The following is a 144,179-nucleotide window of genomic DNA, read 5'->3' as shown; positions in this document are numbered from 1 at the left end:
AGAGAGCGTAGTAGAACTTCATAAGTGTTGCTCTCCACTTTCTGGAGGACTGAGTTTTGAAATCAATGGAATTAGAGTATGATAGCTAAGGAGATGTATAAAACACGGATTACATCTTCAAACTACGGGCAACCATGGCATCCGTGACATTGCATCCGGGTAAGATAGTGTAGCTAGCTACATTTTCATATATTACACATTTCTAATTTGGTCAGAAAGTAGTTTTCATTTCAAGTTAAAAAGTACTGTTAGCTAGCTAACTAACATTAGCTGGCTGGCTCGCTATCTAACGTTACGTGTATGATCTGTGTAGTAATATTATTTGTATCTCAGAGCCATGAGTTGGGATTATGGTTCATTGTTTAGCTAGCTAGCTACATGTCTAAACAAAAAACTCCACTATGCAAGTAACCATTTCAATAGAATGTTAACCAGCTCTGCTAGGGCGAGTATTTATGCTGCAATAGTTTGTGTTGGGGGGCTATTGTCAGTCTTTTAAATCTGGAGTATTTCTCCCGTCTTATCCGGTGTCCTGTATGATCCCTCTAATTATCTCTCTCCCCCTCCCCTCTCGGAGGACCTGAGCCCTCGGACCATGCCTCAGGACTACTGGCCTGATGACTCCTTGCTGTCCTCAGTCCACCTGGTCGTGCTGCTGCTCCAGTTTCAACTGTTCTGCCTGTAGCTATAGAACCCTGATCTGTTCACCGGACATGCTACCTTATCCCAGACTTGCTGTTTTCTACTCTTTCTCTATCAAACCTGCTGTCTCGAACTCTGAATGCTCGGCTATGAAAAGCCAACTGACATTTAATCCTGAGGTGCTGACCGGTTGCATCCTCTACAACCACTGATTATTATTATTTGACCATGCTGGTCATCTATGAACGTTTGAACATATTGGCCATGTACTGTTATAATCTCCACCCGGCACAGCCAGAAGAGGACTGGCCACCCCTCATAACCTGGTTCCTCTCTAGGTTTCTTCCTAGGTTCCTGCCTTTCTTGGGAGTTTTTCCTAGCCAACGTGCTTCTACATCTGTATTGCTTGCTGTTTCTGGGTTTCTGTATAGCACATTGTGACATCTGCTGATGTAAAAAGGGCTTCATTAATATATTTGATGTCACTGCAAAAACTGTTGATAGACCTACACTACCGTTCAAAAGTTGGGTCACTTCGAAATTTCCTTGTTCTTGAAATAACATCAAATTGATCAGAAATACAGTGTAGACATTGTTAATGTTGTAAATGACTATTGTAGCTGAAAACGGCAGATTTTTTATGGAATATCTACATAGGCGTACAGAGGCCCATTATCAGCAACCATCACTCCTGTGTCCCAATGGCACGTTGTGTTAGCTAATCCAAGTTGATCATTTTAAAAAGGCTAATTGATCATTAGAAGACTCTTTAAAATTATGTTAGCACAGCTGAAAACTGGTGTTTTGATTAAAGAATCAATACAACTGGCCTTCAGACGAGTTGAGTATCTGCAGCATCAGCATTTGTGGGTTCGAATACAGGCTCAAATGGCCAGAAACAAAGAACTTTCTTCTGAAACTCGTCAGTCTATTCTTGTTCTGAGAAGTAAAGGCTATTCCATGCGAGAAATTGCCAAGAAACTGAAGACCTCATACAATGCTGTGTACTGCTCCCATCACAGAACAGCACAAACTGGCTCTAACCAGAATAGAAAGAGGAGTGGGAGGCCCCGGTGCACAACTGAGCAAGAGGACAAGTACATTAGAGTGTCTAGTTTGAGAAACAGACACCTTACAAGTCCTCAACTGGCACCTTCATTAAATAGAACCTGCAAAACACCAGTCTCAATGTCAACAGTGAAGAGGCGACTCCGGGATGCTGGCCTTCTAGGCAGAGTTCATCTGTCCAGTGTCTGTGTTCTTTTGCCCATCTTAATATTTTCTTCTTATTGGCCAGTCTGAGATATGGCTTTTTCTTTGCAACTCTGTCTAGAAGGCCAGCATCCCGGAGTCGCCTCTTCACTGTTGACATTGAGACTGGTATTTTGCGGGTACTATTGAATGAAGCTGCCTGTTGGGCTCTCCAGTAGTACCAAAACATTCAAAGGCAATTTTCTCAAAAGTGAGGTTACACGTTTATCAACTTACAAAGCAGAATTACTTTCCCATTGTTCCTCAACTGTAGTGTATGATATACAATTTTTTAGCTCCGAGTCTACTTTTATCCAATGTAAAAAAAATAATAATAATTCAGATTTAGCTACATAACACCGAATCGGGCCAGTCGGTCACATTTGGATTACAGAGGCTCAGTGGGGTTTGAAAATAGCTCCCCTTGTGTTCAGTGACAGTATTACCGGATATCCCAGGATGGCATTAGGTCAGTATGAAGGTATGGCAATCTGGATACTTCCCAAGCCTACTGTGTACTATATTGTACCAACACACTCAACAGTCACCCATTCACATCACACAAACATTATATACCAAAGCAATCTGTTATCCCAACGGCAGTGTCGGTTGCAATCTTGGGAAGTTAAATAAGGCCTAGCAGTGTCTACACATCCAAGCAGTGGAATATTTCTCTTCAGTGGCCTGACTGCTGTAGCCTGGTGGCTTAGTCACTTTAGCATGGCCGATAGAGGTAATGACTAGTTTTAGCAACAAAACACACAGACAAACAGCACAACCCAACAGCAGAGTGTGTCTCGCAGCCACTGATGCAATGTTCTGTTTGCTGCCGCTGACACTAATAGTGGTGAACATGTTTGCTTCTTTACAAGGTGTAATTAAAAAATGCTGTAATCTTATTTCTCTCTCCATCTTCCTTTCTTTCTCATTCTCTCTGGCGTTTACAGATGAGCGGAGTACCAGCCCACTTTGGGAACGGATGCTACATGAGCTGGAGTCTCTCTCTCGCTGTCAGTACGCGTTTTAAAGGGGATATGAAATCAGATTCTAAGGGGTAATGAAAGGGTGTATGTTGTAATTAAGAAACTTCCGGATGAAATTGCAGTGCTCTACAGAACACACAGCAGGCAGACAGACAGACACCGGAGGACAATCAGTTTGTTTTCACTCTCTGAGAGGCAGAGATCCATGCCGGGTGTATGTTATGCAGATAGCCATCTAAGAACAAGGTCTTTGATTGGTAAACATATAGAAGGCATGGATGGAGGGAATTTGAAAACACATTCCTGTTAAATATACTGTCATGTTGAATGAGTATCATCACGCTGAATAAAGCACTGTGAAGTCTTCAGTCTATAGTAAGAACCCTACATTCATTCATAAATTATTTAATCAACTATAAAATAACGAAGAACAGTCAATCTACAACATACAATTGGTGTTGCATATGCCATAAGTCAATCGATAAATGTAGCATTTTTATCACTTTAAAAGGTTGAAGGGTGAGTGTAGTCTTCAGAGTCACCTTCAACCTCCATTTTCCCATTCCGGCTGTTTAACAGTAGAACCGCTGGGCCTCGATGGACCACCCTTCAAGCTAAAGAGCAGTCATTCTGACGGCAACATACTAACAGTAATTGATATGTTTCATATACGCTATGGCAAAAATTATAATTTGGTTGTGTTTATGAAGGTCTTGGGTAACAGAATACGATTTTCTATTCAAATAAACTAATGAAAATGCTATTGTGTTATGATACAGTGGGCTAGATGTAAAAAGAAAACACCAAAATTCAAGTGTTGAATAACTGTTATTTGTGGAGTGCCTTTGTTACAACTATAAAACAGAAAGCATATGCGTTGGAACATGGTAACAGCTTCTTTTTATAACGACAAAATAAGTAACAAAAATACCCCAACCAAGACAGTCAAAAGACACGCGGTCAAATGATGAAAACATCAGTAGCCTAAACATCATAAGCGCCAAGTGGCCTTGATAAACAGTGAAACTCGGCACAAAAGCAATAAAGGCATTACAATTAATGTAAGTCATCAGTTGGATATAATTTAGCTGTTATCCTTGTCCTAACAGTTGACACACTTTGATATACAGCATGTGTCCATGGTGCCATTGCTCCCCATGCCAATGTAAGGTTCCACAAGCCTCAGCACCACATTCTCCGATGTGGATATTTTCCCAGATACTGAAAGCCGTTCAGCAGGTACAGTTACCCACGCTCTCCCTGCGTAGCCTACTCCAAGTATACCAGAGTAGACTGATAAGACTGTTTTGATTCGGTGAACTGATATAGGGTACATACCATTTTAAGGTTACAGCTAGAATTAGAATGGATCAATAGAATGGCCCGCCCTGTTCTTCGTTCACAATTGGTGATTACATAATTATGCATCGTTCGCTTCCCCTGGCTCATCAACCCACCCCTTCTCCCCCCCATCATACTTTATTTCATCTGTTGTTATGTGTGGGAAATTAGTTTCGGTGTAGTTTAGGTTCAGTTGGGAGGCAATTTTCGGGGTGATTATGAGCTGGGCACTGCACTTTCAACTGTCTGAAGAATGAGCAGAGCAGGCCCTACTGCTGGGAGGAACCGCAATGGGGAAAACCATTCAAGAAAATGACATGACTTCCTAAAACTGATTATAACTCCAGTTCTGTTTGGCAGTGTTAAATATACTTATTTAGGAAAAGTCAAAGGGGGGCATGACTTAAAAAAAAATGTCTGAGTAATAAAAATAAAAAAATGAAATAACGAGCAGTCTGCTTTAGCGGTTCTCGTGCTAAGCCGGAAGGCAGAGACAGTGGCAGAGAGGGATGGCAGACAGAGAGAGGAGTCCGAGTCCCAGGCCCCACCATACATCATGATCACATAGACCTGTCAAAACTTACTGGGACCACTAATGATCGCTACTAGCGCCACTCCTCCACTCTGACCTAAAACTCCATTCACACCTTATATTGTCTGACCTGCTTAGGAAGTTAAGACAAGAGAGACGGTCCATCAGAACAATAATGGTGGATGGTTGCTCTAGGAGGCATTTGAGATAAAATAAATCAATAACTAACAATGTTGGTTCATTCAAAACAGTGACCTACTGTCAAGACATCATCCTGAACATTTAAACATTGTGAACAATGAACATGCTAAAGCCAAAATGTCTTCAGAAAATAAGACAGTGCAGTCCTAGACACCGTAGACCAGGGGTGAGCAAACATTTGGCTCGAGGGCCACATTGGAATTTCGAAATTTAACAGAGGGCCACACATGTTTTTTTGTGCGATTTGTTTGTCAAAATTAATTTGCGGGACAGAAAAAGGGCAGTAACTTGAAAATATATTGGTTCATTTCAATTTCAACATACTAGAATTTCTCCAGCCCACTGGCCGTAGTTTGCCCAGCCCTAAACTATACAGTACCTTCGGAAAGTAATCAGACCCCTTGACTTTTCCACATTTTGTTATGTTACAGCCTTATTCTAAAAGGTATTAAACTGTTTTTTCCCTTACCAATCTACACACAATACCCAATAATGACAAAGCGAAAACAGGTTTTTAGACATTTTAGCAAACTTATAAAAAATGTAAAACAGAAGTCCCTTATTTACATAAGTATTCAGACTCTTTGCTATGAGACTCGAAATTGAGCTCAGGTGCATCCTGTTTCCATTGATCATCCTTGAGATGTTTCTACAACTTGATTGGAGTCCACCTGTGGTAAATTACATTGATTGGATATGATGTGGAAAGACACACTTGTCTATACAAGGTTCTACAGTTGACAGTGCATGTCAGAGCAAAAACCAAGCCATGAGGTCAACGGAATTGTCTGTAGCACTCCGAGACAGAATTGTTTTGAGGCACAGATCTGGGGAAGGGTTCCAAAACATTTCTGCAGCAATGAAGGTCCCCAAGAACACAGTGGCCTCAATAATTCTTAAATGGAAGAAGTTTGGAACCTCCAAGACTCTTCCTAGAGCTAGCCGCCTGGCCAAACTGAGCAATCAGGGGAGAAGGGCCTTGGTCAGGGAGGTTACCAAGAACCCGATGGTCACTCTGACAGAGCTACAGAGTTCCTCAGTGGAGATGGGAGAACCTTCCAGAAGGACAACCATCTCTGCAGCACTCCACCAATCAAGCATTTATGGTAGAGTGGCCAGACAGAAGCCACTCCTCAGTAAAAAGCACGACAGCTCACTTGGAGTTTGCCAAAAGGCACCTAAAAGACTCTCAGACCATGAGAAACAAGATTCTCTGGTCTGATGAAACAAAGATTGAACTCTTTGGCCTGAATGCCAAGCGTCACACCTGGAGGAAACTTGGCACCATCCCTATGGTGAAGCATGGTGGTGGCAGCATCATGCTGTGGGGATGTTTTTTAGTGGCAGAGACTGGGAGACTAGTCAGGATTGAGTGAAAGATTAACACAGCAAAGTAGTGAGATGCTTGATGAAAACCTGCTCCAGAGCACTCAGGACCTCAGACTGGGGTGAAGGTTCACCTTCCAACAGAACAATGACCATAAACACACAGCCAATACAATGCAGGGGTGGCTTTGGGACAAGGTTATGAATGTTCTTGAGTGGCACAGCCAGAGCCCGGACTTGAACCCGATCTAACATCTCTGGAGAGACCTGAAAATAGCAGTGCAGCGACGCTCCCCATCCAACCTGACAGAGCTTGAGAGGATCTGCAGAGAAGAATGGGAGAAACTCCCAAAATACAGGTGTGCCAAGCTTCTAGCGTCATCCCCAAGAAGACTTGAGGCTATAATCGCTGCCAACGGTGCTTCAACAAAGTACTGAGTAAAGGGTCTGAATAGTTATGTAAATGTGATAGTTTTTTTTTTTTTTATAAATTTGCAGAAATGTCCAAAAACCTTGCTTTGTCATTATGGGGTATTGTATGTAGATGGATGAGGGGGAAAAACTATTTAAACCATTTTAAAATATGGCTGTAACGTAACAAAATGTGGAAAAAGTCAAGGGGTCTGAATACTTTCCGAATGCACTGTACATCATATAGCTCTATAGAATCAACAGCTTCACTACATATTCACATACTTGCTACTGTTCCCTATACATTCATTCATTCATTCATTCATTCCTGTCATTTACAGTCCATTAGTTCCTGGCTACAGTCCTCCAGACTTAATGATATTCCTATTCTGTAGTGGGGGAACCCAGTGAGCCTGAGTAGAACAGCATGGTAATGTGAATGTGAGGCTCATAAGCGTGAGCACTGTGCAGATGGAGAGATACAAGTCTGCCGCAGGGAATAGAGGAATGATGATGATGAGAGGAATGATGATGATGGAGGGGAGAGAGGGAGAGAGAGGATAAGAGCTATGGGGAGGAGGAGAAGAGAGCTAAGGAAGAGAAAGAGCAAAAGAGAGAAAGTGACAGTGTCTTTATGGTACTGCTATGTTAATCTCTTAATATGGAGAGAACAGAGCCAAGAGGCACCCCCCTGCTTTTCAATCCTCTCTCTACATGTGCCTCAGCGGTAACGTTCTGAAAGCAGTTCGAAAACATTCCAGAGCTATTATCGGAACATTCTAATGCAGTCACCTTCTCAAAACGGTTACCTGAACATTCTCAAGCTGCTAAATTCCTATCCAGTCATATTCTAAAAATCTGTTACCCGTACATTCTAAAGCAGACACGTTCTAAAAGCTGTGACAATCTCAAACAGCTGGATTCTCGACAACCCATAGTGCTTGCTGATAGGCCGAGGAGTGTTTGAGCCATACCAGCACCACCATTACAAATCATCTCCGCCTTGTGCCTCAGGCATAGAGTACCATATGCACAATATCATGGTCTCAGAAGCTGTATTGCTTTATCGACACAGAGGGAGATTGTAGAGCACTTATTCCACAGTAGTAATGGGTACATTGGAAAGCGGCTACATTCTCAAGCTGTCCCTGTGCATCGGCGAGGCCTGTTCAACGTGACAGAGGCTACACCCGACAGCAGACAGGAACTCTGCATGCTCAACGGTCTCTCTACTATCAACTCTAAATGGTTCCAACACAATGGCGCTGAGATCACTCCTGAGGTGAATTTGCTCCGATATGAATGTATTTTTTTTTTGTATAACATTAACAAGTCTTGTAGCGCTATTGTCCCGCCACCCGCCAACCCCTCTTTTACGCTACTGCTACTCTCTGTTCATCATATATGCATAGTCACTTTAACCATATCTATATGTACATACTACCTCAAATCAGCCTGACTAACCGATGTCTGTATGTAGCCTCGCTACTTTTATAGCCTCGCTACTGTATATAGCCTGTCTTTTTGCTGTTGTTTTATTTCTTTACTTATTGTTATTTATTCTTTACCTATTGTTCACCTAATACCTTTTTTTGCACTATTGGTTAGAGCCTGTAAGTAAGCATTTCACTGTAAGGTCTACACCTGTTGTATTCGGCGCATGTGACAAATAAACTTTGATTTGATATCCTTTGTCAGGCCAAACATGTTTATCACTAAAAGGCTAGCTACTAGCTTCGGTGTCCAAGCTTCCTATATATTTGTTCAGAGTGATGAACAAGACTGGAGAGTATTGTAACGTAACGTGAGACTACCAGGCTACCTTTAAACATAGGGTGAATAATGACAAAGTATTGACTTTCCGGGTGCTCAGATTGCTTTTAATTGGACATAAATGCTGTCTGTGCCTTGGAGTGTTCTATTACCTTACTGCCTCAGAAGGGCTAACGTTCACATCATGCTTGAGTGTTAGGTCAGCAGTGAGACTATCAGGTTCAAACTCATCATTAAATCATGCGATTATGAATTATATAACTACAGTATGTGGGTCTGATGCAATGATTATGGTGACTACACATGAGAACAGTATAGATGGAAACGACTTAATTATGCAAATATGCCAAACTGTGATAAAGTCCTGGTAAAACCGAATGTATTCCCAGAGTGGGACATCTAGGAATCCTTAATCAGTTGTAGATCTTACCCTCAACAGCCTAGGGAGCAATTCTGCCTACGTGCTTGGGGCACCTCACCTTGGCCATTGAATAAGGCTCACCATTTATGCTAATTTCACTGATGATCAAATATGCAAATGTCGGCACACTGGCCCTAGTCCCATAGGTGGCTCCCGTGGCCCCCCAAAAATTGTGTCTGATGTTCCCAAAATAATTTGAGACAAAACAGTCTAAGGAAACAGCAGTTGAACGACACCACAGTGTCTGTATCAGAAATGTCCAATAGGACTCTTGGAAACGCAACAGAAACACAACACAAACTCTACATCAAATACTGCATCTCATATTCTGACACTTGGCTGAAGCTTGGGGGGGGGGGGGGGGGGGGGGGGCTCTTCAAGAAACAGCAAAGCCACAGTGCAGCGGGTCCATAGCTTTGTCCAGATACAGGTCCATAGCTTGAAACAGCATATAGCAGAGCCATGCTTTTTTTTGTCTTTTCACAAGAGAGGAGAGCTGACAGCTTGTGGAGCCAACATTAAGTACCAGTCCAGATACACACAGTGGGACTGCATATGTCACCACAAATGGTACTAGGGGGGAAAACAAACACAAAATGGAAACAGTGCAAAAACGGAAGGAAAAAAAGAACGCTCTCCTCTCAATGAGCCAACCGGTTTACTGTATTCATCAACACTGCTTCTTCTCAAGCTGTTCCATGACACACACTGTGACACAGACTGTTGAGAGTGCAGAGAGAATATTCATTTCTAAACTCTAACAAAAGGACTGTTTGTTAGATTATCAATTTTTTAGCATAAAACTTAAATCATATGCAGTGTATTTGGAAAGTTTCAGACTCTGTCCCTTTTGCCACATTACAGACTTATTCTAAAATGGATTACACACTTTTTCCCCCTCAATCTACACACAATACTCCATAATAACACAGCAAACAGTTTTTTAGAAATGTATGCTAATTTCTTACAAATAAAAACAGAAATACTTTATTTACATAAGTATTCAGACCCTTTGCTATGAGACTCGAAATTGAGCTCAGATGCATCCTGCTTCCATTGATCATCCTTGAGATGTTTCTACAACTTGGAGTCCACTTGTGGTAAATTCAATTGATTGGATATCATTTGTAAAGGCACACGCCTGTCTATATAAGGTCCACAGTGCATGTCAGAGCAAAAACCAAGCCATGAGGTCAAAGGAATTGTCTGTAGAGCTCCGAGGTACAGTGGCCTAAATCCTTTTTAAATGGAAGCAGTTTGGAACCACCAAGACTCTTCCTAGAGCTGGCTGCCCAGCCAAACTGAACAATCGGGGGAGAAGTACCTTGGTCAGGGAGGTGACCAAGAACCCAATGGTCACTCTGTGGAGATGAGAGAACCTTCCAGAATGACAACCATCTCTGTAGCACTCCATTAATCAAGCATTTATGGTGAAGCCAGACGGAAGCCACTCCCCAGTAAAAGGCACATGACAGCTCACTTGGAGTTTAATAAAAAGGCACCTAAAGGACTCAGACCATGAGAAACAAGATACTCTGGTCTAAGATTGAACTCCTTGACCTGAATGCCAAGCCTCAATGCTAGGAGGAAAACTGGCACCATCCCTATGGTGAAGCATGGTGGTGGCAGAATCATGCTGTGGATATGTTTTTCAGTGGCAGGGACTGGGAGACTAGTCAGGGTTGAGGGAAAGATCAACCGAGCAAAGTACAGATACATCTTTAATGAAAACCTGCTCCAGAGCGCTCAGGACCTCAGACTGGGGTGAAGGTTCACCTTCCAACAGGACAACAACCCTAAGCACACAGCCAAGACAATGCAGGAGTGGCTTCGGGACAACTCTCTGAATGTCCTTCAGTGGCCCAGCCACAGCCCGGACTTGAACCCGAATGAACCTCTCTGGAGAGACCTGAAAATAGCTGTGCAGCGACGTTCCCCATCCAACCTGACAGAGCATGAGAGGATCTGCAGAGAATAATGGGAGAAACTCCATAAATACAGGTGTACCAAGCATGTAGCGTTATACCCAAGAAGACTCAAGAATGTAGTCGCTGCCAAAGATTGCTTCAACAAAGTACTGAGTAAAGGGTCTGAATAGTTATGTAAACGGGAGATCAGTTTTTTTATTTGTAATAAATTTGAAAATGCTAATAACCTGTTTTTTTTGTCATTATGGGGTATTGTGTATAGATTCATAAGGAAAAAAACTATTTAATCAATCAACTTTAGAATAAGGCTGTAATGTAACAAATTGTGGAAAATGTCAAGGGGTCTGAATACTTTCCAAATGCACTGTATATACAAAAGATATGGACCTCTTCAAATTAGTGGATTTGGTTATTTCAGCCACACCTGTTGCTGATACGTGTATAAAATCGAGCACACAGCCATGGAATCTCCATAGACAGATATTGGCAGTAGAATGGCCTTACTGAAGAGCTCAGTGACTTTCAACGTGGCACCGTCATAGGATGCCACCTTTCCAACAAGTCAGTTGGTCAAATTTCTGCCCTGCTAGAACTTCCCCGGTCAACTGTTCGTCGGGAGCTTCATAAAATGGGTTTCCATAGCCGAGCAGCCGCACACAAGCCTAAGATCACCATACACAATGCCAAGCATCGACTGGAGTGATGTAAAGCTGGCTGCCATTGGATTCTGGAGCAGTGGATAGGTGTTCTCTGGAGTGATGAATCACGCTTCACCGTCTGGCAGTCTGATGGACGAATCTGGGTTTGGCAGATGCCAGGAGAACGCTACCTGCCCAAATGCATAGTGAAAAATGTAAAGTTTGGTGGAGGCGGAATAATGGTCTGGGGCTGTTTTTCATGGTTCAGGCTAGGCCCCTTAGTTATAGTGAAGGAGAATATTAACGCTACAGCATACAATGACATTGTAGACGATTCTGTGCTTCTGACTTTGTTGCAACAGTTTAGGGAAGGCCCTGTCCTGTTTCAGCATGACAATGCCCCCGTGCACAAAGCGAGGTCCACACAGAAATGGCTTGTTGAGATCGGTGTGGAAGAACTTGACTTGTCTGCACAGAGCCCTAACCTCAACCCCATCGAACACCTTCGGAATGAATCGCCCAACATCAGTGCCTCCCATCACTAATGCTCGTGGCTGAATGGAAGCAAGTCCCCGCAGCAATGTTCCAACATCTAGTGGAAAACCTTCCCAGAAGGGTGGAGTCTATTATAGCAGCAAAGGGGGGAACCAACTCCATATTAATGCCTATGATTTTGGAATGAGATGTTAGATGAGCAAGTGTCTACATACTTTTGGTCATGTAGTGTATATGTTGTTTATAGTCTGTAAGTGTTGTTGTTTATAGTCTGGAAAGGGAAATTCTAGTTAAGTGCTGCCCTTCTACTCAATAGCCTACTTAATCATTGCTTTGAACTGCTGAATGCTCAGTACTTGTGACTGAAGTATTGGAACATGGATTTGGACTGGTTTCAGGTCAATTCATGATAACTTTGTAATACTTGGTGGCTGTCTGTTGGGGGGAGTATTTTTCTTCACCTCTTCTAGGCAATCAGCAATTAGTGTTAGTACTTCAATCGTCAATCAAGCGCCGGTGCTGTCGCCCAAAACAAAGATGTTCTGCCAAGTTTTTCTGCCGAGTTATTTCAGGAAGGCTTCACACGACTCTCTTACTTGAGTATCTTACCTACTGTAGTTATTTTCAGATTCTCATTTTGCTCTTTCGTAGCTTTGTCAAGTATGTGTGTGATTATGATCTTTGTTTCACTCCTCTCCCAGTGGCTGAAACCCTTCTAATCTAGTGTACCCTGCACGCACAACCCAACTGCCGATAGGCGGTCAACAAGGCTGACTTCCTCGGTCTTTGTCACCCTAAAGTCCCTAGACTTTCTGGCCCCTGTCGAAGACATGGATTACCCCAGAGAACACTGCACTGGTACTCCAGCTGCTCTCTCATCATGTCATCTCATAGTCCAAGAGCATATGGTTGTCGTAGTGGTGGCACAGGGCTACTCATTTCTCCTTTTCCCCACTCTCTCACCTATCCATCTCCTCATTTGAATTCCATGCTGTCACTGTCACTTGTCCACTCAAGCTTAACATTGGTTGTCAAATATCACCCACCAGGTGCCCTTGGAGAGTTTTTCAATGAGCTTGACACCTTGATAAGCTTATTTCCCGACGATGGCAACAACTCGTTGTACGGGGCGACGTCAACCTCCCGATGCCTGACTTCAACTAATTTCTTTCCCCTCCTTGCCTCTTTTGACCACACCCTTCTCCCAGTCCCCTCCCACTTACAAGGCAGGCAATACACTTGACCTCATCTTTACTAGAAGCTGTTCGCTTACTAATCTCACCGCAACCCCCCTCCAGGTCTCTGATAACAAATTTGTTAATTTTTTCTCACTCTCTCCTCCAACCCTACCCACTAAGCCCCCACCCAGATGGTCATGTGCCGTTGCAATCTAAACTCTCTCTTCTATCCTATCAGCTCTCCCTTCTGCTAAATCCTTCTCCCTCCTGTGTCCTGACTCTGCCTCTTTGACCCTACTCTCCTCCCTTTTCCGCCTCCTTTGACTTCCACGGTCCCCTTTCCTCCTGCACGGCTCAAACCTCCCCTCCCGCTCCGTGGCTGAATGACTCACTGCGTGCACATAGAAAATGAAAGATAACTAAACTTCCGTTGGACATATCATCCTTCCACTCCCTATCCACATTCTCTTCTTCTGAATCCGCTGCTAAAGCCACTTCCTATCACTCTAAATTCCAAGCATCTGCCTCCGACACCAGGAAACTCTTCCACCTCCTCCCTCCTTAAAATCCTCCACCCCTCCCTTTCTGTGGACAACTTTGTCAACCACTTAGAGAAAAAAAAAGTCCTCATTCACTCAGCCTACGGAGTCCACTGGTCCAACTCACACAGAACTACCTCACGCCTTGACCTCTTTCTTCCCTCTCTCTCCAGATGACTAGTGATGTCCAGCCGCCCGACAACCTGCCCACTCAACCCCATCCCCTCTTCCAGAATATCTTTGGAGACTTTCTCCCATTCCTCAACTACCTCATCCCTGACCCCTATGATTGTTATAATTTGCTGAGAAAACTTAAGGGGCCAAACAAAATCCCCCTTGGGCCACCTTATGGAGAACCCTGCTCCACTGGCTTCCAGTCGAAGCCCACATCCACTACAAGACCATGGTGCTTGCCTGCGAGGGGGAACTGCCCCTTCCTACCATCAGGCTATGCTCAAACCCTACATCTCAACCAGAGTACTCCGTTCTGACACCACTGGTCTCTTGTCTGTGCCACCCCTACGGGAGGTTAGCTCCCGCTCAGCCCAGTCAAAGCTCTTCTCTGTCCTGGCAACCAATGGTGGAACCAGCTTGCCCCAGATGCTAGGACAGCAGAGTCCCTGCCCATCTTCCAAAAACATCTAAAACCCTACCTCTTCAAAGAATATCTTAAAAGGACAAAACCACTCATTACTATAATTGACAGAGTTAAATAACACTTACAACATATGACAATATTTTTTGCGAAAAAGTGTTTAATTTCGTCGTTATAATAAAGTTGGTAGCAACATGTGAAAATCTTTGTGGAAATCTGTTGCAGCTCAAGTCGACTACAAAACCCACAATGCAACGCTCTCTCTATGGGCTTGCTGGCTAGCTAAGTAGGTAGGTAGGTTGTTAGCAAACGTAGCTACACACGATAATAACAAAGTCAATATCAGAACGTGAAATAGTAGTTTGTGCAGTTTGTTTAGGTGATTTTACAGCTATCAATTTAGGAGTCTACAATCTCACCCTGTTCAACCTGCAGAGTTTGACATTCGCTACGGCACCATGCAATGCACCCTGGGCTAAAGCGGCAGATAAATAGGAAAAATGTGTCAGAAGAGGGCCTTTATCGCAATGCTACGTCATACCAGCCAAATTTCTGTCTGCTCGAACAGCAGATACACACGAAAACATGAAATGACCCAGGGAATCGATAGATCATTGCTCAGAGATGCACAAAAACAGTATAACTTTCAAAATGGATGAATCTTTACTTTCAATAAGACATCTCAGTCTTATCTCCCCCACACACACACTTTTTTTTAAGCGTACCTGTCTTTTCTTACTAGTACTAACTTGAGGAAAATGTTTATTACTACGACTGTGATAGCGCGGTGAGACGATCTTATAATGAACGCACTAAGTCGCTCTGGAAAAGAGAGTTACTAAAATGTTAAATATGTAGGATGGGGTTGTATAGGATGGTGTGTGGTGTAGGATGGGGTTGTCCTAGGCTATGGCAGGTCACTTGCTAACCCCCAGCGTTTGGCAGTGAGAAAGAGGATGATGAGTCACAAGAGGAAGAGCCCAAAGAGCCCATATGGAGACAGGAAGGACAGGGTGAGCATGCCCTCTTTGTGGCCGTGGGTAGATGGAGGCGGTGTGTGTTGGGCGGAACAGAAGCCATCTTGTCACACTCATATAGCCCTACACAACAAGACAACCCGCTGCTGCCAAGCACACTGACATGTGTTGGCGATATTTTGGAATCAAATCCTTATAAAGCATGTTCATCTCTTTTATCTAAGGCTGAGGGCCGGCACCGTTCAGGCAGTGTTAAATGATGTGACTTCATTTAACGCGTCACCTCTGGATGTCCAATCCACATACAATCATTAAAGTGATAGAGGTTTTATATATACTTCTGAAAGTAGCACTCAGAGCCAAAATGGGTCCAGGAAAATGTTGCAATTGTGTACAATGTCATCTGTTTCGTATGATATGTTACGTCCTGCAGATTTTTTTTTTTTTATATGTTTCCAATTCGTACAATACGTTATACGTAAGTGCTTCAATCTCTTGAAGACGAAAACAGCAAGACACACACGCACATTTACATGCTCAGCTGGCTGCAAGTTTCAAGTTTTGTCACATGTAAAACAGTACGGAGGAGTGGGGTAAGTTGAGCCACCGCTTGTTAAAGAAACCATACGCAAAATGAATCACGTGAACAAATATTTAGGAAGAGGTTCATGCATTTCATGGAGTCTGTGAAGGAAGAAACCACATGGAAAAAGTGGTCCAGAAAAAGATTTTCACAAATTCAATTTAATTTGTGTAATAGGTTTCATGATGCTTGCATCCAAACCAAAGTAGATTGTTTTATACATAAGCTAAAATATGAAGTTGAAAACCAAGCTAATATAGTCTAATATAGTCAAAATGTTTGCCATGTGGTAAGTTGAGCCAATAGCACATAAAAATTGATTAGTCTTGTCGCATCGCTGCAACTCCGGTTCGGACTCGGGGAAAGGCGAAGGTCGAGAGCCGTGCGTCCTCCAAAACATAACCCAACAAAGCCGCACTGCTTCTTGACACAATGCACACTAAACCCAGAAGCCAGCCGCATCAATGTGTCGGAGGAAACACAGTACACCTGGCGGCCGTGTCAGTGTGCACTGCACCCGGCCCGCCACAGGAGTCGCTAGTGCGCGATGGGACAAGGACATCCCTGCCAGCCAAAGCTTCCCCTAACCCGGATGACACGCCCCATGGGTCTTCCTGTCGCGGCCGGCTGCGACAGAGCCTGGACTTGAACCCTGAATCTCGAGTGGCACAGCTAGCACTGCGATGCAGCGCCTTAGACCACTGCGCCACTCGGGAGGCCCTTTGGTATTCAGACTTACCTTGCTCTGCAAGTATGGCTACCTTGCTCACTCAGAATATATTTCATTCAACTGATGAAAACCCTCCCACTTGCTGGCCAACAGATTTTCTTGTGGAATTTTCATTCGAAGGGGTTTTCAGTACATTTATCTTAAGCCAAATACGGTGCACTTTGATTATAATTTTGTCGACAGAACAGGTTCATAATATAGGGATCAATGAAATAAAGCCATCTATGCACATTTTTCTCCGTTTCAGCACCAACTGGTAGATTAAAAAAATTGTCTGATCTCGTAGATTACTTAGGCACATTTTAGGGTTAGGAAAGTATGTATGAATCATTAAAAAAAACTGTTTGGAGAGCCTTTACGCATGACATACTGTATATTGATGAATAATACATAGTGGGTTGATTCATCCTGGAAATTGTCATATTCAAGTTCAATCCATGAAATATTGGAAGATGAAAAAAAAGTGTACAATAGGGGTTAAACAGTAGTCCTATAAATCTACCCTAACTCTCACTAATCATGGAACTGTTGACAACGGTAACATGACAACGGTAAGACATCAACTCGGCAGGGTCAGCCCCACAGAAGCCTATAGCTTGGGTCTCCAAATTTCATCCACGCAAATTATAAAAAGGGCCCACAATTACAATTCTGAATAACATTACAGCTATTTCTACCCTATTTCACTACATCACCTTGAAATGATTTTCAGTTTGCTTCCATATGGCTGGTTTCACATTCGTCTCCAGGGATCATAAGGGAAAATGATCTTAAAACAATAGCTGTGTGTATTTACAATCCCTTTCTCCAAAACGGACTACTCATTTACCTAGGTCTTATCAATAGATCTTATCAAGTTGTAAATTACAGTGCACGGACAACGGTGTTATTTCTAATCAGAAAAAAAGAAAGTAGAAGCTTTTTCCACTTGGAACCGGTAGGATTTGCTAGACCTTATTCATCGTTTCCTCGCGCGTAAAGGTGGTGGCATTATTGGGGGAATTAAGTCAAGGTCAGAATATGGCGTATCTGTATACACACCTTCTACACCATTTATTTGAGCACCCATGAATAGTGGGTGAATAGCATGCTATTCTCAAGCTTAAATTCAAGGTCAGAATACGAAGAGAGAGAAAAGTGCATAAAAAGGAAACGCTTAACTCAGATGTGGATCTGGGCCAATATGCATAGTATTTTTGCAATGTGTCATGCAATATGAACTCAAGATGGAGCATTTTTTATTGTTACAGAGCAGACATCATCATGCCCCGTACCTACAAACACAAAACAAGAAGGGGTCTATCCCCCCTTGAGGTTCTTGAGAGAGCAGCCAAGGAAGTGAGAGAAGGGAAGAAGTCCATTCGAGCAGCAGCAAGAGATTTAAAAAAAATGGACTGAATGACACAGAAGAGGTACACTGACAAAAAGTAAACGTGCCTGTACAAAAGAGAGGCTATGATAGAGTAGCAGGGCACGCACGGGGTCTGAGCTTCCTAAACCTATCAAGGATCTCAGAGACCAGTTTCATGGGCTTAGTAGCCTCAAATGATGAGAACTTGCCTATGAATTGGCACATTGAAACAACATCCCTGTCCCAGACATCTGGTCAAGAAATGGAAGAATAAGTGATAGTGAACAGAGATATGTACACAGTGCACCAAACATTAGGAACACCTGCTCTTTCAATGGCATAGACAGACCAGATGAATCCAAGTGAGCGCTGTGATCCATTATTGATGAATCGGGTTAAATCCACTTCAATAGGTGTAGATGAAGGGGAGGAGATGGTTTAAAGGAGGATGTTTAAACCTTGAGACATGGATTGTGCATGTGTGCCATTCAAAAAGGGTGAATGGGCAAGACAAAATATTGAAGTCCCTTTGAACGGGGTATGGTAATAGGTGCCAGGCACACCGGTTTGAGTGTGTGGAGAACTGCAACGTTGCTGGGTTATTCACGCTCAACAGTTTCCCGTGAATATCAAGAATGGTCCATCACCCAATGGACATCCAAGCCAACTTGACACAACTGTGGAAAGCATTGGAGTCAACATCGGCAAGCATCCCTGTGGAACATTTGACACCTAGTAGAGTCCATGCCCCTATGAAATGAGGCTGTTCTGAGGGAAAAAGGGGGTGCAACTCAATATAAGGAAGGTGTTCCTAATGTTTTCTACACTCAGTGTAAATCTGAAGGTATGCATACATTTACGATATACAATATACCACACCCCCATTCCATGAATTAAACTAATCTACCAGCACCATCACCCACTGTCCCCAAGGCGGCTCAACTTACCGTGTCCCTATTCTACACTTACCCCCATACCCGGGTAAGTTGTGCCAAGAGATAATTTTTTTGGACAAGCTATGTTTTCAAAACTGTCATGTTTACATGAATTCTGATTATTTCCAGGGATGCACAACATCCTGAAATACACTGAGTGTACAAAACATTAAAAACACCTTCCTAATGTTGAGTTGTCTCAAAGCAATCCTTCTTTAACCCGTCTCCTCCCCTTCATCGACACTGATTGAAGTGGATTTAACAAGTGACATAAATAAGGGGTCATAGCTTTCACCTGGATTCACCTGGTCAGTCTGTCATGGAAAGAGCAGGTGTTCTTAATGTTTCGTACACAGTGCATATGTAGACATCTTTGTTGTTAGAAAGAATAGTATATTTCCCTTGATGCAGTGATGCTGAATGTAAAAATGGCTCAACTTTTCCCACTCTCCCCTAGAGTGAAATGCCTAGCTTTCCCCCCAATAATGCACAATAGAGGTGATAATATAGATAAGAAATAAAACAAGTGAAATGCGAGAGAAGAGAATAAGAAAAAAAAACAAGAAAATGCTGTGTCTTATATACAGGTCAGTGCAGTACCATTAATCCAATGTAGAGGGTGCTGGAGTGATTGAGGAAGGAATGTACATGTAAACAGGGGTAAAAGTGGCAGAATAAATACTAAATGGTCATAATAATCGTAATAAACAATATAGCAGAAACAAATGGTAATATTAATCAGTATAGTCAAACAATTATGGCAGCAGCATACGGTGCCTTCAGAAAGTATTCATACCCCTTTACATATTACACATTTTGTTGTGTTAGACTGAATTCAAAATTCATTAAATTGATTTGTTTTCCCACCCATCTACACACATTACCCCATAATGACAAAGTGAAAACATGTTTAGACATTTTTGCAAATTGATTGAAAATGAAATAAAGAAATCTAATTTACATAAGTATTTACATCTGTGAGTAATACTTTGTAGCAGCACCTTTGGCAGCGATTACAGCTGTAAGACTTTTTAGGTAGGTCTCTAAGGGCTTTCCACACCTGGATTGCCTAACATTTACCCATTATTCTTTTCAAAATTCTTCAAAGCTCTGTCAAATTGGTTGCTGATCATTGCTAGAGAACAATTTCCAGGCCTTGCCATAGATTTTCAACTAGATATAAGTCAAAACTGTAGCTCAGCCACTCAGGAACATTCATTGTCTTCTTGGTAAGCAACTCCAGTGTAGATTTGGCCTTGTGTTTTAGGTTATTGTCCTGCTGAAAGGTGAATTCATCTCCCAGTGTCTGGTGGAAAGCAGACAACCAGATTTTCCTCTGGGATTTTACCTGTGTTTAGCTCCATTCTGTTTCTTTTTTATCCTGAAAAACTCCCCAGTCCTAAACGATTAAACATACCCATAATATGATGCAGCCACCACTTGAAAATATGGAGAGTGGTACTCCATAATGTGTCGTATTGGATTTACCCCCAAAAATGTGGCTTGTTGCAAACAGGATGCATGTTTTGGAATATTTTTATTCTGTACAGACTTCCTTCTTTTCACTCTGTCATTTAGGTTAGTATTATGGAGTAACTACAATGTTGTTGATCCATCCTCAGCTTTCTCCTATCACAACCATTAAACTCTGTAACCGTTTTAAAATCACCATTGGCCTCATGATGAAATCCTTGAGCGGTTTCCTTCCTCTCCGGCAACTGAGTTAGGAAGGACGCCTGTATCTTTGTAGTGACTGGGTGTATTGATACACCATCCAAAGTGTAATTAATAACTTAAATTGCTCAAAGGGATATTCAGGGACTGCTTTTTTAAAAATTTGTACCCATTTACCAATAGGTGTACTTCTTTGCAAGGCATTGAAAACCCTCCCTGGTCTTTGTGGTTGAATCTGTGTTTGAAATTCATTGCTCGACTGAGGGACCTTGGGGGACAGAGATAAGGTAGTCATTAAAAAAATACGGTTAAATACTAATTATTGTCCATGCAAATTATGTGACCTTCTGAACTTATTTAGGATGTCATAACAAAAAGGTTGAATAATTATTGACTAAAGACATTTCTGCTTTTAATTTTTTACTAATTTGTAAACATAAAAAAAAAAAACATTCCACTTTGACATTATGGGGTATTGTGTGTAGGCCAGTGACAAAAAAATAAATAATCTAAATTTAATCAATTTTAGATTTTCCACAACAAAATACGGAAAAAGTCAAGGGGTGTGAATACATTCCGAAGTCACTACTTGGTGCTCCTCCCTCTATCATACTTCACCCCTCCTTCTCCATAAGTCCCTTGATGTGTGTGTGCGTGTATTTGTGAGACACTCTGATTAATGTGGTTCACTCAGTCAGTAAAGAGGTTGTGCATGAGGGAGCAGCGGCAAAACACAAACACACACTAAACAAACTAATCGAAAAACAAACACACTCCTGCCAGCCACTGAACGCTCCCTTCCTGCCACAGCAGCAATAGCCTATTCTGAGCCAACTTGAAGCCTGAACAACTCCTAATTCAAGCACGCATCTCTCGTATTAATCTAGAAATCATAAAAACAAGGACTTTTACAGCCAAAATAATAAAACGTATACTTTATCCAAGAGGCACACCTTCTTCAAGGATGCTACAGTAAAGGGTGCAGGTCTTAACAGTCTGCTAGAGCGAGACGTGTTCTGGCTTTAACAGAAAAGGAGGGTAAAATGTTATATTTTGGTGGTGCATTTGGTAAATCTGGAGGATTGAAAAGAAACACAGAGAGAGAGCAGGAGTTAAAAATTCTGCCCCTAGTCTGCTCTCAGGAAGTGATGTCTTAAGCAGTAAACCTGCATGAAACACACAGTAGGCCCCCTGAACATAATGACTTAGGCCTTGTCCACGACCATGTGACAGAGTTCACGACCTCAGCACATCAATGGTATAGTATAAAATGTCACTGGTATGTTTTAGTACCACTCACCCAGGGTAAAAAAAGAAGCCATCTAAAGTACCAGTCCCTTACCGTCGTTGTGATACCTGACACTCGGTGTGTGTGTCGGGACTATCAGAGGCAACACATTGATAATTCCCTACCCTGTATTTAGTGAGAAGGTATTTACACATATTCAGGAGCAGGAAATGTGTGTGGATGTCACGCCTTGCTGCTCGTACAACCTTAATCTCTTCCGAGGCACTGAATGATGATGTGAGTGCCGGGAAAAATCTAGAATAGGCCTGCCAATGAATGCCTTCTCACACAAATAGCCTACCCTGATTTGACTTCATAAGCTGGCTGGAAACAAAGACAAAGTAATATCTCCCGCAGCAGACCTGCAACACACACACACACACACACACACACACACTTCAGAGAGTAATCTGTAAAAAGAGTTTAACTTTTCTAACCATATGAGGAACAACAGACGAGTGAAAGAAACATTGAGGTAGTTTTCTAATTACCAATAATTTGTCAGTTTGAGAGAATTTATAATAAAGTAGACAGCTGTTGAAACTTTAAATTCACAATGAACATGTCTGGCATTTATTGACAACTGAACAAAGTTAAATCAATCAATCAATCAATCAATCAATCAATCAAATGTATTTATAAAACCCTTCTTACATCAGCTGAAGTCAAAGTGCTGTACAGAAATCCAGCCTAAAACCCCAAACAGCAAGCAATGCCGGTGTAGAAGCACGGTGGCTAGGAAAAACTCCCTAGAAAGGCCAGAACCTAGGAAGAAACCTAGAGAGGAACCAGGCTATGAGGGGTGGCCAGTCCTCTTCTGGCTGTGCCGGGTGGAGATTATAACAGAACATGGCCAAGATGTTCAAATGTTCATAGATGATAATAATCACAGTGGTTATCGAGGGTGCAACAGGTCAGCACCTCAGGAGTAAGGAAGCAGAAATCTGTCAGACATGAACGATAAACTCAATTCCTCCTCTGACTCACATACTGTAGCTAACACATGTTTAATGAAAATCTCAGGACAAATGAAGTTAAGCCTGGCAGCCTTTAATGTTAAGCAGAAGTCTGCTTAAGTGTTTAGTACAGTGCCTCTGGCTGGATGATGTCATCACAGGATCAATTATCTGCAATCAGACTCATTCATTGGACAGCAGCTTTCCAAAACCAACTTATCTACTCCACTTCTATGCGTTGTCGTCGATTTTCTTTTCTTCTTGAATTTAGTTTTAAAATGTGCAAATAAACAAAAATTCATTTCTCTGGAAGACTAGTCTGGTAGTATCTCTAGGAGCAGGTCCAGAATCAGTGTTTTGCTATGAAAGTATAACTACTTCAGAACACCCGAGTATCTCTAGGATCAGGTCCAGGATCAGTGTTTTGCTGTAAGAGAAAAACACTACCTGTCCGTCTGCCTCCAAGCTACACCTCTCTGTACTATCAATAATTCCTGATCTAAATAGAGCCAGGGGACGTGGGAAACAGCTTTGGCTTTCAACTGAACAACTCCGTCATAAACAGAGGTGCGCATGCGTGCATGCGTGGAGAGAGAGAGAGAGATGGAGGAGTAGAAAAGAGAGGAGAGACTGATGGATAATTTGGCTGCTGCAGTGAACCCAACTAACCATGACAGGACCATCTAACATGCACACACACACACACACACACACACACACACACACACACACACACACACACACACACACACACACACACCGAGATCAGAAAGTGACAGAGGGACCAAGGAAAGTCGTGCCCAAATAACAGAACAATTACCTCGTCTCAGACACAGTCTAAAAGCCTGTCATAACAAAACAGACACAAGACCCATCTACAGTATAACCAAAACGCTTCTGGAACCGACAGTCCTTATTTAGAACCAATGTGCTTTCAGAACCAAGGGCCTGATTTACCAACCAGATGTACCAAGCTTTTCACCAGACAATATTCCCACTTGTTTAGTTCATAGTGGGATAAAATGCCAAACAAAGCTGAAAACTACACTGTCCCCATATTCAAAATCAATAAACATACACACACACACACACACACACACATCTACCAGACATGCCGGAGCCCACCCACCCCCCAGGCCTACCTCCTTCCCCAGGTCTTCTCTGATGACCTGCTGAATCTCCTCCATGGTGCTCTGTGGTGCTCTGCTGTGCAGGACTTTGAGGGTGGAGGTATACTCCTCAGGCAGGAGGTAGTCAAGGGCTCCCAGGTGTTGACCCACCTTGATGAAGGTGCCTCTGTTGGCACAGCACAGGTTACGCAGTCTCTCGGCTGACCGACGGTGCACCTGCAAGGGAGGGGGGGGCACACATGACATTGGAATAATGGTTGACTACTCATCATCGTCCTCCATTTCATTGTCATCGTCGTAATCATCAACATCATGGCCATAAGTCAAGGTCATCATCGTCGTCACTGTTAGCGTCAGTGTCATGAACGCCATCATTGTTATCAAAACAGACTCCGTTTTGTACCAACAGGGCATGAAAATAGATGCCAAATACAAAAAACACACGTTCAGCATTATCTCTCAAGCACATTGTTGCATCTGAAGGGCCGTTAAGTGTAATGTGATTTCCATGCGTGTGTGAACCAGCTGGTGGAGTTGATAATGTCGCTCTCCTGGGACCTGTGCAAATAAAGGGGTGTGAAATGAGCTCCCTTTAGCCCTTTAGCCCTGCCAAAAACACACAGGCTCTTCCTGTACCCCTCTGTAACCCCCTTAACCGTCAGGGGACCACTCCACATCAGCGCCGTCTGGGAACAGAGGCTCACTTCATTATATCACTTCTTCAGCCACTCAGATGTGGCTATATGGCTGCCAGCTAGCATTAGAAATCAACCACAGTAGCACTAGCCATCAGCTAGCATCAGCTACCGTTGGCCATCAGCTACTAGTCATCAATTAGCATTAGCCTTTCCATCTGCTAGCATCAGCCATCAGCTAGCCTATTGTAACTGAGTTAAGAACATACAGTAAGCTCACTCAAGTTTCCAGTTTTAATAGTCATATGTACAGGATACACATGGCATACGAAATGATCACTTGCCGGTTCCGTCTCGACAATGCAACAACGATAAGAAATTTTAAACAAAAAAACTCCAAAGCTAGCTTGAAATGTCACAGATGGAGCCATCCAAGAAGTACCTTTTGGGTGGCTCAACCCGTTGGAACGCTGTTAAGGAGTATGGTCCGGCGCCGACAGAGATGGCCGCCTCGCTTCGCGTTTTTATGTGTTATTTCTTATATTGTTACCCCAGGAAATCTTAGGTTTTATTACATACAGTCGGGAGGAACTATTGGATAAAAGAGCAACGTCAACTAACCAACATTACGACCAGGAATACGACTTTCCCAAAGCGGATCCTCTGTTTGGTCCACCACCCAGGACAATGGATTGGATCCCAGCTGGCGACCCAAAACAACGGCGCCGCAGACGGAGCGGTCTTCTGGTCAGGCTCCGTAGATGGGCACATCGCGCACCGCTCCCGAGCATACTACTCGCCAATGTCCAGTCTCTTGACAACAAGGTAGACGAAATCCGAGCAAGGGCTGCCTTCCGGAGAGACATCAGAGACAGTAACGTTCTTTGTTTCACGGAAACATGGCTCACTCGAGACACGCTATCGCGCCGACAGAAACAAGCATCTCTCTGGTAAGAAGAAGGGCGGGGTGTATGCCTTATGATTAACGAGACGTGATGTGATCATAACAACATACAGGAACTCAAGTCCTTTTGTTCACCTGACTTAGAATTCCTTACAATCAAATGCCGACCGCATTATCTACCAATAAAATTCTCGTCAATCATAATCACAGTCGTATATATTCCCCCCCAAGCAGACACATCGACGGCCCTGAAAGAACTTCATTCGACTCTATGTAAACTGGAAACCACATATCCTGAGGCTGCATTTATTGTAGCTGGGGATTTTAAAAAGCTAATCTGAAAACAAGGCTCCCTAAATTTTACCAGGATATCGATTGCGCGACCCGGGCTGGTAAAACCCTGGATCATTGTTATTCTAACTTCCGTGACGCATATAAAGCCCTCCCCCACCCTCCTTTCGGAAAAGCTGACCATGACTCCATTTTGTTGCTCCCAGCCTATAGACAGAAACTAAAACAGGAAGCACCCGTGCTCAGGTCTGTTCAACGCTGGTCCGACCAATCGGACTCCACGCTTCAAGATTGCGTCGATCACGTGGACTGGGATATGTTCCGCATAGCGTCGAACAACAACATTAATGAATACGCTGAGTTGGTGAGCGAGTTTATTAGCAAGTGCATCGGTGATGTTGTACCAACAGCGTCTATTAAAACAATCCCCAACCAGAAACCGTGGATTGATGGCAACATTCGCGTAAAACTGAAAGCGCGAACCACTGCTTTTAATCAGGGCAAGGTGACCGGACACATGACCGAATACAAACCGTTTAGCTATTCCCTCCACAAGGCAATCAAACAAGCTAAGCGTCAGTATAGAGACAAAGTAGAGTTGCAATTCAACGGCTCAGATGCGAGAGGTATGTGGTAGGGTCTACAGTCAATCACGGACTACAAAAGAAAAACCAGCCCCGTCGCGGACCACGATGTCTTGGTCCCAGACAAACTAAACAACTTCTTTGCTCGCTTTGAGGACAATACAGTGCCACTGACACGGCCCGCTACCAAAACCTGCGGGCTCACCTTCACTGCAGCCAACGTGAGTAAAACATTTAAATGTCTTAACCCTCACAAGTCTGCCGGCCCAGACGGCATCCCCGGCCGCGTCCTCAGAGCATGCCCAGACCAGCTGGCTGGTGTGTTTACGGACATATTCAATCAATCCTTATCCCAGTCTGCTGTTCGCACATGCTTCAAGAGGGCTACCATTGTTCCTGTTCCCAAGAAAGCTAAGGTAACTGAGCTAAATAACTACCGCCCTGTAGCACTCACTTCCGTCATCATGAAGTGCTTTGAGACACTAGTCAAGGACCATATCACTTCCACCCTACCTGACACCCTAGACCCACTCCAATTTGCTTACTGCCCCAATAGTTCCACAGACGACGCAATCACAATCACACTGCCCTAACCCATCTGGACAAGAGAAATACCTATGTAAGAATGCTGTTCATCGACTACAGCTCAGCATTTAACACCATAGTACCCTCCAAACTCGTCATTAAGCTCGAGACCCTGGGTCTCGACTCTGCCCTGTGCAACTGGGTCCTGGACTTCCTGACGGGCCACACCCAGATGGTGAGGGTAGGTAACAACATCTCCATCCTACTGATCCTCAACACTGGGGCCCCACAAGGGTGCGTTCTCAGCCCTCTCCTGTAATCCCTGTTCACCCATGACTGCGTGGCCATGCACGCTTCCAACCCAATCATCAAGTTTGCAGACGACACTACGGTGGTAGGCTTGATTACCAACAATGACGAGACGGCCTACAGGGAGGAGGTGAGGGCCCTTGGAGTGTGGTGTCAGGAAAATAACCTCACATTCAATGTCAACAAAACAAAGTAGATGATCGTGGACTTCAGGAAAAGGCAGAGGGAGCAGGCCCCTATCCACATCGACGGGACAGTAGTGGGGAAGGTGGAAAGTTAAGTTCCTCGGCGTACACATCACGGACAAACTGAAATGGTCCACCCACACAGACAGCGTGGTGAAGAAGGCGCTGCAGCGCCTCTGCACAATGCATCACCGAGGGCAAACTACCTCCCCTCCAGGACACCTACACCACCCGATGTCACAGGAAGGCCAAAAAGATCATCAAGGATAACAACCACCCGAGCCACTGCCTGTTCACCCCGCTATCATCCAGAAGGCGAGGTCAGTACAGGTGCATCAAAGCTGGGACAGAGAGACTGAAAAACAGCTTCTATCTCAAGGCCATCAGACTGTTAAACAGCCATCACTAACATTGAGTGTCTGCTGCCAACATACTGAGTGGCTGCTGCCAACATACTCTAGCCACTTTAATAATGGAAAAATTGATGTAATAAATGTATCACTAGCCACTTTAAACAATGCCACTTTAATTTTTACATACACTACTCATCTCATATGTATATACTGTACTCTATACCATCTACTACATCTTGCCTATGGCATTCGGCCATCACTCACTCATATATTTTTATGTACATATTCTTATTTGTTCCTTTACACTTGTGTATTTAACCTGTCTGGGATAGGGGGCAGTATTTTCACGGCCGGATAAAAAACGTACCCGATTTAAACTGGTTACTACTCTTGCCCAGAAATGAGAATATGCATATTATTAGTAGATTTGGATAGAAAACACTCTGACATTTCTAAAACTGTTTGAATGGTGTCTGAGTATAACAGAACTCATATGGCAGGCAAAAACCTGAGAAGATTCCAAGCAGGAAGTGGCCTTTCTGCGAATTTGTAGTTCTTCTGTTGCTTGTCTATCGAAACTACAGTATCTGAGCTGTTACGTGACACTTTCTAAGGCTTCCATTGACTCTCTAAAGCCTTCAGAAACCGGATTGACGCGTCTCCTGTCTCTGGGCAGATAACAGCAGCACAGTTTGTCAGTGGACTGCCTGGTGACAGAGACTACAGATGCGCATTCACGAGACTTCGCCATTTTTTTCTCTTCCTTTTTGAATGAATACAGCATTGTCCGGTTGGAATATTATCGCAATTTTACGAGAAAAAAAGGATAAAAATTGATTTTAAACAGCGTTTGACATGCTTCTAAGTACGGTAATGGAACATTGACATTTTTTGTCTGGAAATGCGCTCACGCGTTACCCTTTGGATAGTGACCTGAACGCACGAACAAAACGGGGATATTTGCACATAACTATGGATTATTTGGAACAAAAACAACTGTTGTTGAAGTAGCAGTCCTGGGAGTGCATTCTGACGAAGAACAGCAAAGGTAATAAAATGTTTCTAATAGTAATTCTGATAGTAATTCTAATAGTGAGCCCCGAAGTTGGTGGGTGTCTGAATAGCTAGCCTGTGATGGCTGAGCTATGTACTCAAAATATTACAAAATGTGCTTTCGCCGAAAAGTTATTTTAAAATCTGACATAGCGATTGCATAAAGGAGTTCTGTATCTATAATTCTTAAAATAATTATGTATTTTGTCAACGTTTATGATGAGTAATTTAGTAAATTCACCGGAAGTTTTGGGTGGGAATGCTAGTTCTGAACATCACATGCTAATGTAAAAAGCTGTTTTTTGATATAAATAGGAACTTGATTGAACAAAACATGCATGTATTGTATAACATAATGTCCTAGGAGTGTCATCTGATGAAGATCAAAGGTTAGTGCTGCATTTAGCTGTGTTTTGGGTTTTTGTGACTTATATGCTTGCTTTGAAAATGGCTGTGTGATTATTTTTGGCTGGGTACTCTCCTGACATAATGTAATGTTTTGCTTTCGCTGTAAAGCCTTTTTGAAATCGGACAATGTGGTTGGATTAACGAGAGTCGTATCTTTCAAATGGTGTAAAATAGTCGTATGGTTGAAAAATTGAAATTATTGCATTTTTTAGGTATTTGTATTTCGCGCAACGTTCTTCCATTGGATATTTGGCGAGGCGTTCCGCTAGCGGAACGTCTAGATGCAAGAGGATAAGGTAGTTGTGAAATTGTTAGGTTAGATTACTTGTTAGATATTACTGCATGGTCGGAACTAGAAGCACAAGCACTTCGCTACACTTGCATTAACATCTGCTAACCATGTGTATGCGACAAATAAAGTTTGATTTGAGAAGATCACTGGTTTGAGCCCAGTATGGGGCAGTCGGGCAGTGGAGGAAGCTAAACTGTTAGCAGCACGTTAACGTCAGTGACACTAGAACTGGCTAAAGTGGACATGTATGCAGTGTGCTCCATTTATACATGCAGTCGAGCTTCCCTGGTTTCCAGTGTTTCAGTCATTTGTTGAGGATTGAACATGCTCAAGGCACACAGACAAAACACATCCACACACTTTAACCCTGCATCATTTAAGCATAATCCTCTCACAATAGGGTGGGAGATTGGATGGTTGTCCGGTGGACATTTTAGAGTGAGTGAGTGAGTGAGTGAGTGAGTGAGTGAGTGAGTGAGTCGGGCCAGATCCACTATAGGCAGCAGCCTCTCCTCTCTCCAACTCCCAGATAATAATATTTTTATTTTTTAGGGGGTAGATCAGTTTTTATATTGCAGATAGAGTGTGGCTTCCATCAATGTAATTGTCTGCATAATTTCCAATCCATATACATTTTTTTATTAAATAAATAAATAAATAAATATAGTACCAGTCAAAAGTTGACATATCCAGGGTTTCTTTATTTTTACCATTTTCTATATTGTAGAATAATAGTGAAGACATGAAATAATACACATATCACATAGTAACCAAAAAAGTGTAAAACAAACAAATGAGGTAGTCACCTGGAATGCATTTCAATTAACAGGTGTGCCTTGCTAAAAGTTAATTTGTGGAATTTCTTTCCTTCTTAATGCGTTTGAGGTAATCAGTTATGTTGTTACAAGGTAGGGGTGGTATACAGAAGATAGAAAATTACCTTTTAACAAGGCACACCTGTTAATTGAATTGCATTCCATGTGACTACCCTGTGAAGCTGGTTGAGAGAATGCCAAGAGTGTGCAAAGCTGTCATCAAGGCAAAGGGTGGCTACTTTGAATTCTCAAATATAAATATATATTTTGATTTATTTAAAAAAAAAAAATGGTTACTACACGATTCCATGTGTCAAAATAAAGAAAAACCCTTGAATGAGAAAGTGTGGACAGTTTGCAGCAAAATCTGCAGAGCTGGGATGGTTGCATCTCCCATATATATAACATTCTATTGGTTGCAAGAATTTTGTATAATAATTTCTATGTTTTTAATCCGACGTTGTTTTGTGTATCAGTTCAAAAACCATGTGCCATGGAATCGGTACATTAAAAATCTCTTCCCAACAATTGTGCAATCTATATGGCACAGCTTTCAATTTTTTTCAGTCCTTAAATTAAACTGGTATACTTTTTATTTATCAAAATTTTCTTTAACACATGCCCGACAAACAAGTTCCTTACTTTCTCCCCCTTCCATTTTTGCAGTAATGCTGCAATTAGTTGGTTGTAATTTTGAGTAGAGCAGACATATCCATATATTTTTGTTAGCTATGTGTGTGACATAACTCCAACAGTCCTATTTAGGATATAATTTACAAAGATTATACCTTTTTCAAAAAATAAATATTTTACTTTAACCATAATATTTGTTCTGTCTTTTCCAGGGGATTAAACAGAATTTGCCACCAACTTTATATGGCTTGTTTTAAAAATAGCAATATTTTGGAGATTATTTCATGTTAAAATACCTGAATGTGCGCTTGTAATCTGAATAAAAGGTTAAAAGGCCATTCTTGTTTAAATAATTCCAGTCGTACGTTAAACCTTTTCAAAGTCAGCTATGAATACCAGGCCTGGTTTCCCAGATTTTTGTTTCCCGTGCTTGTCTTATATTATCTCCAATGTAGATTTTTACATTTCATTTTAACCTTTATTTAACTAGGCAAGTCAGTTAAGAACAAATTCTTATTTACAATGACGGCCTACCCCGGCCAAAACTGGACAACGCTGGGCCAATTGTTCGCCGCCCTATGGCACTCCCAATCACGGCCGGATGTGATGCAGCCTGCATGTATCGTCCATGTAAAAAACCTGTCTGATTAGGATCAATAATATCCAACATTACATTTTTAAATCTAAGCGCTATGCACTTTGCTAGAATTGGACTTGATCTTTATATTTACCACTTGGGTCCTATTTCAGTAAAAATGAAATCAGACCTTGTTCAGTACTGGGTAATGTACCATTTTTATAGGAGTGGTTAAAACATGCTAATAAAGGTCCTCTGAGTATATTTAAAAAGGTTTGGTATACTTCCACTGGTCTGCCATCCAGCCCTGGAGTTTTCCGGGACTTAAAGGCTTTCGTTGCATCAACAAGTTCCTCTGCTGTAATTTGGTCTTCACATGAGTCTTTCTGTATAGCTCCCAGATAATTACACAGTCAGGCCATGAGGAGACCGTTCACTTCACCGTGGAGCCAAACATGGGCTGTTTCACCCCCAAACACTCCACACACACTCTGAGTGAGCTACTGAGGAAAGAGGGGAAGGAGAGAAGAAAGGAGAGGAGGAATAAAAAGAGTGAAAAGTAAAGGGGATGATTTGAAGAGAGAGGAGTTGGTGATAGTATGGAACAGAGCCTGGGGTATATGAGAAGAGATAGGATAGGGGAGGAGGGAAAATTAGATAGGAGAGGAAGGAGGTTGAATTTTCCTCTCCACTGGTTTATCCTCTAGGGAAAAACCGTGCCACCTGTCACCCCTCCAGCCTTACCCTGGCACCACACTCACAAACCCCCTCAGTCTCAGTCTCCCTCTCGCCTTCTCCATCTCCCCTCTCCTATTTCAGTCACTGCAGTTAATTATCTTCCCCATTGGTGGCAGTGTAACAGAATGCCATCATCATGGCGTTGTAGATTCTTATGGGGCATGAAGACAGCGCCGCTCAGGGAGCCAAGGCTATGGCCCACTCTCAAAACAGGGGGTGTCCAATATTAGCACATCCTCAACATGCTATGCAGACACACACACCCACACACAGAAAGTGTCCCCATGCTCCTGCCTCCTAGCTATCCCCATCGCCAGGCCCCTCACTCCACTGCTCTGTCTTTACCCCTCTACCTCCATTTCTCTCCCCCCCTCAGCTTCTCACTTTAAGCTATCCCCAGCCCCCTCACTTCCTCCCTTCTTCCCTCCATTTTCTTCTCTAGCCCACTCCATCCATTTCAGTCTCCCTCTGCCCCTCAACTAACCCCAGCCCCCTCACTCCATCTTTATCCCTGCATTTCGCTCTTCATTTCTCTCCCCCTCGCAGCTATTCTCGCAGCTCTCTCTCCCCCTCGCAGCTATTCTCGCAGCTCTCTCCCCCTCGCAGCTATTCTCGCAGCTCTCTCTCCCCCTCGCAGCTATTCTCGCAGCTCTCTCTCCCCCTCGCAGCTATTCTCGCAGCTCTCTCTCCCCCTCGCAGCTATTCTCGCAGCTCTCTCTCCCCCTCGCAGCTATTCTCGCAGCTCTCTCTCCCAATAGCAGAGCTGTGTGTGACAGGGATGATAATAACTGCAGACATTAATGACATTAGCGCGCACACACACACACACATCAGAGGAGCAGTGTGAAAACACTGTCAGGATTCTACAGGGTCATTATCAATGTTCATCACAACCAGAGCACTAACATGAGCCACAAGGGGTTACCACAGACCCAACACACACACACACACACACACACACACACACACACACCTTAGACAGACAGAGATTTACACATAACATTATATGTGCACTGTGTCTACTACTAAGGCTGGATCATGTTGCTGTATTGTATTGTTCTATGTTTTAATTAAGTAATGTTTTGATTGTTGCTGCCTTCTTGGCCAGGTCTCCCTTGAAAGAGACTCTGGGTCTCAACGGGCTTTTCCTGGATAAATTAAGGTTAAATAAAAATTTTAAAATGATCAAATGTTCACACCAACTGAAGAGGCCCTAAACCGGGACCTTAATACATCTATACAGCAGTTTAAAACCCTGCTCTGTCATGTTACATTGAAGACCTCCGAGCTCTCCCTAGTCCTGCTCTGTCGTTACCCCACCACAACACTCATCTAAAGTGATGTTTAAATCTGTCTCGCGCTGCCTGTGGCCCCCGAGGCAAGATGGCTAATCAATGATGTCTAATGCAGTCTTTCTATGTCAAACAGACCAGGAGCCAAGCCGGTGTGGATTAATGCTCCAGAGCTTCAATATAATCTGTGTGTCAGACTATTGGAGAATGGTGTGTGTGTGTGTGTGTGTGTGTAAATTGTTTAATGATTTAACCAAACACACAGTGCTTTTGACTCTTCTTTTATTGATCAAACACACAAAGCCTTGACAAAAAGGTCCAAATGTTTTATTTTATCTTGTGACCACTAATGTGCGGGAGCGTGAGTGAACATTTAAATGGAGGCCTAGTCCACTTCCTCATTCTTTGTACTGGAGTGGCCAATACAGAGATATAGGATATTTGATTCTGAGAATCAGAATTTGTACTCAATTTGTACTTATCGAAGCGGAGTCCTACAGTACTTTAAGGACAAATACTTTTGTGAAATCTCTTTGTATATTTTGAGAAAATAATGAAAGTTCTGAGTAACTTTACCACAAACTGATACAGAACAGTTCCAAGTAGAAAACCAACGGGGTGGTACTTCTCTTCAAGCTGTTGTTTTGTCCTGCTCTGTACTTCACTGAAAATGAAAAGATTATCTCTGTGTGACTCCATTAATATAAAACAGCTTATTCTGTGACTTATTTTTGTATTCAAGAGACCGACAGAGGAGGGACAGGGGGCAAAGGGAGAAGGGGGGAGGGGGAACAAGAGGGGACACTATATACAGATAAGAGTGGGGTCTGTGGAGAAGATGTGGGGCCCCTGGTGGAGTCATGGTATACTACTGTGTGGTACTACAGTATAGAGCCATGAGGCCCCTTGTGGAGCCATGCCATAATGCTGTCTGGTACTACAGTATAGGGACATGAGGCTATACAATAAGTGCATTTAAATCAGTTAGTTCCTCAAACCGCAGTCCCTTGACCCTTCCCAGCAACACTCAGATGGTCACTAGGAACCACTACTCTCTGAATGAGATGCTTGCTAATCCAAGCCAGCAGTGTGTGACTGAGTGAAGGAATGAGTGAGAGGGAGTGAGGGCTAGGCTACCTGTCGTGTGTGGCGACAGGTAGCCTAGCAGTTAAGCGTGTTGGGCCAGTAGCCGAAAGGTCGCTGGTTCCAATCCCGAGCTTACTAGGTGAAAAATATGTTGACGTGCCCTTGAGCAAGGCAGTTAACCATAATTGCTCCTGTAAGTCGCTCTGGATAAGAGCGTCTGCTAAATGACTAAAATGTAAAGTAAATGTCTGAGTCTGAAGTTTAGCTGTGTTGGCTAGATGTAAGGTGTGATCAGATAGAGGATAAGAGGTCAGAGGAGCCAGCACTAACAACTAGACAGGAGTTCATTGACTATAACAGAGAGGAGACACACACTCAAACACACAGTCACAGACAAACGCACATCTATTCATCATATCACACACAAACACTGTCAAAGACTCAGGTTTTTCCTCTTTGCTTGTATTGGCTTTGAAGATCAATTACCTATATTGAAAGAGAGCGCCGAGACACAGGCCCTGTCAGTGTTGCCATTAATTACGCAACAGGCTCAATAGCCGACAAGCCGTTCCTTTCAGTTAGGGCTTTAAGGGTTTAGGTGTAGGCTGCTCCTCTGTGTCTGGAGAATGGATCCTCAAGAAATAACCAGTGGGACCAAGTGGAAACTTCAGTATCAATGACTGATGGTTTAAACACAAGACAAGGAATGTGTTCTCGTCTTCTCATTTGGGTTTTAATCACCCCTCCTCTTACATCGAAAAGTGCTTTGAGGACCGATACATTACTATCATGAGGATTTGTAACCAGGAGGCATAGCATTGACGGCTCCTGTTTGACAATTCCTTACAGGCGATGCGTTGGGTGACATTTAAACGACTCATCCTATTAAGAGACAGCGGATGAAGGATGGATGACAATACAGGATGTAGTGTATCAGTAGTGCTGCTGTCTGATGACAATGTAAGAGCGTTGACTGTACTTAATGATCTCACGTCCTCCTAATGAGGAAAGACTAATGGACTTTCTCTTCGAGTGTCTGTAGGGTCTGACAGAGACAGAGACAAAGAGTGAGAACGAGACAGGCCAGAGCGAGAGAGAGAGAGGCAGAAACAGAGACAGAGAGAGAGAGACCGAGAGAGAGAGAGAAAGAGAGAGAGAAGCAGAGAGGCATAGAAGGAGAGACACAGAGAGAGAGAGACAGAGGCATAGAAAAAGAGGCAGAGAGATGAGAGAGAGAAGCAGAGAGAGGAAGAGAGAGACAGAAACATGCATAGAAAGAGTCAGAGAGAGGGGCACAGAGAGGGAGCTCAGGAAGAGCTCTCATCTCCTGCTCTAAGCACTACGCAGTAAAACCTTCGCTCTTCCTCAAGTCTCGCAAAGTTGTTCTCCCCTTCTCTTTCCCACCGTATGTTGCTCTACCTCATCATAGCTTCTTTAGTCTAGTGAACCTGGCAGGCATTAGGACCACTCGGCCTGGACCAGGGAGGTAGACATACTTGTAGACAGCCGTGTGCAGGTGCAGAGCCTGAATACCTGTCCTCGCTCATTTAAAACAGCAGGATGTCTCTGGGTCTACCCGCTATAGACGTCCTCTCTGTCTGCCTGCAAGCTTAGGTAAGACTGCGCGTGTGTTCACATGTGCATACGTCCCTAGGTTTGTTTCGGTGTAGATGGCCCTGTAGAGGCCTGTAATTAAAGGGTTGACTCTGGGGCCTGGTTCAATCTGCCTTAGGTCCATCAACCATCCTTCAGATACCATTAGGCACTGATGGTTAATAGTTTACTAGGAATCCTGCTTCTTTCTGCTGCAGACTACTGGGGTCCGGCAGGGTAACATGGGCAGATTGTGCCCTTATTAATCTACTATGTCAGACATCAACTGTATGAAGATACAGTGTAGGATAAACATGTGCATGCACAGACACATATAGCCTAAATATTCACAAGGACAAAAACCTTATTTAACCATGAAAGAATATGCTTAGGGCCTAGCATAGAAAATAAAAAAATCCTTCTAATTCTATGGGGAGTCCTACATAGGAGGGTGGAGGGTTGGTCTCACCCCTCCGTTCAGACAAGAGCAGTTTTGGGCTTGTGTAGGTTGGGGCTGGAGAAGTAATAGATTTTTTTGCTGCCACACACACACACACACACACACGTTACATGACTGTGATTAGTATGAACAAGGCTTATTTATTATTGGACGCTGTGTGTGTGTGTGTGTGTGTGTGTGTGTGTGTGTGTGTGTGTGTGTGTGTGTGTGTGTGGTGTGAGAGATTAGTGGAGAATGAACAAGGTCTATTCATTATAAGGATGCTGATGATTTGCTCGTTACTCAGCTCACAGCAGACCATCTAGTAAAATTGCCGGCCAAACTGATGGAGAAAAAAAATCCCATTGCAAAAGAATGTTTTTTATTAATTTATAAAAATACCAGTCGACGGAAATAAATGACCGTCATGGTTATCGGTCTATAGGAGCATTTGCATAATTTAAATGAAATTGGCCTGGTTGTATTTTTGTTAGTCGTCATGCATCTTATTTATCCAACACAACTACACGTGCACAGCATACAGACTATTTTGAGTGGGATTTCTCCTGCTGCTCCTCAGCTGGTTGCAGCTGGAGTAAAACATGTGCTTTAAGAAGACCATTCATTCACTGAGCAAAGATTCTAAATGCAATCGCGTGTTACAAACTGTTTTGGTGTACAATTAAAAAAGGAGCTATTTTTATTTCTCAACTGGTAATTGAAGTGTTCCTCCCATTCAAGTGCAGGCAACAGTCTATCAGCGCGTCACCCACCACTTTACAACGTGAGCTGGAGGCAGAACGCATTTTGAAAACATACTTAATTGTTTGAAACCTGTATGTTTTACCTCATATCATGAGGCATGTCTCACCTTGGATCAAAGTAGCCTATAGGTAAAATCCGACCATGGAAACGTGGAGGCAATTATTTTATAAAGACTTCATAGATGGCGCATACAATTTATCATCTTAACATTTCTACTGTTCAGGGTGTCAGTTATGATTTTCATTTTCTCATTTTTGTGGAACAGTTCCATTTCAATAATAATAATTATTATTATTATTGTCACATGGTTGATCATTAAAATCGTTATTTAAATATATATAACAAGGTGGCTAAGGTGGCTGTTTTGTCTTGTATTTACAGTTGAACTCAGAAGTTTACATACACATTAGGTTGGAGTCATTAAAACTCATTTTTCAACCAATCCACAAATTTCTTGTTAACAAACTATAGTTTTGGCAAGTCGGTTAGGACATCTACTTTGTGCATGACAAGACATTTTTCCAACAATTGTTAACAGACAAATTATTTCACTGTATCGCAAATCCAGTGGGTCAGAAGTTTACATACACTAAGTTGACTGTGCCTTTAAACCGCTTGGAAAATTCCAGAAAATTATGTCATGGCTTTAGAAGCTTCTGATAGGCTAATTGACATAATTTGAGTCATTTGGAGGTGTACCTGTGGATGTATTTCAAGGCCTACCTTCAAACTCAGTGCCTCTTTGCTTGACATCATGGGAAAATCAAAAGAAATCAGCCAAGAACTCAGAAAAAGAATTGTAGACCTCCACAGGTCTGGTTCATCCTTGGGAGCAATTTACAAACGTCTGAAGGTACCACCATCTGTACAAAACAATAGTACGAAAGTATAAACACCATGGGACCACGCAGTTGTCATACCACTCAGGAAGGAGACGTGTTCTGTCTCCTACAGATGAACTTACTTTGGTGTGAAAAGTGCAAATCAATCCCAGAACAACAGCAAAATACCTTGTGAAGATGCTGGAGGAAACAGGTACAAAAGTATCTATATCCACAGTAAAACGAGTCCTATATCGACATATCCTGAAAGGCCGCTCAGCAAGGAAGAGGCTACTGCTCCAAAACCACCATAAAATATCCAGACTACAGTTTGCAACTGCACATGGGGACAAAGATCATACTTTTTGGAGAAATGTCCTCTTGTCTGATGAAACAAAAATAGAACTGTTTGGCTATAATGACTATTGTTATGTTTGGAGGAAAAGGGGGATGCTTGCAAGCCGAAGAACACCATCCCAACTGTAAAGCACGGGGGTGGCAGCATCATGTTGTGGGGATGCTTTGCTGCAGGAGGGACTGGTGCACTTCACAAAACAGATGGCATCATGAGGAAGTAAAATTCTGGATATATTGAAGCAACATCTCAAGACATCAGTCAGGAAGTTAAAGCTTGGTCGCAAATGGGTCTTCCAAATGGACAATGATCCCAAGCGTACTTCCATAGTTGTGGCAAAACGTCTTAAGGACAACAAAGTCAAGGTATTGGAGTGGCCATCACAAAGCCCTGACCTCAATCCTACAAAGAAATGTGTGGGCAGAACTGAAAAAGTGTGTGTGAGCAAAGAGGCCTAGAAACCTGATTCAGTTACACCAGCTCTGTCAGGAGGAATGGGCAAAAATCCACCCAACTTATTGTGGGAAACTTGTGAAAGGCTACCCAAAACATTTGACCCAAGTTAATTAATCAATTTAAAGGCAATTCTACCAAATACTAATAGAGTATATGGTAACTTCTAACCCACTGGGAATGTGATGAAAGAAATAAAAGCTGAAATAAATCACTCTACTATTATTTTGACATTTCACATTCTTAAAATAAAGTGGTGATCCTAACTGACCTAAGACAGGGAATTTTTACTAGGATGAAATGTCAGGAATTGTGAAAAACTAAGTTTAAATGTATTTGGCTAAGGTGTATGTAAACTTCCGATTTCAAATGTAATTCTTGACAGCCAGTAGGCACCATGTTTATATTGGAGAAGGCGACGCATTTAAGTTGATCATGTTGTGAGATGGAAGTTATTTTCTGTTGGTTGTGAGCAAACTTGTCAAACAAAAATATAGGATATATACACTGAAAAAAATAAAAAAATGTAACATCCAACAATTTCAAGGATTTTACTAATTTACAGTTCACATAAGGAAATCAGTCAATTTAAATAAATAAGGACCTAATCTATGGATTTCACATGACTGGGCAGGAGTGCAGCCATGGGTGGGCATAAGCCCACCCACTTGGGAGCCAGGTCCACCCACTGGGGAGCCAGGCTCAGCCTATCAGAATGAGTTTTCCCCCGCAAAAAGGTAATTAATACACAGACAGAAATACTCCGGATGTGGAGGTCCTGGGCCGGCGTGGTTACACGTGGACATGAGGCCGGTTGGATGTACTGACAAATTCTCTAAAGCGACATTGGGTTATGGTAGAGAAATTAACATTCAATTCTCTGGCAACAGCTCTGGTGCACATACCTGCAGTCAGCATTCCAATTGCACGCTCCCTCAAAATATCTGTGGCATTGTGCTGTGTAACAAAACTGCACATTTTAGAGTGGCCTTTTATTGTCCCCAGCACAAGGTCCACCTGCGTAATGATAATGCTCTTTAATCATCTTTTTGCTATGCAGGGATGTAAACATATTTGTGACAGACCGGCTCAATCTTATATAGCTAAATTGGAAATTGTGTTTTTTACATTGGATAAAAGTAAAGACTCAGCGCTACAAAAAATGGTATATCATACACTACAGTTGAGCAACAATGGGAAAGTAATTCTGCTTTGAAAGTTGATGAACTTGTAACCTCACTTTTGTGAAAATGGCCTTTGAATGTTTTGGTACTACTACTGGAGAGCTCTTCTTTGTCTACACCCATTCAGTATCGTTCACGCCCTCTTAAGCCTTAGCCCCACATCTTTAAGTATTCACATGTGAGGCCATGTGCTAAACAAAATGAGTACGGTAGTATACTAAACAACCAAAGACTTCAAGACTAAAGGCTGGTTTATACTACGTCTATCGACATGTCTGTAGACAGTTGTCACAGTGACATCATGAACATTCTATTGTCGTCCGACATCAAACTTGTCGGACTAATTAATTTAGTATATGTCAATCTAGCAAACCAGGCAATTAAAAGCAACTTCGTAAACCATCAATCAATCAAATGTATTTATAAATACCTTTTTACATCAGCAGATGTCAAAGTGCCATACAGAAACCCACCCTAAAACCCTAAACAATGCAGATGTAGAAGCATGGTGGCTACGAAAAACTCCCTAGAAAAGGCAGGAACTTAAGAAGAAACCTAGAGAGGAACCAAGCTCTGAGGGGTGGCCAGTCCTATTCTGGCTGTACCTGGTGGAGATTATAAGAGTACATGGCCATTAAAGCCAGATTGTTCTTCAAGATGTTCAAATGTTCATAGATGACCTGCAGAGTGAAATAATAATCACAGTGGTTGTAGAGGGTGCAACAGGTCAGTAACTCAGGAGTAAATGTCAGTTGGCTTTTCATAACCGAGCATTCAGAGGTCGAGACAGCAGGTGCGGTAGAGAGAAAGAGAAAAGTTATGGTTAGTTTCTAGCTAGCTATAAAAAAAAAGTTTATGTTCAAATGCCTCTCCTGTGAAGTAGTGGCGAGCGACATACACCTAGTTTCCGGAAACGAGTCACATTTGTGCACAACATTTTAGAGAAATACATTTGAGCGTATGAAAGAATTCTGGGATATTTTATTTCAACTCATGAAATATGGGACCAACACTTCACATGTTGCGTTTATATTTTTCAGTATATTTGTTGTCTTAAGTGGGAAGGTGTTACAGGCTTTGGTTTTTCCATATTATATTTCAAGGTTGGACGTTAGCATGTGAGGCTCACCTACTGGTGCCACCTTGTTAGTCAGTCAGTCTGTATTACACCCGTGCTGGTTGGTCATCTCGTTAGAGGGAAGGCGGTTGACCTGTGCTGGCCATGGTGCTATTTAAGAATGGCTGGACCAGAGCTCCAGTTGTCTTGAGAGATGTGGAGGATCAATACCTTCAGTTTCCTCCCTACTTGAGTTCCAGACAAACAATATACACTGCTCAAAAAAAATAAAGGGAACACTTAAACAACACAATGTAACTCCAAGTCAATCACACTTCTGTGAAATCAAACTGTCCACTTAGGAAGCAACACTGATTGACAATACATTTCACATGCTGTTGTGCAAATGGAATAGACAACAGGTGGAAATTATAGGCAATTAGCAAGACACCCCCAATAAAGGAGTGGTTCTGCAGGTGGGGACCACAGACCACTTCTCAGTTCCTATGCTTCCTGGCTGATGTTTTGGTCACTTTTGAATGCTGGCGGTGCTTTCACTCTAGTGGTAGCATGAGACGGAGTCTATAACCCACACAAGTGGCTCAGGTAGTGCAGCTCATCCAGGATGGCACATCAATGCGAGCTGTGGCAAGAAGGTTTGCTGTGTCTGTCAGCGTAGTGTCCAGAGCATGGAGGCGCTACCAGGAGACAGGCCAGTACATCAGGAGACGTGGAGGAGGCCGTAGGAGGGCAACAACCCAGCAGCAGGACCGCTACCTCCGCCTTTGTGCAAGGAGGAGCAGGAGAAGCACTGCCAGAGCCCTGCAAAATGACCTCCAGCAGGCCACAAATGTGCATGTGTCTGCTCAAACGGTCAGAAACAGACTCCATGAGGGTGGTATGAGGGCCCGACGTCCACAGGTGGGGGTTGTGCTTACAGCCCAACACCGTGCAGGACGTTTGGCATTTGCCAGAGAACACCAAGATTGGCAAATTGCCACTGGCGCCCTGTGCTCTTCACAGATGAAAGCAGGTTCACACAGCACGTGACAGACGTGACAGAGTCTGGAGACGCCGTGGAGAACGTTCTGCTGCCTGCAACATCCTCCAGCATGACCGGTTTGGCGGTGGGTCAGTCATGGTGTGGGGTGGCATTTCTTTGGGGGGCCGCACAGCCCTCCATGTGCTCGCCAGAGGTAGCCTGACTGCCATTAGGTACCGAGATGTGATCCTCAGACCCCTTGTGAGACCATATGCTGGTGCGGTTGGCCCTGGGTTCCTCCTAATGCAAGACAATGCTAGACCTCATGTGGCTGGAGTGTGTCAGCAGTTCCTGCAAGAGGAAGGCATTGATGCTATGGACTGGCCCGCCCGTTCCCCAGACCTGAATCCAATTGAGCACATCTGGGACATCATGTCTCGCTCTATCCACCAACGCCACGTTGCACCACAGACCGTCCAGGAGTTGGCGGATGCTTTAGTCCAGGTCTGGGAGGAGATCCCTCAGGAGACCATCCGCCACCTCATCAGGAGCATGCCCAGGCGTTGTAGGGAGGTCATACAGGCACGTGGAGGCCACATACACTACTGAGCCTCATTTTGACTTGTTTTAAGGACATTACATCAAAGTTGGATCAGCCTGTAGTGTGGTTTTCCACTTTAATTTTGAGTGTGACTCCAAATCCAGACCTCCATGAGTTGATAAATTGGATTTCCATTGATTATTTTTGTGTGATTTTGTTGTCAGCACATTCAACTATGTAAAGAAAAAAGTATTTAATAAGATTATTTCTTTCATTCAGATCTAGGATGTGTTGTTTAAGTGTTCCCTTTATTTTTTTGAGCAGTATATCTTTCCTGTTTTTGTTTTGTGCCACTTTGTTTGCTTCCTGTCTAAGTTTGGTGTGGGTTTTTCTTCTGTTTGCCTCTTTTTTGGCAAATTTAGTGGGCCTTCATGGTGGGTGACTTATGGCCAAGTTGTTGTTGCTAGTCAACTTTCAGTGGACACCCCCATGTGTCCTTCCGAACCCCTCCTAAAACCCCACCTGTTTTAGTCTTTGGTTGTTGTCAGACTCTTTGTTAGTTCCCCTTTCTATTTGAGCAACAATTTTTTGGTTTTGTTGCTGGGGAACTTAATCACGTTTTCAACTCTACCGATCATTTTTGTCACAAACTGTTGCATTAAATAGCAAAATGTGCCTACTCCCATCTTGGCATGTGCGTTCTAGCCAACAGCTCGCAGATACAGTGCGGGTAGACTAGTCTACATGACGAGTTCAGAATGTTTTTGATTTGTCAAACGGCAGCCAAGCATCGATCACCATGTCACCAGAATAAGACCCTCGATAGTTATTGGAAAGGAGCATCAAGCTCATCAACGTGCACTTTCACCACCCTGTGAAGTGCATCATAATGCATTTCATCTGTAGCCTAATAAACGGCACGGTTTTCCCGAGTCTTAGTGGGAGGACCACACATCATATCATCGCGTGACTTCAAGTTTGCCTCGATATGGTTGTCAATATTTGCGCCTAAAGAAATTTCCACTGTCATTTCTCGCATTGCTAATATTACCAACACAGAAAGACCCCACCATGTCGATTGAACAAATGATTTGTTGGCCTTTACACAATTGTAAAGAAACTTTCCTTCACAGCTGTCGGGATTTCTTTTTATACATTGACTTTACTCGTCATATAAAATGCAATGGCTTTTTTTTTCTTACTGTGATGAGTAGAAAAATAAAACAAATAGCTATGAATACATTACTGAATGTCAGATGTTAAAAACAAAGGGAGGAGGGAGAGAAAGAAGAAAGGAACAGTAGTGATTTTGCTGGGAGCGTCAGCTAATTTCATGCTCTGCATTTTATTGTCACGCATCAGTAACTCCAGCGTCGCTTCCAGACGCACACACTTGAACGGGCCTACCATAAGCCACTGGGTGGCGCGCGCACACACACACACACACACACACACACACGAAACAGGCCTACCATGAGCAATAGTAATGGGTGACACACACACACGCCCGTGTCCACATACACAGTTGCCCGATGTACCAGCAGAGAACCCTCTAGTGTTTCAACATCATCGTTCTATCCATCACGTGTGTCTGTGTAGCCTATCTGCTAGGCCTACGGCTTGATACATGCTAAAGAAGATAGCAGAAAGAGATGGAAAGATGAGATAACTGTGAGAGAGGTAAATTGCAGGGAGAGAAATAGGGGGAAATTGCAGAAAGCTGTAGAGAGCAGGGGATTGCAGAAAGAGAAAGGGAGGGATACGTAGTCAGTTGTACAACTGAATGCATTCAACTGAAATGTGTCTTCCGCATTTAACCTGACCCCTCTGAATCAGAGAGGTGCGGGGGGCTGCCATAATTGAAAGAGAGGAAAGGTCTTCGGTATCAGATTTGTCTTTCTTTCCCCCTCAGTGACAAAGTGTCACAGGGGCCTCCTCAGTACTCTCCAAGGTCCCCTAGTGCTTAGTCTGTCACTGTGATGCTCAATGACATTCATATGGATATAGAATATAATCCCCACCATTAGGGCCATTTCACCAAGTCTAGCAGCTAGTTGAAATACATCCATCTTCACTTTCTTCTCCTCTCCCAATTTCTCCTCAACAAAAGTAAAACCAAGTAAAATATTGTAATATAGATCTGTGTCATGAGTCAGAGAAATGTTGACTCCTGTGCAGGTTCATTTAACCTACCTAGTTACATTAGTCCAGAGGTGTATGGCTTTAATATTCACATTAGGTAAGGATTTCAACTTTTCCCCCCAAAAAGTATATTTCTATTATTAGTATAAACTCTATCACATTTAAAATATAATATTATTTAAAGGAGTTGGATATATATAGACTCCATACAGTAAGAAATAACAATACACTGCCTTCTTGGAGTCTTTCAAAAATTTGCAACAGAGCACATGACAGTATATAACCTAATATATTTAAGATACAAAACACACAACACATCCAAGTCATTAAATTGGAACAATTTTATTTTCGTTCTTTACGATGTGAATTAAACTGGCGTGAGAGTGCCCATGATACGAACGCTATTTTGCAATAATGTAAACAGAGCTGAGGTATTGTTAAGGGCTACCCCTGGTCCTCGACAACTTTCTCTCTCTCTACTATCGTAAAGATGCTTCTTCTATCATTAAATAGTGTTTACCACAAGCTACATCAATTACACAATCTATCAACAGGAAAAGCTTCAGAAGGGCTGCTCATAAACACTACATTATCGCGGGAAATCACCTCCATTTTCCTCAAGTGCACCAACAAAGGAAGTAGTCTGAATTAATTCAACGAGCTAAGGAATGCACTCGGTTAATGCGACATACCTGAAAAGGCCCTGCAAAGTCCTACACACCTGCAATACACTTTCCTCGAAACATCACCCGTGGGACAACAAAAACATGTAACGTAATTTAGGCCTATTCATTGATGATGCACTACAGTGTCTGCCCCAGGTCTTTGCTGAAACTATCAGTGTCATAGACTAAGAACGCACCACACTATTGTGTGTGTGTGTGTGTCAGTTGGACTAGAAGTCCATACATCGTTGGAGGAAGCTTTTCCTGTCCCTAGATATACGGCCGCCAATGTTCGTAGAGTAAACAGCAAAAATAATAATTATGCAAATGAGCTCACCCTGCGAGCAGAGTGAGTCCCTGCCGAATCCCTTCACCGCTGCAGGCTTCAGGCACACACATACACTCACAAACACATACCCCCCCACACACTCACAGAACCCCTAGTCCCCACTGACAGATTAACAACACAATGGTTCCGGGAACGTTCTAAAGGAAAGTGTCAGAGCGCCGACGCTCCATTGTCTGAGGCAGTAATTAAAGCGTTCCGATTCCGACAGTTATCAAGCAGATGTCACCGTCCTCCACATTCCCATCCCCAGCCCAGGGCCAGGGAGAGAGAGAGAGAGAGAGAGAGAGAGAGAGATGAGGTAAGAATGACACAGTCATGATGCGTCCCAAATTGCACCCATAGGGCTCTGGTCAAAAGTAGTGCATTTTATTAAGGGTGCCATTTCAGACAGAGTCTGGTTCCAGGAAAATATCCTCTACTCTCCATGCTAAGATCTGGACAAAAGGTAGTCTGATGGAAAGCACATTTAAAATGCCTAGTTACTTAAAAAGCGTTTACAAATGGAAATTGCGTGCGATTCTGCAACCTTCTAAAATGCCCTACAGCTCGTTTGTCCACACATGGTTTGAATGTAATTGTATGGCAGCCTTTTATTTCTGTACCAAAACATGCCAGAGAAGACAGATTCTAACTCTCTCTCTCCATTTCTCCAACAGAGACATGGGGTAGTAACACTGTAGCTAGTGCCAGAAGAATTGGTTGTTAATTCTTGTTCTTTCTAATAGACTACAATGGCTGAATTTAGCTTTTAAGACTTTAAAAAAATATAAAATGTGAAAAGAATGGGCAAACTAACAATAGACACACAACTCTTATGCCTCTCCTTCCATCCTGGGAAGGAGAACATCCCAACACCATATCTCCCGGGCGGCTCACACAATGCTAATGTTTCTGCTTCATCTACCTCTAATGTATGGACCGATTAGCCACTATAGCCAGAGGGAGAACTGGCCTGGTTACTACAGAGCAGTGAAACACCGGGAATATATACTATAAAATATTCATCATATATATTTATATTGGAGGAAATGTTCATCCCTCTCCAATGTTGACTGACTGCGGCTGTCTTTACGTTCTATAGTATCTGATATAGCGTCGGGTAGCAATCAAATTTCCCCTTTGGGGATCAATAAAATTGAATTGTGCTAGTGTAATGGAATAGGTAAAGTTATGTCTGAACCAGGTAGGTAAGCTGGATGGTAAAATGGCTACTCTACTACCATCTACCAGTATCTTGTTCTCTAGTCAACACATAATGCGTACCCATGGAGAAAAAAAAGCCTCCTATTACATGACATCCTTTCTATCTTCTCTCGGTTTCTCACTCAAATCCAAGGCTCCCCAGGGACAGAGGCCCAGGTCAGGGCCACTTCCAGATGGACATGGGGCTGAGAGAAGCTCGCTGTCCCCAGAGACATGACTACTGAGTGGGCCTCTTCAACTCTGTGTGTATTCATTTTGAGACAATCTTTATCCTGTGGAAAGAATGACATCAGAATGATGTTAGACAGAAAAATCTCCCTCCATACAGACTCTCTAGTCTGGCTCCAAATGTACAGTGCTTAATTCACCACTAACTCCAAATCAAACTCCTTTTATTGGCCTGTTTACGTTAATGGATGGACTCAGGGCTCTGCCATAAGTGCTGGCGAATGGAAGCGTCAGTCTTGTAATGGTTATGGTGGAAGTGGTGGCCTGGGCTACATGTGCTAAAAGCATTTTAATTAGCTTTCCACTAGCCTATTAATCAACGGCGCTAGAGTTCTAAAATCAATTAGATATTGATAATGAAATGAACAATGTCACTCAAAAACTAGGCCTAAGTTGAACAGGCGATAGAGGAATGAGACAGCCTTCTCTACACACAGTACAGACAGAGTGTCAGCGTGCTACTGTTCAGGTTGCCACTGCCCGTGGTGGTGGTGGAGGGAGAAAAAATAAATAAACTAAATACTAAAATGACAACATTTGTGTGTTGTTGGAACTGGGCTCGTCAGCGCTGCTCTGAACGGTGCCGGGATGCCAATGATAACTCTCCAATTCCCCCCCCCCCCGTCAACTCGTCCAAGGATCCCTCAGCCTCGTTGGGGGAAACAGAGTGGCTAAGAGGACTTGAAGGTCGTGAGTTATGTATTCCTACATTTAAATACGTCCCTCACAACAATGGTTTAGAGCTGCCTTGCCTGCTGCACAATGACAGCACAGGCTTATCAAAAGCAGACGCTTAGAGCAGTCTCTCTCTTCTCTCTGACTGAAGGACTGTGGTCAGTGCTGCTCTCTAGTGGTGAAGGGTGCAAACAGCATGATTAATGTTGCAATACTCTCATCTACTGCTTGGGTAGACTCAAGTACTATTTGAGAAGGTCTAGTCACACAAAATGTCCTAGCTGGCAAAGGTCCAGATGGCTATTGTCATTTATCGGTGTAGTAACAAACCACCACATCGCCACCTATTCGACCCCAAACTGTTCACAGCTCATTTTCCGCAGTTCTACACATTTTGCCATGGGGCAGAGAGAACGTTTTGCAGTTTTCAAACTCATTTCCTACATTTCTACCAGATAAGTGTTATACTGTTTGAACTACTAAAATAACCAATTTACAAAGTGTCTTATGTTGTTAGCCTGATTCTAGAGAGTGATAATGGACATTGCTTAGTGACTATTGGGCACCCCCTTTCCACTACATCTCCCTAATGAACTGAACCGTACTGAAGCCACTTCTTTCGTCCCCAATCTCTCTCCATCCTGAAGGAGGCGTACACACACACACACACATTCTGGAGAGCAGGGCCAATGCACAGTAAATGACAATTACACTTACCCTCGGAGCCCGCCAGCCTGCTCTCCCATCTAATGTTTCTCATTAATAACTGTAGCGGAAAAGCCAATAGGGCAAATAACACTCTCCAATACTCAGAGGGCTTAGCCAATCAATTAGACTAAAGCCACTTCTTCACCCAAACGGCCTAATGAATGAACAACGTAATGCAAAGTCAATGGGATCATAGCTTTTATTTAACTAACTAAAAAGGAGAAAACACCTTTCACTCAGAATAAGGTAAGTGATGGTTACTTCTAGAAGGGCAGTCAACGGAACAACCTACCAGCTCAATTATTCATAGAATATTGAAATTGATGTCTGATCACCTTGAGTTTTTGTGATACTCAGTCAATAAAATGCAGGTGCTGCCACACAAAAGCATTAAAGCCTTAACTTGACTGTAAGGATTCAAATTGTATTTAGAATGGACTAGGGCTCATACTGTTTAATTCAAGGTTTTTCATCTTTGATGTCTCTTGGAGAGGGGGGGGGAAAAAAGTTGCAAAATCAGTACTAGCTTAAAGGGCCAATCCAACTCACACACCTTCGATCCGACAGCACCTCTCCACCAATACACTGATGAACACACTACTACAGCGCCTGCCTTGCATCTCTCTGTATAACCCACCCAATCAGGTATGACTTCCTTTGATGCTTAGTAACTCTGTCCCTTAGAGAAGTCAATAAGCTGTTTAATATGAACCCAATTGGCAACACACTACTATAGCCAAACACCTGCTTCTGTCATATAGAAAAACCCACCCAATCAGCCGTGACTTCCTTTGATTCCAGCCTCTGTCTGAGAGCACTGTGCTGAGCATACATCCCACTGTGTGTTCATATGACTGGAGCGTCTCACAGATACACACCAACTGTGTCATTAACTTCTCAATAGAGAAAAGAAACGGTTTGCCGTCGAACCATCTAAACTTGCTTTTTCCATTTCAAAACCTCACTCGAGATAGCTTTCCTTTCAGAGGCCGTGTTTGTTTTAATAAGGGGGGTAGAGAGTTACAGTTTTCAGCAGAGGAGGAACTGAGTGTCTGTTTGCCCTGGGGAGAGGGTGTCATGTGTTGAATTAGCTTGAAACCCGCTGCAGATGTGTGGAGTGAATCGGGGCTTTTTGAAACAGCCACCTTCAAAATGGCCGCCCTCAAAATAGAAAATCAGTCTTGTTTATGTGGCTGCCTTTTCGCTGCGCAGCTGAGAAAACACAGGAATCAGCTCTGTTTGTCCCCTCTCTGTGACATCGCTTTCTGTTTTTTTCCTCTCCTCCCTCTCTCGTTCGCCGGTACGGCCCCTTTTTTAAACAGCGCTGATTTTGTAAAGACGAGCGTAACAATGAAACATCTGTGTGACTTCTGGCACGCTCGCTAGCCGCCATTTCCTGGTACCCAGGGTGCATTTCTCATCTCTCGGCATGGTAATCAAGCACTGCTTCTCTCTGCCGCTCTCCCGTCGTCAACATCACTCTGTCTGATAGCGTTAAAGCTACACGCACTGAGAGCACTTCTTACATCTGCCTAGAATGGAATGGAATAGAACAATAGACCCAACCCTCGCCATGCATATTAACCCTGGAAGACCCACAGTTGTAAAAAGGCGATGTGTCCTAAAATTGCATCATGTACCGGTCCTAAACCAAAAAATAAATGTCAAACACTAGTGCAGCTCCTTAGACCCAGATTTCTCTCTTAGTAGTATTTGTTGTGTGTTGGTATGATTATTGTGGCATCAGAAGCATCTGAAACAAAAACCTGTCCACTTGTCTGAGACCATGTTTTTCCCCTAAAAAAAAACTCCGACATATTTTGTAAGCCATCCATGCAAGTACATGACAGTATTTTTTCTGATGCTTTTGACTAATTCTAATCATTTTTGAATGCCCTTTTTCATTTCAGTGTTACACTTTATCTCTTGCACCTCATCAACGTCCTAGTGTGCGACAGATCCTTTCAAAATCCAAACCATTTTTGCAACGTGTCCTACGAACTTGAAATCCAAATAAAAACAGATCATTTCACACTAAGTATCTCGGAAAGGTAATGAAAAAAAATCCTACATTTCGATTTATGCTTGGGTCTCACTCAAGGCTGCTAAGTCAGATGTGGTTCTTTTTTTCAAAAGGGTATAGCTTAAAGATCTGGAGCCAAATTAACAGTTCCACGTTGTACAGCCTACCACGTTGTTCTGAACAAGTCTGTATCTCTGCTATGAGCACAGTGACTGAGGTGGATGGTTCTTTCCCTGATGCACACCAAACTCTTCCCTAACAGACGGCACTATTAACCTCCTTTATCCGAACACAGCTCCAACCCCCCCCCCCACCCCCCCACCCCCACACACACACACACACATGTACATATATACATATATATATACATACATACATACATACATACATACACCCCTTCGCTACAGTAGCCAGTATCCCTATGCATTATTCATGAGAGCTAAGTAAGCTAAATTTAATTTGCCAATCAGCTGCTGGCGTTGCGGGTAATGAGATGCTAATAGCTCAGGAGCCTGTATTCCCTGAGCCAAAGGCCCTCCAAGTGCCTGGGAGAGACAGAGAGACGAAGAGAGAAAGTGTTGAGGATTGCATAATCTCACACACTGATAACAGTATCTGCATCAGCCAGCTCTCAGCTTTGTTGTTGCCTTGTCTTCTCCTCAGAGTTCTGTTGATGTGTGAACTATTCTTCTTCTGCTTGGTCTTCTAATCAGCAGAGTCAGCGAGGGACCAGTACGTGGTCTGTAGTGGGCCGTGATGAGTCAATGTCTGAATGTGAAGACTGCAAAGTGGTGTGTTTTGTTGTTGTTTGTTGAGAGTTAGCTAGGCCCGGAGACATGTTGAGTGAAACTCGTGTGAAAGACAGCTGAACAAATGTCTTTGGCTGGTACATATATGAATTGTACCAATGTATTTGGCTGGTACATATTTGAAATTGTATCAACGTCTATGGCTGGTAAATATAAATTGTATCAACGCAGAGATGGAAGGACTTTCAGTGAATTGTTTCTAGAAAGGTTGCACCTAAGGTCATCTGACTCATTAAGAATTTGGCAGTGGATTTATGTTACATTATACAACCAACACACACACTATAGGCCTACTTCATCTCTAACCTGATTACATTATGGAGAAAAATGCTTTCCCCACACACACACACACACACACCTCATTATCACCTTGACAATAGGCAGCCAGCAGAGTGAGAGTGTAAGTGCTATGAAGCCCTCATATCCACCATTGCCATCATGCCCTCCCAACAGAACCAGTGAGAGAAGCAGTTTCAGCAGCCCAGCAATAATGACTTACCATATCTCAGCACTTTACATTCACACACTGATTAATTACCCCCCATTAGCCATATCGGGGTAGATGCTTGTTCACACACACACACACACACACACACATGCAGCCATTGCCACACACAAACACAGATATGGAAACGCGTGCACACACACACACACACACACACACACACACCTCTCCCCCACACAGCCTGTATGTAATTGGCTATTTCCCCTGTGGGAGGCAGCAGGTAAAGAGAGAGGTCAGCCTGTGGGCAGTGTCGTATTCATACACTCTCACTCTCTCTTTGATTGATATTCACTATTGATTTCCACTTACGGGCTCTAAGAGGCCCCTGACGGCCCATGGTAGGCCTTGCTGTGTGATTTATAATGCACAGACACGCTACATCACAGGCTAAAACTACTCTCTACAGGAGCTTTGTTGTCTCAGGTTGACCCACTCACACACATACAAGCAGTAGACAGTGCATGCACACACCCGTGGACGCACACACAGACACAGCATGAGAGAGGGTATCTAGTACAATAGTGTCCAGTGTCTGTGCAACTTGTTGAAAATATAGAGAAATGGATTCATTTGGTCCTGGTTAATATAAAGCCTGAAGGTAAAATTTTTTTTTTTTTAAACACGATTGTACCCAAACTGTCCACACTATTAACTGAATATCACTATGGGCAATCTGGTCCAAAAGACAAGCGACAACAGGTTAAGTCGCTCTCAAATTTGTGAAGAAAAAGGAGAAAAAAAAGGACAATAGTATTGGGTGGGAATTGGAGGGAGAGAGATGGAGGAAACGGCCGACCCCCTTTTCGCCCTCTCATTATTGATTGGGGAAAAACACGATAGTAACATCACAATTTTTCAACAATATTATATCGATAAAAAAAATGTTGTTAGATAGCGTTAGTTATTGCTAGTTGGCTGTACATGCGCCAAAAATCAGGTATTTTTCCTCCTATGGCTTGTTCTCCTTAATCTTTTTAAACAGTGAGCCAAGTTTGTTTTCAGCACTTTTACTTCAATGACTTATAAAAACTATTTTTCCACATGCTCTCTCGTCACTCTACAGCAGACATACAGTGCCCTCAGAAAGTATCAAACCCCCTTGTCTTAGACATTTTGTTGTGTTACAGCGTGAATTCAAAGGGACGCCTGTAACTTTGTACTGACTGAGTGTATTGATACACCATCCAAGCCTAATGCTCAAAGGGATATTCAGCATCTTCTTTTTTACACATCTACCAAATCGGTGCTCTTCTGTGCGAGGCATTGAAAAACCTCCCTAATCTTTGTGGTTGAATCTGTGCTTGAAATTCACTACTCGATTGATGGATCTTACAGATAATTGTATGTGTGGGCCACAGAGATGGGGTAGACATTAAAAAATAAAATGTTAACCACTATTGTTGAACATGGAATGAGTCCATGTAACTTACGCGATTTGAAAGGTATTTTTACTCCTGAACTTATTTAGGCTTGCCATAACAAACGTGTTGAATACTTATTAACTAAAGACATTTCAGCTTTAATTTTTAATTCATTAAAAAAATTATCTACAAAAAAAAAAATCCACTTTCATTTTATGGGGTATTGTGTGTAGATCAGTGACAAAATAATAATTTCATCCATTTTTTAATTCAGGCAGTAAAAACAAAATGTCTAAAAAGGGGTGTGTATACTTTCTGAAAGCAATACGTTTGTAACGTCAAACTGCAATAAAAACACATTATCGAATCACAATACATATCGTAACAGCGCCAAAGTATTGTGATATCGTATCGTGAGGTCCCTTGCAATTCCCAGCCCTACCTTTCATCCACCATTTTATTACCACCTCTACCAAATCCACCTCCATTCCACCTCACCTCTGCTAAAATGTGAATAAAACTTATTGAAAGCCCAGTGATAGATGAGGGATTCAGAATGGGTCCGTGCTAATGGTAATCAGGATGGGACAGCTACAGTACTGTATAGTCTGACCTTGGCCTCGTCTCTCTACCAGCCTGCTATACAGTCATTAATCACATCACAACTTCCGCGGCCATCTGAACTCACCCCAGACTAATAGACGAGATTATCACTTACATCACTTCTTACAGTGCAATAGTTTGATTGTGCTTCAGAGCAAGAGTGTGTGTGTGCGTGCGTGTGTGTGTGTGGTAGGACTTAGAAGTGTGTGTAAGGAAGTGTCTCGCTCTCTCTTTCTCCTTCTCTCTCTGTCTCTTTCCCCATCTCTTAGTCAGAGTTGATCAGATTGGAAGCTGGGAAAGTCTCTCGCACTTGGACCAGCCCACTCATTCACACACTGCTTGAAAACACTACGTTAGCCAGGCGCTGCTTGTAAGTTTTAAGGAGAATGCTTGAAGGAAGAGAGCAACAGAGCTGCATGAGTATAAGGAGGACCCAGTCATGCAGACTGATAACCATGTGGTTAGTGGGATCTACTGGGGTTGTAGACTAGTCTGTATCTGCAGTCATTCAAGTAGAGGACTGAAGCACTATTATTACAAAGTACATCAACCCAGTTCTACCAGGAGACTATAATAATCGACATCAACCCAGTTCTACCAGGAGACTATAATAATCGACATCAACCCAGTTCTACCAGGAGACTATAATAATCTACATCAACCCAGTTCTACCAGGAGACTATAATAATCGACATCAACCCAGTTCTACCAGGAGACTATAATAATCTACATCAACCCAGTTCTACCAGGAGACTATAATAATCGACATCAACCCAGTTCTACCAGGAGAGTAAAACAATCTGGCCTAAACCCCAATGTTAAGAGGATATAGCTAATGCACCCTTTCTTTCTTTATGTCAGTCTTCAAAATGAATCACCATTACCTTTTCATTTCAGCACCATGGACAGTGGTCATTTGTATTTCCGAGTTATCTTTCTCTCTCACTAACTCATAAACTATCCCTAAACTGCACTCTTAATCTCACTCCCACACACACACGACCGCCAGTGTGTAGCAGTAGTGTGTAAGGGAGCAGGGGCCTTTGGGTCTGATTAGTACCTCTGTTGTGTATCTCTCCTCCCAGACAACAGCAGCTGGTTACCCACTCATCCCTGAACTACAGCAGGTCACACACACAGCATGGGCCCTGAGACACACACACACACAGCAGGCAGGATAGAAGGATGGGCACTGTGCTGAGTGTAGGGGGTTGCTGCTCTCCTCTCTCACTCTGACACCCTGTTCTTCCCTTTAGAGAAACAGAGAGTGACTGCTACAACAGACAGAGAGACAGAGAGAGACCAGTGTAGCAAGCAGCCAGGTACAGTAGGTGTGAGATGATGCAGGGGAGAGGCTGTTACAGCAGGGGTTGAGGTAGTGTCATTTTCCCCTTACCGTCCTACAGCTAGAGATGTACCCCCCACCCTCCAACAGCTAGATGTACCCCCCACCCTCCTACAGCTAGAGATGTACCCCCCACCCTCCTACAGCTAGAGATGTACCCCCCACCCTCCTACAGCTAGAGATGTACCCCCCACCCTCCTACAGCTAGAGATGTACCCCCCCCCCTCCTACAGCTAGAGATGTACCCCCCACCCTCCTACAGCTAGAGATGTACCCCCCACCCTCCTACAGCTAGAGATGTACCCCCCACCCTCCTACAGCTAGAGATGTACCCCCCACCCTCCTACAGCTAGAGATGTACCCCCCACCCTCCTACAGCTAGAGATGTACCCCACATCCTCCTACAGCTAGAGATGTACCCCACATCCTCCTACAGCTAGAGATGTACCCCACATCCTCCTACAGCTAGAGATGTACCCCACATCCTCCTACAGCTAGAGATGTACCCCACATCCTCCTACAGCTAGAGATGTACCCCACATCCTCCTACAGCTAGAGATGTACCCCACATCCTCCTACAGCTAGAGATGTACCCCACATCCTCCTACAGCTAGAGACGTACCCCCACCCTCCTACAGCTACAGATGTACCCCCCACCCTCCAACAGCTAGAGATGTACCCCCCACCCTCCTACAGCTAGAGATGTACCCCCCACCCTCCTACAGCTAGAGATGTACCCCCCACCCTCCTACAGCTAGAGATGTACCCCCCACCCTCCTACAGCTAGAGATGTACCCCTTACTCTCCTACAGCTAGAGATGTACCCCCCACCCTCCTACGGCTAGAGATGTACCCCCCACCCTCCTACGGCTAGAGATGTACCCCACATCCTCCTACAGCTAGAGATGTACCCCACATCCTCCTACAGCTAGAGATGTACCCCACATCCTCCTAGAGATGTACCCCCCACCCTCCTACAGCTACAGATGTACCCCCCACCCTCCGACAGCTACAGATGTACCCCCCACCCTCCGACAGCTACAGATGTACCCCCCACCCTCCGACAGCTACAGATGTACCCCCCACCCTCCGACAGCTACAGATGTACCCCACACCCTCCTACAGCTACAGATGTACCCCACATCCTCCTACAGCTAGAGATGTACCCCCCACCCTCCTACAGCTACAGATGTACCCCACATCCTCCTACAGCTAGAGATGTACCCCACATCCTCCTACAGCTAGAGATGTACCCCCCACCCTCCTACAGCTAGAGAGAAAATACATTACACACAGCTGCTTTCAGAGAGAGAGATGGCGAGACCGACAGCAGCACCCTTGGAGGTGATGAATAACGAATTAAGGCTGTAGTGCTACGCTGTTCTATGTGTTTTTACTGTTGTTGTTGTCACGGTAACACCAGGTATCCCGCATCGTAATCACAACAGCCCAGATTGCCGATATCCTACTGCTCTGACCTGATTGTGTGTGTGTGTGTGTGTGTGTGTGTGTGTGTGTGTGTGTGTGTGTGTGTGTGTGTTCATAACACTGCTCCCCACAGCCTCTGATCTATAAAGGGGGCTAAAGTGAAATTGGGAGGGAGAGTACAGATGGTCAGACACTCTCTCCAGACACACTGGGAAAAGATATCAGTATACTGTAGAGGCGATACTTAGCCTAGCCAATAAAGACTTTGGTTTACGCCTGAAAGCAGTAGCGGTTTAAAAATGGTGTGCCTGACAGACACGACACTCAACGAATTGATAGCATTTAAAAAGGCTACCAGTACGCAAAAAGCCATGACTGACAATAGCCTTTTTAGCACCAAGACTGTAGATGACACTGGCCTTCCCAGGCGGCCATTTTAGATAAGCAGAAGATAACAGCAGTCAGTCACCTCACGTCTCATCCCTAGCAAGTCCACTAATTGGAAATTCTGTAATTTCTTGTTTATATTATTTGTGAGACATTCTACTGCACTGTTGGAACTAGTAACATAAGCATTTCGCTGCACCTGCTATAACACCAGCAAATCTGTGTACGCAAACAATACACCTTGAATGAATTTGTTTTGATTTACTGTTACCAATTCAATTCCTTGTTCCCAAACAACTGCTGACTAAGTCTGCTGTGGAAGAAATTAATTATTGATTGAAAAATGTTGCCTTCTCTCCCTGTCTGTCTGTCTGTCTGTCTGTCTCTCTCCTCTTTCTCCCCATCCCTCCCTCCACCTCCTCTCTGTTTTCTGTCTCAGTTTTTCCTCTACTGCAAGTGACAAAGATATCCATTTCTCTAGTTCACACCGCTGACTATTGACTTGTGAGCAGTGAAAAAGCCCCAGCTGAGGGAGTTGAGGGAGGGAATAGAAATCCGACAGCAGACAGGTGAGGTTTCACTACTCTGTCTGCTCAGCCTCCTCTCGTCACACCCAATGGTGCGCACGCACACAGGCACGCACGTCAAAAGTTGACACACCTACTTATTCCAGGGTTTAGAATAATAGTGAAGACATGAAAACTATGAAATAACACATATGGAATCATGTAGTAACCAGTTCTGAACAAATCAAAATATATTTGAGATTTGGGATTCTTCAAAGTAGCCACCCTTTGTCTTGATGACAGCTTAGCACACTCTTGGCATTCTCTCAACCAGCTTAAATGAGGTAGTCACCTGGAATGCATTTCAATTTACAGGTGTGCCTTGTTAAAAGTTCATTTATGGAATTTCTTTCCTTCTTAATGCGTTCGAGTATACTGAAGATAGCCGTATTTGGTAAAAGACCAAGTCCATATTATGGCAAGAACAACTCAAATAAGCAGAGAGAAACGACAGTCCATCATTACATGAAGACAGATTTCCACAACAATAAGAAAAAGAGACTTGCTTGGCCAAGAAACACGAGCAATGGATATTAGACATGTGGAAATCTGTCATTTGGCCTGATGAGTCCAAATTGAGATTTTGGGTACTAACCGCTGTGTCTTTGAGATGCAGAGTAGGTGAACGGTGAATGATATCCGCATGTGTGGTTCCCACCATGAAGCATGGAGGTGGTGGTGTGATGGTGCTTTACTGGTGACACTGTTGGTAATTTATTTAGAATTCAAAGCACACTTAACCAGCATGGCTACCACAGCATTCTGCAGCGATATGCCATCCCATCTGGTTTGTGCTTAGTGGGACTATCATTGGTTTTTCAACAGGACAATGACCCAACACACCTCCAGGCTGTGTAAGGGCTATTTGACCAAGGAGAGTGATGAGTGCTGCATCAGATGACTTGGCCTCCACAACCACCCGATCTCAAACCAACAAACATCAAAAGGCTACCTTTGAACATAGATTAATCTGTGGCTTCCTTATTAAACCCTGACTGCTGTAAACTCATTTAGGACTTTTCTTACCAAATGTATTTTCTTTCACCTTGCAGGTCTGTTTGCCAGTCCATGAGAATAATTTAAATGGCCTTTGTGGCATGCTTGTCTCGCTGTGTGTGATGTGTATGTACAGCACCAGTCAAAAGTTTGGACACATCAACACACTCAAGGGTTTGTCTTTATATTTACTATTTTCTACATTGTAAAATAATAGTGAAGACATCAATGGTTTGGGATGAGTTGGACCGCAGAGTGAAGGAAAAGCAGCCAAAAAGTGCTCAACATGTATGGGAACTCCTTCAAGACTGTTGGAAAAGCATTCCAGATGAAGCTGGCTGAGAGAATGCCAAGAGTGTGCAAAGCTGTCATCAACGCAAAGGGTGGCTACTTTGAAGAATCTAAAATATATTTTGATTTGTTTAACACCTTTTTGGTTACTACATGATTCCATGTGTTATTTCATAATGCTGATATCTTCACTATTATTCTACAAGGTAGAAAATAGTCCAAATAAAGAAAAACCCTTGAATGAATAGGTGTGTCCAGACTGGTGCTGTACGTACACGTCACACACACACACACACACACGTAAGTACATACGCACGCATCACACACACACACACACACACACACAAGCACGCTACAAAGGCCATTTAAATTATTCTCATCGACTGACAAACAGACCTGCGAACTACGAAGTAAGGTGAAAGAAAATATACTTTTTTTGCTAAGAAAATGTCCCATGCCAAGGTGGAGTCCTAAATGAGTTTACAGCAGTCAGGCTTTAATAAGGAAACCAGAGATTCATCTATGTTCAAAGACAGCCTTTGATGTTTGTTGGCCTAATAACTACCTACAGTTTGTATTAAACCAGTGCATCCACCCCCTTGACACTGACTAACAATCCCTGCCTTGCCTATCCCTACTCAACTGTAACAATCCCTACATGCATGTGGAATAAATACTCCCCTTAGAGCCCCAAGTGTTTCCTCTTCAAGTCACATAGTTAGGAGGAAAAACTCCTGGCCATTATGAGACATCAAACAAGCGCACCCCCTACCCCTCACCCCCACTAGACACACACACACCCACCCCAATGAACACTAATAATCCCTAGCTAGCTCATCCGCGAGGCCCCAAACCTTCCCTTGGCTGTCTGTATAAGGTCTTAATTGTCAATGAATGGCCCTCAGTGCTCCAGACAACCTTTGATGAGGCCTGCCAGAGAGAGTCAGAGTGGCTGGCTCGGTAAGTGGCTGTTGACGAAACCTCTTCAACAAGAGCACTGAGCAGCTGGCCCCTGCGCCACAGATAGGCAGGGGGAGAGAGGGATAGAGAAAAGAGAGAGCGCGAGTGAGCTAACTGTGTGGAACAAAGCTCATTACCCGAGCATTCACATGGACCGGTTAGTGCCGAACCTACAGCACCTGGGAATCACAACATCTGAGTCAATGACACACTAGAGCTAACAACACCTGGACAACACCCCACTACAGCTAAGGCAACACAATGTCTGGAACAGTACACACTACACAATCTGCAAGTTTCAAAATCTTCTAACTACACAAGCTCAATACCTGAGCCACTACATCTGCACATGGTTTAGCTGAGGACTAGGCTACACAATTTAATGTCCAATCTATTTTTATGTGACTGTCCATGAAATCCACAGGATAAAGACATACACCAGGCAATCCGTCTTTAATCTATATAGAGTACACACACACACACACACACACACACACACACGTCAGCATTAACACAGTAATAATCTACCGGTTTACAATTTTACAACGCCTGCACCGCCTTGATACCATGGCTTTCTGGCAAATATGACAAATGAGTTGCCGGTAACTAACAGAGAAACTTTTTTCATGTCCCTGTGACAAGGAAAACGACCATTGCAACGACAGTCCACAAACATTCGACAGGAGTATAAATTAAATGTAGTTTTGAGACAGACATGTCGTTAGACAAAGTATAAACCTTCCGTAAAACAGAGGAAAGGACAGCATAATGAAGGTAAAAAAGGCACAAGGCCACACACACACACTTCCTCACCGCCATGGCTTCATCATAATCAGGCAGCAGACCGCCTCTCTGGATTAAATCACAGCCCTGCATTAATTCTAATCAGAGTGTGTAGCCAGCCTTGACCAGAGGGCCCAGAGGGTGCATGTGTGTCTCCCTATCCCTCTGTACACACACACACACACACACACACACACACACACAGGCCGAGGCAGTCATGTTGAACCACGCTCTTCAGGGTTCATCGCACCCCTCAAGTGGCACACAAACACACACAGCAGCACAGGTGAGATACTTTGACCTTTCAGAGTGTGGGCCGGCTGAGTGTTGCTGTCTGAGCCGGGCTTTGGCGTTTTTAAAGGGGAACTGAAAATGGCACAAAACATGGTTATCCGGTATTTACACTTAATAACTTCAAACTTGTTTGTTTTCCCTAATGGGATCTTCAAAGGTGTGCTTGGTAACAGAGAATAAATTACATATGACAGCATGTATGAGGGTATCTGTGTGTGTGAGCACCTGTGAGCCCCTGCAGTGAGAATAAGAGGCACAGCCTGTGCAGGGTAAAATACCTATTTGCTACTGAATTATAAAAGGTCAGAAAATCTTTGAAGGTTTAAAAATTGCATTCTGATGCGTGCATAGAGAGAGAGAGTTAGGAAGAGAATGTGTGAGAGAGAAGAAGGGGTAGAGAGAGACATTATGGGATACATGGGATGACTGAGTCGGTGTGACAATAGGAGAAACAGAGTGTGAAAAGAAGTGTGCAGTTGTGTGTGTGTGAGAGAGAGAGAGAGGAGTAGTGTAGAAGAAGCTAACAGAGGTCTTGTATGGGTCAGGTATCTGGAGAGGCAGAGCTAAAGTGTTTACACCGTGGCTGTCACGTTAGCCCTTTAAGCACTAGCTTTTATCCCCCTCCGCTTCTACACTCTCACACTGAATTCACCTCAGAAGTCTCACAAGCCTCCGCAACCATCCTCCCTTTCAAAATAAACCCCCTTTCATACTCTATCCCCGGTAATTTCACCATTTGCTAAAAAAGGGAGAATCTGTTGAAAGGAATTATAAGAATCTGAGCTGCGTCGAGTTCAGCTTCAGAAGAGGCTAATGAGGTGGATCGATGCGGCAGAAACGAGATGGAAGTCAGCTCTGCATTGTCTTTACTCAGAAAAAAAACCGAACGGATTATTCTCTCAAAGAAGCCAAATTCATACAAAGTATCTAAGGTAAACTCTACACGACCCATCAGCATCACCTGGTCCTATGTCTCGCTCTCAAACAAAAGCACAGATCACAGCAGAGAGGTGGGCTACAGTGACGGAATTAGTGTAGTATGTCAAGAGGTTTCTGGTAGCAGGGAATAAAAGCTCATCCTGAACTCTTGCATTTCAAGGCCCACGTCAGTTCACAACAATATTCTCACAACATACAGTGAGCTCCAAAAGTATTGGTAGAGTGACAAAATGTTGTTTTGGCTCTGTACTCCAGCACTTCATACAACTATGAGGTTAAAGTGCTGACTGTCAGCTTTAATTTGAGGGTATTTTCATAAATATTGGGTGAAACGTTTGGAAATTACAGCACGTTTTGTACATAGTCTCTCCCCCCCATTTTAGGGGACCAAAAGTAAAGGAACAAATTCACTTGTGTATTAAAGTAGTAAAAAGTGCTGTATTTGGTCCCATATTCCTCATACGCAATGATTACATCAAGCTTGTGACTACAAACTTGTTGGATGCATTTGCTGTTTGTTTTGGTTATGTTTCAGATTATTTTGTGCCCAATATAAATTAATGGTAAACAATGTATTGTGTCAATCTGGAGTCACTTTTATTGTAAAGAAGAATAGAATGTTTCTAAACACTTCTACATTAATGTGGATGCTATCATGATTACGGATAGTCCGGAATGAATCATACACACCACCCCCCCCCCCCCCCAAACAAAAAGCTAACCTCCCCTGTTAGGTTAGCATGTCTTGGGGGAATGATGTGTGTGTCTAACTTTCTCACTCATCATTATTCACGATTCATTCAGGACTATCCGTAATCATGTAAGCATCCACATTAATGTAGAAGTGGATGAAAATACACTCAAATTAAAGCTGACAGTCTGCACTTTAACCTCAGTCATTGTATAATTCCAATGTATCATCAGACGCATGTAATTTCAGTTTTTATGGTTTACTCCGTTTGCTGATTAAATTGTCTCTCTCTCCCCCGGCTGCTTGCCGATTCCCACACCAAGCCATGCCCCGTCACTCAAAGAGAGAGCAGTTGCTCGACCCGAGTTACAAGCACTTCCTTGCCATTCATTCTGCAGTCTGCATGGTCAGATGGATGCAACAAGATGTTGATGACATGCTGCTTTCCACAAGCGTTCCATAATTAAACTATTAGTTTATGTATCTTACTGTCTGCTAGTTTGTCTTTTCTTTGCAAGTTGTGGCTCAAATAAATATTGTTAGCTGCTAATGTTTATCGCTAGTAAGCTGGCTATTACAACTGAATGACACTGGAGGGGATGGCTGCTGTTTTACAGGCTCCTAACTAGAAGTCGACCGATTATGATTTTTCATCGCCGATACCGATTATTGGAGGACACAAAAAAAGCCGGTACCGATTATTATTATTTTTTAAAGGCCAATTTTTATATATAGATTTGTAATAATGACAATTACAACAAAACTGAATGGACACTTATTTTAACTTAATATAATACATAAATACATCTATTTAGTCTCAAATAAATGAAACATGTTCAATTTGGTTTAAGTAATGCAAAAACACAGTGTTGGACAAGAAAGTAAAAGTGCAATGTGTGCCATGTTAAAAAGCTAACGTTTAAGTGCCTTGCTCAGAACATGAGAACATATGAAAGCTCGTGGTTCCTTTTAACATGAGTCTCCAATATTCCCAGTTAAGAAGTTTTAGGACTATTTCTCTCTATACCATTTGTATTTCATATAACTTTGACTATTGGATGTTCTTATAGGCACTAAAGTATTGCCAGCCTAATCTCGATAGTTGATAGGCTTGAAGTCATAAACTATGCTGTGCTTCAAGCATTGCGAAGAGCTGCTGGCCAACGCAGGAAAGTGCTGTTTGAATGAATGTTTACGAGCCTGCTGCTGCCTACCACCGCTCAGTCAGACTGCTCTATCAAATCATACTTAATTATAATATAATAAAACACACAGAAATACGAGCCTTAGGTCATTAATATGGTCAAATCCGGAAACTATCAATTCAAAAACAAAACGTTTATTCTTTCAGTGAAATACGGAACAGTCAAAATATTGGTGTTACATTGCACAACGTTCAATGTATTGTCATAATTATGTAAAATTCTGGCAAATTAATTACGGTCTTTGTTAGGAAGAAATGGTCAGGCGACCCAAACTGCTGCATATACCCTGACTCTGCTTGCACAGAACACAAGAGAAGTGACACAATTTCCCTAGTTAATATTGCCTGCTAACATGAATTTATTTTAACTAAATATGCAGGTTTAAAAAAATATATACTTGTGTATTGATTTTAAAAAAGGCATTGATGTTTATGGTTAGGTACATTTGTGCAAAGATTATGCTGTTTTCAGCAATGCGCTTTTGTTAAATCATCCCGTTTGGCAAAGTAGGCTGTGATTCGATGATAAATTAACAGGCACCGCATTGATTATATGCAATGCAAAACATGCTAGTTAACCTAGTAATAGCATCAACCATGTGTAGTTAACTAGTGATTATGTTAAGCTTGATCGTTTTTTTATAAGTTAAGTTTAATGCTAGCTAGCAACTTACCTTGGCTCCTTGCTGCACTCGCGTAACAGGTGGTCAGCCTGCCACGCAGTCTCCTCATGGATTGCAAAGTAAAATTGGCCATAATCGGCGTCCAAAAATGGCAATTACCGGTTGTTATGAAAACTTGAAAATCGACCCTAATTAAAAACGGCCATGCCGATTAATCGGTCGACCTCTACTCCTAACCAACTGTGCTAATTTGTTTGTTTGCGTTATTTTTAACTTATTTTGTACATAATGTTGCTGCTACAGTACAGTCTCAAAAATAACTTCTGGACATCAGAACAGCGATTACTCAAAGATTTTATCTTTAATGAGTCTGATGCAAAGGACATACTACTTTCGAGACCAGGCCCAAATCCCTGTCATTTGCTTGAAGAAAAGATGCAGAAAGAGGGGGCGGAGGTTGGGCCTTCTGCAAATTCGTAGGCGAGTGAGTAAACCTCCACTACCATCTGTACTATTGGCCAACGTGCAATCATTGGAAAATAAAATGGATAATCTATGATTAAAACTACCCTACCAACGGGACAATAAATACTGTAAAATCTTATGTTGCACCGAAACGTGGCTGAACGACGACAAGAATAATACAGAGCTGGCTGGGTTTTCTATGCATCAGCAGGACAGAACAGCTACGTCTGGTAAGACGAGGGGCAGGGGTGTGTGTCTATTTGTCAATAACAGCTGGTGCGCGATGTCTAATGTTAAAGAAGTCTCGAGGTATTGCTCACCTGAGGTAGAGTACCTCATGATAAGCTGTAGACCACACTATCTACCAAGAGAGTTGTCATGTATATTATTCGCAGCCGTCTATTTACCACCACAAACTGATGCTGGCACTAAGACTGCACTCAAACAACTGTATAAAGCCATAAGCAAAACAAGAAAAAGCACATCCAGAAGTGGCGCTCCTAGTGGCCGGGGACTTTAATGCAGGAAAACTTAAATCCATTGTGCCTAATTTAACCAGCATATCACATGTGCAGCCAGAGGGAAAAAAATTATTACAAAAAATTAATAAAAAAAAACTCTAGACCACCTTTACTCCACACACAGAGACGCACACAAAGCTCTCCCTAGCCCTCCATTTGGCAAATCTGACCATAATTCTATCTTCCGGATTCCTGCTTACAAGGAAAAACTAAAGCAGGCAGTACCAGTGACTCGCTCAATACGGAAGTGGTCAAATGAGGGATGATATGGTCATGACTCTCCTGTGAGGATCCAAAGATCAGGTTAAAATGGATTAATGTCTACTGGGCCCTCTCACCCACAGAAGGGAGGAGGAATTGGTGTGTGGGTTTTATGAGCTCACACCAATCGTAAATTGCATGCAGCAGACGACTCCTTTGGTCTCTAGTATTGGATTCACTGTTACAGAAGATTTTGCCGCCCAAAAACTGGGACAATATTTTCAACATCTGAATGTGGGGAATGACGAGAGATGACTATTTTGTGATGTCATTAAGTTACAATATTTTTTTATACCACTTTTAAAAGAGCTTTCACACTATGTCAGGTTTACATCATTTCTGTTGTGTAGGAAATAAAGGATGAAGAAAATATTTTTGTTAAGATAACTAAATTCATGTTCCTTTCTAACAAGACACAGTTTTGATGATACTTTGCAAGGAACTAGCCATGCCCGAGGGAGCTCAGAGAGCGTGCCAGAATGACAGAAAACACCCTTTTTTTACCCAAGTGTGTAAAAGACTGAGTTAAGAATTAACATAGCAGACTAGGACTCAAGCTGCAGCTAGATCTCCAATGGTCACAACCCTGAAAATCAACACTAGGTGTTGCCTCTAACAATCATTTTTTACTTTTTAGTCATTTAGCAGACGCTATTATCCAGAGCAACTTACAGTAGTGATTGCATACATTTCATAAAAAAGAATTCGCGTACTGGTCCCCCGTGGGAATCGAACCCACAACCCTGGCGTTGCAAACACGTTGCAAACACCATGCTCTACCAACTGAGCCACACCCAATCAATGTTAAGGTTGAGTAGCTATTCTAAGTAATGTATCTAAGTAAGGGAAGACCCCCCTGAAATGGACAAAAATGAATGGGATCTTATTGGCACCGTACGAAACATATACACGATGTACAATACCACTCATTTGGACGCCGTTTCATTCAAAACATATTGCAAATGTCATATGGCAAATGCCAAGTGTCACACAGAAAAAATCCAATAGATGGCGAGCGCGCTCCACCGTAAATGTTCTTATTGCAAATGTAACACAAGTCAAGACCCAAGAGTAAAATTTTGAAAATATGAAGAAGAAAAAATCAAAAACGCATCACCCCCTTAAAAAAGTGCTTTCTGGACAGTTTTTCAAAATTATTTCAATTTCTTTTCTAATTATACATGTATAAGAACTGTATGAACATACTTTTGTCATATTTGTTTTTACTTGTCCTTAAATAGATGTAAAGTCATATGTTTGAGAAATTGAAGTAATAGCATTTCGAAGGTATTTAAAAATCGCGCCACAGGATTCAACTGGCTGTTACGTAGGTGGGACGATTTGGTGCCACCTAGCCCAGAGGTTAAAAATGTGCTTCTGATAACCCATTCCAATCACCAGGTGTACGGCTGTCCATTTGCAATATGTTTCAATGGGCATTTACCATCACAAATTTGACATGCTCAAAAATACTGCAGAAACGCAAAATTGACTGGCCCGATGAACTCGGGATGGCCGGGCAGTGATTCTGGTTCATTTTACATTTTACATTTTAGTCATTTAGCAGACGCTGTTATCCAGAGTGACTTACAGTAGTGAATACATACATTTCATTTTTTTTTTCTCCGTACTGGTCCCCCGTGGGAAGCGAACCCACAACCCTGGCGTTGCAAACACCATGCTCTACCAACTGAGCCACACGGGACCTCTCCATCGCTTGTTGGTGTTGATTTCAGAATGTCATTTTGGTGATGGTCTATCACTGTTTAAACATATTGCAAATGTACAAAAGTCTCCCAGCAAGTCAGCGTCCATCAGTCAATTAGATACCATTCTGACACCAAACTGATACAAACTGACACCAGACCCACTTTTTCCAACTCGATTATAAGCCAACTACCACATATTTCAGAGCAGGCCCATAATTCACAGCGCCTTCTGTTTAAAGCAAAATAAAAACATAAAACACGTAGTTACGTTCTAGCTGCGGGTCCAGCTCTGACTTTATGTGTAGGCCTATGTGAGGCGACCCCAAATCCCGGGTTTTGGCTCGATAGGTCATTCGGTGCCCGAGCAATGACCTTAATTGGTACTGAAAACCACTTTTTCCGGGCATTGCTACGGGGTCCTTGAATGAGCTATCGGACAGAAATGTTGGGGTCCATCTATATGGGCCGAGGCGGTTTCAATGCACCTAGTCTTGCGACTCTAGGACATTTCTAAATGTCGTCATTTTCGTGATGTCAAAATTAATTGAAGTTATTGCAAATGTACGAGGCTGTTTCTCGGTCTGAGAACCTTCTAGAGCCACATAACTCACCATCGACTTGAGCTCTAGAACAGGTTTCTAAAGTTTCAGAGCTCTAAGTCTGACGGTTCTTTGACAGTTCGAACAAAAATAATAACTATTGCAGGCTCTGTGTGTGTGTGTGTGTGTGTTTTTCTTGGAAATCTGATGGGATAAATGACTGATTGAGGGTTGCCGAATCACACATTTCAAGTTTTGGAAAGATGTGACTTTTTTAAGCCTTCGAACAAGCCACTGTTACCCCAATTTAAGGCACTTCCGGTTGGCACAGGAAGCTAAAAGTAAACACAAATCCTCATTGGGGTAGGCTTTTACAGAATCCTGAGTTTAAAGTCTTTACGTTAAGAATTTACTGATTTACACAGGGTTGAATGCAGTGATTTTCACAAACTGCAGGTTAGGTACATCAAAACACCTTTAGGGTGAATTTAACCACTTCCGGTTGCTCCAGGAAGCTTAGAATCAACACAGGTAGACCTCATAGCGGCCTGATGAATTGTCATCAAAGACAGGTTCATAAGGCATTCATAACCCACATAGGCTTCAGGTTGAATTAAGGGGAGCAGGCAATGTATTCCTATGGGGAGAGAAGTCATTGACAACTGTTTGATGTAAACACCTTTCCACTGTTAAAGGGTTAATTCCACGCGGTCAAGGTTAGGCTTGCACAGATCGGGAGGACCTCAGGAACGTTCCTGAGGTCGAATTGTGCTTCTAACCCTAACGGTTCTCTAGCTGTCACCCAAAAGCACTTGAAATGTAGGGCCAGGCTTCATTATGGGCCTACTTTTTCCTCACGGTCGCTGCGCTCAGACCGAGCGAGCTACGGTCAAGCGGGACATCTCGTTGAACTGGGGAGATAATGGTAATGCCATTGCAGGCTCTGTGTGTCTTTAAGCACCGCACTCTGTCACTCCATCCTTGCTGTGTGTGTGTGTGAGCTTTTCTTTGACATCTGTTGGGAGAAATGACTGATTTACAGTTCATGTGGGTTGCCTAATCACACATATGAAGTTTTCAAAAGATCTGACCTTTGACACCATTTTAAAGGCACTTCCGGTTGACACAGGAAGCTGAAAGTGAACACATATCCTCCTTGGGGTAGGCTCTTATAGAATATTGAGTTAAGTCGTTACGTTAAGAACCGACTTATTTACAAAAGGGTTGAACGAGTGGTTTGTTATTTTAGAAAATCACAGAAAATCTCGCAGCGCTCCGAAACCCACCTTAACGGATTCATCTGAACACGCTGCAACTGGATCTGTAACTTGAGGGGGAAAAAAAGGTTTTTTTGAACATCACCAATTGTACATTGTACGATTTCTCTTAACCTGTTAGGGTATAGGGGGCAGTATTGAGAATTTTTGAAAAAATGTGCCCATTTTTAACTGCCTATTACACCAACTCAGAAGCTAGAATATGCATATTATTGTTCAGGTTTGGATAGAAAACACCCTAAAGTTTCAAAAACTGTTTGAATGGTGTCTGTGAGTATAACAGAACTCATTTGGCAGGCAAAACCCTGAGACAGATTCTGACAGGAAGTGGATACCTGATGTGTTGAATTGACTTTGAGCCTATGCCATTGAAAAACAAAGGGGGTTAGGAATATTCTGGCACTTCCTATTGCTTCCACAAGATGTCCCCAGCCTTTACAAAGTGTTTTGAGTATTCTACTCTGAGATCTGACCGAATAAGAGTCATGGAACGTGATGGCCCATTACTCACCTGGCGCGCGAGTTGATGGTGGGTACTCTCATTCCGAAACGTTTTAAAAGAGAACCCAATGGTCCGCCTTGAATTTTATTCATGTTCTGGTTAAAAAAGGCCCTAATGATTTATGCGATACAACGTTTGACATGTTTGAACGAACGGAAATATATTTTTTCCGTTCTTGAAGTGAAGTGAAGTCCGGCTGGCTTAGATCATGTGCTACAACACGGAGGTTTTTGGACATAAATGATGAGCTTTTTTGAACAAAACTACATTCGTTATGGACCTGGGACTCTTTGGAAGTGACATCTGATGAAGAGAATCAAAGGTAATGGATTATTTACATAGTATTTTCGATTTTAGATCTCTCCAACATGGCGGTTAGTCTGTATCGCAATGTGTATTTTTCTGGCGCAGTGCTCAGATTATTGCAAAGTGTGATTTCCCAGTAAGGTTAATTTTAAATCTGGCAAGTCCATTGCGTTCAAGAGATGTAAATCTATAATTCTTTGAATGACAATATAATATTTTACCAATGTTTTCTAATATTAATTAATTATTTTGTTGTCATGACTTGACTGCCGGTATTGGAGGGAAACGATTTCCTGAACATCAACGCCATAGTAAAACGCTGTATTTAGATATAAATATGAACTTGATAGAACTAAAAATGCATGCATTGTCTAACATAATGTCCTAGGAGTGTCATCTGATGGTGATTGTAAAAGGTTAGTGCATAATTTTAGCTGATTTTATGGTTTTGGTGACGCCTGTCTTTGAATCGAAAATGCATTACACACAGCTATTTTCAATGTACTCTCCTAACATAACCTAACTTTATGCTTTCCCCGTAAAACCTTTTTGAAATCGGAAAACGTGGTTAGATTAAGGAGATGTTTATCTTTCAAAGGCTGTAAGTTAGTTGTATGTTTGAGAAATCTGAATTTTGACATTTATTTGGTTTCAAATTTGCCGCTCTTGAAATGCACCTACTGTTGATAGGGTGCGCCACGGGGGGCACGCTAACGTCCCACATAGCCCCAAGAAGTTAAATTACGATAGATAAATGGCTGGTTCTTTTTTTCCTGACACCGTAGGTTCATGTACTTTGATGTGAAGTGGACAAATTAGCACTCCATTTTTGTTTTTGACCTTTAGTCCCAGAAAAATGGCCTTAACCTGTTGGGGCTAGTGGGCAGTATTTGCACGGCCGGATAAAAAAACGTACCTGATTTAAACTGGTTACTACTCTTGCCCAGAAACGAGAATATGCATATAATTAGTAGATTTGGATAGAAAACACTCTAAAGTTCCGAAAACTGTTTGAATGGCGTCTGAGTATAACAGAACTCATATGGCAGGCCAAAACCTGAGAAGATTCCATACAGGAAGTGCCCTGTCTGACAAATTGTTCTCCTTCTGTGGCATCTCTATCAAAAATACAGCATCTCTGCTGTAACGTGACATTTTCGAAGGCTTCCATTGGCTCTCAGAAGGCATCAGAAAGTGTAATGGGGTGTCTGCAGTCTCTGGGCGAAGTTTAGGAGCTCTGTTTGTGAGTGGTCAGGCTGGGAACAGTGACACTGGAGATGCGCGTCCACGAGACTACTCCATTTTTTTCTTTCAGCCTTTGAATGAATACAACGTTGCCCGGTTGGAATATTATCGCTATTTTACGAGAAAAATTGCATAAAAATTGATTTTAAACAGCGTTTGACATGCTTCGAAGTACGGTAATGGAATATTTCGCATTTTTTTGTCATGAAATGTGCTCGCGCGTCACCCTTCGGATACTGACCTGAACGCACGAACAAAACGGATCTATTTGAATATAACTATGGATTATTTGGAACCAAAACAACATTTGTTGTTGAAGTAGAAGTCCTGGGAGTGCATTCTGACGAAGAACAGCAAAGGTAATCCAATTTTTCTTATAGTAAATCGGAGTTTGGCGAGGGCCAAACTTGGTGGGTGTCAAATTAGCGAGCCGTGATATGTACTCAGAATATAACAAAATGTGCTTTCGCCGAAAAGCTATTTTAAAATCTGACACCGCGATTGCATAAAGGAGTTCTGTATCTATAATTCTTAAAATAGTTATGCATTTTGTGAACGTTATTCATGAGTAATTTACTAAATTCACCTGAAGTTTTCGGTGGGTATGCTAGTTCTGAACATCACATGCTAATGTAAAAAGCTGTTTTTGATATAAATATGAACTTGATTGAACAAAACATGCATGTATTGTATAACAATCTCCTAGGAGTGTCATCTGATGAAGATCAAAGGTTAGTGCTGCATTTAGCTGTTGTTTTGGTTTATGTGACAAATATGCTTGCTTTGAAAATGGCTGTGTGGTTATTTTTGGCAGGGTACTCTCCTGACATAATCTAATGTTTTGCTTTCGCTGTAAAGCCTTTTTGAAATCAGACAATGTGGTTAGACTAACGAGAGTTATCTTTGAAATGGTGAGCAATAGTCCTATGTTTGAGAACTTTGAATTATGATATTTTGTGGTTTTAAATTTGGCGCTCTGATTTGTCACTGGCTGTTGAATAGTGTGGGAAATGATTTCGTCCCATGTACCCTAGAGAGGAAAATCAAAAAGCGTTGAGGCCTAGACGCCATCTTGTTCGGGGCCAACTGCCCATTATGCCAAACCTATGCTCACCAAGTTTTGTCTTTTCCGTTTAGGAGAAAAGGCCATGTCATGATTGGTGATGTTTTGTACATTTGCAATATGATTACATTCGCCCTTTGGTGGTATTTTCCGGGACAGCGGAAAAATGACCAAAACTTGAAAATGTTATAAAACCGAAACCGAATATCCGAGAGACTTTGTTCGATGACGTCCCGGAAGATCTGGCCCCGGTGCACAGCCCGCCACCATCCGCGAATTTTACAAACATTCGCGGACGTCTAGTAAGGGACCGTACATTTGCAATATGGAGTATCTCATCAACCATACAGCAAATGCCAAAATGTTCCCTTCATGTATGAAAGGGAATTTAAGTAAGACCATCCTGTTATTCTCTTCAATTATCGTCGACTACACTGCTGTCGTGACGTTGTATTAGTTCATCTGACGACTGTTGCTCATCGAATGATTAACGGTTTATAATTACGTGATTAAATGAATTAAGCAATGAATCAAGCAATTATTAACTCATTAACCTGGGGCACCATGGGAACATTGTTTTGATTGAGTTTCTATTTCCCAAATTAACTCAAAGGATATCAGAATATCGATTACAACAGTCGCTAAATTAATAAATTTCCTCTACAGTCTCATAATCTGAACGTCGTATAATCCGGGAATCTGCACGGACCCGGGCTTTACCACTGAATTTACAACACCAATCTTAGTTGATTATTTATTTACTAGCAAGCTAAAATGATGATAAAAATACACATACACAAAACACAGTCTAGCTATTGATTAGGACTTAGTATAACGGGCCAATACACTATGGCGCGTGTTACCCAAAATGGGGATTTAAAAGAGAGAGAAACAAAGGAAGTACACGAGAGAAATATACATTTGGGTTCATTTGTCAGCCATGCTTATTTAACTAGCCTTGCCCCGAACTGCCGCTCTTATGGGTCAGAATATATTGATGTAATTACGTGTTGGAGGTCTCAGGTGGGAAGCTCCGCGTGGGTCGTTTAGGCTTCTAAATGACGCACTTCTCCGGCGCAACTCTCTGGTTGTCCTCACGATGTCAGTGTCCTTCTTGGCTAAATGGTCTGATCCCTCACCCTTGATCTGAAAGGGGTCTTCTGAGGACAGACAGCTCTGTAGCTCAGAGCTCACAGCTTCGGCCCGAACGGTGTCGATACCACGATTCAATGGAGAGTGGAGGCTGGGTGGTTCGGCTTGAATTCACCCGCTTAGACACAGCTACTCGTCCGTAGCTCGTGTAGAAAAAGATTTCTTTGTCTTCAACCTTGTGTTTCGTTTTGGGGTTCGTCGACTTTGTTAGACCTTAGCTGCAGCTTGGGGTCAATTAGTCTCCTATGTTAATTCTTCACTCTCCTGTCTTATACCCTCGGGTCAGAAGTGGGTGTAACCGCCTTTAGGGCAATTCTCTGGGCGGACCAAGTAAAGGGGGCAAGGCTTAGATTTGGCTAAAAATCCGATTTTAGACACTAACTTCACATTTCATCTTTACCAAAACATTCTGTTTGATTTGGATATTTTCCAAACAGCGTACAATGTATAAACATCAGGCATATACTGGGAAAACTCTTAAAGGTACAATGTTTTCATAATAACGTCATCTCTTAACCTTTAAAAACAAATACAAAAGTTACATACATTTTAATATTCCACCTCTCGTCATGACCACCATTGTGGCTGACGGAAACCATTGTTCCAAAGTCCCTTTATTGCATGTTTAATGTTCTGAGGTCAGTTCTCCATTGTTAGGACAAAGGAATTTCTCTGTGGCCTAAGTTTTATTATGGGCGTGAGGTGTCATAAAACCCCCACATCTTCAGACCCCTAGATCTCTCCTCCTCTGTTGGGGGTTTGGGAGATAATCTGTAGGGTGGTGGTCTCCTGTACCCTGACCTGATCAGGACAGTCATGACACTGCTCATCACCCCTCTGGGGATTATCGACATGGCTGATTAGCTGTCCTCAGAAGACCACTCTTCTAGACCGAGTGAAAGTAAACAGACAACTAAGAAGACGTGACCTCTAGCGAACAATCAGAGCCTTACACTTAAGGAGAAGGCCCAATCAAACCCTTTTCACGAAGGCCAGGGTCCAACAGAGATACACAACGAAGGAAGACCTTCAACACGTAAATACATGCATTACTACAGTGAGGGAAAAAAGTATTTGATCCCTTGCTGATTTTGTACGTTTGCCCACTGACAAAGAAATGATCAGTCTATAATTTTAATGGTAAGTTTATTTGAACAGTGAAAGAGAACACATACATACATACATACATACATATATATATATATATACACATATATATATACATATACACATACATATATACATACATACATATATATACACATATACACATACATATATATATACATATACACATACATATATACACACACATATACATATACATATACACATATACATATACATATATACATTTTTTTATTTTTTTTTATTAGGAAAAACACGTCAAAAATGTTATAAAATGATTTGCATTTTAATGAGGGAAATAAGTATTTGACCCCTCTGCAAAACATGACTTAGCACTTGGTGGCAAAACCCTTGTTGGCAATCAGAGGTCAGACGTTTCTTGAAGTTGGCCACCAGGTTTGCACACATCTCAGGAGGGATTTTGTCCCACTCCTCTTTGCAGATCTTCTCCAAGTCATTAAGGTTTCGAGGCTGATGTTTGGCAACTCGAACCTTCAGCTCCCTCCACAGATTTTCTATGAGATTAAGGTCTGGAGACTGGCTAGGCCACTCCAGGACCTTAATGTGCTTCTTCTTAAGCCACTCCTTTGTTGCCTTGGCCGTGTGTTTTGGGTCATGGTCATGCTGGAATACCCATCCACGACACATTTTCAATGCCCTGGCTGAGGGAAGGAGGTTCTCACCCAAGATTTGACGGTACATGGGCCCCGTCCATCGTCCCTTTGATGCGGTGAAGCATAATGTTTCCACCTCCAATGTTTGACGGTGGGGATGGTCTTCTTGGGGTCATAGGCAGCATTCCTCCTCCTCCAAACACAGCGAGTTGAGTTGATGCCAAAGAGCTCCATTTTGGTCTCATCTGACCACAACACTTTCACCCAGTTGTCCTCTGAATCATTCAAATGTTCATTGGCATACTTCAGACGGGCATGTATATGTGCTTTCTTGAGCAGGGGGACCTTGCGGGCGCTGCAGGATTTCAGTCCTTCACGGCGTAGTGTGTTATCAATTGTTTTTTTGGTGACTATGGTCCCAGCTGCCTTGAGATCATTGACAAGATCCTCCCGTGTAGTTCTGGGCTGATTCCTCACCGTTCTCATGATCATTGCAACCCCACGAGGTGAGATCTTGCATGGAGCCCCAGGCCGAGGGAGATTGACAGTTCTTCTGTGTTTCTTCCATTTGCGAATAATCGCACCAACTGTTGTCACCTTCTCACCAAGCTGCTTGGCGATGGTCTTGTTGCCCATTCCAGCCTTGTGTAGGTCTACAATCTTGTCCCAGACATCCTTGGAGAGCTCTTTGGTCTCGGCCATGGTGGACAGTTTGGAATCTGATTGATTGCTTCTGTGGACAGGTGTCTTTTATACAGGTAACAAGCTGTGATTAGGAGCACTCCCTTTAAGAGTGTGCTCCTAATCTCAACTCGTTACCTGTATAAAAAGACACCTGGGAGCCAGAAATCTTTCTGATTGAGAGGGAGTCAAATACTTATGTCCCTCATTAAAATGCAAATCAATTTATAACATTTTTGACATGCGTTTCTGGATTTTTTTGTTGTTATTCTTTCTCTCACTGTTCAAATAAACCTACCATTCAAATGATAGACTGATCATTTCTTTGTCAGTGGGCAAATATACAAAATCAGCAGGGGATCAAATACTCTCCTCCTCCTCCCCCCCCCAAAAAAAATTCAATCTTGGTTTCATCAGACCAGAGAGTTTTGTTTGTAAATGGCCTGAGAGTCCTTTAGGTGCCTATTGGCAAACTCCAAGTGGGCTGTCATGTGCCATTTACTGGAGGAGTGGCTTCTGGCTGGCCACTCCACCATAAAGGCCTGACTGGTAGAGTGCTGCAGAGATGGTTGTCCTTCTGGAAACCACACCTCTTTAAGGAACACCTGGGATAGGATAAAGTAATCCTTCTAACCCCCCCCCCCCAAAAAAAGATATAGATGTACTATTGTAAAGTGGTTGTTCCACTGGATATCATAAGGTGAATGCACCAATTTGTAAGTCGTTCTGGACGTAAATGTCACCTCCCTGACCAAAGCCCTTCTCCACCGATTGCGCAGTTTGGCCGGGCCGCCAGCTCTAGGAGGAGACTTGGTGGTTCCAAACTTCCATTTAAGAATGATGGAGGCCATTGTGTTCTTGAGGACCTTCAATGCTGCATCCTTTTTTTGGTACCCTTCCCCAGATCTGTGCAGACACAATCCTGTCTTGGAGCTCTATGGACAATTCCTTCGACCTCATGGCTTGGTTTTGGCTCTGACATGCACTACCGGTGCTGTGGGACCTTATATAGAGAGGTGTGTGCATTTCCAGATCATGTTCAAATCAATTTTATTTACCACAGAAGGACTCCAAATGAAGTTGTAGAAACATCAAGGATCATCAATGGAAACAGGATGCACGTGAGCTCAAGTTCGAGTCTCATAGCAAAGGGTCTGAATACTTAAGTTATTTCAGTTATTATTTTTAATACATTTGCAAACATTTCGAAAAACCTGTTTTTGCTTTGTCATTATGGGGTATTGTGTGTAGATTGAGGAGGAAATTGTTTTATTTAATACAGAATAAGGCTGTAACGTAACAAAATGTTGAGAAAGTCAAGGGGTCTGAATACTTTCCGAATGCGCTGTTACACAACACTAATATGTGAACAATGTTTGTGAAGAAATGTTTCATTTTGTTTTTTTTAATAATAAGTTTGGTAGCAACGTGAAAATCGTTGTTAAAATGTGTTTCAGCAAGTTGACTACGAAACCCACAATGCAATTCTCTGGGCACCGAAGACTTGGATGTCGATTAAGGCAGCCCCCCGCACCTCTAGGATTCAGAGGGGTTGGGTTAAATGCGGAAGACACATTTCAGTTGAATACATTCAGTCGGACAACTGAGTAGGTATCCCCCTTTATCTTGTATAGAACAAAATACCATGCACGACCAATTTACATTCTCACAATGTTCAACCTGCAGATCGATGTGCCTCAGAGTAGTCTGACATTTGTCGTAGAATTACAACATTACTTTTATATTATAATGTATTGATATATTTGTACATTCACACTGTTTTTCTTAGAGGCAACAGAATAGGGTTCTTAGAACTCATGTGTTTGAGATATAACGCTGACTGTCGATTTACAATGGCTTGATGATAAAACAACATTCCATTCCATGATTAGTGTCTGTGTGCCTGTGTCAGTGCCAGGGTGACCCAATCTCCAGTTTATTTATCCCATATGGCAGATGAATACTGGACTCCATCATTCTGAGGTAAGGGCTTAGTATTTCTGTATAAACAAGCAGTACATGAACTAGCGACAGCTATGTGGCGCAATGCAAATCTTGATGTCTGTTGCGTGAGAGCACAATGTACCTTTGTATAATTTCACGTATCTGTTCTTTGTTACAAGGACTCAGACTATAAATGAGTTGTAACCGAATCCTGTTTAATTGGGCTTTAACTCTACACCATTGGGTGACCGTTAACGCTCCAATACTGCAGTAATTAATAAAGTTCAATTGTTTTTTTTGTGGTTTTTTTTCTAAAAAAAAAGTATCTCCTTTGATTAGAATAATTACCACGACACACGCGTAACGGCACCATGCAATGCACTCTGGACTGAAGAGACAGAAAGGTGTTAGACCCTCTGTTAAATTACATTTCTCTAGTTAGAAATATTGCTCAAATCTAATCAATGGCGAATTCAAGAGAAGACAGTCTCCCGCGTGGCTCAGTTGGTAGAGCATGGTGTTTGCAACGCCAGCATGGTGTGTGCAACGCCAGGGTTGTCGGTTCGATTCCCACGGGGGGCCAGTACAAAAAAAATATATATAATTTATGAAATGTATGCATTCACTACTGTAATAGGCTTGCGCTACTGGTGCAGTGCTGGCACATGTGCAGATCAAATACACAATAGGAACACTGATTAAGCTGTTTACATGTCCTAATAATTTTAAAATAATTAGCAGCATATGCTTACTTCGATGTTGACCTCACACCGATTAAGATAAGCAAAGTTAGGTGTTTACAGTTTAATATCGATTTATTAGTGTGCATGTAAACGTACTCGGTGTATTCAAGGTGCAGCACACAATAATCCAACTAGGGTTGCAAACATACGAAGTTTACCAATTACCTACCAGAACGCAGGTATTTTTCAAGGATTGTATGTAATCCATCACAAAACATATATAGTGGTCCTTTTGGGTACTTCAGATTATCACAGTTGTCTGTAATGACCTTTGGCCCTCTGTATGGCCTTATCACATGTAAAAAATTATCATTTAAGATGATTAAAAAAATATTTTTAAAGAAATCACAAGATTTAATGACAAAGCTGTAAAACATCATACATGAACCATCAATTTAGTGAATACCATTGGTGTTCAATATGAGGGTTTCAGCATGTAATATCCTTTATCATTTTTTTTTACACATTTTTATTTGTTTTACTATGTCAAATTTGAATAATCATTCTATTTCCATGACTCCAACAACAATTCACCAATTTACTAGGCCTAGGTGTTTTGCCCATACCATGCATCTCTGCATGGCACAGTGTGGAAGAGGAAACAAAAGTACAGGAAATGCAGAGATTTACAAAAATGCTGAAAATGATTTGTTTGAAGTTCGGTAGCCAGTATAAAACAAATCAGAATGGTGAAAGCCACATTGAAATCACTTATAACGTATGTGTTTCAACCCGAGGGTCATGCACTAGCCATGAAGCATATTTAGATTTTTTTTAAATATAAAATACCATAAAAAATAATCTCACACACACACACACACACACACACACAAAATGATATTTGGGTCATATAGCCGAGCCCTAGCCTTACCTGGGATTTGAGCGCCCAGTATTCCTCTGATCCATACTCCACATGTTTCAGAGATGTCATGTAGTCATAGCTGATCACGGCAGTCTACAAGGAAAACAGTCAAAAATACTTATTTGTTCATTCATGTGCTTGCATGGTTGTGTACCTACGGTGGATTCAGCCCAAAGTCTGGGTGGTTGTGGTTATTGATCATAGCTGCAGCCTGTCCAAAGGAGATCAGAGACTGATTTGTTTGTGTTACTATAAGTCGTCGTTTTAATCAATCTTTAGTTGAACACAACTGCCGGCTTCGTGCAAATTCTTGCCTACGACATATCTTTCCCTATAAAATGACGTGCCTTTTATTTTTTTGTTTTGTTGAGCTGGGTTTTATTTAAAATAGTACCACCCACCAGCATGGCATTGTTTATTAATCAGAAACACCTGCAAAGTTCACAAGTCAAGACTGAGCAATAGCAAAGATGGTGGATAAACGAATATAGTTCACTCAAGTCATTTACCATTGGAAAAAAAATTGTCAGTTCCTGTCTACTTAGTGGAGTAGGTCTCCCATAGACACCAATGCAATAGCAGCTGGGTAGGGCTGTCCAAGACACATTTTTTAATTATTATTATTTTTAAAAATCTTGGTCGACTCTAGGTCGTCTGTTCTTTCAACCAATCGATTGGTGTACATTTTAAAATGTGTATTTTTCCCTACACTATCAGTCAAAAGTTTCATAACACCTACTCATTCAAGGGTTTTACTATATTTTTACATTGTAGAATAATAGTGAAGACATCAAAACTATATAACACATGGAATCATGTAGTAACCAAAAAAAATGAAGTGTTAAATCAAAATATATTTGAGATTTGAGATTCGTCAAAGTAGCCTTGATGACAGCTTTGCACACTCTTGGCATTCTCTCAACCAGCTTCATGAGTTCACCTGGAATGCATTTCAATTACCAGCTGTGCCTTGTTAAAAGTAAAATTTGTGGAATTTCCTTCCTTCCTAATGCGTTTGAGCCAATCAGTTGTGTTGTGACAAGGTTGTGGTGGTATACAGAAGACAGCCTTATTTGGTAAAAGACCAAGTCCATATTTTGGCAAGAACAGCTCAAATAAGCAAAGAGAAACGACAGTCCATCATTACTTTAAGACACGAAGGTTAGTCAATGCGAAAAATGTCAACAACTTTGAAAGTTTCTTCAAGTGCAGTCGCAAATACCATCAAGCGCTATGATGAAACTGGCTCTCTTGAGGACCGCCAATGGAAGACCCAGAGTTACCTCTGCTGCAGAGTATAAGTTCATTAGAGTTACCAGTCTCAGAAATTGCAGCCCAAATAAATGCTTCAGAGTTCAAGTAACAGACACATCTCAACATTAACAACTGCTCAGAGGAGACTGCGTGAATCAGGCCTTCATGGTCAAATTGCTGAAAAAAAAAAAAAAAAAAAACACTAAAAAGGACACCAATGAGAACAAGAGACTTGCTTGGGCCAAGAAATACGAGCAATGGACATTAGACCGGTGGAAATTAGTCCTTTGGTCTGTAGTCCAAATTGGAGTTGTTTGGTTTCAAAGCTGTGTTTTTGTGAGACGGGGTGTGGGTAAACAGCTGATCTCCACATGTGTATTTCCCACCGTAAAGCATGGAAGAGGTGATGGTGCTTCGCTGGTGACACTATCTGTGATTTATTTAGAATTCAAGGCACACTCAACCAGCATGGCTACCACAGCATTCTGCAGTGATACACCACCCTATCTGGTTTGGGCTTAGTGGGACTACCATTTGTTTTTCAACAGGACAAATCAATTTATTGGTCATATACACATGGTTAGCAGATGCAAGTTAATGCGAGTGTAGAGAAATGCTTGTGCTTCTAGTTCCGACAATGCAGTAACATCTAACAAGTAATCTAACAATTTCACAACAACTACCTCACACACAAGTGTAAAGGAATGAATAAGAATATGTACATATAAATATATGGATGAGCGACGGCATAGGCAAGATGCAGTAGATGGTATAGAGTACAGTATATACATATGAGATGAGTAAAGTAGGGTATGTAAACATTATATAAAGTGGCATTGTTTAAAGTGACACATTTATTACATCCAATTTGTTATTATTAAAGTGGCTAGAGATTTGAGTATGAGTATGTTGGCAGCAGCCAACTCAACGTTAGTGATGGCTGTTTAATAGTCTGATGGCCTTGAAATAGAAGCTGTTTTTCAGTCTCTTGGTCCCAGCTTTGATGCACCTGTACTGACCTCGCCTTCTGGATGATAGCGGGGTGAACAGGCAGTGGCTCGGGTGGTTGTTGTCCTTGATGATCTTTTTGGCCTTCCTGTGACGTCGGGTGGTGTAGGTGTCCTGGAGGGCAGGTAGTTTGCCCTCGGTGATGCGTTGTGCAGACCTCACTACCCTCTTGAGAGCCTTACGGTTGTGGGCGGAGCAGTTGCCGTACCAGGCGGTGATACAGCCCGACAGGATGCTCTTGATTGTGCATCTGTAAAAGTTTGTGCCACATACCTCTCATGTCTGAGCTGTTGAATTGCGACTCTACTTTGTCTCTATACTGACGCTTAGCTCGTTTGATTGCCTTGGAGGGAATAGCTACACTGTTTGAATTCGGTCATGTTTCCAGTCCTGATTAAAATCAGTGTTTCGCGCTTTCAGTTTTGCACGAATGCTGCCATCAATCCACGGTTTCTGGTTGGGGAAGGTTTTAATAGTCACCGTGGGTACAACATCACCGATGCACTTGCTAATTTTTTTTATTTATTTTATTTCACCTTTATTTAACCAGGTAGGCAAGTTGAGAACAAGTTCTCATTTACAATTGCGACCTGGCCAAGATAAAGCAAAGCAGTTCGACAACATACAAAAACACAGAGTTACACATGGAGTAAAACAACATACAATCAATGATGCAGTAGAAAAAAAAAATAAGACTATATACAATATACAATGTGAGCAAATGATGTGAGATAATGGAGGTAAAGGCAAAAAAATGCCATGGTGGCAAAGTAAATAAAGTATGGCAAGAAAAACACTGGAATGGTAGATTTGTAGTTTGAAGAAAGTTAAAAGTTAAAATATAAATAATATGGTGCAAAGAAGCAAAATAAATAAAATAAATAAATACAGTAGGGGAAAAGGTAGTAGTTTGGGCTCAATTAAAGATGGGCTATGTACAGGTGCAGAGATCTGTGAGCTGCTCTGACAGCTGGTGCTTAAAGCTAGTGAGGGAGATAAGTGTTTCCAGTTTTAGAGATTTTTGTAGTTCGTTCCAGTCATTGGCAGCTGAGAACTGGAAGGAGAGACGACCAAAGGAGGAGTTGGCTTTAGGGGTGACCAGAGAGATATACCTGCTGGAGCGCGTGCTACAGGTGGGTGCTGCTATGGTGACCAGTGAGCGGAGATAAGGGGGGACTTTACCTAGCAGGGTCTTGTAGATGACCTGGAGCCAATGTGTTTGGCGACGATTATGAAGTGAAGGCCAGCCAACGAGAGCATACAGGTCGCAGTGGTGGGTTGTATATGGGGCTTTGGTGACAAAACGGATGGCACTGTGATAGACTGCATCCAGCTTGTTGAGTAGGGTATTGGAGGCTATTTTGTAAATGACATCGCCGAAGTCGAGGATTGGTAGGATGGTCAGTTTTACGAGGGTATGTTTGGCAGCATGAGTGAAGGATGCTTTGTTGCGAAATAGGAAGCCAATTCTAGATTTCACTTTGGATAGGAGATGATTGATGTGAGTCTGGAAGGAGAGTTTACAGTCTAACCAGACACCTAGGTATTTGTAGTTGTCCACAAATTCTAAGTTAGAACCGTCCAGAGAAGTTATGCTGGATGGGCGGGCAGGTGCAGGCAGCGATCGGTTGAAGAGCATGCATTTAGTTTTACTTGTGTTTAGGAGCAGTTGGAGACCACGGAAGGAGAGTTGAATGGCATTGAAGCTCGTCTGGAGGGTTGTTAACACAGTGTCCAAAGAAGGGCCAGAAGTATACAGAATGGTGTCGTCTGCGTAGAGGTGGATCAGAGATTCACCAGCAGCAAGAGCGACATCATTTATGTATACAGAGAAAAGAGTTGGCCCAAGAATTGAACCCTGTGGTACCCCCATAGAGACTGCCAGAGGTCCAGACAGTAGGCCCTCCGATTTGACACACTGAACTCTGTCAGAGAAGTAGTTGGTGAACCAGGCGACGCAATCGTTTGAGAAACCAAGGCTACTAAGTCTGCCGATGAGGATGTGGTGATTAACAGAGTCAAAAGCTTTGGCCAGGTCAATGAATACGGCAGCACAGTAATGTTTCTTATCGATGGCGGTTACGATGTCGTTTAGGACCTTGAGCGTGGCTGAGGTGCACCCATGACCAGCTCTGAAACCAGATTGCATAGCGGAGAGGGTGCGGTGGGATTCAAAATAGTCGGTAATCTGTTTGTTGACTTGGCTTTCGAAGACCTTAGAAAGGCAGGGTAGGATGGATATAGGTCTGTAGCAATTTGGGTCAAGAGTGTCACCTCCTTTGAAGAGGGGGATGACAGCAGCTGCTTTCCAATCTATGGGAATCTCAGACGACACGAAAGAGAGGTTGAACAGGCTAGTAATAGGGGTTGCAATAATTTCGGCAGATAATTTTAGAAAGAAAGGGTCCAGATTGTCAAGCCCAGCTGATTTGTAGGGGTCCAGATTTTGCAGCCCTTTCAGAACATCAGCTGAATGGATTTGGGAGAAGGAGAAATGGGGGAGGCTTGGGCGAGTAGCTGTGGGGGGTGCAGTGCTGTTGAATGCAGTAGGGGTAGTTAGGTGGAAAGCATGGCCAGCCGTAGAAAAATGCTTATTGAAATTCTCAATTATAGTGGGCTTATCGGTGGTGACAGAGTTTCCTATCCTCAGTGCAGTGGGCAGTTGGGAGGAGGTGTTCTTATTCTCCATGGACTTTACAATGTCCCAGAACTTTTTAGAGTTGGAGTTGCACGAAGCAAATTTCTGTTTGAAAAAGCTAGCCTTGGCGTTTCTAACTGCCTGTGTGTATTGGTTTCTAACTTCCCTAAAAAGTTGCATATCGCGGGGGCAGTTCGATGCTAATGCAGAACGCCACAGGATATTTTTGTGTTGGTTAAGGGCAGTCAGGTCTGGGGAGAACCAAGGGCTATATCTGTTCCTGGTTCTAAATTTCTTGAAAGGGGCATGCTTATTTAAGATGGAGAGGAAGGCATTTAAAAAAAATAACCAGGCATCCTCTACTGACGGGATGAGGTCAATATCCTTCCAGGATACCAGGGCCAGGTCGATTAGAAAGGCTTGCTCGTTGAAATGTTTCAGGGAGCGTTTGACAGTGATGAGTGGAGGACGTTTGACCGCTGACCCATTACGGGTGCAGGCAATGAGGCAGTGATCGCTGAGATCTTGGTTGAAAACAGCAGAGGTGTAATTAGAGGGCACATTGGTTAGGATGATATCTATGAGGGTGCCAGTGTTTGCGGCTTTGGGGTTGTACCTGGTGGGTTCATTAATAATTTGTGTGAGATTGAGGGCATCAAGCTTGGATTGTAGAATGGCTGGGGTGTTAAGCATGTCCCAGTTTAGGTCGCCTAGTAGCACGAGCTCTGAAGATAGATGGGGGGCAATCAGTTCACATATGGTGTCCAGAGCACAGCTAATAAACAATGATCCAGAATTTTACCAGCCCGGGCCGCACATTCGATATGCTGATCAAATTCAGATTAGCCTTGTTAAAATCCCCAGCTTCAATAAATGCAGCCTCAGGATATGAGGTTTCCAGTTTACACAATGACCCAACACACCTCCAGGCGGTGTAAGAGCTATTTTACCAAGAAGGAGAGTGATGAAGTGCTGCATCAGATGACCTGGCCTCCACAATCACCCAACCTCAACCCAATTTAGATGGTTTGGGATGAGTTGGACCGCAGAGTGAAGGAAAAGCAGCCAACAAGTGCTCAGCATATCCTGGAAATCATTCAAGACTTTTGGAAAAGCATTCCAGGTGAAGCTGGTTGAGAGAATGCCAAGAGTGTGCAAATCTGTCATCAAGGCAAGGGGTGGCTATTTGAAGAATCTCAAATATATTTTGATTAACACCTTTTCAGTTACTACATGATTCCATGTGTTATTTCATAATGTTGATGTCTTCACTATTATTCTACAATGTAGAAAATAGTCAAGATAAATAAAAACCCTTGAATGAGTAGGTGTTCTGAAACTTTTGACCAGTATATGTAGGCTACAGAGCTTGTCTGGTGCTTTAAACACACTATGATTAAATAATTAAGGACACACAAATTACTTGAGGGAGCCAGAGATCAAGATAGCATAACCTTAAGGAAAATAAACCTGTTCCTGAACCTCTTCCTCCCGCTGCTGCTGGCCTTCGCAGATTCTGCTGTTACGCTCCTGCTGTTAAAATCCTAATAGGCTACACCAGGGGTTGGCAACCTTTTCCATTTGGAGTGTCAATGCATCTTACCATTTCTACCTATCTGCGTGCCAGGTATGATTTTTATATGCACATTTTAGTGGAACAGTTTCATTTAATTTATAATAAAGTCTATGCATCTCAAAATTACTGTCATTTACATAATCCAAATTCTAAAAGTAATTTCTAATGACTATTCTAACTATGTCAAAATAGCCTACATAAAGCCAACAAATAAAAACACTGCAGTCTGCAGGTAGAAAATATCCTGATAAAAATAAAATATCCTATAAATCACATTGACTACTCATGGCCTGTCTGCAAGGAACTTGCAACACTGTATAACATATTAACTTAGGCCAGGGCCTGAAGTTTGTGCTTGCAAACATGCAACACTGTATAAAATAGTCGGGGGGCCCTAAGAGTTCCCTGTTCCATTGAGCTCCGGACAGACATAGCTATAGGCCATTTGCGCAAGGGATAAGAAGTATTTTATGACGTTTCCACCAGATCAGAGCATTTTATTACAAATAAAACAAAAATATGACATTTACATAAGTATTCAGACCCTTTACTCAGTACTTTGTTGAAGCACCTTTGGCAGCGATTACGCCTAGAGTCTTCTTTGGTATGACATTACAAGCTTGGCAAACCTGTATTTGAGGTGTTTCTCACATTCTTCTCTGCAGATCCTCTCAAGCTCTGGATGGGGAGTGTTGCTGCACAGCTATTTTGAGGACTCTCCAGAGATGTTCGATTGGGTTCAAGTCCGGGCTCTGGCTGGGCAACTCAAGGACATTCCGAGATTTGTCCCGAAGCAACTCCTGCGTTGTCTTGGCTGTGTGCTTAGGGTCGTTGTCCTGTTGGAAGGAGAACCGTCGCCCGGTCTGGGGTCCTGAGCACACTGGAGCAGGTTTTCATCAAGGATCTCTCTGTACTTTGCTCCGTTTATCTTTCCCTCGATCCTTACTAGTCCCACAGCATGATGCTGCCACCACGCATCACCGTAGGGATGGTGCAAGGTTTCCTCCAGACGTGACACTTCGCATTCAGGCCAAAGAGTTCAATCTTGGTTTCATTAGACCAACGAATCGTGTTTCTCATGATATGAGAGTCTTTAGGTGCCTATTGGCAAACTCCAAGCGGGCTGTCATGTGCCTTTTACTGAGGAGTGGCTTCCGTCTGGCCACTCTACCATAAAGGCCTAATTGGTGGAGTACTGCAGAGATTGTTGTTCTTCTGAAAGTTTCTCCCATCTCCACAGAGGAACTCTGGAGCTCTGTCAGAATGACCATCGGGTTATTGGTCACCTCCCTGACCAAGGCCTTTCTCCCCCAATTGCTCAGTTTAGCAGGGCGGCCAGCTCTAGAAAGAGTCTTGGTGGTTCCAAACTCCTTCCATTTAAGAATGATGGAGGCCACTGTTCTTGGGGACCTTCAATGCTGCAGAAATTGTTTGGTACCCTTCCCCCGATCTGTGCCTCGACACAAGAGAATTCCTTCGACCTCATGGCTTGGTTTTGGCTCTGACATGCACTGTCAACTGTGGGACGTTATATAGACAGTTGTGCGCCTTTCTAAATCATGTCCATCAACTGAATTTACCACACATGGACTCCAATCAAGTCGTAGAAACATCAAGGACGATCAATGGAAACAGGATGCACCTGAGCTCAATTTCGAGTCTCATAGCAAAGGGTCTGAAAACTTATGTAAATAAAAAGATCTGTTTTTTTTCCTATTTTTTCTCAATTTCGTGGTATCCAAATTGGTAGTGAAAAACCTGTTCTCGCTTTGTCATTATGGGGTATTGTGTGTAGATTGATGAGGAAAATTGTGTATTTAATCAATTTTAGAAAAAGGCTGCAACGTAACAAAATGTGGGAAAAAAGTCAAGCGGTCTGAATACTTTCCGAATGCGCTGTATTCTTTTTGAGCAGTGGCAACCTACTCTCTGTCCATCCCCGTTGAAATATACTTAGAATCCAAAATGTTCCCAAACTGGAGATTTAAACAATGGAGAACTCCATTGGCTTAAATCGGCCCCACCACTCACTCACCATTGTACAGAACTACAGTGAGGGAAAAAAGTATTTGATCCCCTGCTGATTTTGTACGTTTGCCCACTGACAAAGAAATGATCAGTCTATAATGGTATGTTTATTTGAACAGTGAGACAGAATAACAACAAAAAAAATCCAGAAAAACGCATGTCAAAAATGTTATTAAAATGCAAATCATTTTATGAGGGAAATAAGTATTTGACCCCTCTGCAAAACATGATTTAGTACTTGGTGGCAAAACCCTTGTTGGCAATCACAGAGGTCAGATGTTTCTTGGAGGTTTGCACACATCTCAGGAGGGAGTTTGTCCCACTCCTTGCAGATCTTCTCCAAGTCATTAAGGTTGAGGCTGACGTTTGGCAACTCAAACCTTCAGCTCCCTCCACAGAGTTTCTATGGGATTAAGGTCATTAGACTGGCTAGGCCACTCCAGGACCTTAATGTGCTTCTTCTTAAGCCACTCCTTTGTTGCCTTGGCCGTGTGTTTTGGGTCATGGTCATGCTGGAATACCCATCTACAACCCATTTTCAATGCCCTGGCTGAGGGAAGGAGGTTCCCACCCAAGATTTGACGGTACATGGCCCCGTCCAGCGTCCCTTTGATGCGGTGAAGTTGTCCTGTCCCCTTAGCAGAAAAACACACCCAATGCATGTTTCCACCTCCATGTTTGACGGTGGGGATGGTGTTCTTGGGGTCATAGGCAGCATTCCTCCTCCAAACCCGGCGAGTTGAGTTGATGCCAAAGAGCTCCATTTTGGTCTCATCTGACCACAACACTTTCACCCAGTTGTCCTCTGAATCATTCAGATGTTCATTGGCATACTTCAGACGGGCATGTATATGTGCTTTCTTGAGCAGGGGGACCTTGCGGGCGCTGCAGGATTTCAGTCCTTCACGGCGTAGTGTGTTACCAATTGTTTTCTTGGTGACTATGGTCCCAGCTGCCTTGAGATCATTGACAAGATCCTCCCGTGTAGTTCTGGGCTGATTCCTCACCGTTCTCATGATCATTGCAACTCCACGAGATGAGATCTTGCATGGAGCCCCAGGCCGAGGGATATTGACAGTTCTTTTGTGTTTCTTCCATTTGCGAATAATCGCACCAACTGTTGTCACCTTCTCACCAAGCTGCTTGGCGATGGTCTTGTAGCCCATTCCAGCCTTGTGTAGGTCTACAATCTTGTCCCTGACATCCTTGGAGAGCTCTTTGGTCTTGGCCATGGTGGAGAGTTTGGAATCTGAATGATTGATTGCCTCTATGGACAGGTGTCTTTTATACTGGTAACAAGCTGAGATTAGGAGCACTCCCTTTAAGAGTGTGCTCCTAATCTTAGCTCGTTACCTGTATAAAAGACACCTGGGAGCCAGAAATCTTTCTGATTGAGAGGGGGGTCAAATACTTATTTCCCTCATTAAAATGAAAATCAATTTATAACATTTTTGACATGTGTTTTTCTGGACTTTTTTGTTGTTATTCTGTCTCTCACTGTTCAAATAAACCTACCATTAAAATTATAGACTGATCATTTCTTTGTCAGTGGGCAAACGTACAAAATCAGCAGGGGATCAAATACTTTTTTCCCCTCACTGTAGTTCCCGGCTGCGCTTCACAAAAGGATTGTTTGAAATGCGCCAATTAATTGGAATTTAATTGCAACGTGCACATAGGTTCTATTTGTTTTAACTGAATAGCCCTTAATGTTTTTTCAGCTCAGATTCGCTCAAGAGGCATAAACTGCCACGTAGGCATAACCTATAGGCCTAGTTTTTTCTATGTATAAGCCGAGGTCTCCATACAGAACGGTTCGGTACGAATACATGTACCGTTACAACCCTAGTTTGTGTGGTTGGTATACTATACTGACCAGACTGATGCGTTTGTGTACTCATGGTTATGTGCTGTGGTCCTACAGTAGGGTCTGTGTGGTTGTGGTTATGTACTGACCGTAGCTGCGGCCCGCCCGAAGCGGACCAGGCTGATGTCATTGGGGTCCAGTTGTTTGTTGTTGTAGAGGTAGAAGCCTGACGACGCCACCACTGCCGTTGCAACAGACGACACTTTCAGCAGCCAGCCAGCCATTGGAGGCACTGGGGGAGCGAGTTAAATATGGTTCGACAATATTACACTCTGATATACTCAACTAATTAAGAAATACAGTTGATGAAGTACACACTGAACAAAAGTATAAATGCAACAAGTAAAGTGTTGGTCCCATGTTTCATGAGCTTAAATAAAAGAACCCAGGAATGTTCCTAACACACGAAAAGCAAATTTGTTTACATCCCTGTTAGTGAGCATTTATCCTTTTCCGTGCAATTGGCATGCTGACTGCAGGAATGTTCACCAAAGCGGTTGCCAAAGAACTGAATGTTCATTTCTCTACCATAAGCTGCCTCCAACGTCATTTTGGAAAATTTGGCAGTGGGTTCAACGGGCCTGACAACCGCAGACCACGTGTATTGCATCGTGTGGGCGAGCGGTTTGCGGGCGAGCGGTTTGCGGATATCAACGTTGTGAACAGAGTACCCCATGGTGATGGTGGGGTTATGGTATGGGCAGGCAAAAGCTACGGACAACGAACACAATTGCATTTTATCAATGGAAATTTGAACGCACAGAAATACCGTGATGAGATTCTGAGGCCCATTTTTTTTCCATCTGTGACCAACAGATGCATATCTGTATTCCCAGTCATGTGAAATCCATAGCTTGGGACATAATGAATTTTTCAATTAACTGATTTTCTCATATGAACTGTACCTCAATAAAATATTTGAAATAGTTGCATGTTGCGTTTATATTTTTGTTCAGTATTTACTGTATATAAACCATTTCCAAACCCTTCGCACTTTCAACTAATAAACAAAGCGTTTACAAAAGTTTCAAACACTAAAGGGTACTTTCATGTGAAGTAGCTATTAAAAAGACTAGGTGGGGAGAGATGTAAACAGGATACAAAGTGGTGTTTCTAAATATTAACTAATTCAAGTATTCAACTACTGTAGCTTGAAGAGGACAGTCTTCAATACCCTGTCAGTGAATGTAGCAGCTACTGCATATAATTCATAGATTTCTTTAACAACTCCAGTGTTAAGCAATAGTCACCACTGTCGTACTTAAAATGAGCACAAGCAGACTGGCATTGAGTGACATATGGAGGAGACACGAGCATGACGACAGTCTTATGTTGTGCACACACATTTTAAATACTTTATTTGAAGCAACTTTACAAATTTACATTAAAAAAAGGATCCTAAACATTCCAAACGTCCCTGTATGCATAGCAGTCAAGGGTACAAAAAGCACCTCCTTCTCCAAACAGCTAGGGTGCCCACGAAAGCTGAAACAGAGCAGCCCTAGTTTTTGTCAGGCCCGCAATCTGGAGGCCACACACTGCATGTCAATGTACGTGTCCAAATATCGGTGTAACCAGCTTGCACCTACACCCGAGGCTGTCCAAGCGTGCTGGAGGGGCCGGTATTTAAGAAACTTGTCGGCAAAGACCTGCTCCATGCAGCCATCAAATGGGCAGCCACTTCCAAAATGAGCACCTCCATCTGGCCTCCCCCCACAACATCTGGCATATTTGGCAGACAGGAAAACGCATTAGCAACATCAAACCATCCTCTTAACCACAAAAATGTTTATAAATGTGTGCTGTTGGTGAGACTACCCGTCTCACCTCACTGTCTATCAGGTCGACAAGGCAGTCATGTCTAACAATGCACAAAACCTTGTATGAACAGCAACCATTCACAACAACGGAAACAGACCATTGCATTTGACTCATGAAGAACACAAAATGGGTCATGGTTTGCAGGTTACAAGAGTGCGAGGTTATATTTTGGTTGGTAGAACTTGCAGCCTCGGCTTAACAGTAGAGGTGAGAATGTCCTCGCCAATGGCAGCATTCTGGTACAGTACATGGAATGGGAGACAGAGGTGTCAGCACAGTCTGGAGCAGCAAGTTTCCCCTGCATACTTAGGCCAGGGTTGCCATAGCTGCAGCCGTCTGATACCGAGGAGTGTTTTCCTTGATGTAGGAGGAGATGTTCCGTCATGGGTGACAGAAGCCTCCACAACACAGGGGTCTGCCACAACTGCATCAGAGGCAGTCACTGGCTCTGTTTGCGTTATCAGTCCATGCCCATCTGAGCTCCGGTTGCACGGGTCCGGCCAGTCTGACCAGACTCCAAAAGCCCGCAGCACAAGTGTCCAATTGGTCTTCCTCCTGAAGCCCAGGAAGTTGTCCTCATTGTCAGTGGCACATTCCTCTTCCATTGGTCCAGAAGGAGGGAGGCCCTGGCTAATTCCCTAACTGTCGCATCGTCCCTGTTGAGCATGTTCAACAGGTGAGTCAGTCTGGTAGCAGTGTAAACCCACTCAACATTCGGGACACACAAACCCCCTCTCTTCGGCTCAGGAAGAGAACGTCACGTGTGGCGTGTGCGTTTAAGCATAGCCACTTTCTCACCACTTGGAACGATTTTGTTATTAATTTCACTCAGAACCTACTTGGTATACACACATTGGCAAGCAGATGTTGAATCTTTGCTAGGCCACCTCTCTCACAGCGTCTAGCTTCATGACCACAGGCAGAGGGGAAATGTCAACCCTTTCAAGCCTGGTTGAATACTCATGGACAAGCTCCTCAACTTGTACCCCCCACCCACTCGCTAGCAACATTTAACTTACGTTCATGACAGCTGTATGTTTCATGCCGAGAGAACACTAGTGTCGGGGGGGCTTATCAGTGTGTCTTGTACCAGCGGTTGCCTCCGTTGCGTCTTTCATAGAACACTGCACATTGTGTCTAACTTCCTGCCCAGACCATTTCAAAAAGTAATCTGTTTGAGAGAGCATAGCGTTGATAACATGCTCCTCTCTGGAGGAGATCTGAACGTCATCATCATACCCCTGTACTGGGTTCGGTCACCAAACATGGGCTCGGGCACACTGGCATAGCCATTTCAGCCACTGGTTGATGACTAGGATGAAGTAAACGGCACTCCATGGGCAGCCTGTTTTTATGCCAACCCAGAGAGGGATTGGTTCAGTCAGCTGCTTCCCACATATAACTAGGAGAAAAGATCCGATGTGTACAAAGGTTATGATATCCACATGATGTTCACATTCGTATATCCTCAAGTGCATTGATTACACTACGCGATAAAGTACCAAAGGCATCTCTAAAGTCCAAAAACAGTGTAAAACTTTGTTGATTCATACTTTGAGCCATCAATTCCAGTTTTATGCAGAAAACAGGCTCATTCATGCCGTCTGTCTGTCTGTCTGTCTGTCTGTATATGCCTTTTGTTTGGGAGAGAGAATGCCTGTATCTAAAAGCCATGGTAGTATGTGGGCGAGCAAGCATTTCATGAACACTTTACAGACAAAGGGAAAGAGGGAATTGTCTCTCCATGTATACAGAACAAAAATGCAACATGTATAGTGTTTGTCCCATTTTGAAAAAAGCGTATTTCTCTCAAATGTTGTGCACATTTCTCCTTTGCCAAGATAATCCATCCACCGGACATGTGGCATAACAAGAAGCTGATTAAACAGCATGATCATTACACAGGTGCACCTTGTGCCGGGGACAATAAAAGGCCAGTCTAAAATGTGCAGTTGTGTCACACAACACAATGCCACAGATTTCTCAAGTTGAGGGAGCGTGCAATTGGCATGCGGACTGCAGGAATGTCCAACAGAGTTGTTGCCAGAGAATATAATGTTAATTTCTCTACCATAACCCAACTCTAATGTGACTTTAGAGAATTTGGCAGTACGTCCAACTGGCCCCACAACCGCAGGCCACGTAACAACGCCAGCCCAGGAACTCCAGTAAAATCTTAAAATCTGTAACTCAGTAAAATCTTTGAAATTGTTGCGTTTATATTATTGTTCAGTATAGATGGATCATCTGGAACATTGTATTTTTTTTTGGTATTATGTGGATAAGAGCACCCAGCCATGAGTCAGGTACCTTTCCATTAATCAGACAGGCATTGAAGATATGCATGAGGGCATGGGAGGACTGGGGCCTTGTGGCCTTTAAAGTCTCATATGTGACACCATCTGATTCACTTGCCTTGTTTGGTAGGGAAATCAACACATTATCTACCTCCTCAAGGGTGAAATTGCATGTCTCTGGGAAATAGCCTGGTTTTACCGTTTCAATTGCTTCACACCAAGGGGGCGTGGTCAGCAGTACTCTAAGGAAGGGCTTGGCATTTGTCATTATATTAGTTCTGTACAAAGTTAACGGTAAAATGTCCATGCAGCATCTGCATACCAACCACTGATCTGAAATCAGTTTCATGGAGATATTCATTTAGATCTTAGTTTTTCAAGTATCTACAGTGTTTGTTGTTTTGGATGATGTAAAGTGAGCTATTTTAGAGCAGATGGTTGTCAAACAGTAACATTACACAATGCCATAATGTTTCGGGTTCTGTAGAATACTATCATTATGTGATCTTGCAAACGTTGATTCTGCTTTGATCTAACTTCGTTAAACGAGCACCGTTCGCCTGAGTAGCCTGTTCTCCACGCATATAAAAGTAAAGAATATACACATGCACAGAAGCTTAATTTCTATAGATTTTTCTGATCCGCAGCCACTCGGTTATAATAAAACATTGCATGATTCTATGACATCGCATTTGCGTAGTGACATAGCCTACAGTTGGGCAGAGCTGTTTCTAGGATTACACCTCATAGGGGAAAATATTTTTGCCTTTTATAAAACGCATTTCATGCAATTATGTTATTTTATGCGACAGAAGACATTAGCAGAATCTATTTCCATACCACACAAATGACCGAAATGAGTAGCTACTCTGACAAACGGAGCAATGAAAAGAAACTGGTCTTGAATGCAAATAATAGCCAATGAAGAGACACATAGATTGAACTAATACACACACACACACACACACACACACACACATACTGCTCAAAAAAATAAAGGGAACACTTAAACAACACAATGTAACTCCAAGTAAATCACACTTCTGTGAAATCAAACTGTCCACTTAGGAAGCAACACTGATTGACAATACATTTCACATGCTGTTGTGCAAATGGAATAGACAACAGGTGGAAATTATAGGCAATAAGCAAGACACCCCCAATAAAGGAGTGGTTCTGCAGGTGGTGACCACTTCTCAGTTCCTATGCTTCCTGGCTGATGTTTTGGTCACTTTTGAATGCTGGCGGTGTTTTCACTCTAGTGGTAGCATGAGATGGAGTCTACAACCCACACAAGTGGCTCAGGTAGTGCAGCTCATCCAGGATGGCACATCAATGCGAGCTGTGGCAAGAAGGTTTGCTCTGTCTGTCAGCGTAGTGTCCAGAGCATGGAGGCGCTAACAGGAGACAGGCCAGTACATCAGGAGATGTGGAGGAGGCCGTAGGAGGGCAACAACCCAGCAGCAGGACCGCTACCTCCGCCTTTGTGCAAGGAGGAGCAGGAGGAGCACTGCCAGAGCCCTGCAAAATGACCTCCAGCAGGCCACAAATGTGCATGTGTCTGCTCAAACGGTCAGAAACAGACTCCATGAGGGTGGTAATGAGGGCCCGACGTCCACAGGTGGGGGTTGTGCTTACAGCCCAACACCGTGCAGGACGTTTGGCATTTGCCAGAGAACACCAAGATTGGCAAATTGCCACTGGTGCCCTGTGCTCTTCACAGATGAAAGCAGGTTCACACTGAGCACGTGACAGAGTCTGGAGACGCCGTGGAAAACATTCTGCTGCCTGCAACATCCTCCAGCATGACCAGTTTGGCGGTGGGTCAGTCATGGTGTGGGGTGGCATTTCTTTGGGGGGCCGCACAGCCCTCCATGTGCTCGCCAGAGGTAGCCTGACTGCCATTAGGTACCGAGATGAGATCCTCAGACCCCTTGTGAGACCATATGCTGGTGCGGTTGGCCCTGGGTTCCTCCTAATGCAAGACAATGCTAGACCTCATGTGGCTGGAGTGTGTCAGCAGTTCCTGCAAGAGGAAGGCATTGATGCTATGGACTGGCCCGCCCGTTCCCCAGACCTGAATCCAATTGAGCACATCTGGGACATCATGTCTCGCTCCATCCACCAACGCCACGTTGCACCACAGACCGTCCAGGAGTTGGCGGATGCTTTAGTCCAGGTCTGGGAGGAGATCCCTCCGGAGACCATCCGCCACCTCATCAGGAGCATGCCCAGGCGTTGTAGGGAGGTCATACAGGCACGTGGAGGCCACACACACTACTGAGCCTCATTTTGACTTGTTTTACGGACATTACATCAAAGTTGGATCAGCCTGTAGTGTGGTTTTCCACTTTAATTTTGAGTGTGACTCCAAATCCAGACCTCCATGGGTTGATAAATTGGATTTCCATTGATTATTTTTGTGTGATTTTGTTGTCAGCACATTCAACTATGTAAAGAAACAAGTATTTAATAAGATTATTTCTTTCATTCAGATCTAGGATGTGTTATTTTAGTGTTCCCTTTATTGTTTTGAGCAGTATATATATCTATATCTATATCTATATCTATATCTATATATATATATATATATATATACACACATACATACACACACACACACACACACTTGAAGTCAGAAGTTTACATACACTTAGGTTGGAGTCATTAAAACTCATTTTAACTACTCCACAAATTTCTTGTTAACAAACTATAGTTTTGGCAAGTCGGTTAGGACATCTACTTTGTGCATGACAAGTAATTTTTCCAACAATTGTTTACAGACAGATTATTTCACTGTATCACAATTCCAGTGGGTCAGAAGTTGACATTGATTAAGGTGACATTGCCTTTAAACAGCTTGGAAAATTCCAGAAAATGATGTCATGGCTTTAGAAGCTTCTGATAGGCTAATTGACATCATTTGAGTCAAGTTGGAGGTGTACCTGTGGATGTATTTCAAGGCCTACCTTCAAACTCAGTGCCTCTTTGCTTGACATCATAGGAAAATCAAAAGAAATAAGCCAAGACTTAAGAAAACAAATTGTAGACCTCCACAAGTCTGGTTCATCCATGGGATTCATTTCCAAATGCCTGAAGGTACCACGTTCATCTGTACAAGCAATGGTATGCAAGTATAAACACCATGGGACCACGCAGCCTTCATACCGCTTAGGAAGGAGACGCGTTCTGTCTCCAAGAGATGAACGTACTTTGGTGCTAAAAGTGCAAATCAATCCCAGAACAACAGCAAAGGACCTTGTGAAGATGCTGGAGGAAACAAGTAAAAAAGTATCTATATCCACATAACCTGAAAGGCAGCTCAGCAAGGAAGAAGCTACTGCTCCAAAACCACCATAAAAAAGCCTGACAACGGTTTGCAACTGCAAATGGGGACAAAGATTGTACTTTTTGGAGAAATTATCTCTGGTCTGATGAAACAAAAAAATAGAATCCCTTGGCCATAATGACCATCGTTATGTTTGGAGGAGAAAGGGGGAGGCTTGCAAGCTGAAGAACAAGATCCCAACCATGAGCATGGGGGTGGCAGCATCATGTTGTGGGGATGCTTTGCTGCAGGAGGGACTGGTGCACTTCACAAAATAGATGGAATCATGAGGGAGGAAAATTATGTGGATATATTGAAGCAACATCTCAAGACATCAGTCAGGAAGTTAAAGCTTGGTCACAAATGGGTCCTCCAATGGACAATGACCCCAAGCATACTTCCAAAGTTGTGGAAAAATGGCTTAAGGACAACAAAGTCAAGTTATTGGAGTGGCCAACAAAGCCCTGACCTCAATCCTATAGATAATGTGTGGGCAGAACTGAAAAAGTGTGTGCGAGCAAGGAGGCCTACAAACCTAACTCAGTTACACCAGCTCTGTCAGGAGGAATGGGCCAAAATTCACCCAACTTATTGTAAGAAGCTTGAGGAAGGCTACCTGAAGCGTTTCACCGAAGTTAAACGATTTAAAGGCAATGCTACCAAGTACTAACTGAGTGTACGTAAACTTCTGACCCACTGGGAATGTGATGAAAGAAATAAAAGCTGAAATAAATCCCTACTATTATTCTGACATTTCACATTCTTAAAATAAAGTGGTGATCCTAACTGACCTAAGACAGGGTATTTTTAATAGGATTAAAACGTCAGGAATTGTGAAAAACCTGAGTTAAAATGTATTTGGCTAAGAGGTATGTAAACTTCTTACTTCAACTGTATGCATGCATACATACGTTTGGGGTCATTCCGAATAGTCCTTGATTTTGATAGAAAGGCACATTGTGTCCATTGAAATAACAACAAATTGATCAGAATTAGAGTGCAGACATTGTAAATATTGTTAATGTTGTAAATGTCTATTGTAGCTTGAAACAGTAGAATATTTTATGGAATATCTACATAGGCGTACAGAGGTCCATCATCAGCAACCATCACTCCTGTGTTCCAATGGCACGTTGTGTTAGCTAATCCAAGTTTATCATTTGAAAAGGATAATTGATCATTAGAAAACCCTTTTGAAAACTGTCTACTGTAGTTCTGATTAAAGAAGCAATAAAACTGGTCTTATTTAGACTAGTTCAGTATCTGGAGCATCAGCATTTGTGGGTTCGATTACAGGCTCAAAATGGCCAGAAACATAGTACTTACTTTTTAAACTCGTCAGTCTATTCTTGTTCTGAGAAATGAAGGGTATTCCATGCGAGAAATTGCCAAGAACCTGTAGATCTCGCACAACGCAACGCTGTGTACTACTCCTTTCACAGAACAGTGCAAACTGGCTGTCACCAGAAGATGGAGTGGGAGGCCCCGGTGCACAACTGAGCAAGAAGACAAGTACATTAGTGTCTAGTTTGAGAAACAGACACCTCAAGTCCTCAAGTGGCAGCTTCATTAAATAGTACCTGCAAAACACCAGTCTCAATGTCAACAGTGAAGAGGCGACTCCGGGATGCTGGCCTTCTAGGCAGAGTTTCAAAGAAAAAGCCATATCTCAGACTGGCCAATAAAAAGAAAAGATTAAGATGGGCAAAAGAACACAGACACTGGACAGAGGAACTCTGCCTAGAAGACCAGCATCCCGGAGTTGCCTCTTCACTGTTGACGTTGAGACTGGTGTTTTGCAGGTACTATTTAATGAAGCTGCCAGTTGAGGACTTGAGGTGTCTGTTTCTCAAACTAGACACTAATGTACTTGTCCTCCACCTCAGTTGTGCACCGGGGCCTCCCACTCTTTCTATTCTGGTTAGAGCCAGTTTGCGCTGTTCTGTGAAGGGAGTAGTTGCAAAAGGGTTTTCTAATGATCAATTAGCCTTGTAAAATGATAGCTAATCCAAGTTTAACACAACGTGCTATTGGAACACGAGTGATGGTTGCTGATAAATGGGCCTCACGTACGCCTATGTAGGTATTCCATTAAAAAAGAAATAAAAAAAAAGCAATTTCCAGCTACAATAGTCATTTACAACATTAACAATGTCTACACTGTAATTCTGATTAATTTGATGTTATTTTAAAAATGGACAGAAAAAAATGCTTTTCTTTCAAAATCAAGGACATTTCTAAGTGACCCCAAACTTTTGAACGGTAGTGTACATAGACATAGGAACTAGTTCTTGTTGTATATTCCCCTCCCTGAGTGCCTTGAACCCTAACTGCACATAGGGCTCCCTTTCCTCCTTTACCCAGTCCCCTCAGATCCCTATTCCCCTAGTACTAACTCAACAGACAAGCCTACATACAAAAATTGCAGTGAGAAATGTACATAGAGCGCTCAGATCGTATTTCCATATGAATAAGGTTTTAGATACATCACTTGGGTAGCCATTTGATTAGCTGTTCAGGAGTCTTATGGCTTGGGGGTAGAAGCTGTTAAGAAGCCTTTCGGACCTAGACTTGGCGATCCGGTACCGCTTGCCATGTGGAAGCAGACAGAACAGTCTATGTCCAGAATGGCTGGAGTCTTTGACAATTTTTAGGGCCTTCCTCTGACACCGCCTGGTATAAAGGTCCTGGATGGCAGGAAGCTTGGCTCAAGTGATGTACATGGCCGTACGCACTACCCTCTGTAGTGGCTTGCGATCGGAGGCCAACCAGTTGCCATACCAGGCAGTGACGCAACCAATCAGGATGCTCTCGATGGTGCAGCTGTAGAACCTTTTGAGGATCTGTGGACCCATGCCAAATCTTCTCAGTATCCTGAGGGGGAAAATGTTTTGTCGTGCCCTCTTCAAGACTGTCTTGGTGTGTTTGGACCATGATAGTTCACTGGTGATGTGGACACCAAGGAACTTAAAGCTCTCAACCTGCTCCACTATAGCCCTGTCAATGAGAATGGGGGCGTGCTCGGTCATCCTTTTCCATTAGTCCACAATCATCTAATTTGTCTTGATCACGTTGAGATAGAGGTTGTTATCCTGGCACCACACGGCTAGGTCTCTGACCTCCTTCCTATATGGGCGGTCTTATTGTTGTCAGTGATCAGGCCTATCACTGTGTGTCATCAGCAAACTTAACGGTGTTGGAGTCTTGCCTGGAGATGCAGTCATGAGTGAACAGGGAGTACAGGAGGGAACTGAGCACGCACCCCTGAGGGGCCCCCTTGTTGAGGGTCAGCGTGGCAAATGTGTTCTTACCTACCCTTACCACCTGGGGACGGCCATCAGGAAGTCCAGGATCCGTTAGTCAATTAATAGCATTCTCACGTAGGTGTTCCTTTTGTCCAGGTGGGAAAGGGCAGTGTGGAGTGCAATAGAGATTGCATCATCTGTGGATCTGTTGGGGCGGTATGCAAAGTGGGTCTTGGTTTTCTGGGATAATGGTGTTGATGTGAGCCATGACCAGCCTTTCAAAGCATTTCATGGCTACAGACATAAGTGCTACGGGTCGGTAGTCATTTTGGCAGGTTAACTTGCCAAAAGCTACATGTTCTTGGGCACAGGGACTATGATGGTCTGCTTGAAACATGTTGGTAATACAGACTCAGTCAGGGACAGTTTGAAAATGTCAGTGAAGACACTTGCCAGTTGGTCAGCGCATGCTCAGAGTAAACGTCCTGGTAATCCATCTGGCCCTGCGGCCTTGTGAATGTTGACCTGTTTAAAGGTCTTACTCACATCGGCTGCGGAGAGCGTGATCACACAGTCGTCCGGAACATGCATTTTTCAGAGTTACTTGCCTCGAAGCGAGCATAGAAGTTATTTAGCTCGTCTGTTATTTAACTCGTCTTGTAGGCTTGTGTAACAGCCGACACCTAGCTAGAATTCATAACGTATCATAAGTTTTGCAAATTTGTAACATACAGTATTCCATGTTTATCAAATTCGTAACATAATACAAATTGCAATTCATAACATACAAAATGGGTGAAGGACATCCACAAATGAATACATACCATACGATACGTAGCATATCACACTAAATGGAGTGGCTCGGATTTACATACAGAACAATACAAAATGCTCTGAGACCAGGTTGGTGAGGCAGAGGCAGGCTGTAATGCAGTAAGCAAAGCAAGAGCGAAAACAAGCACAAACACAACAACAAAAAGAATCCGTGCAATCAAACAGTTAAAAAAATATGTCATGTCCTGGTTTATATCGGTAGTTGTTCGTCTTATCTCGAGTTGATAGTTTAGCAACCTTTTTAACCAGTAGCTACATCACAGGTCACAGTCACGCAGAAGATGACAGCATCATCAACCTGAGACACGGCTATATATTCTATCCACTACATCAATGAACATTTCAATACTTCCAGTATCGGTTTCTGTGTAATATAATGGAACAGTGGCTGGGGTGAGACGGAGTATGGCATTCACTTATGCAAGACGTTTTGTAACATGCGTTAGGGAACAACACAGCTAGCACTGTTCTAACAAACATATCCGTTAGGTAAAAATAATATAATTCATAACTAGCTATCGGATTACTGAAAACCAGTACTTTGTATGTCGGTAAGATGTTTTACCTTAAATCACAGCCAAACGTACAACCGTGCTGTCATTCAACCGGTTTCTCGCTTCGACCTCTCAACCCGTCGCTAGTTTATAGTTTCGATTGAACTAAAGCCCATATGCATTATGGGGGTTGAAGTCTTGAGTTCTGAACAACAGCTACATTTATAGGAATTTAACCACGTTTATTGTTGTAATTATGTGAAATACATTTTGGGGGGTTTAATGCACTAGTATTTGCAAATCACTTCTGTTATCTTTCACAAAAGCTCATAGATATTCTTTCTGATAAATCGGTCAGGACTAAAAATAAGCACATCGTGCGACTACGTCAAAAGCAAGCGACATGTTCATTTCCTACATAGAAATATCTCAAATAGATTGAAGGGACAAATTCAAAGCACTTACTGTATACATCATAATAAAATGAATAGCTATACTGCATATAATAAAAAAAACATATTTGCTAGCTCAACGTTTATATAAAGCTATTTATCCTAATAACTTCACTGATAATGAATATTCAACACAGTAGTTAGATTGATGCAACTTATTGCAACTCAATAAAATAAGATTATGTCAACTAATAATATGTATTTTTCATCAGGCATTATCAAGGAAAAGTTCCACACATTTCCCCAACATTTTGGTACGCTTTACTGAGCTGTTATGTGGATGTGGAAATGTGAACTTTAGGTGTGATTGAGCCTACTTGAAGCTGTATCCAAATATGCTGTTTTGGTATAGAGGCTTCCTGAATGGTACATTGTCAGGTGACTATAGCCTACCTACCTTCATCAATACCAGTTTTTTTAGGGCTGCTGATAAGGTGGGTATGCAGCGTGGACACAAAGAAACAAATACACTTTTGTGCATGTGCACATACACACATCCACACACACACATACAGTACACACAGAGGTAAAAATATGCCCCTCTCTCATTCTCACATACACACCTCTCTCACACACACACACACACACACACACACACACACACACACACACACACACACACACACACACACACACACACACACACACACACACACACACACACACACGTGCATGTGCACATACACACATCCCCACACACATACAGTACACACAGAGGTTAGATATTCCCCTCTCTCATTCTCACATACACACCTCTCTCACGCTCTCTCTCTCTCTCACACACACACATGCACGCACGCACACACACGTGCACATACACACATCCACACACACATACAGTACACACAGAGGTCAGATATTCCCCTCTCTCATTCACACATACACACCTCTCTCACTCTCTCGCTCTCTCTCTCTTGCTCTCTCTCACACACACACACACACACACACACACACACACACACACACACACACACACGTGCATGTGCACATACACACATCCCCACACACATACAGTACACACAGAGGTTAGATATTCCCCTCTCTCATTCTCACATACACACCTCTCTCACGCTCTCTCTCTCTCACACACACACACACGCACGCACACACACGTGCATGTGCACATACACACATCCACACACACATACAGTACACACAGAGGTCAGATATTCCCCTCTCTCATTCACACATACACACCTCTCTCACTCTCTCTCTCTCTCTCTCGCTCTCTCTCTCTTGCTCTCTCACACACACACACACACACACACACACACACACACGCACGCATGCATGCACACACACACACATACAAGAGGGAAAGAGAGAGAGAGATAAAGAGAGAGAGAGAGAAAGAGAGAGAGCACAGTTAAGAACAATAACTAACACACATTTTTTCTGTAGGCCCTACTTTTCATGCTGAGTAATAGCAATGTCTTGAAAGTCCCTCTTTTCATCTCCCATGCGAATAAATACTGAACATGCCTTCTTCACTACTACCCTGCCTTCAAGTTCCAATCTCTTTGTAGGATTTTTCAAACCCTTTTCATGCTTTTTATCCTATTGACTGTACAATTAGGCCGTAAGCACACAATTTCCCTTTTTTACCCTGCTGTTAAATGAAACTGAAGATGAAGTGACAAAATCATTACAGAATTTATCTTAATTGCTTGGGGTATTGTGCGAGGACGTGGGTGAGGGTTTTGTTGAGTGTGGCTTCTTTTCTTGCACCCAGTCGCTGCTCAGCAGGAGGTGGCCTGTAGCTGAGGCGTACTGCGGAGGATTACACACATAGATATTCACCGGGGATTTACAGAACCTTTACTTTGCAGTTAGTTTCCTAACAATCTGTATCAGGCCCTCTTCAACCCAACTGAGATCATTAAAAAAAATATAATAATAATCTTTAACACAAAACAACCAAAGCATTAAACAAAACAAAAACACAAATACATGGGGACATTTTCTTCCTGGTAAATTATATGCTATTTCATGGCCATGTTATTATTTTATGTGCCATTAAGGAAACACAAGAATCATTCCAATATTTTTTTGGAGATTTTATTATTTGTCTCCAGCCTTTTTCTAATATGATTTCATACACTGCTGTTTTTATCAACATATTCATCCACTCTGTGAACATGGGCTCATGAGAGCTTTACCAATGTTTCAGGACCAGCCTTTACACTGATACAATACCTAAAACATCATATTTTAAATCCCTTTTATTTCAGACTTGTTACTCAACTGACAGTCTTGGTGACCAAGGTACAATCCAATGCCATCTGTAATGCTTTGTCCCATAGGGGGTGCACATCTGGGCATTCCCACAGTGCATGAAGGAGAGTTCCTTTTGCCCCTTCATATCGCCAACACACATCATCCTGTGATAAACCCATCCTATGTAACCTTTGAATTGAAAAACTTTAAATTGTATACTTTTTCCCTTGGGTTGTCTGACATTTTGCCAAATATTTGAAATTATATACATCCATGTCTTCTTACAGTATGTGGCTCACATTGTAAATCTCTTTGCCACACAATTCTAAAGTTTTCATTGGTATATTTTTTTTACTTTAACAGCATTTTGTAACATAAAGAATCTGATTGTACAGAGCTTGGTAGAGAAAATAAATATTCTACGTTATTGCCTTTTTCATAATGGCACCACCTAGTGTTGACACACAGCTTTTCATTTGCATATATCTCCATAGGTCAATATCACAAAGGTTATATTTATTCCCCATTTCTTCAAATGACAAAAACACCTCATTCTTGTGCACGTCTCCCAGAGTATGAACCTTTCTCTTACCCATTTTCCCCACATTATTAACAGTTTCCCCACGCAAATAGCAGGATTATATCATACAGAAGCATACTGTATCTTTGTCTATGTGGAGACTCTTTGATCCTTTTATGTATTGACAACCACACTGCCCTAGAATGGCATAGAATTGATGGCCTGAATATCTGTATTATTGGCTCTTTTTTGGGATAGAATATGTAATGGTCCAAAAGAAGCTGTCAAACCCCTTTCCAGTGTAACCCATCTCTCCTTAACCTTGACCATGGTGCTTGCCTACGGAGCTGTGAGGGGAACGGCACCTCCATACCTTCAGGCTCTGATCAGGCCCTACACCCAAACAAGGGCACAGCGTTCTTCCACCTCTGGCCTGCTGGCCCCCCTACCTCTGAGGAAGCACGGTTCCCGCTCAGCCCAGTCCAAACTGTTCGCTGCTCTGGCACCCCAATGGTGGAACAAGCTCCCTCACGACGCCAGGACAGCGGAGTCAATCACCACCTTCCGGAGACACCTGAAACCCCACCTCTTTAAGGAATACCTGGGATAGGATAAAGTAATCCTTCTAACCCCCCCCCCCCCCTTAAAAGATTTAGATGCACTATTGTAGAGTGGTTGTTACACTGGATATCATAAGGTGAATGCACCTGTAAGTCGCTCTGGATAAGAGCGTCTGCTAAATGACTTAAATGTAAAAAAATGTAAAAAATGTAACCTCCTCTCTCCTCCAGTGCTTAGCCATTCTGGACAGCGCAAAAGCCACATTGTACAGTTCCACATCTGGGAGGCCTAACCCTTATCTTTCTTTAGGGGTATGGATTTTCTGCATACTGATGCATGGTCTTTTTCCCACCCATATAATATCTTAACAATACCATTACACTGCTTCAAAATGTATGATGGAATGCATATCGGTAGCATCATTGAATTATAATTAAAACTTAGGAACAACCATCTATTTTAATTGAAAACATTTTCCCCCATAAACTAAGATTTCACAACTTCCCCTTGTCCATTTATTTTTTGCAGAACTGGAAGCATATTGATGTCCACTATCTTATTCAACTCTGATGTCAAATAAAATCCCCAGATACCTCATACCAGATTGCATCCACTTTTTTTTACTTTGGCCCTTTTTTCTGAGAAATTGCTAATTGCTCTGAGCTTTTAACACAATGCACATTGGAATAAATTTCAGCATGTTTGATGTTTATATCAGAGTATGTCAGCGGAGCTGGAGTGGAGGGAGGAGCAGAGCGAGATTCCCAAAGGCTGGAGCATCCGCCTTCTCGGCCTCTCCAATTTCGCTCCAGTAGCGCTCCATATAGCTCTCACATCACGAGCTCAGGGCATGCCTGACCCAGCATGCATTTGTAGTTTACTTGTGTGCTGCTATATAGCCCCTTGCTTTAGCTACTGTCATGGAGTTACCTAAATATTGTCATAAAGAACGGATAAAACACACCGGTGAAAAATCAAGGTGACTTACAAAGATGAGGACCAAGAGGAAGAGAGGGAGTGCAGTGATCTAGTGTCCACAACTAAAGATGTGGAATCTGAAAATAAATGTATCCCGAAAGCATGATGGTGTGCTTACTATGTGCACATGCTAAAAGAAAGGAACAATGTGGGTAGCTAACTAAGTGTGTCAATGTAGCAAATTATTTATAAACAAAAAATCCGATCTCTTAGAAGTTGTTTTAATTTTTGTTCAATTATCTATACAATAGGCCATAACTGATTTTGGCCCAATAGGCCTGACATATTCCCACTTTCAAGGAGTTTTCTGTTTTCATTGGGTTCATTTGCCTAAAAACCTTTAGGCCTACCTAAAAAAACAACTCTACATCTCTACCCAGCCTGGCAAGAGTGGTCCGAACATTGTTTAGCATCCCCAGTGGCTCTGCAAGTGTAGAGAGGATATTCTCCGCTGCTGGCCGGCTCTCCAGGCACCATCGCATGAGCCTGAAGCCACAGACTGACCAAACTCATGTTTCTAAAAATGAATTCAATTGTACTGTAGACTGAGCCTAATAAGGCATTTTTCATTTAATTTGTATTTAATTCTAAGTAAGTCACAACCTTCATGGGCAATTTATAGACTACAATGATTTAATACTATGAAATGTTGTTTAAATGCTTATTGCTTTACGGTCCCTACTAGCCTAGTGTCACACTCGCAAATGCTTCACAATGTATTTCTTTGTAGGCTCTAGCCTTGATTCATTGTCGTTCCTTCTTAGCCTCCCTGTCTAGCTCCTGATATATTTAGTGTGTATATACTGTTTAATACGACATGTAGACTATTTTAAATGATTAGCGCTTCTTACATTCAGCTTTTCATGTTAATAAAAAATACTTTCATTCAAATCATATGGTTTGGTTTCAATACTTCAAAACCAAATGGTTGGTCCAAGTAGTCACAAAAAAATAGATGGGTGTTGGTTAAATTGTGATTTTAACGAATAGAGTGAATTTGGAGCGGCAGTTTTTTATCCTGTGAGCGCGAAGCAATTTTTCGCAGTGCACAGGAGCAGTGCTGCGCTATGAGCAAGATTTTCGACTGCTCAACTTTGCTCACACACTCTGGTTTACATATAGTTGTTTCCTCGTTGCATTCATCAAACCATCATGGTACAATGGATAGGTGTGAGCGTTGGTACACTACATTTAGTTAGAAGGTTGGATTCACATCCTACTTATCCTTTTTGCCGCCAGGTTAGCATTTTTTTTTAAACTGTGCATCCGTGGTATTATTTGGGATGCTGAAGACACTAAATCCTGGAGACACTAAATTAAACACATTTTCGGAACTATGGCAAGATAGAGTGGCTTCACGGATAGAAAAAAATAAACCATAGCCAGGATTCAATCTTATGCCTATGTTGGTGTCTGATCCCAAATCCCTGTCCTCACCTGCTGAGCAACTGTTCAGGTGATTCAAACTGAAAAAAATCTAACTAAATTGATAATTAAGGTGCCCAGTAGAGGTTGGTGTTTAAAGGGAACTGCACGCTGATTTGGCCTCATTTTTTTGCTTGCTCCTCAAGAAATGCTGGCTCCCATGACAGAAGCCAAATGTGAGTTAGCTTGGGGTTGTGGTTTGATGTAGGGATGTCCTTGTCCCGTCCTGATCAGTAAAAATGGTATTTTGCCATAGTAGTATGGTCAGGGCGTGGCAGGGGGGTTGTTTTGTGTGTTTGGGGTTTGTTTTTTTCTAGGGGATGTGTTCTAGTTTTCATTTTTTATGTTTCGTTTTCCAGGTTTGGCCGAGTATGGTTTCCAATCAGAGGCAGGTGTCTTTCGTTGTCTCTGATTGGAAGCCATACTTAGGCAGCCTGTTTTCCTTTGGGTTTTGTGGGTGGTTGTTTTTTCGTATAGACATTGTATCTTACGGAACTGTTGTTTGTCATTTGTTTAAGTGTTCTCTCATAATAAAAGAAGATGAGCACTCAACACGCTGTGCCTTGGTCCCCTTTATATGACCTATGTGACAGAACCACCTACCAAAAGAAGACCAAGCAGTGTGGTAAGGAGCAGCAGAGATATCTGGAGGAATGGACTTGGGAGGAGATTCTGGATGGTAAAGCACCATGGAGGCAGGCTGGGGAGTATCGTCGTCCGAGGGAGGAGATCCAAGCAGCGAAAGAGGAGCGACGATACTATGAGGCGTTATATGCACCGAAAGGCAAGACTGAGAGGCAGTCCCCCCCAAAAAATTGGCATACGGGGAGTTTGGCTAGGTCAGGGGGAGCCCTGACTTAACTTCCCGGGCGTACAGGAGAGAGCCGTGGAGCAAACCGGAGCCAAGAATGGAGTCAAGCACGGAGCTTGACGCGAGATTCCGGAGGGAGGTACTGGCGGAGAGGGCACGACTGAGCAGGCATGCAGAGGTGCGAGCGATGCATTACGGGGTGATGCATTACGGGGTGATGCGCACTCTCTCGCCCATCTGCACGCACAGTCCGATGCGGTCGGTACAGGCTCCGCAGCGTTGCCGTGCTAGAGTTGGCACTCAGCCAGGAAGGAGTGTGCCTGCTCAGCGCATCTGGCCGCCAGTGCGTCTCCTCGGCCCAGTTTATCCTGCGCCTGCTCTACGCACGGCAGCCTTCATTCCCCAGCACAGCCCAGTTCGCCCTGTGCCAGCGCTCCGCCCGTGCCCGTCCAGCCAGGACGGGTTGTGCAGGCCGTGCGCTCCAGACCTCCAGTGCGTCTCCAAGACCCAGTGTACCCTGTGCCTGCTCCGTGTACTCTTCCTCCAGCGCGCCACCATAGCCCGGTAAGGCCGGTGCCTGCTTTGAGCAAGCGGTACGCAGTGCGTCTCCCCAGTCTGGTGAGACCAGTTCCAGCACCCCTTCAGCGACGGTTTGCAACCCAGAGCCTTCAGCGACGGTCTGCAGCTCAGAGCCTTCAGCGGCGGTCTGCAGCCCAGAGACTTCAGCGGTGGTCTGCAGCCCAGAGCCTTCAGCGGTGGTCTGCAGCCAAGAGCCTTTTGTGGGGGTCGGCAGAGCAGAACAGGGGCTACGCCCAGAGCCAGAGCCACCTCTGTAGCTGGAGGATTGGCGAAGGGTGGGTGTAGCACAGGAACCGTCGTTGACGGTGGCCACCCTCCCTTCCCTCCCTTTTTGTTTGAGGTGGGGTGGGGGGGGGGGGGTACTGTCACATCCTGACCAGTAAAAAGGGTATTTTGCCATAGTAGTATGGTCAGGGCGTGGCAGGTTTTTTTTGTGTGATTGGGGTTTGTTTTTTTCTAGGGGATGTGTTCTAGTTTTCATTTTCTATGTTTCCTCTTCCTGGTTTGGCCGAGTATGGTTTCCAATCAGAGGCAGGTGTCTTTCATTGTCTCTGATTGGAAGCCATACTTAGGCAGCCTGTTTTCCTTTGGGTTTTGTGGGTGGTTGTTTTTCGTATAGTCGTTGTACCTTACGGAACTGTTGTTTGTCGTTTGTTTATTTTGTTTAAGTGTTCTCTCATAATAAAATAAGATGAGCACTCAACACGCTGCGCCTTGGTCCCCTTTATACGATCCATATGACAGTCCTTGGGTATGTCCTTCCCACCACCAAGACACACCCATCTGTCAGAACCTTGCCCGCCACTGTTTCCCCCCACTCAATCACAACAAACAAACCTCCTGCAAGTTGAGTTCAATAATTACTGGCAGATGAATGGAGAGATCCTGGAAGAAGCTTTGAATAGGTCAGTAGCCAACAGAGTAATATGAGAATGCAATTGCTGAATTTATGTCGATATTCTAAACTTGTTTTTGATAACTTTCAAAAGTAGCAACAAGCCCATGTAGAATAAATAACCCTTTACATACTACCATATAAGCAGTGTTCTGTTATTTTAACAATGTGCACATTTCATCTTTCATTGTCATTCCCAGCAAATACAGATACTGTGTCTATCGGCATTTTGTCTGGTGGTAATGGGGCCACCTTGGCAAACATGTCAGAGTGGTCATACCTTTCTGGTGTCCCATATACAACAGGAGTTCCTTGATCCTGGTGAAGAATACACAGGGTTTCTCCCTCCCTATATTGACTGATACCATTCAATTCAATAATGAAAAAAGACAATACAACTCAAGGTGGTGTCTAGTAAAAAATGTCATGCCGAGTGACAGGTCTCTCCATTCAGAGACATCAGTATAAAGCCCTTCTGTCAGTCAACTTCATCACATCATCTTACAAGTCTCCATGTGCTGGCTGCATATATGTTTTTGTGAACACATACACACGTAGTCACTGTTGTATTAAAAATGGCAGTTAGGATAGGTAACATCTGACACACAAACAGGTACTATGTTGGAGTTTGACAGGTCAGACTAAACCTACCTAATTCTGTTCTCCCCATCGACGACCGTTGGTGAGCTGGCAAGAGGTGAGGCTGGAGGTGAAGTCTTTGCCAGAAACCCATTGATGGGCATAGCAGCGTCGATCAGCTCCTGGACCCTCATCAAAGATGCAGGTCGATCACACACACACAGACACACACACAGAGAGCACTGATTACATTATCAATGGTGGATATGATTAGCCTGGAACCAACCTGATTGCTGTGTTCACCTTTCAATTTCACTTCAGATATCATAAAATGTTAAGTAAAATAGAATGGTGAACAGGCTAGGCTATTCCACCTAGTTCCACCAGGCTAGGCTGTTCCCTCGGCATTATATGCATGAAAGAAGTAGAAAATAAGCAACAAATAATGTCAGTTTACATAAATTATGTTTCACAATTGGGTTATCAAATGAATCAAAGTAGTGAAGTGGGTTACCTTCTGTATTTGTACAAATGATGAGCCTGTGAAAGCTATTGCCGCTGACAGGGAAAGGTTGCTGCCGGATACTTGCCAACATATGGCTGACTGTTCCATTCATAGGAATGTTCACAGCGAGAGCATGTCTGCATGATTCTGATGAGGGCCCTCTTGTCACGACTTCGGCCGAAGTCGGTCCCTCTCCTTGTTCGGGCGGCGTTCGGCGGTCGACGTCACCGGCCTTCTAGCCACTACCGATCCACTTTTCATTTTCCATTTCTTTTGTCTATGTCTTATCACACCTGGTTTCACTCACCCAATTACCTGTTTATTATTTAACCCTCTGTTCCCCATGTTTGGTTGTGAGTGATTGTTTGTTGTATTGTGGTCCGCATTTGTGGGCTTGGTAATTCTCTTGTATTTTGATGACTTTGAGTAAAGTTACATTTATTTACTCATCTCTGCTGTCCTGCGCCTGACTCCTCTGCACCAGCTACACATAGATCCTTACAGAATCACTCACCGCGAATAGAGTCAGCAGGAGCAGACGCCCTCCCAGTTGCAGTGGAGGAGCGCGTTCAGCAGCACGCGACCATGTTACAACGTCTGGGCACAGCCATGGATCGCATGCTGCAGACGATGGATCGTTGGGAGAGAGGAGGAGGTTTTCCAGCACCTCCACCAGCCCCACTACAACAGGTCCCACTGTCCACCCCTCTTCCACCTGGTCCCAGCGGGATTCAACTCGTGCTCCCGAGGGAGTATGATGGGACGGCTGCCGGATGCCAGGGATTTCTACTACAGTTGGAGCTCTACCTGGCGACCGTCCACCCGGCATCTTCGGGGCGTGAGAGTGTGTCCGCCCTCGTCTCCTGCCTCTCAGGCAAAGCCCTAGAGTCGGCCAACGCCAAATGGAGTGAGGGAGACGCGTTGTTGGACCATTACGCAGAGTTCACGCGGGTGAACGTCTGTTCCACCTGAGGCAGGAGACGAGGAGCGCGCAGGATTTTGCCTTGGACTTCCGGACCTTGGCCGCCAGTGCGGGATGGAACGACAGGGCCCTGATCGATCACTACAGGTGTAGTCTGCACGAGGACGTCCGTCGGGAGTTGGCCTGCCAAGACACCACCCTCACATTGGACCAGCTGGTGGACATGTCCATCCGGCTGGACAACCTGCTGACTGCCCGCGGACATTCGGATCAGTACCTGTCAGTTCCATCCCCCAGGACCTCCGCTCCAATGCCCATGGAGCTGGGAGGTGCTGCACTTAGGGCGACCGGAGGAGGGGCCATTCCCTGCACCATCTGTGGCCGCAGAGGGCACACTGATGGTCGGTGCTGGGGGGGTTCCTCAGGGAGTCGAGGCAGCAGGCAGGGCACTATCGTGTCACCCCAGGTGAGTCGTCACCAGGCTCACCCAGAGCCCCCTGTTGCTCACGTGTATGTGTTTATTTCATTTCCTGCGTTTTCCTCGCATTCCCAGCATAAGGCGCTAGTAGATTCAGGCGCAGCTGGGAATTTTATTGACCGTTCATTTGCTCATAGTTTAGGGATTCCCTTTGTTCCTGTGGATATGCCCTTCCCTGTGCATGGTGGCGGGTCCACTCCAGGAAGCTGAGGTGCGGGAGGTCCCTCCGCCCTCTCTGGACATCGAGGGGCCCCCGGCATATTCTGTTTGAGCCATCCTGGACTCGAGGCGTTGGGCGAGGGGCCTTCAGTACCTCATGGAGTGGGAGGGGTACGGTCCGGAGGAGAGATACTGGGTACCGGTGGAGGACGTCTTGGACCCTTCGTTGCTGCGGGTTTTCCAACGTCTCCACCCGGATCGCCCTGCGCCTCGTCCTCCGGGTCGTCCCCGAGGTCAGTGTCGGCGCACTGCTGGAGCCGCGCGTCAAGGGGGGGGTACTGTCACAACTTCCGCCAAAGTCGGTCCCTCTCCTTGTTCGGGCGACGTTCGGCGGTCGACATCATCGGCCTTCTAGCCACCGCCGATCCACTTTTCATTTTCCATTTGTTTTGTCTATGTCTTACACACCTGGTTTCACTCACACCTGGTTTCACTCACCTGTTTATTATTTAACACTCTGTTCCCCATGTTTGGTTGTGTAACGGCTTGTCTGTGGTGGAAAGAAGCGCAGGAAGCAGCGAACACGGTGTGGTAATTTTAATCAACCACAACGACAAAATTAAAGGGCTCCCAACAACAGGGAAAATTACAGCAAAACAAGCACAGTCGAACAAACTATAGTCGACACACAGAAAGACAATCCCGCACAATAGGAAGCGGGCCAGCTGAACTAAATAGCCCTCCTAATAACTAACTCAGGGCAGGTGAGAAAACATAAAAAAAGGGAAAAACAAAAAGGGAATCGGTGGCAGCTAATAGGCCGGTGACGACGACCGCCGAGCGCCACCCGAGCAGGAGGGGGCGCCACCGTCGGTAGGACTCGTGACAGTACCCCCCCCTGACGCGCGGCTCCTGCAGCGCGCCGACACCGGCCTCGAGGCCGACCCGGAGGACGAGGCGCAGGGCGATCCGGACGGAGGCGGTAGAACTCCTTCAACATGGATGGGTCCAAGACGTCCTCCGTCGGTACCCAGCACCTCTCCTCCGGACCGTACCCCTCCCAGTCCACGAGGTACTGCAGGCCCCCCGCCCGGCGTCTCGAGTCCAGAATGGCCCTTACGCTGTACGCCGGGGACCCCCCCGATGTCCAGGGGGGGTGGAGGGACCTCCGGCACCTCATCTTCTTGTAGGGGACCAGCTACCACCGGCCTGAGGAGAGACACATGAAACGAGGGGTTAATACGGTAATAGGAAGGGAGTTGCAACCGATAACACACCTCGTTTATCCTCCTCAGGACTTTGAAGGGCCCCACACACTGCGGCCCCAGCTTCCGGCAGGGCACGCGGAGGGACAGGTTCCGGGTCGAGAGCCAGACCCTGTCACCCGGTGCGAACACCGGCGCCTCACTGCGGTGGCGGTCAGCACTCCTCTTCTGCCTGGCACTGGCCTCCTTCAGTGAGTCCTGTACTGCTCTCCAGGTCTCCTTGGAGTGCTGAACCCAGTCCTCCACCGCAGGAGCCTCGGTCTGGCTCTGGTGCCATGGGGCCAGGACCGGCTGGTACCCTAACACACACTGCAAGGGTGACATGTTAGTAGAGGAGTGGCGAAGTGAGTTCTGGGCTAACTCTGCCCAGGGAATATACCTCGCCCACTCCCCTGGCCGGTCCCGGCAATACGACCTCAGGAACCAGCCCACCTCCTGGTTCACCCTCTCCGCCTGCCCATTGCTCTCGGGGTGATAACCGGAGGTTAAACTGACCGAGACCCCCAGCCGCTCCATAAACGCCTTCCAGACCCTGGATGTGAACTGGGAACCCCGATCAGAGACAATATCCTCCGGCACCCCGTAGTGCCGGAAGACGTGGGTAAATAGGGCCTCCGCAGTCTGCAGGGCCGTAGGGAGACCGGGCAAAGGGAGGAGACGGCAGGACTTAGAAAACCGATCCACAACCACCAGGATCGCAGTGTTCCCCTGAGAGGAGGGAAGATCTGTCAGGAAGTCAATAGACAGGTGCGACCATGGTCGTTGCGGAACGGGGAGGGGCTGTAACTTCCCTCTCGGTAAATGCCTAGGAGCCTTACTCTGGGCACACACCGAACAGGAAGAGACATATGACCTCACGTCCTTAGCCAAGGTGGGCCACCAATACTTCCCCCTTAGGCTCCGCACTGTCCTCTCTACACCAGGATGACCCGCCGCAGGTAGCGTGTGCGCCCACCGAATCAACCGATCGCGAACATCGAGCGGCACATACATGCGCCCCTCGGGCACCTGCGTCGGCGCAGGTTCCAACACCAGTGCCCGCTCGATGTCCGCGTCCACCTCCCACACCACTGGTGCCACCAGCCTTGACGCTGGAATGATGGGAGTTGGATCGATGGGTCGGTCATCCGTGTCATACAGACGGGACAGCGCGTCGGCTTTAGTATTTAGGGAACCCGGTCTATATGAGATGGTAAACCTAAACCGGGCGAAGAACATGGCCCACCTTGCCTGACGTGGATTCAGTCTCCTCGCTGCCCGGATGTATTCCAGGTTTCGGTGGTCGGTCCAGATGAGAAAGGGGTGCTTAGCCCCCTCAAGCCAGTGTCGCCACACCCTCAAGGCTTTGACTACCGCTAGCAACTCCCTGTCCCCCACATCGTAATTACGCTCCGCCGAACTGAGCTTCCCTGAGAAGAAAGCACAGGGGCGAAGTTTCGGTGGCGCACCCGAGCGCTGTGATAGCACGGCACCCACCCCAGCCTCGGATGCGTCCACCTCTACTACGAACGCTAAAGACGGGTCCGGGTGCGCCAACACGGGCGCGTCGGTGAACAGTGTCTTCAACTTCTTGAAGGCTCTGTCCGCCTCCGTCGACCACCTCAAACGCGCCGGCCCCCCCTTCAGCAGTGAGGTAATGGGAGCCGCTACCTGGCCAAAACCCCGGATAAACCTCCGGTAGTAGTTGGCAAAGCCCAAGAACCGCTGCACTTCCTTCACCGTGGTTGGAGTCGGCCAATTACGCACGGCCTTAACGCGGTCACACTCCATCACCACCCCCGTGGTGGAAATGCGATAACCCAGAAAGGAGACGGCTCGTTTGAAAAACTCACACTTCTCAGCCTTAACGTATAGGTCATGCTCCAGCAGTCTACCAAGCACCTTGCGCACCAGGGACACATGCGCGGAGCGGGTGGCAGAATATATCAGAATGTCATCGATATAGACTATCACGCCCTGCCCGTGCAGGTCCCTGAGAATCTCGTCAACAAAGGATTGAAAGACGGCTGGAGCATTTTTCAACCCATACGGCATGACGAGGTACTCATAATGGCCTGATGTGGTACTAAAGGCGGTTTTCCACTCGTCTCCCTTCTTGATACGCACCAGGTTATACGCGCTCCTGAGATCCAATTTTGTGAAGAGCTGTGCTCCGTGAAATGATTCCACCGCCGTAGCGATAAGAGGTAGTGGGTAACTAAACCCCACCGTGATCGCGTTTAGACCTCTATAATCAATGCACGGACGCAGACCTCCCTCCTTTTTCTTCACAAAAGAGAAACTCGAGGAAGCGGGTGAGATGGAGGGCCGAATGTACCCCTGTCCCAAGGATTCCGTGACGTATGTTTCCATAGCCACCGTCTCCTCTTGTGACAAGGGGTACACGTGACTCCTGGGAAGCGTAGCGTTAACCTGGAGATCTATCGCACAATCCCCTTGTCGATGAGGTGGTAATTTAGTCGCTCTCTTTTTACAAAAAGCGATCGCCAAATCGGCGTATTCAGGGGGAATGCGCACGGTGGACACCTGGTCTGGACTCTCCACCGACGTGGCACCTATGGAAACTCTTAGACACCTCCCTGAACACTCCTCCGACCACCCCTGGAGAACCCCCTGTTTCCATGAAATGAGGGGATTGTGACCAGCCAGCCAGGGGACCCCCAGCACCACCGGAAACGCAGGTGAATCAATAAGGAAAAAGTTAATGCTTTCCTTATGACTCCCCAGCGTTACCATGTCCAGCGGCACCGTAGACTCCCTGACTAGCCCTGACCCTAATGGTCGGCTATCTAAGGAGTGCACGGGGAAGGGGGAATCTATCGGCACCCGTGGAATGCCCAGCTTAATGGCAAGTCCACGGTCCATAAAGTTCCCAGCTGCGCCTGAATCGACTAGCGCCCTATGCTGGGAAGAGGGAAAAAAGTTAGAAAATAAAACAGGCAAAAACACATGACCAACAGGGGGTTCTGGGCGAGTCTGGCGCTGACTCACCTGAGGTGACCGAGAAGTGTTCTGCCTGCCTTCTCGACTCCCAGACTGGCTCCTCCAGCACCGGTCGGCCGTGTGTCCTCTCCGACCACAGCTGGTGCAGGAGAAGCCACCTCCTCCGGTGCCCCTTGACACGGCCCCCCCCACCTCCATAGGGGTAGGGGCGGGGGTGCCCGGGGGTGGAACGGGCAGGACCCTCTCCGAACGCCCGCGGGCAGCCAGCAAATTGTCCAACCGTATGGACATATCAATCAGTTCGTCCAGGGACAGATTGGTGTCCCTACAGGCCAGCTCCCTGCGGACGTCCGCCCGGAGACTACACATGTAGTGGTCTATGAGGGCCCTGTCATTCCACCCCGCTCCAGCAGCCAAGGTCCTAAACTCCAGCGCGAAGTCTTGAGCGCTCCTCGTCTCCTGCCTGAGGTGGAACAGCCGTTCACCCGCCGCTCTACCTTCGGGGGGGTGGTCGAAAACAGCCCGAAAGCGGCGGGTGAACTCTGGGTAGTGGTCCCTCGCCGAGTCCGGAGCGTTCCAGACCGCGTTAGCCCACTCCAGAGCTCGGCCCGTCAGGCAGGAAACGAGGGCACTCACGCTCTCCTCTCCTGTAGGAGCAGGCCTGACGGTGGCCAGGTACAGCTCTAACTGGAGAAGAAACCCCTTGCACCCAGCCGCCGTCCCATCGTACTCCCTCGGGAGTGCCAGGCGAAGCGCGCCAGCGCCAGACGTCGTAGGAGGAGGAGATGGTTGTATCGGGGGGGGTGTAGGTGGAGAGAGGATACCACTCCTCTCCCATCGGTCCATCCTCTCCATCACCTGGTCCATGGCGGATCCGACGCGATGCAGGACCGAAGTATTATGAAGGACACGTTCCTCCATCGAGGGTAGTGGAGTGCCCGCTGCTCCCGCTGATTCCATGCTCTTAGTGGTGCGGGATTCTGTAACGGCTTGTCTGTGGTGGAAAGAAGCGCAGGAAGCAGCGAACACGGTGTGGTAATTTTAATCAACCACAACGACAAAATTAAAGGGCTCCCAACAACAGGGAAAATTACAGCAAAACAAGCACAGTCGAACAAACTATAGTCGACACACAGAAAGACAATCCCGCACAATAGGAAGCGGGCCAGCTGAACTAAATAGCCCTCCTAATAACTAACTCAGGGCAGGTGAGAAAACATAAAAAAAGGGAAAAACAAAAAGGGAATCGGTGGCAGCTAATAGGCCGGTGACGACGACCGCCGAGCGCCACCCGAGCAGGAGGGGGCGCCACCGTCGGTAGGACTCGTGACAGGTTGTTTGTTGTATTTGTGGGCTTGGTCATTTCTCTTGTATTTTGATGACTTGAGTAAAGTTACTTTTATTTACTAATCTCTGCTGTCCTGCGCCTGACTCCTCTGCACCAGCTACACATAGATCCTAACACCTCTTGCTGGTCTTCCCTATGCTGCATGTTCTGCTGCAAACAGGACATCTCTTGAACAACTGTAGCAGGCAATGTTATGAGGTGGTGTTGACTGGGAGGGCCTGTGACAGGGTGATATAATAGACAGCCAAGTGGTAAATTGCATTTTGTTTGAAAGAAAGGACAAAGCTTTTAGCTAATGCACTTCTTAACCAAAATAATCTGCATGGCTGGGGAATAAGCCCACTATTTTATCAAGCCGGGTATTTTTGAATACATATTTTCACATAACACACATTACCTGTCGTTGTTTATATAATTTGTATTACCCCTTTTTCTTCCCAATTGGTAGTTACAGTCTTGTCCCATCGCTGCAACTCCCGTACGGACTTGGGAGAGGCGAAGGTTGAGAGCCATGCGTCCTCCAAATTAGGACCCTGCCAAGCTTCACTGTGTCTTGACACACTGCTCACTTAACCAGCCGCACCAATGTGTTGAAGGAAACACCATACCGCTGGCGACCGAAGTCAGCGTGCATGCACCCGGCCAAACCCTCCACTAACCCAGGCAATGCTGGGCCAATTGTGCGCTGCCTAATGGGTCTCCCGGTCGTGGCCCGGCTGCGACACAGCCCGGGATTGAACCCGGATCTGTAGTGACACCTCTAGGTATGTGATGCAGTGCCTTAGACCGCTGTGCCACTCGGGAGGCCCCTTACCTGTCTTTGTCGATGAAGCAGCCTGTGTCATCAAGTAAGTAACTCGTGTCACTATCAGAGGACTCATGATACCGTGTTCTTTTTATAGGAGTCGATGGAGGTCAAAAAGGCATCTTAACAGCTTCTAACCCCAAGCCATAAGACTGCTGAACAGCTAATCAAATGGCTACCCAGACTATTTGCATTGACCCCCTCGCTCACTTTTTTTACACTGCTGCCAGTCGCTGTTCATTACCTATGCATAGCCACTTTACCCGCTACCTACGTGTACATATTAACTCAATTACCAAGACTAAACTGTACCCCTCACATTGACTCGGTACCGGTACCCCTGTATATAGCCTTGTTATTGTTTTTTATTGTTACTCTTATTTTTTTACTTTAGTTTATTTAGTTAACATTTTCTTAACTCTTATTTTTCTTAACTGCATTGTTGGTAAAGGGATTGTAAGTAAATATTTCACGGTAAGGTCTACACCTGTATTAGTGTCACAGGCGACGATGAAAGGGGACCAAAGCGCAGCGGGTAAAGTGCTCATCTTCTTTTATTATTTAATAAAGTGAACATTGGAAACCATACTCGGTCAAACATAGAAAATGAACATAGAAAACTAGAACATATCCCCTGGAAACAAACAGAAACAACACCCCCTGTGTCATAGGCGTCGTAAGGATTTGACAAAGGCGCAGCGGGTAAAGTACTCATCTTCTGAATTTATTAGAAATAACACTTAAACAAAAGAAACAAATGACAAAACAGTCCCATAAGGTGCACAGACTATACAGGAAATAACCACCCACAAAACACAAGTGAAACAAACCTCAACTAAATATGGCCTCCAATTAGAGACAACGACAACCAGCTGCCTCTAATTGGAGGTCCTACAAAAAACCCAACATAGAAATAGAAAACTAGATTAAAACATAGAACCTAACACCAAAACAAAGGCCCCCTGCCACACCCTGACCATACTACAATGACAAATGACCCCTTTACTGGTCAGGACGTGACAATTAGGCACATGTGACAAATACAATTTGATTTGAGACTCTGGCAACAACGGCGGAGGGTACTTGTGTCGCATGACACCATTTTTTTTTTACTTGCCTGACATGCTGTGAAAATAGCAAGTGAACAGTGAATGAAATTATTTTTGGAGCTCGCTAAACAATTGCAACCACATTGCTGGACATGTTATGATACCCACCTTTTCTCCATCTAGTAGGTCCCGGCACCCAACAGTGCACTTTGTTTATCAGAAAAGCAGGGCCAACGATTATCATCATCCCTCAATAATAAACATAGCTCGAGAAATAACGTAATCTCGTTTGGAAGCTGTGCTTTACAGATGTAGACTGACTGGGTCCAGATTGGACTAGACTCAGGACGATGACACCCTGAATTGGTTTGAGTTTGTTGCTGCAAATTAGTACACTTTTGTAGTAAGACATGAGTTAGCTAGTACCACCATTGCTGCATTCAATATTTATTTGTGCCTTAGGCATGGGTTGCACCTCGGATGCTAGTGACCATTTTGTCTAAATTACACTAACTTAGAGTGGAATGGAAATACAATGATATTGCTAAAGTATGCAAATAATTAGTAGGACACAACTTAGCCATATTATGATGTCATCAAATTTACTTTAGAGAGATGGCAATGTTGCCATTACTACTACTTGCAAAGTTTGTAAAAAAAATAGCTAGCAATGCTAATGTTAGCTAGCTAAAATAGGGTAGACCCCTCAATCTTAGTTAGCTGGCTAAAGTTATACTGCATCTAAAGTCAATCTGGAAACATCACAGTAATGACAACAGGTTTTCCTATTAATTATTTGCCTTTTCAAATATTATCGTGTTTCCAAGCCAAATCCGAGTTGTATTGAGGTAGGCTAATGTTAGCCAGCTAAATAGCTAGTTAGATAGCTAACTAGCTACTAACTTAACTACTGAAATAAACTGTATTAAAAAATAAAGAAATACAAATTAAAAGAACAAAGAAAACACTTGAAAAATAACTAATTAAAGAGCAACAATAAAATAACAGTAACGAGGCTATATACAGGGGGCACCGTTTCAGATTCAATGTGCGGGGGCACAGGTTAGTTGAGGTAATTGAGGTAATATGTACATGTCGGTAGAGGTAAAGTGACTATGCATGGCTAATAAACAGAGAGCAGCAAAAGCGTAAAAATGGGAGCGGGGGTCAATGCAAATAGCCCGGGTAGCCATTTGATTAGCTGTGCAGGAGTCTTCTGGCTTGGGAGTAGAACTTGTTATGAAGCCTTTATGACCTACAGTTGGCGCTCCGGTACCGCTATCCTTGCGATATCAGAGAGAACCGATTGTGACTAGGTTGGCTGGAGTCTTTGACAATTTTTAGGGCCTTCCTCTGACACCGCCTGGTATAGTGGTCCTGGATGACAGGAAGCTTGGCCCCAGTGATGTACTGGGCCGTACGCACTACCTTCTGTAGCAGCTTGCGGTCAAAAGCTGAGCAGTTGTCATACCAGGTGGTGACGCAACCAGTCAGGATGCGCTCGATGGTGCAGCTGTAGAAATTTTTTAAGATTTGAGGACCCATGCCAAATGTTTTCCGTCTCCTGAGGGGGAATATGTGTTATCCTTCCCTCTTCACGACTGTCTTGGTGTGTTTGGACCATGATAGTTCGTTGGTGATGTGGACACCAAGGAACTTGAAGCTCTCAACCCGCTCCACTACAGCCCCGTCGATGAGAATGGGGGCATGCTCGGCCCGCCTTTTCCTGTAGTCCACGATCATCTCCTTTGTCTTTATCATGTTGAGAGAGAGGTTGTTACCCTGGCACCACACTGCCAGATCTCTGACCTCCTCCCTATAGGCTGTCTCATTGTTGCCGGTGATCAGGCCTACCACTGTTGTGTCATTGGCAAACTTACTGATGGTGTTGGAGTCGTGCTTGGCCATACAGTCACGGGTGAACAGGGAGTACAGGAGGGGACTGAGCACACGCACCCCTGAGGGTTCCACGTGTTGAGGATCAGCGTGGCCGATGTGTTGTTACCCACCCTTACCACCTGGGGGCGGCCCATCAGGATGTCCAGGATCCAGTTGCAGAGGGAGGTGTTTAGTCCCAGGGTCTTTAGTTTGGTGATGAGCTTTGAGGGCACTATGGTGTTGAACCCTGAGCTGTAGTCAATGAATAGCGCTCTCACGTAGGTGTTCCTTTTGTCCAGGTGGGAAAGGGCAATGTGGAGTCCAATAAAGATTCCGACATCTGTCAAATGTTGTGTCGAATCAGTAGTGCTTTGAAAACTGCATCCGAGTGTCGGAGCTCCGGTATCAATCATCCCATCACTACTTTTAGTGTTTGTCCAGTGAGTTTCCTCATTGAGAAATCCCCCCAAGTATTTTGTTTTTAAAGATAATAAAACAAAAGATTATAAAACAAAAACACTGAAGTTAATACTACTGGAACTGTCATTTTTTCCCCAATCGTTTCGTTCTGAACAGAACCACAATTTTTTTTCATTCCGTTCCACTTTTCCAACCAGTAAAATAAAGTTCTGAACCAGTTCGAACCCCCAAAAAGTACCGGTTTGTATCGTTCCTTTCCGTTCCTTTTTTACCCTGTGAAATCATTTTTGTTTTTACATTTAAATCATTAAATGATTTCACCTATCAGTGCGGATAGAGCAAGATAAGCTATTTGTTTACATGCGTGATGGACAGACAAGTGTAGCCTACAGTATGGCGCAAGATGCGACTGAAATTCTGAGGGTGGAGAGAGAGACAGAGAGTGGGTTGAGGAGGAGGTTTGAAGCACTGGGCATCTTGTTGTGACATGCATTGTCTGAATTAGGTCCATATAATTATACGAGGTCCTTCTATGGAGGAACTATGAATGTCCTTTGAACTATTTAGCTAACAAGCTTGAGCCAGCTAGCTAACAAGCTTGTGTGTACAGAGCGGCACCAGAATTAAAAACACGTCTTACCTTTTTGTAGTAACTAAATCCAACATGAAACGTGAAAACTAGGCCTATCGTATCCTTAACTAGCATTGAAAAAGTTAATCCATTCTTCTCTAGCTAATAATGCTTGTAACGTCAGTACAGTAGCCTGTGATTTGGTGGGGGAAGGGGCATTTAGCCTAAACACACACACACTGGCAAAGATTTCCACCTTGCAGGCAGACACTGCAGACAGACACGTGACAGAGTGAGGGCTTTGCATAGTGGCTTTTTTTTGGGGGGGGGGGGGGGGGTGCTACCAAAAAATCTCTGGAGCGTAAAAGAATGATATTAACCGGTTCCCATGATTTAAAAAATATCGGTTCTGTTATGGAACAGTATCGATCACTTTCCCTTTTGTTCCCGGTTCCGTTTCTGTTCCTTGAAAAGTTTTGTAATTTTGAGGTATTTGGTTCTGTTCCCTGAACCCGTTCCAACCCCTGTACTACAGTAATGTCCGCTAAAACATTACAGTAAGTACTACAGTATTCACTGTAGTGAGCAAAAACACTACAGTGAATACGGCAGTAAAGTCCCCAGTTTTTTTAAATGTATATAGTAAGACTACAGTATACTATAGTATTTTTTCATGTAGGCTGTTACTTTTCCATGAAAGTACATGTTCCAATGTCATTATTATCCCTGGAAGTTTAACTTTGTGTTATAAATTTTTTTTTACTGTGGTTTTCCCTGTATGGAATTTTAAAGCTAGAATCCTTAGTCGCTACATAGATTTTTGGACTTATAAACTAATGATATATTCCCATTGATTCTTGAAGAATATAACTTATGATTGTGTCACCAGCTTAGATCAACTCTCGCACCCCATCAGAACCCAAAATATACGCTTGTTTTACTCCAATGTTTGTACAAAATGTAAACGTAAACCAACACTGTATAGCTTCGAAACGTGGTCCTTGCATCCATAGCTCTGTCTATGAATTTGAGAGTGGTTACATTTCTCCAGGCCCATCCCTCAGCGTTTTACCAAAACAAAGGCAGGGCCGCACTTTGTTATTGTTTAAACTGCGGAGTCTAGCTTTAAGCACTATTGCTTATAACCACGTAAATGTTTTATGAATACAGGAGTCGGTTTCCCGGACACAGATATAGTCCTGAATTAAAAAGCATGCTCAATGGAGATTTTCCATTGAAAGTGCTTTTACTCTAGGACTAAACTTAATCTGTGTCCTGGAAAGCAAATCTATGTCTTTGAAACTAGATCTAGTTGAATCAGTTTCATAACAATGTTTTGCTGTTCGTTAAAAGGAAGATGCAATAATCAGTGTGACATCCAGAACTCAGTGTAGTTGAGCAGAGAGCCTATGGACAAGGCTGTCAGATCCTCTTAGGAGAGAGAGAACAAAAGTTAATGGATACACTGACACCCGTCTCCCTGTTGATTATGTACCCCATCCACACACACACACACACACACAACACACACACACACACACACACACACACACACACACACACACACACACACACACACACACACACACACACACACACACACACACACACACACACACACACACACACACACACACACAGCACTCTTGCTCTCTCCCTCTCGCTGTCACTCACACCACCATCCTTCCCCTATCCAGGTGCAGAGGACAGAGAAACGAAGAAGGGAGAGAGTGTGACTAGATGTGAGAGGACAGGAAGGAAGAGAGGGTGTGTGAGCGTAGCGTCTCTGTGGTGACCCTAATAACAGGTTTTCAACAACACCATAGACTCTACCAGGACAGGCTAATGAAGGATTAACTGCCTGCTCATCTTCACCATATGACAGACAATACAAATATCACCTGCCTTGTCAAGTGTGGATCCTTGACCAATGTGTTTTTTATTTTTTACAAATATCGCATTTTTCTGTAAAATCAAGGGCTGATGACATTTACTGTTGAGTAGAAAACTAGGACAGCCTTACATAAAAATGCACATATTGTGCCATTCCACTAGCGCTTACATTTGTTATTTGACCATAGGATCGTGCACATGGGAGTCAGAAGTCCATGGTAGACTCTAACTCACTCCACTGTCAATTTCTCCATATTGATAAAGGAAATACATTTGATTGTTTCCAGGGTAACAACGTTCACAGTGATTGTTTTGGGCATTTATTGTTTTTGGCATCCCTCCTAACCCTCCTGTTAGCCTGTGTTTAGAGGGCATTAAATGTGTGTGTGTGTGTGTGTGTGTGTGTGTGTGTGTGTGTGTGTGTGTGTGTGTAACAGTTGTTAATTAAAATACCTTTTGAATTTCACCAGGTTCATATATTAATATAGCATGTTGATTTGTTATTATGCAGCCCTGCATCCTGGTAATATGGGTGTGTGTACTTACGTTTTGCCCTGCGTGCTCGTGCTCAAGTATTGTTGATGCACTATGAGAGGTAGGAACGCTTTTTCTGTCATCTTCAGAAAAGTTGTATTCCTTTAAGCACAAAATCATGACACACAGTGTTTTGTTCATGAATAATGTTGTACAGTGGCACGAAAAAGTATGTGAACCCTTTGGAAATACCTGGATTTCTGCATAAATTGGTCATAAAATTTGATCTAATCTTCATATAAGTCACAACAATAGACAAACACAGTCTGCTTAATCTAATAACACACAAACAAGTATGCGTTTTTATGTCTTTACTGAACACACTGTGTAAACATTCACAGTGCCGGGTGGGAAGAGTATGTGAACCCTTGGATTTAATAACTGGTTGACACTCCTTTGGCAGCAATAACCTCAACCAAACGTTTTCTGTAGTTGCAGATCAGACCTGCACAACGGTCAGGAGGAATATTGGACCATTCCTCTTTACAAAATCAAATCAAATCAAAGTTTATTTGTCACGTGCGCCGAATACAACAGGTGTAGACCTTACAGTGAAATGCTTACTTACAGGCTCTAACCAACAGTGCAAAAAAGGTATTAGGTGAACAATAGGTAAGTAAAGAAATAAAAACAACAGTAAAAAAGACAGTGAAAAATAACATTAGCGAGGCTATATACAGAAGCGAGGCTATAATAGTGGCGAGGCTATATACAGGCACCGGTTAGTCGGGCTGATTGAGGTAGTATGTACATGTAGATATGGTTAAAGTGACTATGCATATATACTGCTCAAAAAAATAAAGGGAACGCTTAATACATCTACACGTTCCGCTAGCGGAACGTCTGCTCCAATATCCAATGATGGGCGGGGCGCGAACTACAAACTCCTCTAAAATCCGAAAACTTCCATTTTTCAAACATATGACTATTTTACAGCTATTTAAAGACAAGACTCTCCTTTATCTAACCACACTGTCCGATTTCAAAAAGGCTTTACAGCGAAAGCAAAACATTAGATTATGTCAGCAGAGTACCCAGCCAGAAATAATCAGACACCCATTTTTCAAGCTAGCATATCATGTCACATAAACCCAAACCATAGCTAAATGCAGCACTAACCTTTTATGATCTTCATCAGATGACACACCTAGGACATTATGTTATACAATACATGCATGTCTGTTCAATCAAGTTCATATTTATATCAAAAACCAGCTTTTTACATTAGCATGTGACGTTCAGAACTAGCATTCCCACCGAACACTTCCGGTGATTTTACTAAATTACTCACGATAAACGTTCACAAAAAGCATAACAATTATTTTAAGAATTATAGATACAGAACTCCTCTATGCACTCGATATGTCCGATTTTAAAATAGCTTTTCGGATGAAGCACATTTTGCAATAATCTAAGTACATAGCCCAGCCATCACGGGCTAGCTATTTAGACACCCAACCAGTTTAGCCTTCACCAAAATCACATTTCCTATAAGAAAAATGTTCTTACCTTGCTTGTTCTTCGTCAGAATGCAGTCCCAGGACTTCTACTTCAATAACAAATGTAGGTTTGGTCCCAAATAATCCATCGTTATGTTCCATCAAGACGTTTTGTTTGTGCGTTCTAGACACTATCCCAACGCTAAATCTCGGCCACGAGCATGACGCAGAATGTGACAAAAAATTTCTAAATATTCCATTACCGTACTTCGAAGCATGTCAACCGCTGTTTAAAACCAATTTTTATGCAATTTATCTCGTAGAGAAGCGATAATATTCCGACCGGGAATCTGCCTGTCTGTATACTGAGGGAAAAACTGAAAGCCGGGGGCGGGGCGGGTCGCGAGCGTAAGGCTTAGTCCATTGAGTGACCACTTAGCTTTTGCTCTCCTTTGTTTCAGCCAGGGCTTTGAATTACGTCATTCCTGTTTTTCCCGGGCTCTGAGACTCCATTGGAGACGTGGGAAGTGTCACGTAACAGCAGAGATCCTTAGTTTTTGGGAGAGATGTCAAACAAAGAAAATAAAAGGTCTGACAGGGTACTTCCTGAACAGAAGCATCTCAGGTTTTTGCCTGCCATAGGAGTTCTGTTATACTCACAGACACCATTCAAACAGTTTCAGAAACTGTGGAGTGTTTTCTCTCCAAAGCTAATAATTATATGCATATTCTAGTTTCTGGGCAGGACTAATAATCAGATTAAATCGGGTACGTTTTTTATCCAGCCGTGAAAATACTGCCCCCTAGCCATAAGAGGTTATTAAGAACAAATTCTTATTTACAACGACTGCCTACCTCGGCCAAACCCTAACGACGCTGGGCCAATTGTGCGCCGTCCTATGGGACTCCCGATCACGGCCGTTTGTGATACAGCTTGGAATTGAACCAGGGTCTATAGTGATGCCTCTAGCACTGAGATGCAGTGCCGTAGACCGCTGCACCACTCGGGAGCCCAACATAGCCTATTAGCTAGAAAGGTAACTCAAAACTAGGGCTGTGATGAGTCTGGAATTTTGGTAACATTTAATTGTCATGCAAATGGAGACAGTTATTGTCATAATTGTCATTTTTGTCGAAACATGTTTTGAGCTTGCAATGCATCATAATGCATCTTTATAAATTAGCTATGACATACCTAATGAATACATCACAGCTTTGGTGACAACCAGGGCCGGATTAAGAAATCATAAGCCCCGGGGCTTTGGTTTCTTTATATGGTTGGATATAATGTTTTAAAATAATACAAATAATGTTATTTTGATTGGTATTTTTTTATTTGCGTCTTGGGCCCCCTATGGACTTGGACCCATCCACTGACTCACACAATTGAACAGTAACATTTATTTATTATGCAGTTAATTTTGTATTATTATTAATCAGTTACCCAATCAAGGCAGTTACCCACATGTGCCCCCTACCTCCTCTCCTCCCCCCATCTGATGATTAGCAGAGTGGCAGCAGCAGGCTGTCTACACTCATTCAGACTCGTGTGGTTGACGGTTGCAGTAAAAAGAAATATGTATACAGTACCAGTTCAAAGTTTGGACACACCAACTCATTCAAGGGTTTTTCTTTATTTTTACTAGTGAGGACATCAAAACTATGAAATTACACATATGGAATCATGTAGTAACCAAAAAAAAGTGTTAAACAAATCAAAATATATTTTTCGATTTTCGATTCTTCAAAGTAGCCAAGGGTTGCCTTGATGACAACTTTGCACACTCTTGACATTCTCTCAACCAGCTTCATGAGGAATGCTTTTCCAACATTCTTGAAGGAGTTCCCACATAAGCTGTGCACATGTTGTCTGCTTTTCCTTCACTCTGCAGTCCAACTCATCCCAAACCATTTCAATTTGGTTGAGGATTGTGGAGGCCAGGTCATCTGATGCAGCACTCCATCACTCTCCTTCTTGGTAAAATAGCCCTTACCCAGCCTGGAGGTGTGTTGGGTCATTGTCTTGTTGAAAAACAAATGATAGTCCCACTAAGTGCAAATCAGATGGGATGGTGTATCGCTGCAGAATGCTGTGGTAGCCATGCTGGTTAAGAGTGCATTGAATGTTAAATTCACCTGCAAAGCACCCCCACACCATCACACCTTCTCCTCCATGCTTTATAGTGGGAAATACACATGCAGAGATCATCCGTTCACCCACACCGCGTCTCACAAAGACATGGCAGTTGGAACCAAAAATCTCACATTTGGACTCCAGACCAAAGGACAAATTTCCACAGGTCAAATGTCCATTGCTTGTGTTTCTTGGCCCAAACAAGTCTCTTCTTATTATTGGTGTCCTTTAGTAGTGGTTTATTTGTAGCAATTCAACAATGAAGGCCTGATTCACACAGTCTCCTCTGAACAGTTGATATTGAGATGTGTCTGTTACTTGAACTCTCTGAAGCATTTATTTGGTGTGCAATTTCTGAGGCTGGTAACTCTAATAAACATATCCTCTGCAGCAGAGGTAACTCTGGGTCTTCCTTTCCTGTGGCGGTCCTCATGAGAGCCAGTTTCATCATAGCACTTGATGGTTTTTTCAACTCCACTGGAAGAAACTTTCAAAGTTCTTGAACTGTTCCGTATAGACTGACTTTCATGTCTTAAAGTAATGATGGACTGTCGTTTCTCTTTGCTTATTTGAGCTGTTCTTGCCATAATATGTACTTGGTCTTTTAACAAATAGGGCTATCTTCTGTATACCCCCCTACCTTGTCACAACACAACTGAATGGCTCAAACGCATTAAGAAGGAAAGAAATTCCACAAATTTTACTTTTAAGAAGGCATACCTGTTAATTGAAATGCATTCCAGGTGACTACCTCATGAAGCTGGTTGAGAACATGCCAAGAGTGTGCAAAGCTGTCATCAAGGCAAAGGGTGGCTATTTGAAGACTCTCAAATATATTTTGATTTGTTTAACACTTTTTTGGTTACTACATGATTCCATATGTGTTATTTCATAGTTTTGATGTCTTCACTATTATTCTACAATGTAGAAAATAGTAAAAATAAAGAAAAACCTTTGAATGAGTAGGTGTTCTAAAACTTTTGACTGGTAGTGTATATCCAGCAATGTATGTTAAGTCCACATTACAATGTATGTTACCTGTGTGCAAGGAGCGACCCCAGACCCCATGTGAGAGTGCAAGAGATAACGTGAACCCTAACTTGATTGGAACATTCATCACCCAGTGTGACAACCAGGGACAATACATCCCTCAGCAGTGCTGGGGCTCTACAGGTTACCACACACCCACACACACACACACACACACACACACACACACACACACACACACACACACACACACACACAGTCCCCACATACACACACACAGTCCCCGGGGTCCTTATTCCTGTATTGTAGTTAATTGTAACAACTCATAGTTACGGTGTAATAATAACACGTAATCAAATCAAATGTATTTGTCACATACACATGGTTAGCAGGTATTAATGCTAGTGTAGCGAAATGCTTGTGCTTCTAGTTCCGACCATGCAGTAATATCTAACAAGTAATATAACCTAACAATTCCACAACAACTACCTTGTACACACAAGTATAAAGGAATGAATACGAATATGTACATAAAAATATATAAATGAGTGATGGCCGAACGGCATAGGCAAGATGCAGTAGATGGTATAGAGTACAGTATATACATATGAGATGAGCAATGCAGGGTATGAAAACATTATATGAAGTGACATTGTTTAAAGTGGCTAGTGATACATTACATCAAGATGGCAAGATGCAGTAGATGGTATAGAGTACAGTATATGCATATGAGATTAGCAATGTAGGGTATGAGAACATTATATAAAGTAGCATTGTTTAAAGTGGCTAGTGATACATTTAATTACATCAGATGGCAAGATGCAGTAGATGGTATAGCGTACAGTATATACATAAGAGATGAGTAATGTAGGGTAAGTAAACATTATATAATATTAAGTGGCTAGTGATAAATTGATTACATCAATTTTACCATTATTAAACTGGGTGGAGTAGAGTCAGTATGTTGGCAGCAGCCACTCAATGTTAGTGTTTAACAGTCTGATGGCCTTGAGATAGAAGCTGTTTTTCAGTCTCTCGGTCCCCGCTTTGATGCACCTGTACTGACCTCGCCTTCTGGATGATAGCGGGGTGAACAGGCAGTGGCTCAGGTGGTTGTTGTCCTTGCGCCTTCTTCACCACGCTGTCTGTGTGGGTGGACCATTTCAGTTTGTCCGTGATGTGTACGCCGAGGAACTTAACTTTCCACCTTCCCCACTACTGTCCCGTCAATGTAGATAGGGGGCTGCTCCCTCTGCTGTTTCCTGAAGTCCACAATCATCTCCTTTGTTTTGTTGACATTGAGTGTGAGGTTATTTTCCTGACACCACACTCCGAGGGCACTCACCTACTCCCTGTAGGCCGTCTCGTTGTTGTTGGTAATCAAGCCTACCACTGTAGTGTCGTCTGCAAACTTGATGATTGAGTTGGAGGCGTGCATGGCCACGCAGTCATGGGTGAACAGGGAGTACAGTAGAGGGCTGAGAACGCAGCCTTGTGGGGACCCAGTGTTGAGGATCAGCGGGGTGGAGATGTTGTTACCTACCCTCACCACCTGGGGGCGGCCCGTCAGGAAGTCAAGGACCCAGTTGCACAGGGCGGGGTCGAGACACAGGGTCTCAAGCTTAACGACGAGTTTGGAGGGTACTATGGTGTTAAATGCTGAGCTGTAATCGATGAACAGCATTCTTACATAGGTATTCCTCTTGTCCAGATGGGTTAGGGCAGTGTGCAGTGTGATGGCGATTGCGTCGTCTGTGGACCTATTGTGGCGGTAAGCAAATTGGAGTGGGTCTAGGGTGTCAGGTAGGGTGGAGGTGATATGGTCCTTGACTAGTCTCTCAAAGCACTTCATAATGACGGAAGTGAGTGCTACAGGGCGGTAGTCATTTAGCTCAGTTACCTTAGCTTTCTTGGGAACAGCATGTGGGGACAGCAGACTGGGATAAGGATTGATTGAATATGTCTGTAAACACACCAGCCAGCTGGTAATAGTTGCGGTATGTAATTACAGAGGTGTAACAAAGAATGCTTGTTATCATAATTGTTACAAATGGGCAGTATTCCACTAAATTCACCAATAAAGTGTTTTGCTTCTTCTCAGCTGCATACAGTAAAAACTGTCACAAAGGTGGTGATCCCTCGTGGATGAGCTGGGTGTCTGAGAGATTATAGTCTATACACAAAAGGATCTAATTACTTACCGTTGAATGTGTACTGTTCAAACAATATCTCCGCTCAATGTTGTTGCTGGCACTTTCTCTCAAGGATAACGTGGTTGAGCTGGTAAAAACAAATCAGTAGGTCAACCTCACTGACTGGGATCTAACATCCCAGATGTGGAAAAATACACTATTTCAAAGCGTAGTACATATAATGTTTGCCTAAGTACAATGTAATTACTAGTTGTTACACTTCATTTTACGAGCTAAATCCTGTGTATCTTGAGGGGTACTTGCTTGTAATTAATGTGTACTTATACAGTACATTACCCATCCTGACAACCTGGCCCTTATTTTAAAGCTTCTGGAAGTTTCACTTCATTTCATAATAACGTACAGAACTGAAGTGATGGGTAATGTACGGTATAAGTACACATTCATTACATGTAAGTACCCCTCAAGATACACTTCATTTGAACTATATAAGTCCTGTGTAACACCAAGTAATTCAATTATACTTAGGCAAACATTATATGTACAATGCTTTGAAATAGTGTGTTTTTCCTCATCTGCTCATCTGGGGTGACCAAATTAACCAGATGGTACACTTTATTTTGGTGGCAAGTGTTAGCAATAACGTTGAGTGGTGATATATTTTCAAAAGTGCACATTTATGGTTAAGTAATTAGAGCCTATTGAGCGTAACCTCTCGGACACCCAGCTCATCTATGAGGGGTCACAACATTTGTGGCAATTGTTACTGAATCGGAGGTAGCTGAGAAGAAACAAACCACTAAGTTTGTGAATTTAGTGGAAACCTGCCCAATTGTAACATGCCTGGTAACAGGCATTCATTGTTACATGTATGTAATTACAGATAGCATTTACAAGCAGTTACATGTTGTTATTACAGTGTAAGTATTTGTTCCTACATTTAACTGCAATACTTGATACAGTGTAAATACACATGTAATTACACTGTAATAAGGACCCCTTAAAAGGAAGTGTTACCAACATGTGTTAGTGTGTAATATTGTCTTTATAACACCTTTTTAACACGTGTACATTTTTGGTAGGTTACTGTTGATGTGTGACCAGCACTGGACAGAAGATACCGAGTACGAGGTGTCCACCAGGCATTCCTCGCATCAACTGTGCAGGCACACAAACACACACACACACACACACACACACACACACACACACACACACACACACACACACACACACAGTCACGACCACACACGCACATAGTCACTGTACGCACACACACACACGCAGAAGTACCCGGGTACTGAGAGTCCACCAGACACTGCTCGTGTTAACTCTGAGAGAACAGGTAGGAGTGTGTGTTTGTGTCTGCTTGTGTCTGTGTGTGTTTACATGTTTACTCGTGGATGAGCTGGGTGTCTGAGAGATTATAGCCTATGCACAAAAGGCTCTAATTGCTTACGGTTGAATGTGCACCGTTCAAACTATATCTCCACTTAGTGTTGTTGCTAGCACTTTCCCTCAAAATAAAGTGTACCATCTGGGATAATTTGGTTGAGCTGGTAAAAACAGATCAGTAGGTCAACCTCACTGACGGGGATCTAATCAATCAATCAAATGTATTTATAAAGCCCTTTTTACATCAGCAGATGTCACAACGTGCTATACAGAAACCCAGCCTAAAACCCCAAACAGCAAGGAATGCAGATGTAGAAGCACAGTGGTTAGGAAAAACTCCCTAAAAAGGCAGGAACCGAGGAAGAAACCTAGAGAGGAACCAGGCTCTGAGGGGTGGCCAGTCCTCTTCTGGCTGTGCCAGGTGGAGATAATAACAGTACATGGCCAAGATGTTCGAACGTTCATAGATGACCAGCAGGGTCAAATAATAATAATCACAGGGGTTGTAGAGGGTGCAACCGGTCAGCACCTCAGGAGTAAATGTCAGTTGGCTTTTCATAGACGAGATTTCAGAGTTCGAGACAGCAGGTTTGGTAGAGAAAGAGAGTAGAAAACAGCAGGTCTGGGACAAGGTAGCACATCCGGTTAACAGGTCTGGGTTCCATAGCAGCAGGCAGAACATTTGAAACTGGAGCAGCAGCATGACCAGGTGGATTGGGGACAGCAAGGAGTCATCAGGCCAGGTAGTCCTGAGGCATGGTCCTAGGGCTCAGGTCCTCCGGGAGGGGATGGAGAAGGGGAGAGAGAGACACCGAATAAGACTGAAGAATTACACCAGATATTACAGACTGAACCTAGCCCTCAGACACAAACTATTGCAGCATAGATACTGGAGGCTGAGACAGAGGGGGTCAGGAGACACTGTGGCCCTGTCCAACGATACCCCCGGACAGGGCCAACCAGGCAGGATATAACCTCACCCACTTTGCCAAAGCACAGCCCCCACACCACTAGAGGGATATCCGCAGACCACCATCCTACAACCCTGAGACAAGGCTGAGTATAGCCCATAAAGATCTCCTCCACCACACGAGCCCGAGGGGGCGCCAACCCAGACAGGAAGATCACGTTAGTGACTCAACCCACTCAAGTGACGCACCCCTCCTAGGGACGGCATGGAAGAGCACTAGTAAGCCAGTGACTCAGCCCTGGTAATAGGGTCAGAGGCAGAGAATCCCAGTGGAGAGAGGGGAACCGGCCAGGCAGAAACAGCAGGACGGTTCGTTGCCCCAGTGCCTTCCGTTCACCTTCACACCCCTGAGCCAGGCTACACTCAATCATAGGACCTACTGAAGAGATGACTCTTCAGTGAAGACTTACAGGTAAAGACCGAGTCTGCATCTCTCACATGGATACAAATGGAGCTCTATAGGAGAAAGTTCCTGCATCCAGCTGTTTGCTTAGAAGTTCTAGAGGTGAACAGGAGGCCTACGTCTTGTGACCATAGCGTATGTGTAGGTATGTACAGCAGGACTAAATCGGAGAAATAGGTGGAGCAAACCCATGTAATGCTTTGTAGGTTAGCAGTAAAACCTTGAAATCAGCCCTAGCCTTAACAGGAAGCCAGAGGCTATGACTGGAATAGCTAGCACTGGAGTAATATGATACACATTTTTGGTTCTAGTCAAGATTCTAGCAGCCGTGTTTATCACTAACTGCAGTTTATTTAGTGCTTTATTCGGGTAGCTGGAAAGGAAACAATTGCAGTAGTCTATCTAGAAGTGACAAAAGCATGGATTAGCTTTTCTACATCTTTTTTGGACAAACGGTTTCAGATTTTTGCAATGTTACGAAGATGGAAAAAGCTGTCTTTAAATATTCTTGATATGTTCGTCAAGAGAGATCAGGGTCCAGAGTAACGCCGAGGTTCTTCACAGCTTTATTTGAGACGACTGTTCAACCATCAAGATTAATTGTCAGATCCAACAGAAGATCTCTTTGTTTTTTGGGACCTAAAACTAGCATTAAAAGTTGTCACGCCCTGATCGGTTTCACCTGTCTTTGTGTTTGTCTCCACCCCCCTCCAGGTGTCGCCCATCTTCCCCATTATCACCTGTGTATTCATACCTGTGTTCTCTGTTTGTCTGTTGCCAGTTCATTTTGTTTCATCAAGCCTACCAGCCGTTTTTTCCCTCTGTTCCTGTCTCTTGATTGTTCCTGTTTTTCCTGGTTTTGACCTTTTCTGCCTGCCCTAACCCTGAGCCTGCCTGCCATCCTGTACCTTTGCCCCACTACTCTGGATTATCGACCGCTGCCTACCTTGACCTGTCGTTTGCCTGCCCCTGTTGCTGTAATAAACATTGTTACTTTGACACAGTCTGCATTTGGGTTATACCTGAAACTAGATTAAAGTAAGACATTTGCCGCCATCCACTTCCGTATGTCTGAAACACAGGCTTCCATGGTGGGCAATTTAGGGGCTTCACCATGTTTCATCAAAATGTACAACTGTGTATTGTCCGCATAGCAGTAAAAGTTAACATTATGTTTCCGAATTACATCACGAAGAAGGTAAAATATATAGTGAAAACAACAGTGGTCCTAAAACGGAACCTTGCGGAACACCAAAACTTACAATTGATTTGTCAGAGGACAAACCATCCACAGAGACAAATTGGTATCTTTCAGACAGATAAGATCTAAACCAGGTTAGAATTTGTCTGTGTAGAACAATTAGGGTTTCCAATCTCTCTAAAATAATGTGGTGATCGATGGTATCAAAAGCAGCACTAAGGTCTAAGAGCACGAGGACAGATGCAGAGCCTTGGTCTGACGCCATTAAAAGCTAATTTACCTCCTTCATGCGTGCATTCTCAGTGCTATGATGGAGTCTAAAACCAGTGTTTCATATACATTCATTGTCTTCAGGAAGGCAGTAAGTTGCGGCGCAACAGCTTTTCTAACATTTTTGAGAGATTCGATATAGGCCAATATTTAAAAAAGATTTCTGGGTCAAGGTTTGGTTTTTTCAAGAGAGGCTATATTACTGCCACTTTTAGTAAGTTTGGTACACATCCAGTGGATAGGGAGCAGTTTATTATGTTCAGTATAGGAGGGCCAAGCACAGAAAACAGCTCTTTCAGTAGTTTAGTTGGGATAGGGTCCAGTATGCAGCTTGAAGTTTTAGAGGCCATGACTATTTTCATGAACATGTCAAGAGATATAGGATAAAAAAACTTGACTCTCTCCATTGATCTTAGGTCCTAGCAGTATTGTGCAGACTCAGGACAACTGAGTTTTGGAGAAATATGCAGATTCAAAGAGGTCCGTGATTTGCTTTCTAATGATCATGATATTTTCATCAAAGAAGTTCATGAATTCATCACTGCTGAAGAGAAAGCCATCCTCTTGGGGAATACTGCTTTTTAGTTAGCTTTGCGACAGTATAAAAAATAAATGTTGGATTGTTCTTATTCTCCTCAATTAGGTTGAAGAAATAGGATGATCAAGCAGCAGTGAGGGCTATTCAAAATTGAACGGTACTGTCTTTCCAAGCTAGTTGGAAGACTTCCAGTTTGGTGGAGCGCCATTTTCGTTCCAATTTTCTGGAAGCTTGCATCAGGGCTCGGGTATTTTCTGTATACCATGGAGCTAGTTTCTTGTGACAAATATTTTTTGTTTTTAGCAGTGCGACTGCATCTAGGGTATTAAGCAAGGTTACATTTAGTTCCTCAGTTAGGTGGTTAACCGATTTTTGTTCTCCGACGTCCTTGGGTAGGTGGAGGGAATCTGGAAGGGCATCTAGAAATCATTGGGTTGTCCGAGAATGTATAGCATGGCTTTTGATGATCCTTGTTTGGGGTCTAAGCAGATTGTTTGTTGCGATTGCAAACTTAATAAAACGGTGGTCCGATAATCCAGGATTATGAGGAAAAACGTTTAGATCCACAATATTTATTCCACGGGACAAAACTAGGTCTAGGTTATGACTGTGGCAGTGAGTAGGTCCGGAGGCATGTTGGACAAAACCCACTGAGTTGATGATGGCTCCGAAAGCCTTTTGCAGTGGGTCTGTGGACTTTTCCATGTGAATATTAAAGTCACCAAAAATGTGAATATTATCTGCCATGACTACAAGGTCCGATAGGAATTCAGGGAACTCAGTGAGGAACGCTGTGTACAACCCAGGAGGCCTGTAAACAGTAGCTATAAAAAGTAGGCCGCATAGATTTCATGACTAGAAGCTCAAAAGATGAAAACGCAGTCATTTTATTTTTTTGTAAATTCAAATTTGTTATTGTAAACGTTAGAAACACCTCCGGCTTTGCGGGATGCGCAGGGGATATGGTCACTAGTGTAACCAGGAGGAGAGGCCTCATTTAACACAGTAAATTCATCAGGATTAAGGCATGTTTCAGTCAGGGCAATCACATCAAATCAAATTGTTTTAGTTACTGTAACGGCTGTCGTCTGAAGAAGTGGACCAAGGTGCAGCGGAGTTAGTGTTCATTATTAGACTTTAATATAAACAACGTGAACACTATACAAAACAAGAAAAGAGCAAACCGACAGCAAACAGTCCTGTCTGGTACAAAACACTGACAGAAACAATTACCCACAAACCCAAAGGAAAAACATGCTCCTTATGTGTGACTCCCAATCAGCAGCAACGAGCTTCAGCTGTGCCTGATTGGGAGCCACACACACGGCCCAAAACAAAGAAATACAAAAACATAGAAAAAGGAACATAGAACGCCCACCCAATGTAACACCCTGGCCTAACCAAAATAAAGAACAAAAACCCCTCTCTATGGCCAGGGCGTTACAGTACCCCCCCCCAAAGGTGCGGACTCCGGCCGCAAAACCTGACTCTGAAGGGGAGGGTCCGGGTGGGCCTTCTTACGGCGGCGGCACAGGTGCGGGACGTGGCCTCTGCTCCACCCTTGACGTCGCCCTCTTAGGTGGCGCACCTGGCCGCGCCGAAGATCTGGTGGGCGACGCTGACTGCGCCCGGCTGGCGGGCGGCGATGGTTGCGCCCGGCTGGCGGGCGACCCTTGTTGCGCCCGGCTGACGGCCGGCGATGGTTGCGCCCGGCTGGCGGGCGACCCTGGCTGCGCCCGGCTGGCGGGCGGCGATGGTTGCGCCCGGCTGGCGGGCGACCCTGGCTGCTCCGACGGCACTGACCCAGGATTCACCAGGCTGGGGAGACATGACAGAGGCCTGTCCCTAGGCGTAGGCACAGGACTCACCGGGCTGGCGGGCGTCCCTGGCCACTCTGGCAGTTGGGGGCAGTCTGGCCACTCCGGCAGTTCCGCGCAGTCTGGCCACTCCGGCAGTTCCGCGCAGTCTGGCCACTCCGGCAGTTCCGCGCAGTCTGGCCACTCCGGCAGTTCCGCGCAGTCTGGCCACTCCGGCAGTTCCGCGCAGTCTGGCCACTCCGGCAGTTCCGCGCAGTCTGGCCACTCCGGCAGTTCCGCGCAGTCTGGCCACTCCGGCAGTTCCGCGCAGTCTGGCCACTCAGGCAGTTCAGCGCAGTCTGGCCACTCCGGCAGTTCAGCGCAGTCTGGCCACTCCGGCAGTTCAGCGCAGTCTGACCTCTCTGGCGACTGTTGACTGGCGGGCAGCTCTGACGACTGTTGACTGGCGGGCAGCTCTGATGACTGTTGACTGGCGGGCAGCTCTGACGACTTGACTGGCGGGCAGCTCTGACGACTGTTGACTGGCGGGCAGCTCCGACGACTGTTGACTGGCGGGCAGCTCCGACGACTGTTGACTGGCGGGCAGCTCCGACGACTGTTGACTGGCAGGGCTGGGGACACGCACCTTGGGCTTGGTGCGGGGCGCAGGGACGGGCCGGACAGGACTGTGGACACGCACCGGTGAACTGAAGCGTGGAGCCGGTTTTGCCACTCGTCCTGGCTGGATGCCCTTCCTAGCACGGCATGTGCTGGGCATGTCCACCGGACGCACCGGGCTGTGCGGACGCACTGGCGACACAGCGCGCAACTCCGCCTCCCATGGCTCCTCCTCCAGATCTTCCTTCAGCAGGTCCTCAATAAACCACCTCATCTGCGTCTCCTCCTCTGCCGTCATGCCCCACGAGAGCAGTGGTCTGGGCTCCTCCTCTGCCCTTCCGGACCACCCCATTAGCCCCCCCAAAAAAAATTCTTGGGGGTGTCTTCCGGGTTTCCTCGACCGACGCCAGCGACCCCGTCTGCTGGCCGGCGTCTCCTCCATCGCCCGAACCTCCCTCTTCCTCTGCTTGGTCCCTTGGTGGTGGGTAATTCTGTAACGGCTGTCGTCTGAAGAAGTGGACCAAGGTGCAGCGGAGTTAGTGTTCATTATTAGACTTTAATATAAACAACGTGAACACTATACAAAACAAGAAAAGAGCAAACCGACAGCAAACAGTCCTGTCTGGTACAAAACACTGACAGAAACAATTACCCACAAACCCAAAGGAAAAACATGCTCCTTATGTGTGACTCCCAATCAGCAGCAACGAGCTTCAGCTGTGCCTGATTGGGAGCCACACACGGCCCAAAACAAAGAAATACAAAAACATAGAAAAAGAAACATAGAACGCCCACCCAATGTAACACCCTGGCCTAACCAAAATAAAGAACAAAAACCCCTCTCTATGGCCAGGGCGTTACAGTTACATGCGCCGAATACAACAGGTGTAGACCTTACAGTGAAATGCTAATTTACGAGCCCCTAACCAACAATGCCGTTTTTTATATATTAATACCAATAAGAATAAGAAATAAAAGTAACAAGTAAATAAAGAGCAGCAGTAAAATAACAATAGCGAGACTATACAGTTGAAGTCTGAAGTTTACATACACCTTAGCCAAATACATTTAAACTCAGTTTTTCACAATTCCTGACATTTAATCCTAGTAAAAATTCCCTGGTTTAGGTCAGTTAGGATCACCACTTTATTTTAAGAACGTGAAATTTCATTATAATAGTAGAGAGAATTATTTATTTCAGCTTGTTTTTCTTTCATCACATTCCCAGTGGGTCAGAAGTTTACATACACTCAATTAGTATTTGGTAGCATTGCCTTTAAATTGTTTAACTTAGATCAAATGTTTAGGGTACCCTTCCATAAGCTTCCCACAATAGGTTGGGTGAATTTTGACCCATTCCTCCTGACAGAGCTGGTGTAACTGAGTCAGGTTTGCAAGCCTCCTTGCTCGCACACACTTTTTCAGTTCTGCCCACACATTTTCTATGGGATTGAGGTCAGGGCTTTGTGATGGCCACTCCAATACCTTGACTTTGATGTCCTTAAGCCATTTTGCCACAACTTTGGAAGTATGCTTGGGGTCATTGTCCATTTGGAAGACCCATTTGCGACCAAGCTTTAACCTCCTGACTGATGTCTTGAGATGTTGCTTCAATATATCCACATCATTTTCCTCCCTCATGATGCCATCTATTTTGTGAAGTGCACCAGTCCCTCCTGCAGCAAAGCACCCCACAACATGATGCTGCCACCCCCGTGCTTCACGGTTGGAATGGTGTTCTTCGGCTTGCAAGCCTCCCCCTTTGTCCTCCAAACATAACGATGGTCATTACGGCCAAACAGTTCTATTTTTGTTTCATCTGACCAGAGGACATTTCTCCAAAAAGTACGATCGTTGTCGACATGTGCAGTTGCAAACAGTAGTCTGGCTTTTTTATGGTGGTTTTGGAGCAGTGGCTTCTTCTTTGCTGAGCGGCCTTTCAGGTTATGTCGATATAGGACTCATTTTACTGTGGATATAGATACTTTTGTACCTGTTTCCTCCAGCATCTTCACAAGGTCCTTTGCTGTTGTTCTGGGATTCATTTGTACTTTTCGCACCAAAGTACATTCATCTCTAGGAGACAGAACGCGTCTCTTTCCTGAGCGGTATGACGGCTGTGTGGTCCCATGGTGTTTATACTTGTGTATTATTGTTTGTACAGATGAACGTGGTACCTTCAGGCATTTGGAAATTGCTCTCAAGGATGGACCAGACTTGTGGAGGTCTTAATTTTTTTACCTGAGGTCTTGGCTGATTTCTTTTGATTTTCCCATGATGTCAAGCAAAGAGGCACTGAGTTTGAAGGAAAGCCTTGAAATACATCCACGGGTACACCTCAAATTTGACTCAAATGATGTCAATTAGCCTATCAGAAGCTTCTAAAGGCATGACGTAATTTTCTGGAGTTTACCAAGCTGTTTAAAGGCATAATCAACTTAGTGTATGTAAACTTCTGACCCACTGGAATTGTGATACAATGAATTATAAGTGAAATAATCTGTTTGTAAACAATTGTTGGAAAAATTACTTGTGTCATGCACAAAGTAGATGTCCTAACTGACTTGCCAAAACTATAGTTTGTTAACAAGAAATTTGTGAGGTGGTTGAAAAACGAGTTTTAATGACTCCAACCTAAGTGTATGTAAATTTCCGACTTCAACTGTACATAGTTAACATTTTATCCCAAAAAACTAATAGCACTTTTATTGATACATCTAGCTTAGGTAAATGTCAAATATTAACCATGTATGCTGTCTATATTGCTTGTTGTCACGTCCTGACCAGTAAAGGGGTTATTTGTTCTTATAGTTTTGTCAGGATGTGGCAGGGGGTATTTGTTTTATGTGGTTCGGGGTGTGTTTGTGTATGTGTTCATGTAGAGGGGGTATTTGGTTTATATGGTTTGGGGTGGTTGTTTATGTAGAGGGGTATTTGATTTATTAGTCCAGGGTTTTGGTTATTGTTCTATGTTAGTTTAGTTCTATGTTCAGTCTAGTCGTTTGTATTTCTATGTTTAGTTAATTGGTGTTGGGGCCTTCAGTTGGAGGCAGCTGTCTATTGTTGCCTCTGATTGAAGGTCCTATATTTAGGAGTGTGTTTGTCATGGGATTTTGTGGGAGATTGTTGCTGTGTATAGCTTTGTGCCTTACCGGCATGGTATTTGTCGTCGTGGTTTTGTATACGTGTTTATTTTGGTTTTTGCCTTCTTTATCCTTTAATAAAAGAAGATGAGTATACATTTTCCCGCTGCGTCTTGGTCTAAACCCTACGACACCCGTGACACTTGTAATTGATATAAGTCAACATCTAAGTATTATGTATTTTTAAATAAATTGTTATGGCTGTATTGTTTTAAAAATCCAATAATGTTGTGACCCGCGAACATTGGGTGAATAACGAAATCAAAGCACAGATGTAATGTTATTTGATTCATTTTTACAGTTGCGATACATATGGTCTACTACTGTAAATGAGAAGTGTTTGCTATTAGCTATTATTTCATTACCACAGAGCGTTCCTGTCTGCTTAAAACTTAAATCCTTAGTCTCTGGTTAGGGTGAGCCAAAGGGCTGTGGGCCAGATTCAAACCTATGCCAACTCTGACATACAAGTGTTCCGGGGTCAGCGGCTGTAACCGCTAGGCCACACGTGCATCCCTTTTTTTCTTTGCCAGATGTGCCCTCTCTCTCATTCTCTCCTCATCCTCCCTTTTATTTTCCTCCCTCTCCTTGTTTCTCAGGAAGGTTTCTCTTTCTCTTTGCTCTTCGTGGGAGCAGATACGCTCCATTTCCAAAATATGCTAAATGTGTTGTTGTTCCTCAATTTCCCAGATACATTTTACAGCATAGCAACAAAACATCAAGCTTTTATACATTACTTCAGCGTTTATTTTGTATTTATCTTGTATTTGTTTATTTTATATTTGTATGGAATGTGAATCAGGTCCCGTAGTACAGTATAGAAAGCTACCCCCAGTAGACATGGTCAGGATGCCATCGTCTTTTCAAAGTCTTCGCTCCAACAGCTTTCAATGTCTTCGTTCAGACGACTTCTACCATCTTTTCAAAGTCTTTCCAACGAATTTCAGTGCATCTAAAATAGCAGACAAAACAACAACATAAACATTGTACCGCTTCTTCTTGTTGCTACCGGCTGCAATCTAGAAAGATGAAAACACTTCGTTCAAGAATTTTACTAACATCTCACTCACATATATAGTTACAGCAGGCCAAGGTATGAGAGTCAGACACACATGCAAAAACATTACTCACACTTACTTACGGTATTGGAGTTGTTGGTTCTGTGGGTCGGGCGGATGGGGCACCAGCGTCCTCCTCCCGAATCCTCCTCACGATTGCTGCAGAAGCTGGGGTCCTTGGGAATGTTGCCTCCTCTGGATTTGAGGTCTTACCAATGCCTTGCCCAGCTCCTGGAGAAAGAGCCGTCTCCTCTGGAGCTTCCCTCTGTTCCAATCTAGGTTCAACGCCATCCAGATGACCAACGCGTTGTATGCCGAGATGTCCAAGATGGTGAAGAATATCACAAGTGGCCAGA

General features: G+C 43.6%; 1 protein-coding gene across 1 annotated transcript; it reads right to left on the bottom strand.

Moving 5' to 3' along the window:
- Window positions 1-23,696: 23,696 nt before the first annotated feature.
- LOC115172201 (uncharacterized aarF domain-containing protein kinase 1-like) lies at window positions 23,697-102,099 on the bottom strand. Its single transcript, XM_029729370.1, has 4 exons — window positions 102,000-102,099; window positions 89,999-90,141; window positions 79,548-79,631; window positions 23,697-24,094 (listed from the first exon to the last, which is right to left on the bottom strand). Exons 2-4 carry the CDS (start codon window positions 90,131-90,133, stop codon window positions 23,756-23,758), a joined length of 558 nt encoding a protein of 185 aa, XP_029585230.1. The 5' UTR covers window positions 90,134-90,141; window positions 102,000-102,099; the 3' UTR covers window positions 23,697-23,755.
- Between the last annotated feature and the right edge of the window lie 42,080 nt (window positions 102,100-144,179).

The sequence above is a fragment of the Salmo trutta genome, chromosome 33 (genome assembly GCF_901001165.1).
Source record: "Salmo trutta chromosome 33, fSalTru1.1, whole genome shotgun sequence".
NCBI classification, from domain to species: Eukaryota; Metazoa; Chordata; class Actinopteri; order Salmoniformes; family Salmonidae; genus Salmo; species Salmo trutta.
This window is presented reverse-complemented; position numbering and strand designations above follow the sequence as displayed.

Coding starts and splice junctions, on each gene's coding strand:
- LOC115172201 (XM_029729370.1), bottom strand. CDS start 90,133: ATGGCTGGCTGGCTGCTGAAAGTGTCGTCTGTTGCAACGGCAGTGGTG. Junction 79,632..89,998: donor TCGGGCGGGCCGCAGCTACG/GTCAGTACATAA, acceptor TTTTCCTTGTAG/ACTGCCGTGATCAGCTATGA. Junction 24,095..79,547: donor ACTGGGCGCTCAAATCCCAG/GTAAGGCTAGGG, acceptor CCTCCCTTGCAG/GTGCACCGTCGGTCAGCCGA.